General features: G+C 37.9%; 11 protein-coding genes and 1 long non-coding RNA gene across 16 annotated transcripts; 6 read left to right on the top strand and 6 right to left on the bottom strand.

Annotated features, from left to right (window-relative positions):
- Positions 1–7279: 7279 nt before the first annotated feature.
- On the bottom strand, positions 7280–17006 carry LOC131943203 (uncharacterized). Of its 2 annotated transcripts, none has more exons than XM_059303216.1 (11): positions 16912–17006; positions 14106–14181; positions 13342–13475; positions 12898–13055; positions 12484–12590; positions 12222–12374; positions 11996–12106; positions 10966–11190; positions 10471–10560; positions 10216–10296; positions 7280–10095 (listed from the first exon to the last, which is right to left on the bottom strand). In XM_059303216.1, exons 1-11 carry the CDS (start codon positions 16951–16953, stop codon positions 8885–8887), a joined length of 2388 nt encoding a protein of 795 aa, XP_059159199.1. In that variant the 5' UTR covers positions 16954–17006; the 3' UTR covers positions 7280–8884. The 2 variants fall into 2 exon arrangements, with proteins under 2 accessions (XP_059159199.1, XP_059159207.1); XM_059303224.1 differs by lacking the exon at positions 16912–17006 and adding an exon at positions 16074–16304.
- A 3003-nt stretch (positions 17007–20009) lies between these two features.
- Positions 20010–22097, top strand: LOC131942990 (uncharacterized). Its single transcript, XM_059303000.1, has one exon. The coding sequence runs from the start codon at positions 21369–21371 to the stop codon at positions 22095–22097; it is 729 nt and encodes a 242-aa protein (XP_059158983.1). The 5' UTR covers positions 20010–21368.
- Positions 22098–27339: 5242 nt separating this feature from the next.
- Positions 27340–32176, top strand: LOC131943193 (alpha-soluble NSF attachment protein). Its single transcript, XM_059303204.1, has 9 exons — positions 27340–27606; positions 28487–28569; positions 28686–28802; positions 29013–29059; positions 29222–29299; positions 29430–29485; positions 29612–29696; positions 30414–30587; positions 30671–32176. The coding sequence occupies exons 1-9, from the start codon at positions 27515–27517 to the stop codon at positions 30818–30820; spliced, it is 882 nt and encodes a 293-aa protein (XP_059159187.1). The 5' UTR covers positions 27340–27514; the 3' UTR covers positions 30821–32176.
- A 314-nt stretch (positions 32177–32490) lies between these two features.
- LOC131943178 (golgin subfamily A member 5) lies at positions 32491–38596 on the bottom strand. Of its 2 annotated transcripts, none has more exons than XR_009386861.1 (15): positions 37430–38020; positions 36908–37177; positions 36546–36765; positions 36286–36409; positions 36109–36205; positions 35782–35888; positions 35530–35700; positions 35308–35436; positions 35068–35166; positions 34823–34972; positions 34632–34716; positions 34413–34509; positions 34224–34287; positions 33527–33688; positions 32491–33302 (listed from the first exon to the last, which is right to left on the bottom strand). XR_009386861.1 is itself a non-coding variant. In XM_059303192.1 (15 exons), exons 2-15 carry the CDS (start codon positions 37941–37943, stop codon positions 33596–33598), a joined length of 2220 nt encoding a protein of 739 aa, XP_059159175.1. In that variant the 5' UTR covers positions 37944–38020; positions 38528–38596; the 3' UTR covers positions 33314–33595. The 2 variants fall into 2 exon arrangements, 1 of the variants encoding a protein (XP_059159175.1); XM_059303192.1 differs by lacking the exon at positions 32491–33302 and adding an exon at positions 38528–38596 and having other exon boundaries at positions 33314–33688.
- A 105-nt stretch (positions 38597–38701) lies between these two features.
- Positions 38702–57436, top strand: LOC131943634 (uncharacterized). Its single transcript, XM_059303839.1, has 17 exons — positions 38702–39069; positions 45054–45145; positions 45347–45531; positions 45774–45847; positions 45968–46086; positions 46180–46244; positions 46452–46543; positions 46787–46880; positions 47194–47362; positions 48837–48956; positions 53798–53927; positions 54791–54953; positions 55332–55559; positions 56062–56200; positions 56509–56607; positions 56799–56966; positions 57079–57436. Exons 1-17 carry the CDS (start codon positions 39047–39049, stop codon positions 57195–57197), a joined length of 2079 nt encoding a protein of 692 aa, XP_059159822.1. The 5' UTR covers positions 38702–39046; the 3' UTR covers positions 57198–57436.
- LOC131943640 (uncharacterized) lies at positions 40868–42622 on the top strand. Its single transcript, XR_009386918.1, has 4 exons — positions 40868–40983; positions 41385–41519; positions 41635–41749; positions 42184–42622. It is a non-coding gene; the product is annotated as an uncharacterized LOC131943640 (long non-coding RNA).
- A 923-nt stretch (positions 57437–58359) lies between the features above and the next one.
- On the bottom strand, positions 58360–72777 carry LOC131943167 (forkhead box protein N3). Its single transcript, XM_059303183.1, has 10 exons — positions 72709–72777; positions 70371–70471; positions 66571–67238; positions 65548–65699; positions 65386–65444; positions 65136–65186; positions 63906–63965; positions 63633–63699; positions 63320–63480; positions 58360–62673 (listed from the first exon to the last, which is right to left on the bottom strand). The coding sequence occupies exons 2-10, from the start codon at positions 70381–70383 to the stop codon at positions 61430–61432; spliced, it is 2475 nt and encodes an 824-aa protein (XP_059159166.1). The 5' UTR covers positions 70384–70471; positions 72709–72777; the 3' UTR covers positions 58360–61429.
- Positions 72778–77187: 4410 nt separating this feature from the next.
- On the bottom strand, positions 77188–93244 carry LOC131942952 (trans-L-3-hydroxyproline dehydratase-like). Of its 2 annotated transcripts, none has more exons than XM_059302927.1 (7): positions 93150–93244; positions 81661–81840; positions 80726–80909; positions 79510–79663; positions 78757–78909; positions 78132–78268; positions 77188–77511 (listed from the first exon to the last, which is right to left on the bottom strand). In XM_059302927.1, the coding sequence occupies exons 2-7, from the start codon at positions 81825–81827 to the stop codon at positions 77248–77250; spliced, it is 1059 nt and encodes a 352-aa protein (XP_059158910.1). In that variant the 5' UTR covers positions 81828–81840; positions 93150–93244; the 3' UTR covers positions 77188–77247. The 2 variants fall into 2 exon arrangements, with proteins under 2 accessions (XP_059158910.1, XP_059158917.1); XM_059302934.1 differs by lacking the exon at positions 93150–93244 and adding an exon at positions 83527–83618.
- On the top strand, positions 89364–95309 carry LOC131942966 (uncharacterized). Its single transcript, XM_059302948.1, has 2 exons — positions 89364–89472; positions 94101–95309. The coding sequence occupies exon 2, from the start codon at positions 94304–94306 to the stop codon at positions 95048–95050; it is 747 nt and encodes a 248-aa protein (XP_059158931.1). The 5' UTR covers positions 89364–89472; positions 94101–94303; the 3' UTR covers positions 95051–95309.
- A 4621-nt stretch (positions 95310–99930) lies between these two features.
- LOC131943720 (uncharacterized) lies at positions 99931–109652 on the top strand. 2 transcript variants are annotated; one of them, XM_059303951.1, is made up of 12 exons: positions 99931–100034; positions 100398–100559; positions 101360–101527; positions 101893–102018; positions 102264–102430; positions 104818–104929; positions 105280–105428; positions 105550–105655; positions 106174–106331; positions 106603–106771; positions 107469–107561; positions 109077–109652. In XM_059303951.1, exons 1-12 carry the CDS (start codon positions 99987–99989, stop codon positions 109176–109178), a joined length of 1560 nt encoding a protein of 519 aa, XP_059159934.1. In that variant the 5' UTR covers positions 99931–99986; the 3' UTR covers positions 109179–109652. The 2 variants fall into 2 exon arrangements, with proteins under 2 accessions (XP_059159934.1, XP_059159926.1); XM_059303943.1 differs by lacking the exons at positions 99931–100034; positions 100398–100559 and having other exon boundaries at positions 101364–101527; positions 109077–109218; positions 109435–109652.
- Positions 109653–109697: 45 nt separating this feature from the next.
- On the bottom strand, positions 109698–113546 carry LOC131943735 (temptin-like). Its single transcript, XM_059303963.1, has 4 exons — positions 113451–113546; positions 111214–111406; positions 110574–110703; positions 109698–109835 (listed from the first exon to the last, which is right to left on the bottom strand). The coding sequence occupies exons 1-4, from the start codon at positions 113465–113467 to the stop codon at positions 109807–109809; spliced, it is 369 nt and encodes a 122-aa protein (XP_059159946.1). The 5' UTR covers positions 113468–113546; the 3' UTR covers positions 109698–109806.
- Positions 113547–115650: 2104 nt separating this feature from the next.
- Positions 115651–121138, bottom strand: LOC131943763 (temptin-like). The gene is made up of 4 exons (XM_059304027.1): positions 121041–121138; positions 120237–120429; positions 115860–115989; positions 115651–115718 (listed from the first exon to the last, which is right to left on the bottom strand). The coding sequence occupies exons 1-4, from the start codon at positions 121055–121057 to the stop codon at positions 115702–115704; spliced, it is 357 nt and encodes a 118-aa protein (XP_059160010.1). The 5' UTR covers positions 121058–121138; the 3' UTR covers positions 115651–115701.
- Positions 121139–125463: the final 4325 nt, after the last annotated feature.

The raw sequence follows: 125463 nt of genomic DNA, 5'->3' as shown, positions 1-125463 counted from the left end.
GGGGGGGTTGGTGTGAAATCTTTTTTAACACAAACGCATTTATTAACATTTTTCACTCTTTCTCCAGTCATAACAATAGTTATTACAATCTAGATCTAGTAGCAGTTTCTTCTTCATCAGAAACTTCCTGAATTACCATTTGCTCATTTGAACCACTGTCAATATCAATAGCTACATGATCTCCGTTTGTAGTATAAATCAGGTATATATATATATATATATATATATATATATATATATATATATATATATATATATATATATATATATATATATATATATATATATGTAACGAGTCCCCGAGTCTATCCTGCCGACAACGCCAAATGTAACGAGACTTATCCTGCTCGCAGAGCCAAATGTAACGAGTCTCTGGCTACCCTGCCGACAACGCCAAATGTGACCTTCCCGAGTCTAACCACTCATTCCACACAACATTGACCACAGCATAGATACTCGAAGATGCAGGTTCATTATTGATCCTTTTATTACATGAATCAAAGAATGTTTCACAATAATATATTGAATCAAGAGAGATGTTTCACAATAATAGTCTGAATCAACGGACCCCCAACAGTCCTCACTAGGCTTCATCTAACTGAATACACAGGTCTAACGTCCTTCTTAACACAATATAACCAACTGGATACTGCCACACAGACTCACTGAGAGAGAGAGACTGACGGACTGAGAGACTGACCGACCGACTGAGAGAGACTGACTTTCTGAGAGACCTTCTGAGACTCCGCGAGCTCAGCCGTCGCCTTCCTTATATCCCCTTCATAATCGTACTCATATTCGGTCCTATCATAATCGTAATTGTAATCGATTCTAATCGTTACATCAGACTGTTAATTACGCCGCTTCTGTCGTACAGTCCGATTTTAATAAGCCACCTGCATCCTGTCACATCAAAGTTGACAGACCGTCTTTCGTATCGCTTCCCGAGATACTACGCCTTGGCATCAGCCAACACCTGCACTGTGACGTCAGACTGTAACACGTTATGTCTCTTGGTAACTTCCCCTAGTTACATCCACCCCTGCCTTTTTTTGTGTGTTATCAACCACAAACAACGCTTGGCAGGTGCAGTCCTTCAAAGTCCATCGCACCACCGTAAAAAAAAATCCATTGTTCCACTCACTGTCAATGTCGTCACATTCGTATAAGATTGACAGTTATCCCTATTTCACATATCCAATGTGTCTACATCATCTTCCTCAGACACAAAACAGTTCTAGAATTCACATCCACCTTTTTTCGTTTGGTGCCTTCACCAGTTCACTTTTATGACTTTTTGAACAGTCTGTTTTCATACCAGCGCGACCATGAAAGAATTGATGGTTGCTGACAAAAAATTTCGTATTCTTTCTGTTTCTCAAACTTCTCCGCGGACCACTTATCTGATGGTCTACTGTCTCTCTGCTTTTGGAGGGACCGGGATCCTCCTTGTTGCCGGTATCCTCCCCTTGTGTGTCGCTGTTGTTCTGTTGATGGTGACATGGTTCCGGGATGGGTATGAGAATTTCCGTTATAGTTTCCGGTTCCCTAATTGTCTTGGATTTCCTTGTGTGTAACTGCTCTTCTTGACTATGACAATATTTCTTTAATTGAGCAATATTCGCCCACCGATCCGGTTTGGCGTGATCGATGGGTCTTATCTTAAAGGGGCCACCTGCTACTTTAGGCATCTCCACGACTTGCCATATCTCCTGTCCCCAGAGGTCGTGGATTTTGTTTCTGCCTAACGGGTGGCTACGCAGTAATACCCTGTCGTTCAGTTTGAGTGGCGGGTCCTTTGTCTGTACCGGCGGTTCCCTTCGCCGTGCTTCATGTTCTAGTCTTTCCTGTACTACCCTGTACATTTCTCTAATTCGTCTCCTATGTTCATTCACATATTCCAGTGCAGTGTATGAGCCAGTCATACTCTCCTTTTTTCCTAGGAACAAGTCAAGGGGCAATCGAGCCTCCCGTCCGAACAGCAACATGTATGGCGAAAAGCCGGTTGTGGCATGGGGTGTGCAGTTGTATAGATATACCAACTCTGGGAGAAAATCAGGCCAACGTTTTTTCTGTTCAGGTTCTAGCGTACGCAGCAAATCATGCATGCTGCGGTTGAACCGCTCGCACTGTCCGTTTCCTTTCGGATTAAATGTGGTTGTTCTAGATTTGTTGATCCCGTAGTGGCTGCACAGTTGGTTAATTACTTCTGACTCAAAGGCCCTTCCTTGGTCAGAGTGTAATTGTCTTGGTATGCCATATTTGATGAACCAATGTTCTATTAAGACCTTTGCCACTGTTTTGGCAGTCTGATCTCGTGTGGGCACCGCCACAGTCCATTTGGTGAAAACATCAGTCATTACCAACACATGTTCCGTCCCATCCGATGATTGCTCCAACGACGTAAAGTCCATAGCCACAATCTCTAGTGGTTTTGTCGCTAATAGGTGTCCCGATGGCTGTCTCATTTTGACAACTGGCATTTTCGCATGCTGACACCTCACACAAGCCTCACAATGGCGTTTGACCTCCATTTCCATATTGGGCCAGTAACACCTCCGTCGTAATATTTTGTGCGTCCTGTCCTGACCCTGGTGTCCTGCCCTGTCATGTGCCAACCTTAGCACTTCTTCTCGTAATTGTCCAGGCACCACCACCTGGTGTATTGTCCCATCAATTTGGTCATGAATTCTCCGCATGAGAACACCATCCTGTATACTGAGACGGTCCCACTGACTCAGTATTTTCTTTGTTTCTCGACCAAATTGTTCTCTTTCCCTTCTTCCTGGGAATTTTTGTTCCTGTACGTGTTTCAACAGCGGCTGTAAGCCACTATCCGTTCTCTGGGCATTTCTTATCTCTTTGTGATTAAGGCAACTAAAATCACCAATGTCCATATGTCCGGGCTCTGTGGAAATGTGCTCCACCCCGGTCTGTCCGTTCTGCCTCACTTGCACCCCGTGAGGGATATCTGTTGACGCTCTGACCTCACATATTCCTGTCAGCGTTTCTTCCTCATCGCCCGGTCTCTCGTAAGGATTCCTTGATAAGGCGTCCGCATTGCCGTTGGACCGCCCCGGGCGATATTTTATCTCTAGGTCAAAGAGTGCCAATTCTGCTGCCCATCGCTGTTCGATGGATCCCAACTTTGCTGTCTTTAGGTGACTCAAGGGGTTATTGTCAGTGTATACCACACATTTAGCACCTAATAGATAGTCCCTGAATTTTTCCGTCACAGCCCATTTTAATGTCAACAGTTCTAGTTTCATGGCGCTGTAATTTGTCATGTTCTTCTCTGATTCCTTCAGAGCTCGACTGGCATAAGCAATAACCCTGAAGCCTTGCTTTTGTTGTTGTGATAGCACAGCTCCCAGACCTTTAGAGCTGGCGTCAATTTCTAGCCGAAATGGTTTGTCAAAGTCCGCGTATCCTAATATCGGCGCCTCTGTCAAAGCCTTTTTCAATAGCTTAAACGAGTTCAGGCATTCATCAGTCCATAATTCACCTATCCGTTGTGTTTTACCTTTCTTTTTCTCCTTACTGTGTTTCTTTGTCATTTTGTTTACCAAGTCATGCAATGGTGCGGCAATTTTTGCAAAACCAGGCACAAATTTTCTATAATAGGAAGCAAAGCCCAAGAATGATCTGACCTCTACTGTAGTTGTTGGCTGTTTCCATTCTTTAACAGCTGCAATTTTATCTGGGTCAGTGGCGATGCCATCCGACGAAATCACATAACCCAAAAAATGTACCGATTTCAGACCGAAGCAGCATTTGTCTGGGTTCAGCTTTACTCCTATCTCCCTAAGACGGAGAAACACTTGTTCTAATCTTTCTAGATGGTCCTCCCAAGTTTTTGAATAAACTAGTATATCATCCAAGTACACCAACATTATTTGAAATAGAAAGTCACTCATAGCACTCTGCATTACTCGCTGGAATGTAGCAGGTGCATTAGTTAGACCAAACGGCATACGGGTCCACTCGTACAGTCCCAGTGGAGAAATAAATGCAGTTTTATGTTGATCGTTGGGGTGCATGGCCACTTGGTGGTAGCCACTAGCCAAATCCAAGGTAGAAAAAAATCTTGCTCCCCCCAACGCATCAAGACATTCATCAATACGAGGCAAGGGGAATGCATCCCTTCTTGTGATATTGTTCAATTTCCGGTAATCACAACACAGTCTTATCTCCCCTGACTTCTTTTTTACCACTACTATCGGTGCCGCATACGGGCTAGTGCTGGTTGTAATAATTCCCTTTTTTAGTAGATCGTTCAGGTGTGCCTTCACCGCAGAGTAGTGACTCGGTGGTAATCTTCGATAAGGTTGCGCCACCGGCTTGTCTTGTAGTAAGGGTATCTGGTGTTTTATTACTTCCGTGTAACCCAAATCACCCTCGTACGAGGCAAATATATCCCTGTACTTATTCAACAATTCATTTAGTTTTGGGTCCTCAGTTTCCGGGAATGTATATGATCGGCCATCCTCTTTCTTCACCTCGGCCGTCACATTGACCGACCTAACTGTTACTTCATTACTGCTGGTATTGCTCAGTTCGATGCACTGTGCCGACCTTTGTACCTCGACGTTCTGTGGTACTCCTACCAGAGTATTAGGCGGTATAAAAATTTCCTCATCCAAAACATTTGCCACTAATCCTTGAACTAGTCCATTTTCCGCTGGCCAACTTGGATCCCCGACCTGGTGTGGTCGATCCGACAATATTTGTAAGAAATTCTGGCAACTGGCCAAGAATATTCATGCCCAACAGGCAAGGTATATTTGACACATTTGTCTCTAGGTTGTGTTTCGTAACGAACACCCCAACCTGCTTCAACCTATGTCCCGCCACCACGACATCCGCCAGAAAATAACCACAGTATGGAATGGTTAGTCCATTAGCTGCCGTCAGGCGCATGCATGTGTCAGACTTCAACCTATGGCCTTTTCCTTTCATCCATTTGGTGTAAAAATTTTCCGTGATTGTCGTCACCTGGGAGCCTGTATCCACAATTGCCTTCACCGCGATGTCCCCAATCGTAATCACCATTTCGGGACAGACTCCCATCATTTTGCTTCTTGGGCCATAACCTCGCCCCTCTGTAGCCTGGCCCTGCCTTACAGAGGACGACCGTTTCCCTGGCAGTACCGTGCCATATGTCCGGGTTGTGAACAGGACAAGCAAATTGGTCGACCGTCAGCCGTCCACCGGAGCGATGGACCGGCGGGTCGCGGCCGTCCAACCTGTCTCTGTTTTGTCCCGTTCTTTTCCTGATTCTCAGCTGTTGACCTGCTTTCTAACCTCTCCAATCTTTGGTTAACCTTATCCAGGTGGGCCAACAGTTGAGCCATCATGGTTTCCACCGTGCCGGTCCCCGTGGGTGGGGATTGTTTCTGTTCCGGCACCGAGACTTTGTCCACCGAACAGTTCGATTGGTCCTCATCCTCGGACCTGCGGATCGCTGAGTTCCTGACCTGAAGGAAGGTCAACTGCGGGTCTTTGTGGACCTCCTCTTTCAACTCTCTCCTTAAGATCGGGGTTGCTAGCCCCTCGATGAAATGGTCCCTCAGTAGGCGTACATCAATGTCAGGTGTTTTGCCCTTTACCGAATCAAAGGCCCTGTTTATTCGGTGTGAATACTCCATCACACTCTCCGCCATTCTCTGCTTTACGCCTACGAACCCCGATAGCAGTTGCGATCCCGACCGTCTCTCCCCAAAGGTCTCCATAATTAGATCCAGCACCTTATCTGGATCTGATTGGACGGTTTTATCGTGGCATTTGACCTCTGCCCTAACCGTCTCTCCTATACTGCCCATCAGCAGTCTTAATCTTTCCTCTGGTGACATGTTTCTCGAGGCCCAGGCCGCTTTGACCTCCTCACTGAACCTGTTGGTTAAAGTTGGATCACCGTCCCCGTAAAATTTGTTAATGTGGGACTCTCTGGGCAGGACCACAATATGGGTCTGCTTCTCGTCCAGAGTAGACATTTTATTCCTTTAGTAAAAAAAAAAGAGTTCTTTCTTACCGTGTGTGTATGAAAAAATTTTCCTCGTTCCTCAATTTTCACTGTTCCTGAATGTCCGAATTCACACACACACTAAACACAGTTATGAACTAGGTTGACTATGGGTGCCTCAAGCGGCAAGTCTCGTTGAATTCATCCTGGTCGCAGCGCCAAATGTTACCTAGGCAAGTTGCATACCCTGCTCGCTGCGCCAAATGTAACGAGTCTCTGGCTACCCTGCCGACAACGCCAAATGTGACCTTCCCGAGTCTAACCACTCATTCCACACAACATTGACCACAGCATAGATACTCGAAGATGCAGGTTCATTATTGATCCTTTTATTACATGAATCAAAGAATGTTTCACAATAATATATTGAATCAAGAGAGATGTTTCACAATAATAGTCTGAATCAACGGACCCCCAACAGTCCTCACTAGGCTTCATCTAACTGAATACACAGGTCTAACGTCCTTCTTAACACAATATAACCAACTGGATACTGCCACACAGACTCACTGAGAGAGAGAGACTGACGGACTGAGAGACTGACCGACCGACTGAGAGAGACTGACTTTCTGAGAGACCTTCTGAGACTCCGCGAGCTCAGCCGTCGCCTTCCTTATATCCCCTTCATAATCGTACTCATATTCGGTCCTATCATAATCGTAATTGTAATCGATTCTAATCGTTACATCAGACTGTTAATTACGCCGCTTCTGTCGTACAGTCCGATTTTAATAAGCCACCTGCATCCTGTCACATCAAAGTTGACAGACCGTCTTTCGTATCGCTTCCCGAGATACTACGCCTTGGCATCAGCCAACACCTGCACTGTGACGTCAGACTGTAACACGTTATGTCTCTTGGTAACTTCCCCTAGTTACATATATATATATATATATATATATATATGTTCCATAATGATTTTAAGAACATCTAGCCCGGAATCTGACTCAAGACTTAGCAGTCCTATGTTCAAACATCAAACATGATGTCCCATAAAAATTGAATAAAACAGCTTTACCTTCTTTAACTAACTTTTTTAAAAATAATGTGATCAAGTTTAACTACACCTATTAAAATTAATACTGGTTTGCTTAATTTTCATTAAAAACAATTATTCCAAACAGAAAATCTGTGGCTAGGTTTGATAATTGCACAGAAATGAAATTAATTTGAAGTAAAATCTGCAACAATATGATTGTTGAATTTTAAAAGCTTAAAAAAAAAGCAAGAAATAAAATACCAATTCACACTAAAAAATTAGGTGTTAAAACTTTTAATTTATTCAAATATATACAAGTGAGTTACAACTTTCAACGTAAAAGTATTGTATCAACATGCTAAAGTACAAGATAACCTTATTTAACCAACATGTTTTATACTTATGTACAATTGACATGCATCACATAATAAAAAGTAATATACAATCAAGATGCATATGTAAAATAGTAGTGCAAGTAAAATGAAACAAATCCCATTGATTTGTTAGTATCCTACAAAAAAATAGCTCAAATGTTTCACCAGGAAACATAATTTGGAAGAAAAAATTTTTAAAAGAATATTGGCTATTTTCCATTCAACATCAAAATTAAAAAATGTTTACAATTGTACCGTGATGAAGGTTAATATGACTATTGATTAAACAGATCTGTAGTAGGCTACTATTTTACAAAAAACTCTTAGCCTGGGAGAATAAATCACATCATAAATTTACTGCATAAGATGTTGATTCAACTTAATTTAACACAAGAACAGTATGCACATGTTAATAAACAGTTTCTCATGAGTCTTTCAGAAAATTAGGATTATTTTTTTAAATATTAATTATAATTTGAAACTGTAAAATAAAATGGTGGCTGTAAGGATTGACATTTCACTGGAAAAACGGCATATTTACAATTTTCTATAAAACTGGTTTGAACACAGGGAATACAAATATATATATAAAAATCTCACAGGAACAAGTATGTTGATGTTATGAATTTTCTAAATTGTAATCACAACTATATAAAGATGTTCTTTTCATTTGACAATAAAATATGTATTTATACCAATGTCATCAAAATATGTACAGGCTATAACAGTGCTTGTTAGGTCTGAAAACACACATGCAACTCTTCCAATCCAATCTTTTAAAAATCTACCAAAAACCCATAAATTCTGCCCAAAACCTTATGATATAATGACCTTAAATATGGCTATGAAACAGAGAAATATGAATTTTAATTGAAAATGTTTACTTTGATTTTTCAACAGGACTTTTTATTTACTTTTTAACATGTGAGCAAATAATTTTGTTTTTGACAATGAAAATAAATTTCAATGTATTAATTCAAACTACATTGCCTCTTTTTATGCTATTATATACAAAAAAGGAGTTATATTTACAGTATGTCTTGTTAAAGTAAGATGCTGCCCAATAAAAACAAACAAACCCAAAACAAAATTTAAGGCATTCATCACAGTCAGTAGGCATTTGTTTATACAATACAACATTCATTTTACTATCTTTTTTACCACATGTATATCACATAAAGCAATATTTGTACGGGGGGAAAAACACATATATCAATACAAACTGCAAAACAAGAGATAATAAATGATTGGTAAAGTCATAAAAAATGTTTAAATATGTTGATGACAAATCTCAGAAATCTGAGATATCATTGTTATAAACAATTTATATCATAATATATTATTTCCAGGGAAAAATCATAAATCTGTTATTAATACAGCACAAAGCACATCTCATCTTCTTTTAACTAGGTCTTTATTTATTCAAGTTCCTACCTTTGAATGTTTATGGAAATGTTCAAACAAAAATAAGTATATAATGTAAAAGTGAGTAAAAACAAATGAAAACATCTAACCAGAGACTTCAACATTTTCTGTTGTTGAAGGGAGACCTTGTTCAATCATATTTGCAAGATCCATAACTTGCATTGTGGGTAAATTGGCAATGGCTCCTTGAAGTTCCATAGAGTCAAGTCTTGGGAATTCCTGAGACTTATTTTGCTCACTGTCTTTTGATGATCGATCAGAGCCAAGACGGCTATTTGCAATGTTTTCTGCATGGTACATTTGTTTCTGAGCAATGTAACGTGGTTGATAATTCGACACTTGTGGGCTGTGTTTAGTAATGGAATTATTTAATTCCTCATCAACGGGTTCTTCTTTAATGAGAACAGATTTTCTGTTGAAATCATGCATCATATCTTGAACAAGACTGTATGATTCATCCTGATCTTCTTCATTTCCAACTTCCCAAGCTGAAGCACTTGATATCTGTTTGTTTGGGATCAACATTCTTCGTAATGGTGGTATGGTAGATGGAGAAGAGGCAGGTGCTGGGCTGTACCTACCGGCTACCTGCTTGCCAGAGGCAAGAGTTGGGTTAACATCTGCACCACTATAGGGAGCTCGTCTGTTTTCTGTTTCATTAGCCATATGACCAGATGCAGATTGGTTCAAACCCTTTGCAGCACGAGGATTACTTTGGTTAGGTACCCTTTTTTCCATTATCATTTCTCGTCTGATAACTTGTTCAGAATGGCCATTAGAAGCAGAAGCTGGCTGATTGTTTTCTATAACATTAACATTTTTCACTCTTTCTCCAGTCATAACAATAGAAGCAGTTGCTTCTTCTTCATCAGAAACTTCCTGAATTACCATTTGCTCGTTTGAACCACTGTCAATAGCTACATGATCTCCGTTTGTAGTGTAAATCAGAACTGTTGTATTGGGGGGAACATCATCTGAATATCCAGTTGCAACAACCTGTACATCTTGGGATGTCTGGTAAATGGACCCCCGATTTCTAATGTTTCCCATTCCTTGAAGAACACTATTTGAGTTGGCATCTATTGAATACTGTGAAACATACTGGTGGTTACTGCTGTTAAGATTTTTACTGGCATCCATATCAAGAAGATAGGAAGACTCTCCTGTGTTAGGATCCTGGTGACGAATCAGCACTGTGTGTTCTTGATTAAAACCTTGGGATTGTTGACGCTGCTCAATGATATAATGATTTGATTCATTTTGAGATTCATTTTGAGCATCAATATAGATTGGCTCTGTGAAGAAAAAAAAAAGAAATAAACATTATTTCATTTACAAATAACTAAGCATTGCATGAAACGAAATGTCTGACAATTATAATAATCAATTTATGTATATCATAACAGTGTTATTACCTTGACGGGCTTCTAATTTAGATTTCAGGCTAGCTTTAATAGCCTCTGTACTGTTCTCACCTTCATACGGATCAGTTCTCACTAAAAAAAACCACATAATTTCTTATTAATCATGGTTAATATGCACATTTAAAAAGTAAATAAAGTGGAAAACTAATAAATGGAGTATATTACAATACAATGTATTACAAATGATCATTGCTAAACGAAACCATTACACAGAAGTTCTGTATTTTTTAAGTCTATTAAACTTACATCTCTTTTTGGTAGGCTTTATGTCATGCTCAATGTAGTGTTTGCGTCCATTAAATATTTGGTCACTGGTCAAAACAATCCCTGCTGCCACTAAACAAACAATAATTAAAAAATGAGAATCAAAACAAAATGTCAGAGTTCAGTGTGAACAACAAAAATACATCTTTACTTTTAAAGATTAGGTGTACACCTATCCCTTAGAAAACTAAGCTATATTGTTAGTACTAATCAACACAAACTTTAACTTGTACCACTATTTTGTAAAATCATTATTGTTATCCTTAAAAAAAACTCCACATGATGAACTGCTTTACATGTTAAAAATTTAAGACACTGCACCATAATTATTCTATTTATTATGAGAACACAAAGAATAATTTGAATAAACAGAAATAAATGTTGTGAAAAAGCAATTTAACAGCTTCTATGAATTTCTCACAGGCTAAAATACTTTAATGCAATTTTACTAAATAAAAAGGAGAGCTAGAAACTTACCATGGGGAACATATCTAAATCTGTAATTGCAGTACTGATTACTTTGTGGGCACTCAAGATGAAGAAGTGCATCTGTTTCACTTGCAAGGTTTGGATTGATAAAAAAGTTAGGAACACGGTAACTAATTACTCGTTTATATAAAATGTCTTCCTTTGCTGGACAAATCTTTTCAGACATCCATTCCTCTGTATCTGTCTTACTTGTAACATAAACTAGGTATTTATCTGAAACAAGAAATATAGCTTGTTATAAATTTCATTTAACAACTCACTGTATAAAATAAATATTTTTGGAATCAGTGAGGCAGATGAAAAGCTGTCTGGTCAGTGGAGTATCAATTAACTATTCCTGAATTATATCTCATGTACTTAACAAAAGTGAGTAACTATGGAACATGCTAGAGACAATCTCATGTACTTAACAAAAGTGAGTAACTATGGAACATGCTAGAGACAATCTCATGTACTTAACAAAAGTGAGGAACTATGGAACATGCTAGAGACAATCTCATGTACTTAACAAAAGTGAGGAACTATGGAACATGCTAGAGACAATCTCATGTACTTAACAAAAGTGAGGAACTATGGAACATGCTAGAGACAATCTCATGTACTTAACAAAAGTGAGGAACTATGGAACATGCTAGAGACAATCTCATGTACTTAACAAAAGTGAGGAACTATGGAACATGCTAGAGACAATCTCATGTACTTAACAAAAGTGAGGAACTATGGAACATGCTAGAGACAATCTCATGTACTTAACAAAAGTGAGGAACTATGGAACATGCTAGAGACAATCTCATGTACTTAACAAAAGTGAGGAACTATGGAACATGCTAGAGACAATCTCATGTACTTAACAAAAGTGAGGAACTATGGAACATGCTAGAGACAATCAACAAGACTTTTACTTTAATTGTTAACATTTAGAAAAGTACAGATCTAATTTCTCTTTTCCTATATTATATAACTAAAGAAGTGTAAAGAAGTTAAATTGAACTAATAACAAATATCACTTATTACTAACCTGGCTCTATCCCTGGTCCATCTTCAGTTGTAAAAATATCAATAGTTCCCCCAGTAAGTGCAGAAATGTCTAACTGACTTAACTTCAATATGTTCAAAGATGTTTTTTCACCTGAATTAAATTTTTTTTTACTTAAATATATATTAAGTATATTTAAAGGGTCTCAAATTTTAAATAGAACAACTTTAATGTATTAAACACAATCATTTACTATTTCATTACTTACTAGCATTCCTAACTACATGACTTATAGCATGTAGAGATCCATTAAATGGCCCTTGATGGCTCTGCACTGTGACAATAACACCCAAACACACTTTAGTGGTGTCAAATTTTCTTGAAGATGTGTATTTATCCGTGCATTGTGACAAACATCGTTCTAAATTCAGAGGAAAATAACTCAATAAATAAATGTTTTAAACAGTCAACCACGAATGTGGGTACTTTAAAAAGACATTGATAAATACAGCTAAATACACTTCATTTACCTTTATAAGGAGAAGGGAGATGAGACGCTCTATCACTTAAAACATTTTGGATTTTGGCGTGCTCATTCTTCTTGGTTTTTATACGCTCGGTGCGTAGATATGGAATTCTGTTAATGAAAATTATAGGAAATATATTTCAATCAAAACATGTACATTTGTTTGAAACATGTATTTTATCAGTCTGTATTAAATATATGTAAATATATATATATATATATATATTAAATTGTTGATATACGTCATACATGTAGAAATATCGTAGGATTTAGGAATTTCTTTGTGCATGCTAACTTAACAATTTGGTACTTAATTGTAAACATCCTGCTACAAATGAGTTAATTTTGACATGTTTCTGCAATATAAACCAAAGGCTAATGGTAGTATTAAAATACTATATAACCCAAGATAACTTACTTTATTATAAAACTGGGCTTGGTAATTGCATATTCTTTATCATATATCCCATCATGACAATCTTTACCAACAAGTCCATTAGGATGTATTAATTCTCGATTGTCAGCATCAGTGCAAATAATTACAACCCGAACAACTTTATCGGACAAGTTATTTAGCTGAAAGTTCAAAATTTAATTTGTGTTAAAAGTAGTTTGAGAACTGTGAACAAGGTCAAATATGTGTAAGCAAAAATCATAATTTTTTTTTATCACTACACAATTTCAAAAAGGATGTTTATTGAGGGCAAAAGATTATACATGATAATTTCATACAATAAACAGATTTTTTAAAGATCCCAGCAATCATAGCGATTCTAACAATTGACATTAAGTTTAAGGAACCTGTTAATATTACTTATATAATGCTGAAATGAAAAATATCAGAAATGAATTTGGATTATACCTTCAGAGTCATAAAATCCTTTTCCTGATACTTTTTTCCTGGTCTGTTCTCACCATGATAGCGAAACTTTTGGTAACTTATGCACTGAACTATTTCAACTGATGGTTTAGACAATGTTGCCTGGTAACTGCAAGCTGCAAAACATATATAACACATCATATACAAAGAAAAATAAGATTAAAGGGTCATCCACTGTCACTCTAAATTATTTTTACCTTTCCTTATCACTGTCCAATTTAGGTTAACACCACATCCCTCTTGGGACTTATTTGATCACAAAAATACATAATAGTAATCTCAAAACTTATTTCCATTATAATTTAATAACATGTATTGTGTAAGTGCATTTTGCAATACAAATGATTAATACACCACAGTGATTTATTATTTTTAGAAATTGTTATCAAATATCAAAACTCAGAAAAATAAATTAAATCTATTTTAAAAATTAAAGCAATATTTTTAATAGTTGTACAAAGCATTATATTATTCATATTATATTAGATTCATTAACTCATTATTGCTCGCTTAAGCAGAGATTATCATTTTAAAATAATACAGATCTTGGTATAGTGAATTTAGTTATATTTCAATATCTGTTGGATTTTTTTTAACACAAGTACTGCAGTATACCAAATGTTTAACTAGCTTCCCAAATACAATGCAAAGTTTAATTCAATTTAAGATTTTACAGGCCCTAAATATTATTCTACAAACAAATTGGATAAAGTTACATCAATGTGGTTAAGAAATATTAATTATACCTTCTCCGTCATCATGTATAGTCTCTTTTTTCACCATTTTTAGCTTCTGTGATGTACCACGGGTAACACTTCCGCCCTAAAACAATAAAGTAATAAAGTGAAAATGTGCTTGACAAATCACATTTTTAATAGAGCCCTATATCTAGCACACAATTTATTTTTATTAGGCCTGCATATTATGACATAACACAACACAACAAATAACACAAAATTGACAATGGCAACATCCAATCTTAGTATTTTATTATTTTAGTCAGGCATTGGTTTTACTTTTACTTCTAGTTGAGGCCAGTCAGGGGGGTTCAATCTGCCAGGAATGCAAAGAGTTGACTCGAAATATCATGGGAATCTAGATCTAGATTAAGTAACTTAGTAATGTAAGTAAATTAATTTTCTATGTAAGAGCCTGAAAGGAGATTGTTGGATCCGCTAGAACTAGAATACGTTCTATAATAGGCATATAATCTATTCTTTAATCAGGATTTTGTCTCCTCTAACTAGATCTAGTACTAGTAGATGTAGATTAGATAAAATTCTTCTAGATCACTTAGATTCTAGATCTAGAGATCTAGATAGACTATCTAGTTGTAGACTAGAAGAATCTAGGGTATTCTATTGTTTTAGGTACGTAAAATCAACAGAGACTAGTAATGTGACAAAAGGGTGACTCGTTAAATTTCAGTAATTATTTCACATTTTAAGGATGATGTATGTTTTGAAAGTTACAAAAATATTTCAAAGTTTCATTAATGCACCTGTTTTTAAACAATTGTATTAAAACTTTTCAGTAAAAAATAAAGAGTAGCAATGTTTTCATCTGATGCAGCCAAGCTCATATACTATAGCAGCCATTTTGTTGAAGTTTTTTTTGGGTAAAATTAAATTAGTCAGTAATTCAGGGGAAACCACTCTAACTTACAGATGGCTGCTGTTTAATACTATTTATATAGCAAATCTTGCTTGCAAACACTGCTGTTTAAAGTTAATTTCTTGCCTATATTGATATATATATAGCCATCGATTTTGGTTTATTATTCAGTTATCTATAATATTTGACACAAATAGTCCTACATCACAATATACTTCTTCTAAACAATGAGGCAACTTTTTCGCACATTACTAGCCTCGGCCGATTGGATGATTATAGGTACTGGTGTCCGATAATAGACTCTTCAATAAAATAGGTGTTCTGGGTTGTTAGTAGTATTGCAATCTCGACTAATTTTATGGTTAGAAATTAGGGTTAGGCGTATGGTAGTGTAAGCCCTGAAAAAAAATATCAGAGCGGTCAGTCGGTTTATATACCCGCTTCAGTCGGAAGGGGAAACCCCGTAGCTGCTGTCCAGTTGACCATTCACGCACAGATTCGCACACAAAAATATAATACAAAATAAATAATCCATTCACCCGTTCACAGTAGGACCAGGGTTGGGGTTAGGGACAGGGTTAGCATTGACATTAGCCAGCCATGTGTGTATTTTACTATTTAGGCCTAGTTAGCCTAATAATAACTCAGTAACCTAACAGTGCCTAACACCCCTAGAAGATTCCATTATCGGACACCCGATTGCACACACCTTTAAAACGATAGATTACCGAATCGAGATCTTGTACGTGTTGTAGCCTAGAGATCTTGAGTCTCGAACTAGACGTCTAAGTCCTAAAAGTAGATCTCTCTACTCTAGTCTCTAGAAATAGTCTCTTCTAGAATCTAGATTCTTATTCTAGATCTCTAGATTCTAGAATCTACATCTCTAAGTTATATAAGTATTAGGCTAATGTTGAGTCTAGTAATAGTCTAGGATCTAGAAATCTAGATCTAGTCTGATCTAGATCTAGATCTAGTCTAGATTCTAGATCTAGATCTAGTCTGTCTACTTTTTTTTTAACTTTCCAGTTTCTACTTTTTCCTCTGATCTGCCCTTGACTTGAAGTTAGTTAAACGAAGCAAGTTTTTAAGTAACTTACCCTAGTTCGCTTCATTTCTTAGTTGATAGTGAATGTTTATACCAAGTATAAACAAACTTTATAAGCCTGAGATAATAATTATATTATCCCGGCTAAGTCCAGTAACTAAGAATGTTAGGGAAAATCAGTTTTAGAATATGTCCAACGTACTGATTCTGGCTCCCAAAATGGCTGGGACACGGGTTTTTCCTCAAGAATGAATCTAAAATTAGCAAACGTCAAATTCCCGTCAGGCTGTGGAAGGCTGCACTAGTTCCGCAATTTTTCATTGGCTGAAAGCCACTGTAAAGGGGGAAAACCCACTGCGGGTTGAGTACATATGCAAACAACTAGTAAAACGTTAGGCGTAGGTGCATGGGAGTCTGTAATGTTTAATATGTGTTGCCCAAAGAGAAACTACACAGTATTAAAAGACACGGGCTACTTAACACATAGGACCTAGATCTAGATATACACGTTGTTCGTCGCAATCGCAATTATTAACCACATTATATTTGCTAACTGAAAACTTATTCATTATCAGTTAGTCTATTTAATTAATTATCGCTATTGCACATGCTTGAATGGGGAATACATCAATGTATGTCATATAGTGGGTGGATTTAGCATGCTTTTTTCCCTTTAGTAAACTGTTCCAATATAATATACTATTTTGGGTAATCCGTATATAGTGTAATCGGTACTACCCAGAGCTAAGGGTCTGATAAATGTATCCCAGCCTTGTAAATAATCAAATCGTTATAGTAGGGCCAACCACTATAGTTATAAGGTAAGATGTGGAATTACATCTGTATTTTGTTACTATCATAGTTTTAACGTGACGAGACGATTTACTTACTTTAGTTTTTGAGACGCTTCCTACTGATGCTACAAGTATCATTTATGTTAGACTACAGCCCATATCAATAGGCACGGGTCTACTATGGACAATGGTGACACTTTTGATTTAGACTAATTTTTTTTCTAGACATGTTTCAATGGCTATGTTCTATTTATTATAGTCTACGTTCAACATAGTATTTTAGCAGGCCGACAGTTAAGTATGCGTTTATATATTGTATCTGCAAAATCGTAAACCTTCACATTATTAGGCCGGTTTAAAATTCTATAGACTAATTTCAAAATGAAAATAATGTCTTTAACTTAATGCTAAAAACATGACGTCTAACATGATGCCATAATAACAGCAGGCCTGCGTCATAGCCGATCGATAGCTGAGTCAGTGAAGGCTTGCCACGTAAAAGCTTTCTCGGGATTACCCAGTTCCCGTTACATCTAAGGGCTGTAACTCGTGTTGTTGTAGGGCGATTATTGGGTATTGCCAAAACAGGAAGTATTGAAAAATGAAAACGGCGGCATGTAGCCTAGAGTCCTACTAATGCAAATGTCTATATAGATCTAAATAATCGTTAACAAATTTAGGACTTATTTTATGTTAGCACTTTCGGCAGTTTTTTTCAAACGATAGATAAGACTTAAATAAATTATACTTTTCCCCCTTCTAACTTCTAATGATCACACAAAAGCCTAATAGATCTAGAAGCTTCTTCTTGTAGACCTAGCTCTACATTCTTAAAATTAATAAAAAGCCAGCAGGGCCTGCGCTACCTATAAGGCGAACTAGAGCGCTATCCATACGAGGCGCAAAAACATGTAATCGCCAGTGGTGTAGTTACCGTATAGCTAACGTAAGCAAGGCATAGGGGATCAAGGCATACAGAGTCCCTTTTCCCTCTTAAAATATAAAACTATTACGTTGGAATTTTAATATTTATTTTATATAAACAATTGTAAAAAGTAAAAGAATATATATATATATATATATATATATATATATATATATATATATATATATATATATATATATATATATATATATATATATATATATATACAGTGTTTCTTCCAGACTTTTTTCTCCGGGGGGGCACTTGAAATCTTCGGGGGGGGCGGTAAACTTTCTTCGGGGGGGCGGACACTGTTAAAAGTATATATTTTCTATATACATTATATAAATTTCATTTCGTTCGGGGGGGCGGTAAAAATTTTTCGGGGGGGCTTCGCCCCCCCGAAGAGATGCCTGGAAGAAACTCTGTATATATACACACACATTTTCTTAAAAATTCCAAAAAGGCCCCGTATTCCTTTCTTACTGAAGAGGGGGGGGGGGGGTTGTCCCCATTCGTAATAATAACACTAAGGCGTTGCCGCACAGTCGTGCAAACCATTGAGAAACCTGCACCTTTCTCTCAACAGTCTGCCCTCCCCTAAATTCAATGGTAACAGAGCCAATTTTTAAAATAACAGCCAACAAGCTGATTCCAACATTTCTCAATGTTTTGCTGGTAATTTTTGCCTTAATGACATTTCATTTGTTGATACAATTATTCATTAATCAATATGGCGCTACTAACATTATAAAATTTTTATTTCAAGTCACATGAGTAACTAGGCGTGGTAGAGGAGGGGAGGCCAACAAAAGGGCCAGAAACAATATGATAGAGCACCATGCAGTGGCGGAACTAGAAATCAAAGGCTCCCCCGCAAAGAAAAAACTAGGGCCCCCTATATATATATATATATATATATATATATATATATAATCTATTTCCTAACTGAGTAATTTAGTCTACTTCATTGCAATATATAACCATTCTGAGAGAACAAACCAGAAAAAATTTAGTCCAAACTCATCGTGAGTTAAAAGTATAATAATCATGCTGGTCAAAAATATATAAAGACGTTAGCTTGATTCGTGAATGGTTTATCGCGTTATGTTTATTTTTTTCATTTTTGCCTTTATAATATCAATTTTGAAAACATTGATTTTTATAGCTATACTATTGTATAATACGTCTTATTTAAGTAACAATTCAGAGAATCAATTGCTTTTTAATATACACAGTACAAAACTATTTAAATGAGCTTCGTGGGCATCCCTATTTTAAAGAAGGGCAGTAAGTCATGGAAGTAGTGTGAATGTTTACCTGCCGTTCAAACTATAGCTCTTGTAGATTTTAAAATATTTTTCTACGCAACAATCTCTGCTATAGTAGACCAGTTTTTTTTTTATTTTTTTTTTACAAAACCACTTTCAAGATGCATGAAAAACATAATTTTTGAAAAAAAAATTCATTGTTTTTTGGTCGGAACTGGGCCCCTAAACGTCCTGCCCCCCCCCCCACATTGCGGGGTCTGGCGGTATGTTAGCTAACCCAAAAGACTTGAATTCAGTTCCCAGGTTTGAGTGTGCTATTGCTGTCCACACAATTCATCATATGCCGGGAGAATGAAACATGACTAATGTTTTTATGCTCTATGGATCAATTGAAGATGAAATCGGTCGTTTTATCCCTTTTGAGTAACACAAGAAATATATAGGCAATATCGGATGTTTCTTCTAGGCATTAGCGTATTGGGGTGTAGAGCTTTTGGAAGTAGAAGGAATGTGTCTATCCACCTTTGACAAAGGTCAGCCTCGTAGACGTTGTTTTCACGGCGAGATACTGTAGATGATGAGAATTTTAAAGCGAAGACAGGTATGAAGTAGCCAGACACACAAACGCACACACATTTGAAGCTAACCTCTTTCTTACTCATTTTGCATGATTACCAAGCCGAAAGTCTCGACTTCTGTTTGTCGGTTCGAGTCCATATGTATTAGAACGTACTGCGTCCACCCAGGTCTGGTGGGTACCTGACTTGATCTAGAGATGTAAAGGTGATAGAGAATTATGCTGACCATACAATCGTTTCATTTGCCGAGGTTTGAGAAACAGGTAAACTCAGGTTCATCTGCTCAATGGGTCGCCTAGTCTGAAAGGGTGCTTTATTTTACTCCTTCCCTAAATTATTTAGAACAAAATCAAATGGGTCAATGGGTCGCCTAGTCTGAAAGGGTGCTTTATTTTACTCCTTCCCTAAATTATCTAGAACAAAATCAAATACTTACCATATTATATGTTTTTACCTATCGCGTATTACTATCATAAGTCTAAATTGTACAGTGGAATTAGGGTTTCATTTGCAGAACAGAAACATTCAGTTGCACATATGAGTTTATCATCAAACCAACCGATTTTAAACAGGCCTATGAAACTGTAGGATGTTTTTTTTTTTTTTTTTTAGGTGTTGATGTATTAACCGGGAAAAAATGTATCAACTCCAACTCATTAATATAGGCCGAATGGTTATTTTAGAAATCACAAATGTAGCAATGAAAAACAATTTCGAAAGCCAATTAAATAATTTTTTGACCCCTACTGTATCACGGCATATCAGGTGCAAATCACACACAGAATACACATCCAATTTCCCCCAACCCTCCCTACCCTTCACATCCCAATACAGCGCCCTCTATGGCACCCCATTATAATATAACTTATTATTACAGAGCCAAAACACCCACATTCTCCCCTCAGAGTTGTATTTTTAAAAATTACTACCTATAATGTTTCAGAAAAGTAAGTGGATTCTCAACATTCTTTCCTTTTTTAAAGCTTCTCTTAAATACTATCACACACAAACGTATCTAGATCTAGTTTGTAAATTGAAAGAGATAAATTATTGCTATGTTTTGCCAGATAGCATTTTTAGTACTGCGGTACGGTGCCCGTGGTCCTGTTTTATGGGCCCTTTTAGAGCCACACTCCATTTTATTGCTGAATCGATTGGTTGTTTGGTAAACTGTTGCTCATGGGACTCAAGTTCGTTAACAGCGTTGCTTGAACTTTCGCCAGGATTGGCACGAGTGTTCCTTGACCGGTTATTACATTCATGAGTGAAAATATATAACGCGGCTGTTGGTTGAAAACCAATCTATTTGAGATATTATATTTAAGATTTAACTATTATTTGGACACCTTTATTGTCGGTCTGTTGCAATCATAGACAGATTTGACATCATTTATGGAAATGGGTAGTGAGACGCAATGGGTGAACAAATCTGTGCTATTGTGCTTTTCGGTTTTTAAAGGAATTTACAAATGTGTAGAAACTAAAGTAAAGTGATTTTAAAATGTGTAAATTATGGACAACACTAAAGTTGAATCATTTACAAATGTGTGGAAATTAAAGTAAAGTGATTTTAAAATGTTTAAATTATGGACAACACTAAAGTTAAATGATTTACAAATGTGTGGACATTGTGAAAAAAAAGTGAGTTACAAATGTTTGAACACTAATGTCAAATGAGAATCAACAAAAAAAAAAACCTCTGTTTTAACACCGTAGCTTCACTCGTTTCAACTGCTTACCCATTCATTAAGTAGCTACAAAAATAAGCCTGTAAAGTTGATGTGCTACCGAAAACAAACGGAATTAAATGAGCTAACTGGGCTAACTCTAACAATGAAAACCAATCAGTTAAACCAGATGTGCGAGCGACGTCTGCTACAGCATATTACAAAGCTGGATAAACGTCGTGAGAAAGTTGTGGCGCGTGTAACATTTGACATGGAACAGTTGAAGAAATCGCTGGAAAATGTATCTATCAAAAGCGAAAATCTTTCAAATGAAATTTCTGCTGAACGTCATCCAAAGGCCCGTAACTCTGTGGGATTTTACCCAAGATCAGAGTACTGTTCAGCAGGAAGGAAATCGTTCTCCGCTTATGAAAGCGGCACATCGGATTCTTGCCTAGATCTTTCCCAGCCCCAGCGTGGTCCAAATAAAAGAAGAGAAATTGTTAGGCGAGAACTTGCCTCTCGACGATGTGATCATGGGCTGTACGGGCGCTGTCCCCACTTTCCGTGCCGTCTGCCACAGACTTACCACAGTCTGGGGTTTCGTCCTGACAACTGTTCGACCAACCGATGGATTCCCTGGTCAGAGCTCCAAAAAGAGACGTCGGAAAATGTGTTGCTTGGCCTCAAAAGTCGGATCAGGCACGTCGGTCATAAATTTCGGGCTCTGGTCCGGAACAAAATAACGAAACAAACCGAGATGAAGCAACAGGAGAGGAAAACCAGCAGGCTTCATTGGGAGATTAATTACGGGAAACAAAGAGCATACAAAAATGGGTGAGACTTCAGGTGGTTTGAGTTTGGTCTGGTGAACCATCGGAGACAAAACGGACACAGATACCACTAGTTTGAACCACTGCTTTGCTCGTTGGTTGTTTTTTTTAATTTTAATTTTTATTATTTTGCTTTCATTTCAGAGTCATCCGGAAGTTTTTATCAAATAGCGTCGCCAATCTGGTGGAAACCTTTGATTCTTTTACTTAAACTCACCTCTATGTTTTATACAAATCGTTCACTAGAATATGTTTTGAAGAACCGTTAAAATCAATAAAGAAACACAACTAGCGAAACTAGAAATGGCAATTTAGAAAAACGTAAAGAAACTTAATATTTTTTTATATACATTTGTAACATATTATTCTGTACCATATTCTGTAGTAATAGCATACGTGTTCTCTGTATCAGCACATACTTGTTCTGTAAAATATGTTGCGTTAACAACATATTAAGTAGGCTATTCTGTACCATATTCTGTGTTATCACAAGTAAAATACTTTTTGATGCACCACAAATCATGCATTTCCCTACTGCAATTGGCTCATTTGTTGTTGTTTATTTTAGTTTAGAATTTTAAAATAAATTTTCCATAATGTAAAAAAAAAAACCCTAATAATTAAAAATGGCAAGCTTAAGCTGAAAAGTAAGGGTCGTCCATAAATGACGCCATATGCTTGGACTCACCCAACTGCTTGCGGGGGATAAATGACAAACACTGACATAACACCATTACTAGCAGAGACTCAGGGATAGAAATGGAAGGAGTTTCCGAAGTAATTGAAAAAAGATGATGGTGATGGATGGCGCTAAACTGGACGCCTCAAGGAAAAAGAAAGTCAATGAAGACGCCGGGGCGCACAGCGGGGAGGCAGCTGGCAGAGGCAGGACTGTTATGGGGGACTGCTAGGAGGCAGCTGGCAGAGGCAGGACTGTTATGGGGGACTGCTAGGAGGCAGCTGGCAGAGGCAGGACTGTTATGGGGGACTGCTAGGAGGCAGCTGGCAGAGGCAGGACTGTTATGGGGGACTGCTAGGAGGCAGCTGGCAGAGGCAGGACTGTTATGGGGGACTGCTAGGAGGCAGCTGGCAGAGGCAGGACTGTTATGGGGGACTGCTAGGAGGCAGCTGGCAGAGGCAGGACTGTTATGGGGGACTGCTAGGAGGCAGCTGGCAGAGGCAGGACTGTTATGGGGGACTGCTAGGAGGCAGCTGGCAGAGGCAGGACTGTTATGGGGGACTGCTAGGAGGCAGCTGGCAGAGGCAGGACTGTTATGGGGGACTGCTAGGAGGCAGCTGGCAGAGGCAGGACTGTTATGGGGGACTGCTAGGAGGCAGCTGGCAGAGGCAGGACTGTTATGGGGGACTGCTAGGAGGCAGCTGGCAGAGGCAGGACTGTTATGGGGGACTGCTAGGAGGCAGCTGGCAGAGGCAGGACTGTTATGGGGGACTGCTAGGAGGCAGCTGGCAGAGGCAGGACTGTTATGGGGGACTGCTAGGAGGCAGCTGGCAGAGGCAGGACTGTTATGGGGGACTGCTAGGAGGCAGCTGGCAGAGGCAGGACTGTTATGGGGGACTGCTAGGAGGCAGCTGGCAGAGGCAGGACTGTTATGGGGGACTGCAAGGAGGCAGCTGGCAGAGGCAGGACTGTTATGGGGGACTGCTAGGAGGCAGCTGGCAGAGGCAGGACTGTTATGGGGGACTGCTAGGAGGCAGCTGGCAGAGGCAGGACTGTTATGGGGGACTGCTAGGAGGCAGCTGGCAGAGGCAGGACTGTTATGGGGGACTGCTAGGAGGCAGCTGGCAGAGGCAGGACTGTTATGGGGGACTGCTAGGAGGCAGCTGGCAGAGGCAGGACTGTTATGGGGGACTGCTAGGAGGCAGCTGGCAGAGGCAGGACTGTTATGGGGGACTGCTAGGAGGCAGCTGGCAGAGGCAGGACTGTTATGGGGGACTGCTAGGAGGCAGCTGGCAGAGGCAGGACTGTTATGGGGGACTGCTAGGAGGCAGCTGGCAGAGGCAGGACTGTTATGGGGGACTGCTAGGAGGCAGCTGGCAGAGGCAGGACTGTTATGGGGGACTGCTAGGAGGCAGCTGGCAGAGGCAGGACTGTTATGGGGGACTGCTAGGAGGCAGCTGGCAGAGGCAGGACTGTTATGGGGGACTGCTAGGAGGCAGCTGGCAGAGGCAGGACTGTTATGGGGGACTGCTAGGAGGCAGCTGGCAGAGGCAGGACTGTTATGGGGGACTGCTAGGAGGCAGCTGGCAGAGGCAGGACTGTTATGGGGGACTGCTAGGAGGCAGCTGGCAGAGGCAGGACTGTTATGGGGGACTGCTAGGAAGCAGCTGGCAGAGGCAGGACTGTTATGGGGGACTGCTAGAAGGCAGCTGGCAGAGGCAGGACTGTTATGGGGGACTGCCAGGAAAACTGCCGTTGACTGACAAAGTAGAGGAGCTTTCTGTGGCGGCCCCATGTGTCTTAGGCACAAAAAGGAAACGATGATGATTGTTTGTGGCGACTTGTAACTAGATGAGTAGGCTCCTTGTGGGGTGGGGGATAAAATACGGAACGTTTTTTTTTTATGGACGACACTTTACGGTTACTTATTTCGGTATTGTCATCAACATGTTATTGTGTAGACTTAACCAGTGGTGTAAAGGTAGGATATTGTGTTCGTGGGGCCAGGGGAAGGGAATCATAGATCCCGAAAATGAAAGTTGTCTTAGGTTAAGTTACAGCTATTGTCGGCCGTGCAATTGTGCTGCTTTATGTATACAATTTTCCCATTTAGAATTGTTTAAAAACACTATTTTACATTATACTCCCACCCCCTTTTATCCGTCCTTTTATCCTATTGAATATTTCACATATTATTTATTAGTTATTTATTTTAAGCTCAAAATTGCTACGATGCTCAGTTTCGACTTATAGACTGTTATAGAAGTGTTCAAATGATGTCAAACATTATAGGCCATAATAATAATGATACCGTTATTAAAACAAAACAACAAATTCAACCACAATACTGATACTTTCACAGCAAATCAATCATATAGGCCTATAACATGATTTAGATATTGTACGGGGCTTGTTTTTGTGGACTCAATAGTACACAGAATTAAGTGTATACTAGGCCAGATGTGGACGTCTTGCAGCAACCTAATCGACAATCGTATATATATATATATATATATATATATATATATATATATATATATATATATATATATATATATATAATGCTAATGTTGTCAAAAATAAATAAAGCACAATTTTATTTGTATTTTGTATAGAGAAAATATTGACGTAAGAATCTCTTCAAGGACATCGTGTAACTATTTTGTAAGCGTCATTGGTTCAGCAAGGGGAAGCCATCCAATAAACTCTGTCAGACTCATTATTTCTAGATTTATTTCATCCAATAATCGATACATTTTGTAAAAAATCGATAAAGTCTAGCCTTAATGGAATATTAAAACAATCATGATGAAGATAAGTCAACAGAAGAGTGACGATGAAGACTGTCAGACTTAAAATTACTCCGGCCGACAATTATTTGCTTTTATTTTTAAAACCCAAGACAAACAAAATCTAATATCTATACTTTATAGTGATGCATTACCTGCATCATGACATGATTGAAGTGTTTACACATTACCTGTATCATGACATGATTGAAGTGTATACACATTACTATATCAGGACATGATTGAAGTGTACACATTACTTGTATCTTGACGTGATTGAAGTGTTTACACATTACCTGTATGATGACATGATTGAAGTGTATACACATTACCTGTATTTTGACATGATTGAAGTGTTTACACATTACCTGTTGCCCTGAACTCAATGACATTAAAAATTAAGGGTGTGACATTTTGTGTTGTTGGAGTAGAATTGTGGTAAAATAGCCCAATATCACGTGGCGTCACAAATGCCGTTTCCGTTAATTCAAAGCTATTGCTATGATTATGGTATGGGTAAGGTTATGAAATAGTCCTCTATCGCAGACTCTACTATTAATTTTAATACTAGAAAATGACCTGACAGAGGAGGCCTTAACAACCCTTTTGTTTTAACTAAAATAATAGGCTATTATGAGCGTAAAAGGAAATTCACAAACTAAAGACGAATAAGGAACCAGTGGTAAGTTGATGGAAGTCCCGTTGGAGGAAGCATTACAGATAAGCAATTTGGGAAACAGGCGCAGTGCAATCAAACAAGAGCTGCCTTCATCAACCTTAAGATATGGACCTGTCAAGGGCTCCAATTGATAGCCAAGATTTGCAAAATCAACTTCCCAATGTAAAGTATGTTTCTTACATGGAACAGAAAAACCTAGGACAACCAAAGTTTATAGAGTTAGGTAGGGTTTATTCCACAGCATGTGCCTCAGAAAAATTCCTACATATTCGCTGGTCATTCAGTAATGCCAACCTTAGACCAAATAAGGAAGTTAAGGTAAGACTGGAAACAATACCAAGCATCTACAGACAAGCTTGAAATAAATCCCAAAAGGCAATTGTAGAAGATGTCCCATCGATTCTAATGTGTGCACAATTCTTCTTTCTTAAGGGGGTCATCCATAAATGACATCACGCTTTGTTTGACGATTTTTACCCCCTCCCCTCCGTCACACATCGTCACAAAAAGCCAGACAGCCACCTAAAATGACGTCACACGTCAGCCTACCCCCCCCCCCCCCACCTCAAAATTGCAGTTGAAATTTTCTTAAAACATTGATATTTTTCCAAAATCTTGTCTGAACTCTGTCAACATAGAGTATTTTAATCAATTCCTAAAACCGTTTATTAAAACAGTTTAAAAAAACGCGAAATAACGGCTAAAATTCGTTTTCTAACATTGCAGTTTTCTAATGCAAAAGTGTAACGTCACTTCACATCTGAGCCCTCATCACACACCGTCGCAAAATTACGTTCCCCCTTCCCCCTACGAGTGTGACGTCATTTATGGACGACCTCCCCTATTTGATGAAAGATTAGTTTTTAACTTTTAATAGCCCCCAAGCGTTTACCTGATTTTGAAAGAAGTTTGACTTTTTAATTACTCGGTTTAAATGACGTTGACAACATTATGGCCCATTCTAAATACTAATTTTCACGCAAACATCGGGTTATTTTTAGGTAATTTTTTTCGGATTTATTCGGATTTTTGAGCCTATGATGAGTGTTAGCCTCCCTTGGTAGTGGGCGGCGCTTCCAACCGGAAACTGATGTATTTTGCTGTTTCTCTCTCTGTATATAAATTAGTAATCTTCGTATTAATAGCAATCTGTTGATGACACTTGGCTCTATATTCTAGATTCTATCATTCTATGTAGATCTTGATCTAGGTCTAATTTTAAAAAAAATTCTCATTAAAGTAACAATCAAATAAAATTTGCCTCATTATTTGTAGAGAATGGCAGATCAAGAGCAGAAAGCCATACAGTTAATAGCGGAGGCAGAGAGTAAATTAAAATCGGCAAAGGGGTTGTTTTCATCTTTGTTTGGGTAAGAAAATAAAGAAAGAAATGACAATCACTATCAAAGTGAGGTTACGGTTAAATGACAAATGACGCATTGAATACTTCTATCCCTATATAGGCCTACTTAACTATATTATATCCGCCAGGCTTCTAGATTCTAAATAGAACTAGAATACTAAGAAATTTTCAAATTAAGAATCCAACTAAAAAGGAGTTCATAGCCTACACTACGCACTTTGACCACACTGAGACTATTCTTAGTACACTAGTTAAGGGTCAGAAATTAGGTCAGGTTAGGACTTGGGTTCAGGATAGATTTGACATGAAAAATGTTAGTATTAGTTAACCACTTGTTACAATAATTCCATATTATTAGGCCTATTGAACATTGGTATAACACCATTTTACAATAAATACTTATACTATTGCCTTAATTTTATGGACCTATCCTTATTTTGTTAAAATTATAGTTTTATCTTCAGTGTTTTTATAGAATCTAGAAATCTAGATCTAGAAGACACTAGATTCGGACTAGATGATCTACATTCTAGATCTAGACTAGATTCAAAATTTACAGCAGGCCTATTTTATTATAATTAAAACTAACAGACTAGTCACTAGATTACCTACTTAGCAAATAACATGATGTTAAATAAATTGTTATGATCCCAGACTAAACAATAGGTGTTTCTGGTTTTATTTTTATCATATAATTATATAGATCTATTCTGTAGCCTATAGACTTTATAGTTCTATACTATAGGCCTATTTGAAAACTATATTTTTTCCCTTTTTGATATGATTTCAAGTTAGTTAAAAGACCATCCATTGACAATGCGAACGATATTTCTTTACCAGTTACTTTGGATTTTTTGGTAAAACATGTCTATTTCTATTATTTTCAGTGGTGGAAGTTCTAAACAAGAAGAGGCATGTGAACTGTATGTTAGAGCAGCAAATGCTTTTAAAATGGCAAAAAAATGGCCTCGTAAGTACCTTTTTAAAGCTTGATAAAATGTGTTTATTTGTAACACTTATTTATTACAACTTTTGTAGATTATTTACTATAAAAGAATTTTTAAAATATTTTATTTTCAATTCTAGAGGCTGGTAAAGCATTTGAGGAAGCGGCCCATCTGCAACTGGCTATGGGGAGCAAGCATGAAGGTGCAACATACTATGTTGATGCTGGAAATTGCTATAGAAAGGGAGACCCTAATGGTTTGGAAATGCTTTTGTTTTTAATTCCACTGTATTTTAAGCAGGCTTTACTTGCCTTTTAGGCTTTTAATCATATTGGGAGATATGAATAATATTTGTTTCTGTTTTACTTTTTAAAACTTTTTGAAGTTATCTAGAAACAAAAATAAAATTCTATAATGTTAATTTAATTTTTTGGTGTAAGTCTAAAAATGTATTGTCCCTTTTTAGCTGCAGTTAGTGCAATTCACAAGGCCATAGAAATCTATACAGATATGGTATGTTTTTCTTATAATAAAAATGTTTTTATTAAACTGCAAAAAATACCTTTAGAAACATTTATTTTATTAACACCAATTCACTAAACACTTCTTTTACTTAAACTATTATCAAAACATAAATGTATTTGATTTAAAAAAATAGTGTCTATGTTATCACAGGGGCGATTCAACATTGCTGCTAAACATCACATAACAGTTGCAGAAATTTATGAAAGTGAATTAGTCGACACAGAAAAGGTATTTTCCTTTAAGTATCTGTATTGTATCTTCAAATATGTTTCTTTAAACAAGATTATAGTTTTATATATTTAGAATAATTTAGTTACAAAATTAACCCCAAAATATAACTGGACTATTTATATTTTAGTCCATGCAGAACTATGAGCAGGCTGCCGATTACTATAAAGGTGAGGAGTCAAATAGGTAAGTTGGATATCTTAGTTATTGTCACAGTGTGCGTTTATAAAATTGTTGTTAATAAATTTAAGATAAGATTTAATCTCAAAACATCGTAAAGGATTTAACTTTTTATTTTAAACATTTTTGCAGTTCTGCAAACAAGTGTTTACTAAAAGTTGCCCAATTTTCTGCAATATTAGAAAAATATGAAAAGGCTATCGAAATTTATGAACAGGTAATCAGCTACAATATTAATTTTTTTTTCCATTTTAATATATTAATTTCATTGTCTTCTTTTTAAAAAAATAGCTATAACATTTTTGTGAAAAATTAGTGCACATTTGTTTTTTTTACAACTTCTTTATATATTAATGCTGACTTTTACCAGGTGGAGTCAGAATACCTGGAGTGTTTTTTTGTTGGCTTAGCATGGAAAGGGGGTAAAAAAAAATCTTCAATTGTAAGCATGATAGGGGAAAGGGTGGTTTTCTGGTTTGGATTTCCACAAGTTGAATTTACCTTCAAATATACTTATGTACTACAACAAACAAAAAATCTTTAACCTTCATACAAAATGTTTACATTTATATTGCAGCGTTTTTGTTCTAAAAGTCCACATCTCAGTGGGTAATTAAGTCATGGTATCTAAATGTATTAAAATAGCACATTTTTGATGAGTGATGAATAAAGCAAAATAATGGATTATGAAACTGAGGTGGTTGTGCCTTATTAGACTATATATACTAATGCTGTGAATCATTATAGGAAACATTTTTTTGTATATTTTCAACATTTTTTTAAACCACTTTTTCTAAACATTTTTCTGTGTCTCTAAGAGTTGTTTTCATTTATACTTAAAATAATTTATGTATGCTAACTTAAATATTCTATACCTTCAAAGTTTTTTTTTACATAAAATAAAATGACATTTTTTGGACCTTTCTCATTTTAGGTAGCTACTTCCTGTATGGATAACTCCCTGCTGAAGTATAGTGCAAAGGATCATTTTTTTAGAGCTTCAATCTGTCACATGTGCATGGACACAGAAAATGCAGTGCTTGCTGTTAAAAAATATGAGGAAATGTTCCCAGCTTTTGGTGATTCCAGAGAGTGTAAACTTGTAAAGGTACATATTTAATTGCAATTTCCCTTTTCTTTTCTATACAAGTATGGCAATTATTTATGTGTGCAATTTTTTTGTCTAATTAGAAACTTCTTGAAACAATAAAAGAAGAAAATGTGGATCAGTTTACCAGCGCATTACAAGAGTATGACAGCATATCAAGACTTGACCCATTCATAACAAACTTGCTCCTGAAAGTCAAGAAACAGCTGAATTCTGAACCAGAATTGTGTTAATCAATTTTGTAATATGTGGACAATCCTAAAGAAAGCCTCGGTTTTATGCTCATGTGTTTAAAACATTGAAGTAAACAGAGTGCAATTTTGTATTATTTAGCAGCTACCATGCTGAATACAGCTAAAGAGCTCATGTAAAAAAAAATCATTATTTAATTAGGCACATGGGATTTTTCGGCAATGTTTCCATTTGTGAAGTTGGTTAGATTCTCTGCATTCTGTGTGATGAAGTATTTTTGTTAACACCTGTGATTCATGTGTTGTAAATATTTGAAACTTGATGCTTGTATGATTCAATAACATGTTCTACAGTATATTTCTACCTACCATATTCACTTGGTTTGGGTTAACATTCTGAAGTATTAATGTTCGTATACCTAAACTATATAATTAAACTAAGATAATTTATAGCAGTTTACTTTTTCTTTAATCCACTTGATGCAGTACTGAGAAGTGGGTCACTTTGTTTCATTATGGCATGACAGTTTTTTTTAAAACTTAGCCATATATTCTTAGAGAATAGTTGTATCATGTAGTATTTTATTAGTTTAACACACTGTTCAGCATCACATGCATTTTAAAACAGAATTAAATAGCTTATTTTCAGAATTGATAAATTTTTAAAATACTGAATAAGGTTTTGCTTTTCCTTTCTCCCAAGGCACATGGCAGTAATCACACTAAATAACTCTATCACATTGTAACTATTGAGTCAATTTAGTGAGAATCTGTCTTCGTGACAATTATTGCAAGTAACATACAATCCCATATCTAGTTATTTTCTTACATTCCTGCTTTGGGTATTCATGAAAGCTCTTTGGATGAAGACATGCTAAGGATGTAGGGCTTGCCATTTAAAATTTCATCTCATCTCCAGTGCTTCTACATTATTTACAATAATTTGTATTTTCATATCTTTTAAAAAACATAAAATTTCCTAGTTATAGTAATTGTTGTTTACCTGTCAATTTTATCAATTTATATAGGCTAGTTCTCTTTACTGTTTAAATGGAATTACATGCATGTAAATAGTTTAAAAATCATTAGTAATAATGTTTACAAATGTAACTATTTTTAGCACATATTACACACACTGAATTGAGGATCAAGTATCAGTGTGCATTGATTTTGCAAGATGCTGCAATTTTCTCCCAGAAGTCATGATTTAGTCAATATTGTTTGACCTATGATAATACCCTAAAATTTTAGACAAAAAAATAGAATTTAATTTTTTTCTCTTTTTACAATTCAATACTGTTATTATAATCAATCTAATTTCCGCTGTGTTTTTTCCTTCTTAATTGAAAACCAATTTACTTCTTATGTGTCACAAATTAAAATCAGCTACTACTTTTTCATGGGTATGACTTATTTCTTGTTCCTGTTATACTGCGTTTCCACTTGCAAGATGTATACATGTCTAGAAAAAATTAACAAAAAGTTTATATTTTTTAAAAACATTTCTCCTATGGATCATGTGCACTTTCTGTCTTTTCCCCTAGACATGTGTAATATACATGTCAGTGTAAACGCTGTGATACATAGGTTTATTTTTTAAAGTCAATGATTATTTAATTATTAGCAAGAGTAGTCATCTTCAAAGATTTAAAAACATGTTGAGCGATATGCTTTTTAAAAATTATTATACTTAATTTCTTCAAATTAAAAACTGAAACAATGAAAATATCCCACTGTATAATTTATTGTAATATAAAGGCAAGATCACATATGATAAGACATTTTTATTATCTCAACTAGCACACATCAGGTTTTTATTTATAATAGAGCTATGAAATAACAATTTCAAGCAATGTGTAAGATAACTGAGTTATCTTTCAAACATGTTTTACAATCAATAATACAATTTTACTCTTCCTTTCATTCTTAAAAAACAAGTTTTGTACAAAAAATAAATAAAACCTTTTTAAAAATGATACATCACAATGAAAATTTTATTATTAAATGGGAAATATGTGCAGCATATTTAACTGAGATTGGTTAAATAATAGTGGACCTTGTACTAGTGTAGTCACTGGTCTTTTTTCCACTTATGGTGTGAAGTTAGCACTCATTTAGCAACGGTATTATTTTAAAGAAATAAGCCAGTGCTTTTGTTTTTTAATTTATGCTCTTTCACTTTCCAAAAAATGTATTATTTATTGATCAAAGATTTTTGTTTGTTTAAAAAAATAGCTATTGTACAGCTAAAGTATATTTCCCCAAAATGCTTGAATTCTAAATTCAAGTTAAATGAAACAAAACAAACATTGAACTTGAAATCCCATATAGATCCAAAATGTACAATAAAATAAAATGGAAAATATGAGTTACTTAAAATTTAATGCTAAGTAGGAATATATATTCATTTTATTTTCTCAACAAATGAAAAGTAAACCTGAAGAAGGAACTAATGTAACATTTCAAAATTTCATTTTACATTATACAAGTGTTTTGAAACTATGAAGACTTTGTTCACTTAGATCAGGGGTCTCCAAACTACGGCCCGCGGGCCGGATGCGGCCCGCGAGGTCCTCTCATCCGGCCCTCGGAGATATTTTTGTCCACGGAAAAAAATGTTTGTTGTAGGTGGCTTTGGAAAAATGCCACCCCAATGATATACCTAAAAAGAAACTCTGGCCCCCGAACTTATATTTGATAGTTAATGCGGCCCTCGGGCTGAAAAGTTTGGAGACCCCTGACTTAGATAATATAATTTATTTTCCCAAAAATGTTAACTTTTCTGTTCTTAATGATTATACCCAAACTTTTTTTAATTTAAGGAACAGGTTCTTTGGGGTGGTAATCCAATTCGTGAATCTCAGGTTTGTAAGTCATCATAACCACCAACACCCAAAAGTGAAGTAAAGCCTAGAATAAAAACAAACATATCTAATCGTTATTAATCAAACAACTAATAATATTGACGACGGCTACAAACACTTTAAAATAATATGCAGAATGAAAAATATACAAATTATTCAAGAGATGTAAAAAAAAATTGAACCCCCCCCCCCCCCACTTAAATGTATGCATACTTACAAATGGATATACTCTTCTAATACTAATAGGTTTTAAATAAAAGTTTTTTTTTTTAACAAGTTAGCTGTTGTCGATTTGGCTGCTAAGTCTGGATCTCATGCTATTTTTAGCAAATGTGTTCAGTATTGTTTTGTGTTATTTAGTTACAGCATGAGCTGTGTGCTTTTACCACAAAAAAAAATACAGAAGAAAAAAATGGTTGGTTGAAAATTATTAACCAACACATAATATAAATAAAAAAACAACCTCCAATCCCCACTTCTGGAAAGTTACATCTCTGTTAAGTTTACTTAAGTGAGTTGCATAATATAAAGTACTATATTTTTCAAAGCATATAGCAGTACAAAATAGGAAAAAAACCTACCATATAAACAACAACAAATACTCTAGCCATGGGATATCTACGAAGAAAGACGCCTAAACGGATGCTGAAAATGAGACGGTATATTAGAACATAAGAAAAAACAATTTTGTACTGGAAGGCTAGTTATGAGCTAAAGTGTTCAACACAGTTACTTTATGAGTTGAATGTAGTTAAAAAAACGCATCTTACCTTACACCATCGATTGAATTTGCAGCACGCTTCATTCTTCTTGTGACTTCGTGATCTGTGGGTACCTCGCGTAAAAATAATGGCAGTCTCTGTCTCACTAGAGAAAGAAAAGAAACTTCTTGGAGACAAATTTTAATTAATTTTTCTTTTGTAACATTAAGAAAAAAGTCTGAATTAAAAAAGCTTAGTTTAAATGAAATCTAGAGAAACTAAATTTACCATCATCATCATGGTCATTTGTTGCCACTAGCTGGGAGCTGGTTGCTACACGTGGCATTGCATTTTCCAACTCTCTGTATTGATGCTGAATTATAAAAACAAAGATGTTTGGTCAGATTCTAATAAAATAAAAGCAATTAAAATGATTATTCTAAAGAGGGGTTTAGTTAAATGTAAGAGCAATAACTCACCTCCATTCTCTCTAACTGTAACACCAGGGAGTTTTTTTCTGTACTCAACGCTTCTAAGACTGTCTGTTTTTGTATAAGGCTCTCAGTCAGAGAACGCAACCGAGACTCAAGTTCATTTTCTGTACTGCTGCTCATACTTTTAGTCATCAGCTTAACACAGGAGTTGAGATATTATATAGCAAATTGATGAGTAAAAGTAACAAAATAATTTTTAATTGACACTTAATTAAATTAGACTTGTATACCTGACTCCTTAATTTTTCTATCTCTGTTTCTCTATCACTGATGCGTGACTGAAATGTTGCCTTTTGTTTATGCAGTTCCTCCATAGTGTATTGAAGTTCCTAAATTAACAAACAATATTTCTTGAAATGTTTTGTGGTAGTAAACTGCACAAAAGACAGTTTTTTCAGATATGAAAGAAACAAATATAAATGAAACAGCAAATAAAATAACTATTTCATGTAACAGTTTTAATTGATTACCTGTTTCTGTTTCAACAACTCCTGCTCTGCATCTTCTCTTCTTCTTTTTTCTTCTCTAACAGAATCTTCAAGTGATCGAATGGTTTCCTCTGCTGTATAGCTGTCCATCTGAAGTTGATTCTCTGCATCCTTAAAAAATAAAACATTTTCCCAGAATTGTTTTATGCATTAATAATAATTAAAAAAAAAATCAAATATTTAGATATCAATTAATGATGTTACCTGTAATTCAGATCTTAAATTGTCAATAGTCAGTTTAGTTTGTTGGAGTTCTTCTCTTAACATATCTCTCTCTTGTCTTAATGACTCATATTCCAAAGTTGACACCCCTCCACCATCACCTAATGGGCTGCTGGAACCGTCCCTCAAGCTGGCTATCAACTTTTCTTTTGACTAGTGAGAGAACAAGACAACATACACATGAGAAACATGATTAGCAGTGAAAAAATTAATTGCAACAAATATGAAACTTACCTGCAATATTCTAGAGGCTTTATCTTTGTACTCTGTGAGTTCCTTCCTCGCTGCTTCAGCTGCAACTTTTGCAGCCTTCAATTGACCAGCAAGTTCCGTCATTTTTGCTAAAAATAAAAATGATGAGGCTATTAATTTAAGTGACTATCATAGAATTTAAAATAACTAATACAACTAGCTTCTCACAAAATAATCCCTATGTTCACTTTTCTTGAAAGGTTACTCCAATTATATAACTTGTTGCCCAATTAAACTGTAAGCTTGTCATTAACAGGATCCTCCAGAATCGGCATTCTGAATTTTTTAATCAGTTATATCAAGACTAACCTTTTTCTTCCACAACTTTTTTTTCAGCAGCTGTTAAGGCATCTGCCATTGATTTTTGTTCCAGCTCCATTCTGCTTTGTCTTTGTGCTGCCTCTTGCTGTAAATATTTCAATTGGGAATAAGCTTTTCAACTAACTCAACACAATAAATAAAAGTAGAGTAGTAACAAAACAATACCTGAGCTTGCTTATATGCAGCTTGTTCTCTGCGTAAAGATGCCTCAACTTCTTCTAGTTTATCCTTCACAGAATTCAATGCTTGGCCATGGACGCCTGTTGAATCTGTATGGTCTTTTAAAATTCTGGAAATATTATTAATTCTTCAATACTTACACACAAAAACCATAACATTTTTAAATTTTCAAAAATGCTTTAAAAAAAGCATGTGTTGGTTCTTATCCTAAGATTAAAAAAAAATAGAACACAAAATGTTTATACCTTTCCCGCTCATGCTTAACTTCTTCCAAAGTTTTTTCTTTACTTATAATTCTTTTATCTGCTTCATCAAGCCTCACACGTAGTACAGCAAGCTGTGCATCTTTAGCTTTTAATGCTTCTGTTAGATCAAGCTCACGAGACTGGAGTTCTCGTAGCAATTGATCATGCATAGTTGCAGAGTTTACATAAGTTTTTAGTTTTTCTTTAGCTCTTATAAGTTCTAAATGGAAAAAAAAATTATATTGAAATCTAGCAAATAATGATATTAAAATGAAATTGTATTGGTTTACTGCTAGCATATTATAGTATAGTGTATAATAGTCTACAGCTACTGATAAGACAGAAGTAAATGTTAGATGCACCTGTTTCAGCATCTTTAGCTCTTGTGATAACGTTAGCCATCTCATCATTAAGTGAGGCCACTTCATTACGCAGCAGTCTGTTTTCCAACTCCAAGGAAGATAACTGTCTGTCTTTCTGCGCCTGTCCTAGGTCAGCATGATCGCTGTCAGGAGCACTTTGATCACTGCCTACAGGGCTCTCCTTCATGGCATCAGCTATTGCATCCAAGTCTGCAGATATGTGTGAGTTGGCTGGACTTCCTTGTTGAGGCCCATCATCCTCTGTGTTGACTGTGGAGAGAGATTGTTAAAACAGCTGCTAAATATTCCTCCACCACAGAGTTTTCCAAGTACAGTGATAAGCAGTTGATTAAATGGCTGTTCACTGAAAAGTACTAATATATCACCTTATGTCTTATAGATGAACTTAAATGCCCTTATGACGTAGTAGTTATCATTATGTAAGATGGTGTGATTTTACCAATTCATCACTATATGTAGTGTACAGCAGATTTAAAAAATACCATTCAAATAATTGTTTACCTGGTATTTTTACATTGGCAGCTGATGTTGTTGGGGTATCTGAAATAATAGTTTCAAACTTGGCCCCTTTTGAAGTGGATGAAATAATGGAAGAAGTACTTGACTGGCGGGAATGGTGGTGGCTGCTTGTAGGTGTACGTTTTTTCCCTGCTTCTGATTCTTTACTGTTTAAAAAGTCAAACAACGCCTCATCAGAATTTTTCTTTTTTACTGTTTTGCCAGAAGATTGTACAGATGCTAAAGGATTGGGTGGAAAGTTTGTGCCTTTTCCTGTTATTTCTGTGCGATCAGCTTCATTTTTTAAGCTGTACAAGCGAGCTGGTACACTGAGTGAAGGTGATAAAGATGTTACATTAGCAGTATCAGCTGTGGATTCAATAAGCGTTGGCTCAGGAGGAGGTTTTGGCTTCTCCTTTGGTTTGGTCTCATCCGCATGTAGCACATCAGCAGCTGATCGATCAAGTTTATTCAAAAAATCCTCAGCTTTTCCAGTGACAGCTGAAAGCCAGGACATGGTGAACTTTCCACTGTTTTTATCACATCACTTTACCTACATTCTAATCACATGCTTTCAGAAAAAATAAAGTGCTTCTGTAGAAACATAGTAGAAATTAGTATTATTCAGTAAGTCAGTCTAATCTCTAATGAGACTAATTATTAAATTAGTTGAGTAATGATTAAGAATGACAATGCTATTGATTCAGATTATTTAATTGAAATAGCTCTAGAATAGAATAGAATCTAGATCTAGCACTTGAAATTAGGCCTATACTATACAGTAGGCCTATAACTATAATATATTATTATAAAATATTAATAAAATTAATACTTTAATAAATTAATAGGCCTATCTATATTCTAAGTATCTATCTTCTTAAATTATTACTATAGTTAGTAAATAGTTATAACTAGAACTAGTTACTAGACTAGCTGAGCTAGTCTAGTACTAGATCTAGATCTAGTTTGTAATTACAAGTACTAGACTAGTAGATCTAGATCTAGATTCGATTTTAGGTCTAGCTAACAGGCTTATGCCTAGTAATAATAGATCTAGAGCTAGTTAGGGGTCTACTAGATTTACAATATATTTTTACTAGCCTAGGCTAACTTGGATAGGCCTAACTAACTTCTATTTTTTTTTTTTTTTTTACTGTTGACAAGACGTGGAGTTACCAGTGCGCATGCTTGAATATTGTAAACTTCCTACTTCTAGTATTGGGTTTGGGGCGGGGAAGGAAAATAAGTGTTAAGGGCTTACAATAAATAATAAATATAAAATAGATAGGCTTTAAAATACTAACTATAAAGCAAAAATATTATCCATAATACGAATATAATGGTTACAATTTAAAAATAAAAGACTCATTTAATAATTTATAATTATACTAATAGTTTTAAGTTAAACACATATTCATTGTATATTAAATTTCGTTATAACATTCCGGCAGAGATTTTTTAAATCACCACCCAAACAAATACACATGTCTAAGACTGACCGTTAGTTTATATTTATAATATTCATTGTATGTGTAACAAACTAGACCACATTTTGTCCATCATTAACCTAATGTGAAATGCATCAGTAGTACAATAGTAAACCGAAATACACTTTGAAAAATGAAGACGGTTGCTTTGATTAGGTTTGTATTTTTATTTTATTATTAATTAAATTATAATAATTTATAATTTCACCTGAGATCTGCTGATTCTGACTCTGATTGGGCGTCAGCGTACAACCGGTCAACCTCTCTGAATTTACCTGATTCAATCTTCATCTAGATCTAGGCCCTATCAATGACTATCATGCTGCACCAGGCGCATCCCCAGCTAACACAGTATGTAATACCAGGGTCGGCCCTTCATTGGCCCAATATGGTTATCTTGGCCATACACTGGACAAGCTTACGCCAGGGTACAGCCAAGATTTGTACATGCTTGCATCCCTTGATATCTTGATATTTAACCGTTTTTACCTTGGCTGCCAAGATTACACTGATTTATGTATTCACTGCAGAAATTTTAGTTAAATATGCTTGTTAAACTTAATATATGTTAACTAAAATAAGTTATCTTTTAATATCATTCTCTAATTTAAACATAGTATTAATAACAAACTACGTTGCATGTGTTAAACATTTTGTTAAACTTTTTAAAATTGTGTGCGCTACTGCCGCCGGCCCCTCTCGCCCATTGTCCCTTTGTTCACATTCCTTCCTATTGTTCGCAAGCCAGCATCCCGGTCCTTCGCCATTTTTCTTAACAAAAGACTTTGTATCCAGTCACAGTAAAACAGGTAGGCCCACTGCAGCCATTTTAGTTCAACAGTGAGAAGCAGTATAACTTTATTTATACAGAATCTGGAAATCTCGTATTTTTTTGTTGGAAACTTCATAAGTCATTCATTAAATAAAAGGTAGTTTATTTGAGGTAATAAAATGTGCCTAGATCTATAACCTATAGGCCCTAGATAGATCTAGATCTAGGCCTATATATTAATAATACTATATTCTTATTATTATTTTGGCCTCATGCCATTAGGGTAATCCATAAACGACGTCACGCTTTTTTGGACGATTTTTACCTCCACCTCCCCTCCGTCATACATCGTCACAAAAAGCCAGACCCCCATCCCTAAAATGACGTCACACTTCAGCCTGCAACCCCTCTCAAAATTGCAGTTGAATTTTTCTTAATACATCGATATTGTTCCAAAATCTTGTCTGAACTCTGTCTATATATTTATCTAGAGTATTTTTATCAATTCCTATTACAATTTATTAAAACAGTTTTCTAAAACCCAATATAACGTCTAAAATTAGTTTTCTAACATGGCTTGTTTATAATGCAAAAGTCACAGTGTGAAGTCGCAACATCTGAACCCCCCCCCCCCCCCTCCCCCTCATCACACACCGTCACAAAATTACGCTCCCCCTCCCCTACGAGTGTGACGTCATTTTTTTGTGTATTGAAAAGTATGCAAGTATGTTTGGGATTATATTGATTATTGATAGATATATGTATTTATTGGTTTTCAACTTTAGGTATAATTATCAAGCACATGGGGGGGGGAGGGGGGCTTAAATGTTAATAAATTAATAAATAGGGCCTAATCATTCACTTTAACTTAAAAAAACAACTGAATTTTATTGTAGTAGGCCTATTTGTGTAAGGATTTGAAACTGTCTTTAATATTAATTCATGGAGAGAGAGAGAGAGGAACAGTAGACACAATTGTCAATTATAGAACAAATTTCTACATGTTAAACAGTGTATTTTGATAGGTATTAATTTTGAAAAAAATTAACTTAGTCAACTAGAATCCTAAATTGATTCAAGATTGTCATTCAAATTCCTATTACTGTTACAGCTTCCTATTGGAGAAAAAGATGTAAATAGTAGTGTGGAGACATCAAAGCAACACTTAATTTCATGACCAACAGCGGTAAGGTGGTACTATTCGTAAGCCTTACTTATAGATCAACACTACTCCTATTATCATATAGAGGACAGAGTAGTCAAATGGTTGAGGACGCTATTGCTAAACATAAAACCAAGTTAGTAGTACATTCATCGGTGCACCTAACTCTGATATATACCCGATTTAAGACTGAAATAAAAAGGTGGCTAGATATAGTGCTGACTACACAATCCTTTATATAGAGAGATCAAATAAACAGAGATGCTGTATATAACTTGTCCTATTGCACACACTAGAAAGGGAACTTGACATTTTTAGACAATCTTATGATACTTATGTACTATAACATGATAGTATCATTTTTGGAGTTTTGTGTAGGATTACGCTTGGTATTGATGTATCATTGTCCACAATTAGTACCTTGTTATTAATAGTCTTAAAAATTGAGTATCTAATCTGGCTATCATTTATTGTATTACTCACTCACTTTATTATTATATTTAATAACTAATAACTAAGAATGCCATTTATTTTCAGGTCTCCAGGTGTTGTGTGTATCAATCAGCCCACTGTATCAATCTTTTAATAAATTATAAGGTCCCCACTGCTTGATACTTCACCAAATACTGGCTACACCAGAAGATGACTAAATGTTCTTAACACTTAATAACTGTAAGTTTACATTGTTTCTAAGTGAATAATAATATTCATTTAGTATTTTTTGCTTGCATTTAATGATCAGCATGTGTAGTTAATGCCTTTACTGATATTAGTAAAATAATTTCAGACCACAAGCATCACTTCTGGGTCACTGAAGGGTCCAATCGTTCAATTACGGAAATGATAAAGTTGATGAAATTGCTCAAAGGTTGTCTGGCACCTTCTTAACTCAGAGACATAGGGTAAGGGGTTTATAATATTTATATACATACTATTTTTTTTATTACAAGGTCTTTTTTTCACTCTTGTTTATAAAAATATACATATAACACACACACACACACACACATATATATATATATATATATATATATATATATATATATATATATATATATGCAGTATAAGTGTACACAGCAAGGTACTGCAGTTCTACTATTAAAATTATATATAGCCACTTTTTATTTACCTGGGTAGCATGAACACCCCTGACCACCAGTCTTAATACCTATATAATATATCGTTACAAAGTAGCAAACATGATGTTAGGGGCTTCTTGTTGTATGTTTAGTGCAGTGCAAAATAAAATAAACATAACAGATTTAGTGCAAAAAGAGCAGTGTATAGTTGTAATTATTTCATAAATGACTTTTAGTGTGTAACTTTTCTTTTTTAGAATGTGGATGGATTATGACATACCTTGCACAAATCAACTACCAGGCTTATATTGGATTTGAATCCCAAAGGAAAGAGAAAGTTTGTTATCCAAAACAAACATGGAAAATATCAGAAACCAACAAAGCACAAGCAGGCAGAATGTCATGGACCCAACTTTAGGGAATCTCCCAAAACCAAGTATAAAAAGAGAGAGGTGTGGTTGTGTCTCTCAGCTCCACAAGGGTCAACAAGAATGAGGACAACATTGATTTTTGTAATAATTTTAGATCAGATTTTCAATTTTTTTTGGATTAGTTGGATCAGGTTAACAGTTTGATACATATTGCATTTAAGTACTTAACGAAAAGAAAAGATTCTCTTACCAAAATAGTCTAAGAACAATGCTGATTTGTAAATTAATAAATTGTTTCCTTTTGTAATAATATAATAATTTAAGTTGGCATTGTATGTTTAATGTAGATTTAATGCCCTATATGAAATGCAATATACAATTTACATTTTTTTCTTTAAAGAATTAGTTGCAACATTTGTATTGACAATACTTCTGCTGGTGATATTTATTTCTAATTAATGAAGTAAATTAATATATATTTAGTTTACTATAATTAAATACCTCACACTCGGCACAAAAAAACAAATTTATTGAATATTGCAGTGATATTCCTGTTCTACACAGTGCATATAAACCCTCGAACCATCGGTCTTTTGAAAGATTGTACATTTTGTATACACAATGGCATTCATTTTAACACTATTTAACCACAACTATAATCTAGAGATCCTGAACATATTTTCGTTCTGTTATTTATGGACACGGCAGACTGGTCCAGCATTAAACTGTAATCTACCTTAATTAGAATACTTAGAATATACAAGCTATGCAAGTAATTGTTTTAGACAAATATTTTATACTTTTTATTTTTAATGTTATGTTTACGTAAGATACCACAAGACAGCTTCTGTATTCTTGTACAGTAAATTAAGTTTTTACATTAGTTTAATTTAAACTGTACTTACCATCTGTTACATTATATGAACATGTTTTGTATTTTTGTTTTAATTTGTTTGTATAAAAGTCAAAATGAAAGTTACTACACTATTATTTACATAGTCGTTTTCAATCAATACTTTATAGTATAGTTATAGTTTTCTTACATTTGAATGGATCGTATAATACAGATTTTAATAAATGAGCAGTTTTTGTGAATGTATTGCTGCTTTACTACATTTTGATTAAAATTTCTTTCACATTTTGAAATTAACTTTGTAAATATTATGACTGATATGAGAATTGATCTTTTTGTATGCTGAAAATCAAAATCTTAGCGAAGATGTAGCCAGGATATAATACAGGCTGAGCCAAGGTATAGCCGAGATAAAGCCATTATTGGGCCAAGATGTAGCCAGGATATAATACAGGATGAGCCAAGGTATAGCCAATATTGGGCCAAGATATAGCCATTATTGAGCCAAGATATAGCCAATATTGGGCCAAGATATAGCCAATATTGAGCCAAGATGTAGCCAATATTGGGCCAAGATGTAACCATGATATAGCCAATGTTGGGCCAATATGTAGCCGGGATATAGCCAATATTGGGCCAAGATATAGCCAATGTTGGGCCAATATGTAGCAGGGATATAGCCAATGTTGGGCCAATATGTAGCCGGGATATAGCCAATATTTCGCCAAGATCTAGCCAATGTTGGGCCAATATGTAGCCGGGATATAGCCAATATTGTGCCAACATTGCGCCAACATCATGCCGAGTTTCACTACCAATGTTTGGCCAAGGTTAAGCCAATGTTGCACCAAGATGTAGCCAATATTGGTAGCCAATGTTTAGCCAATATTGGGCCAATATATGTGTGCTGACTGGGTCATAGCGCCCTGCCCCCGTTATGCCAGTTATGGGTCACTACGACTCACTACTACTACATTACTGTACAATTCATTTTTACATTCATGCAATTAATGAATTATTGACTAAACTGAAGCAGGAGCCGCACCAGCAGCCGGCCTTTAGTAGTGCAACCTGTGGCGCCCAAGAGCACCTGCAGTGCCTCTGACACTTGGGCTGTTGCCAAGGGTTGCGGTTGTTCTACCTCACTGTTACATTATGGAGGGTAATCAACATATGATACACTCAAAGTTTTCATATGCCTTGTGGCATTCAGTCGTTTGAGTAGACAAACCTGCACCCAAGAAATATAATGCGGACATCATATAGAATCTACATTTATTTTAAATAATTCATTTACAGAAAAATTCATTAAAAAAATACTCTACCTTTTGTGGTCATACGTTGATGAATCCCTCTTTAAAGTTGTGTCCTTTTAAATTTTTTCTTTTGAGCTTGCAACAACATATGACAGGCACGCTAGTGCATTATATTTTATACTGCAAACATATAATTTTGGTTTTGTTTTAATTGATTTTTATTTATAATTATGTTTGGACAAATGAACACAAGCCTGAATAGTCATCATTGGCTCTAAGGTCTTGAATCTGAATAGTGTCGTCCTTTTTACATAGAAAACAGTGTATCAGCAAGTTTGTTAAAATTAGCTAGCCTACTGATAATCATATTATAATGGCTGAAAATTATTAAATCATTATGACATGGAGTGGTGTGTGGAGGAGTGTGTGATGTTACACTAAATGAGACAAAATGTAAGGTAGCCTAAGATCATAATCAAATTGTAATCATAATAAATGCAATAAAGACTACGGTTGCGCCATTTCTGGATTATTTGATTTGGCTCAGCAACCGCTCATAGATCTCAAAATAACTTTGCCTATAACTATAATACATTAGTCAATAATTCTTGACAAAACAGGACTGATCAATTAGTTTTTTATAACAGTGGTGGTAAGGACAGTTGCTTCAACATGATGTGTTGTATAGCAGAGGGACATACAGTTGTGGCCCTTGCCAATCTCCGTCCTGAGAAACAAGGTAAAATAATTTATGGTTTTATATCCAGAAAGACAATAAACTAACCAAATGCCATCCTCTGTAATAAATTAGCCTGTAGCCAATAATTAAATAAATATATTTTTGTGTTTAATTGTCAATGAAATAAATCCTTCACTTGGATGACAATGCAGATTTTTGTGACTTCACACCTAAAAATGTACATCATCCTGTTTACCACAGATGAGATTGACAGCTACATGTACCAAACTGTGGGTCACATGGCAATAGATCTGTATGCTGAGGCAATGGACCTGCCATTATTTACAGGGATTATTAAAGGATCTAGCCTCTCCACAGAGCGAACATATAAACTTAATGCTGATGATGAAGTTGAAGATTTGTTCAAGTTGCTTCAGAAAGTCAAGGTGAGGTATTGATAAGAAAATATATGATAATAAGGCAGAAAAATAATGGTTGCCAAATTGACATAACATGTAGCATTTACAGATCTGTAATAAACTTTGAATGATTCAAGCACATTTTGATTGTGAAAGGAGGACTGACTCACATAACATTCGTTTAACTAAATCAGCTGATACTGTAATTGATCTAACTGTAACTGAATAATGGAAAAAATTAATGTTGCTAATCTTTCTTCCACTTTCAGTCTGAAAAAGAAATTGAGGCAGTTTCTGTTGGTGCTATACTATCAGATTATCAGAGAGTTAGGGTAGAAAACGTGTAAGTGTTCCAAATCTGCTGTACATCATTACATCAGTTTAGTTTAGTTTTGCTATTTGTTTTTTTTCTATAACCATGTTTAGTAGCTATTTTTGATGAGCATCAAACAATTTTTGACAGCTGTGCCAGACTTGGACTAACTGTTCTAGCCTATCTGTGGAGGCGTGACCAAGAGGAGTTGTTAAAAGAAATGATTGCCTGTCAAGTTAAAGCTAAAATAATCAAAGTTGCTGCTATGGGTACTTATTCTGCTCATTTTTTATACATTTTAAGAAATTATGATTACTTTAAGTTTGGAAATTAAAAATTTGACTTTCATTCAACATTTTTAGGTTTAGTCCCAGACCAACATCTTGGGTTAGAACTTGATGAAATTTTACCACACATGCTTGAAATGGTAAGGATGCGGTGTATATGCAAAACATTCGTCTCTCTTATAGAAGAGAAAAAAAATATTTCAATAACTTTTTTGTAAGAAGTTCTAATCTAGTAAAACATCTATCTCTTACCTTAGCCTTTAGAAGTAATTAACAGTTTCATTGTAAATGTTTTACATTCAATTTGCCTGAGTGATACTACATTCAAATTTTTTTATATTTTATAGAAAACTAAGTATGGACTTAATGTATGTGGTGAAGGTGGGGAGTATGAAACCTTTGTGTCTGACTGCCCCCTGTTCAAAAAAAAAATTGTTGTGTAAGTATTGTTTACATAATTAAAACATTGATCAAGCTAAATGTTTGGATATAAGTAGTTTATTTTGCTGGTACAACATAGTTACACACATTGAATGTTTAAAAGTAAGAAGTTTATTTTGTTGGTACAAAACCTTGTTGCTTTATTTTTTGTTGTTGTTACAAATTTCTTGGATTATTAAAAGTTATGACAATACATTAAGCTTCGTAGCTTTGTATTAAATACAAGTTTCATTGTTCTCAGCACTGACACTAAACTAGTCATACATTCTGATGATGCTTTTGCCCCTGTGGGATATTTGAACCTAACCAAGTGCCATCTTGAGGACAAGGAATGGGTAAATGGACAAGTTCTTACAGATGTTGTTATTCTTTCAAAGTGTTTAAATATATCCTCTAAAATAAGTTGTCTGTTTGTCTCAAATTTGAGAATTTTATAAATGTAATGTAATTAATAAAAAGCTGTTTTTTGTTGTTGTGTTTTTCTATAAATCCTTTTTACTAATTTAAAGTAAATTAAGATTTTTTTTTTTAAACTTCATTTTCATTTACAGTATTATTGTACTGAAATTTGTCCATCTAGAAATATATTTTATTCTTAAGGGAATGTTTTTTTAGGTATGCATATGTTTAACAAAGTTTCTTTTACAGGAGTTTAGTTCATCACTTCAAGACAAAATTCTGCAGCTGCCTATTATGACATCCATCAGGTGGTATCAAGGCAATGTGGCATCAAACCCCACAGAACTCAGTCAGGATGGTGCTGGGGATTCTTGCTCTATGGGGCTAGTCATGTGTGTTCCAGAGTTACATAATTCAGGTCAGTTCTGTGGTAATTTAGATCAGAGTTACATAATTCAGGTCAGTTCTGTGGTAATTTAGACCAGAGTTACATAATTCAGGTCAGTTCTGTGGTAATTTAGACCAGAGTTGCATAATTCAGGTCAGTTCTGTGGTAATTTAGACCAGAGTTGCATAATTCAGGTCAGTTCTGTGGTAATTTAGACCAGAGTTACATAATTCAGGTCAGTTCTGTGGTAATTTAGATCAGAGTTACATAATTCAGGTCAGTTCTGTGGTAATTTAGACCAGAGTTGCATAATTCAGGTCAGTTCTGTGGTAATTTAGACCAGAGTTGCATAATTCAGGTCAGTTCTGTGGTAATTTAGACAAGATTTACATAATTCAGGTCAGTTCCCTGTTGTTGCAGGTCATTTGTTGGTTAGATTAGAATTGGTTAGAATAGTCTCAAACGTAAAGAAGAGTGCATGTGTGAGTTGAGTTAACCCGGGGGTGTTTATGTATTGTTATCCCAAGGTTGAATGCGGGTATAAAAGCTGGAGTGAACAATTGTGACGGGGCTTGTTGGTAGTGGCTCAGGGCTAGGGCTTGTGGTGTCATGGGGAAGATAAGAAAAAATAAAGGATTGTGCCTTGGATCGTGTTTGGAGTTGAATCAGTTTGTTTGTAACACCTGTTACATTAGACCAGTTACATAATTCAGATAAGTTCTCTTTTACACTAGACCAAAGCTACATAATTCATGTCAGTTCTCTTTTACACTAGACCAAAGTTACATAATTCATGTCAGTTTTCTTTTACACTAGACCAAAGTTACATAATTCATGTCAGTTCTCTTTTACACTAGGCCAAAGTTACATAATTCATGTCAGTTCTCTTTTACACTAGGCCAACGTTACATAATTCATGTCAGTTCTCTTTTACACTAGACCAAAGTTACATAATTCATGTCAGTTCTCTTTTACACTAGACCAAAGTTACATAATTCATGTCAGTTCTCTTTTACACTAGGCCACCGTTACATAATTCATGTCAGTTCTCTTTTACACTAGGCCAACGTTACATAATTCATGTCAGTTCTCTTTTACACTAGACCAAAGTTACATAATTCATGTCAGTTCTCTTTTACACTAGACCCAAGTTACATAATTCATGTCAGTTCTCTTTTACACTAGACCCAAGTTACATAATTCATGTCAGTTCTCTTTTACACTAGACCAAAGTTACATAATTCATGTCAGTTCTCTTTTACACTAGACCAAAGTTACATAATTCATGTCAGTTCTCTTTTACACTAGACCAAAGTTACATAATTCATGTCAGTTCTCTTTTACACTAGAACCAAGTTACATAATTCATGTCAGTTCTCTTTTACACTAGACCAAAGTTACATAATTCATGTCAGTTCTCTTTTACACTAGACCAAAGTTACATAATTCATGTCAGTTCCCTGCATAAGCAAAAGGAAACCATAAATGTTCCAATATATTTCAGATGAAAATCCCACTATTAAATCTGATGGCAAATTATTTGTAGCATCTGGGGTGCAGGCTATCACATCTGAAGGTGATGATGAGAGTTTAGCTGTCCTACAAGCTTTATCTGGTCTACAAGGTAGGTGTCTGGTGGTGTCTGGTGTACAAGGTAGGTGTCTGGTGGTGTCTGGTCTAGAAGGTAGGTGTCTGGTCTACAAGGTAGGTGTCTGGTCTACAAGGTAGGTGTCTGGTCTACAAGGTAGGTGTCTGGTGGTGTCTGGTCTAGAAGGTAGGTGTCTGGTGGTGTCTGGTCTACAAGGTAGGTGTCTGGTCTACAAGGTAGGTGTCTGGTGGTGTCTGGTCTAGAAGGTAGGTGTCTGGTCTACAAGGTAGGTGTCTGGTCTACAAGGTAGGTGTCTGGTGGTGTCTGGTCTACAAGGTAGGTGTCTGGTGGTGTCTGGTCTACAAGGTAGGTGTCTGGTGGTGTCTGGTCTAGAAGGTAGGTGTCTGGTCTACAAGGTAGGTGTCTGGTGGTGTCTGGTGGTGTCTGGTGGTGTCTGGTCTACATGGTAGGTGTCTGGTCTACAAGGTAGGTGTCTAGTGGTGTCTGGTCTAGAAGGTAGGTGTCTGGTCTACAAGGTAGGTGTCTGGTGGTGTCTGGTCTAGAAGGTAGGTGTCTGGTCTACAAGGTAGGTGTCTGGTGGTGTCTGGTCTACATGGTAGGTGTCTGGTCTACAAGGTAGGTGTCTAGTGGTGTCTGGTCTACAAGGTAGGTGTCTGGTGGTGTCTGGTCTACAAGGTAGGTGTCTGGTCTACAAGGTAGGTGTCTAGTGGTGTCTGGTCTACAAGGTAGGTGTCTGGTGGTGTCTGGTCTACAAGGTAGGTGTCTGGTCTACAAGGTAGGTGTCTAGTGGTGTCTGGTCTACAAGGTAGGTGTCTGGTCTACAAGGTAGGTGTCTGGTCTACAAGGTAGGTGTCTGGTGGTGTCTGGTCTACAAGGTAGTTGTCTGGTCTACAAGGTAGGTGTCTAGTGGTGTCTGGTCTACAAGGTAGGTGTCTGGTCTACAAGGTAGGTGTCTGAAGGTGTCTGGTCTACAAGGTAGGTGTCTGGTCTACAAGGTAGGTGTCTGGTGGTGTCTGGTCTACAAGGTAGGTGTCTGAAGGTGTCTGGTCTACAAGGTAGGTGTCTGGTCTACAAGGTAGGTGTCTGGTGGTGTCTGGTCTACAAGGTAGGTGTCTGAAGGTGTCTGGTCTACAAGGTAGGTGTCTGGTGGTGTCTGGTCTACAAGGTAGGTGTCTGGTGGTGTCTGGTCTACAAGGTAGGTGTCTAGTGGTGTCTGGTCTACAAGGTAGGTGTCTGGTGGTGTCTGGTCTACAAGGTAGGTGTCTGGTGGTGTCTGGTCTACAAGGTAGGTGTCTGGTGGTGTCTGGTCTACAAGGTAGGTGTCTGGTGGTGTCTGGTCTACAAGGTAGGTGTCTGAAGGTGTCTGGTCTACAAGGTAGGTGTCTGAAGGTGTCTGGTGTACAAGGTAAGTGTCTGAAGGTGTCTGGTCTACAAGGTAGGTGTCTGAAGGTGTCTGGTCTACAAGGTAGGTGTCTGAAGGTGTCTGGTGTACAAGGTAAGTGTCTGAAGGTGTCTGGTCTACAAGGTAGGTGTCTGGTCTACAAGGTAGGTGTCTGGTGGTGTCTGGTCTACAAGGTAGGGGTCTGGTGGTGTCTGGTCTACAAGGTAGGTGTCTGGTGGTGTCTGGTCTACAAGGTAGGTGTCTGGTCTACAAGGTAGGTGTCTGGTCTACAAGGTAGGTGTCTGGTCTACAAGGTAGGTGTCTGGTGGTGTCTGGTCTACAAGGTAGGTGTCTGGTCTACAAGGTAGGTGTCTGGTGGTGTCTGGTCTACAAGGTAGGTGTCTGGTCTACAAGGTAGGTGTCTGAAGGTGTCTGGTCTACAAGGTAGGTGTCTGGTGGTGTCTGGTCTACAAGGTAGGTGTCTGGTCTACAAGGTAGGTGTCTGAAGGTGTCTGGTCTACAAGGTAGGTGTCTGAAGGTGTCTGGTCTACAAGGTAGGTGTCTGGTGGTGTCTGGTCTACAAGGTAGGTGTCTGAAGGTGTCTGGTCTACAAGGTAGGTGTCTGAAGGTGTCTGGTCTACAAGGTAGGTGTCTGGTCTACAAGGTAGGTGTCTGGTGGTGTCTGGTCTACAAGGTAGGTGTCTGGTCTACAAGGTAGGTGTCTGAAGGTGTCTGGTGTACAAGGTAGGTGTCTGGTCTACAAGGTAGGTGTCTGGTGGTGTCTGGTCTACAAGGTAGGTGTCTGGTGGTGTCTGGTCTACAAGGTAGGTGTCTGAAGGTGTCTGGTCTACAAGGTAGGTGTCTGAAGGTGTCTGGTCTACAAGGTAGGTGTCTGGTCTACAAGGTAGGTGTCTGGTGGTGTCTGGTCTACAAGGTAGGTGTCTGGTGGTGTCTGGTCTACAAGGTAGGTGTCTGGTGGTGTCTGGTGGTGTCTGGTCTACAAGGTAGGTGTCTGGTCTACAAGGTAGGTGTCTGGTGGTGTCTGGTGGTGTCTGGTCTACAAGGTAGGTGTCTGGTCTACAAGGTAGGTGTCTGGTGGTGTCTGGTCTACAAGGTAGGTGTCTGGTGGTGTCTGGTCTACAAGGTAGGTGTCTGGTGGTGTCTGGTCTACAAGGTAGGTGTCTGGTGGTGTCTGGTCTACAAGGTAGGTGTCTGAAGGTGTCTGGTCTACAAGGTAGGTGTCTGGTCTACAAGGTAGGTGTCTGGTGGTGTCTGGTCTACAAGGTAGGTGTCTGGTGGTGTCTGGTCTACAAGGTAGGTGTCTGAAGGTGTCTGGTCTACAAGGTAGGTGTCTGGTCTACAAGGTAAGTGTCTGAAGGTGTCTGGTGTACAAGGTAAGTGTCTGAAGGTGTCTGGTCTACAAGGTAGGTGTCTGGTCTACAAGGTAGGTGTCTGGTGGTGTCTGGTCTACAAGGTAGGTGTCTGGTGGTGTCTGGTCTACAAGGTAGGTGTCTGGTCTACAAGGTAGGTGTCTAGTGGTGTCTGGTCTACAAGGTAGGTGTCTGGTGGTGTCTGGTCTACAAGGTAGGTGTCTGGTGGTGTCTGGTCTACAAGGTAGGTGTCTGGTCTACAAGGTAGGTGTCTGGTGGTGTCTGGTCTACAAGGTAGGTGTCTGGTGGTGTCTGGTCTACAAGGTAGGTGTCTGGTCTACAAGGTAGGTGTCTGGTGGTGTCTGGTCTACAAGGTAGGTGTCTGGTCTACAAGGTAGGTGTCTAGTGGTGTCTGGTCTACAAGGTAGGTGTCTGGTGGTGTCTGGTCTACAAGGTAGGTGTCTGGTCTACAAGGTAGGTGTCTAGTGGTGTCTGGTCTACAAGGTAGGTGTCTGGTCTACAAGGTAGGTGTCTGAAGGTGTCTGGTCTACAAGGTAGGTGTCTGGTCTACAAGGTAGGTGTCTGGTCTACAAGGTAGGTGTCTGGTGGTGTCTGGTCTACAAGGTAGGTGTCTGGTCTACAAGGTAGGTGTCTGGTGGTGTCTGGTCTACAAGGTAGGTGTCTGGTGGTGTCTGGTCTACAAGGTAGGTGTCTGGTGGTGTCTGGTCTACAAGGTAGGTGTCTAGTGGTGTCTGGTCTACAAGGTAGGTGTCTGGTGGTGTCTGGTCTACAAGGTAGTTGTCTGGTCTACAAGGTAGGTGTCTAGTGGTGTCTGGTCTACAAGGTAGGTGTCTGAAGGTGTCTGGTCTACAAGGTAGGTGTCTGGTGGTGTCTGGTCTACAAGGTAGGTGTCTGAAGGTGTCTGGTCTACAAGGTAGGTGTCTGGTCTACAAGGTAGGTGTCTGGTGGTGCCTGGTCTACAAGGTAGGTGTCTAGTGGTGTCTGGTCTACAAGGTAGGTGTCTGAAGGTGTCTGGTCTACAAGGTAGGTGTCTGGTGGTGTCTGGTCTACAAGGTAGGTGTCTAGTGGTGTCTGGTCTACAAGGTAGGTGTCTGGTGGTGTCTGGTCTACAAGGTAGTTGTCTGGTCTACAAGGTAGGTGTCTAGTGGTGTCTGGTCTACAAGGTAGGTGTCTGGTCTACAAGGTAGGTGTCTGGTCTACAAGGTAGGTGTCTGGTGGTGTCTGGTCTACAAGGTAGGTGTCTAGTGGTGTCTGGTCTACAAGGTAGGTGTCTGGTGGTGTCTGGTCTACAAGGTAGGTGTCTGGTCTACAAGGTAGGTGTCTAGTGGTGTCTGGTCTACAAGGTAGGTGTCTAGTGGTGTCTGGTCTACAAGGTAGGTGTCTGGTCTACAAGGTAGGTGTCTGAAGGTGTCTGGTCTACAAGGTAGGTGTCTGGTCTACAAGGTAGGTGTCTGGTCTACAAGGTAGGTGTCTGGTGGTGTCTGGTCTACAAGGTAGTTGTCTGGTCTACAAGGTAGGTGTCTAGTGGTGTCTGGTCTACAAGGTAGGTGTCTGGTCTACAAGGTAGGTGTCTGAAGGTGTCTGGTCTACAAGGTAGGTGTCTGGTCTACAAGGTAGGTGTCTGGTGGTGTCTGGTCTACAAGGTAGGTGTCTGAAGGTGTCTGGTCTACAAGGTAGGTGTCTGGTCTACAAGGTAGGTGTCTGGTGGTGTCTGGTCTACAAGGTAGGTGTCTAGTGGTGTCTGGTCTACAAGGTAGTTGTCTGGTCTACAAGGTAGGTGTCTAGTGGTGTCTGGTCTACAAGGTAGGTGTCTGGTCTACAAGGTAGGTGTCTGAAGGTGTCTGGTCTACAAGGTAGGTGTCTGGTCTACAAGGTAGGTGTCTGGTGGTGTCTGGTCTACAAGGTAGGTGTCTGAAGGTGTCTGGTCTACAAGGTAGGTGTCTGGTGGTGTCTCATCTACAAGGTAGGTGTCTGGTGTACAAGGTAGGTACAGTAAGTTTAAATAAGATATTTTTGTATTATGCTATTTTTAAGGTAATTCAAAACATGTGTTTATTACTGATATTGTGTTTTTATTATTCCAGTTGCTTTGAATTGTAAAGGTATTAAGATAGCTGATGTTGTATCAGTATCTCTCTATGTGGCTGACATGGCTAATTTTCAGACAATAAATAAAGTGTACAAATCTTTTTTTGATGTCAGCCCACCAGTTAGGTAAGTTGTATAAATAGGCAGTGTATTCAAGCTACCTGTAGAATGTCTTGATGTTGTATTCAGTGTATTCAAGCTACCTGTAGAATGTCTTGATGTTGTATTCAGTGTATTCAAGCTACCTGTAGAATGTCTTGATGTTGTATTCAGTGTATTCAAGCCACCTGTAGAATGTCTTGATGTTGTATTCAGTGTATTCAAGCTACCTGTAGAATGTCTTGATGTTGTATTCAGTGTATTCCAGCTACCTGTAGAATGTCTTGATGTTGTATTCAGTGTATTCAAGCTACCTGTAGAATGTCTTGATGTTGTATTCAGTGTATTCAAGCTACCTGTAGAATGTCTTGATGTTGTATTCAGTGTATTCAAGCCACCTGTAGAATGTCTTGATGTTGTATTCAGTGTATTCAAGCTACCTGTAGAATGTTTTGATGTTGTATTCAGTGTATTCAAGCTACCTGTATTATGTCTTGATGTTGTATTCAGTGTATTCAAGCTACCTGTAGAATGTCTTGATGTTGTATTCAGTGTATTCAAGCTACCTGTAAAATGTCTTGATGTTGTATTCAGTGTATTCAAGCTACCTGTAGAATGTCTTGATGTTGTATTCAGTGTATTCAAGCTACCTGTAGAATGTCTTGATGTTGTATTCAGTGTATTCAAGCCACCTGTAGAATGTCTTGATGTTGTATTCAGTGTATTCAAGCTACCTGTAGAATGTCTTGATGTTGTATTCAGTGTATTCAAGCCACCTGTAGAATGTCTTGATGTTGTATTCAGTGTATTCAAGCTACCTGTAGAATGTCTTGATGTTGTATTCAGTGTATTCAAGCTACCTGTAGAATGTCTTGATGTTGTACGTTTAGGCTGTGTATCCAGGCCAACCTGCCGCGAAATGTAGCCCTTCAACTGGACTGTCAAGGTCATGTGTGTGATGAGGACCCAGAGAGCAACCACGATGTTCTGCATGTGCAATCCCTGTCTCACTGGGCACCAGCCAATATTGGCCCTTACAGTCAAGCTGTCATGGTATGTGTACTTGTACACTTGTACAATATTGGCCCTTACAGTCAAGCTGTTTTGGTATGTGTACTTGTAAACTTGTACAATATTGGCCCTTACAGTCAAGCTGTTTTGGTATGTGTACTTGTACACTTTTGTACAATATTGGCCCTTACAGTCAAGCTGTCATGGTATGTGTACTTGTACGCTTGTACAATATTGGCCCTTACAGTCAATCTGTCATGGTATGTGTACTGGTATAATAGACTGACCTTGGCCTTTACAGTATAATATTTTTACTATACAATTGTTTCTACAAAACTTAGTGACAAAAATGTTGAGTGTAAATATCTACTTGAATGCCCAACAATGGAAGGACTTATTGTACAAGTTTATATTTTCCAGGCAGGAGAGAAGTTGTATGTGGCAGGGATGATCCCCCTTGTTCCGGCATCACTGGAGTTGATTAGGGCAGGCATAACAGCCCAGTGTGCAGTAGCCCTGAAGCATGTCAAGAGTATCCTGTCGGTCATGCACAACACTAGTCTTTCATCTTGTCCAATGGTCATGTGTTACCTGGTCAACATAGAACACATGCAAGTTGCTGAGCAGGAATGGACTAAATCATTACAGGTAATCAGACCATTTTAAAATAGTTTTTAAAAAGTCTGTCTATAAGGTCTGTGATTGATCATAATCATGGTTTAGGTTAATGTATGATTTTCACATTATATGGTTTAGTGGGTGTAAGGTCCACATCTAGATTTGATGTCATGACACATAATCTTTAACTTGTCAGTTCAGCTGTATGTTTGTATATTTTAACAAATTTAAAGTAGACCTATTCAGTTTATCAGTGTTTAAGTTATATTGTGACTCATCTGATTTCTGTTTGTTAAAATGTCTGCTGAAACTGAAAATCAACCCATCTTACTTTACAAGATTTACATCTTCTCTTAAGTGATTTGTTTACATGTCAACTTTAACACTTGTGGCCCAAATATCAGCCCTTAATTATTGTAATTTGATAACATTTATTTAAATCATGTATTGTTTGTATTAGTTTATTCAGTTGAGTACACCTTAACATTTACAACATGCCAATGTTAAATTACAATTTTCTACTATTTTTCAGGTATCCACTGCTGAAAAGGAGAAACTCAAATTGACTCCTGCAATTCAGTACTGTGTGGTGCCTGCTTTACCTAAACAAGCTTTAGTGGAGTGGCAGGTCTATGCATGGCCACTTCTAAAGGATGATGAGGAAATTTATGGTAAGTTATCAGCGCAACTTAATAATAGAGCTTAACAGCAGAACCTGATTTAGATAACTCATTATTATAGCTATACCTGGAATTGAACTAATGTTTAATAACACATTAAATATAATTTAGGAGTAATTGTATATATAACTGGTTTGGCAAAGTTTACACTAACTATCCTAACGTCAACTACAAGTAAAATAAAAATGTCGCTGGTCAGTTAGAAACCAAATGATGTGATTTTAGTTGATAAGTTTTCTACAAGTCCACATTCATTGGTTGCATATGAATTAAAAGCATAATAATGTTGTTTGTTTCAGACTTGGCTTTTAAAGAACAGTATCCTTTCTACACCATTACAAGCAAGGCACAATATTCCAGGGAGAATCCCCACCTCTTTTCTTGTCATATAACTATTGGTAAAAATGTGATTTTCTTGTCAAATTACTATCATTTTTTCACATAAGTATTTTATCAAATAATGAAACTGATTATTTTTTTGTCACATAACCATTCATTAGTAAGAATTATTATTTCAATGAAGCTTCCTAAGCTGCTATTTTAAAATGTAATTGTTACAAAAACTAAACTGCCTCCCCCTCTCCTCCAGATGTCGGTTCTCTAGTTGACTACATGCACATTGACACACTGTGTATGGTCAAGCAACTGCTGAGTGAATATCTGAAAGTTTTAGAAAAGCGAAGCCTGTCCAGTGTTTTGCCTCTCATCAAGGTTCTGTACTCACCTACTGTGTTTAACTACGGCATCCTTCAAAAATGTGAGTCTAAACATATTAATACCTTTTTCAATTGTTACAATTCTCTTACATTTAGTTCGGAATGAAACAAAAGTGTTTTTATTGCAATAATTTGTTTTCACTATTGTGTCAGGTTTTGCCCTGGGAATAGAAGAACTAGCAAATCATGGGGACTCACATGTCCCAGTTGTCTCTCTGATTCCCGTGGATGGCCTAAAGACACGGCAACAGATACTTGCGTGGTGCCAGTAACTAAACAAAGCAGCACACACTTGCTAGCTGCCAATCTAGGAAGCTGTTTTAAAGTGTGAAGTGATAATTATCTAGATTTTACATCAGATTGATATGGTGCACTTCTTTATATAATAAAACATTCAAGGGTAACATTTAAAGTAAAACCATTGAAAGCTCATATGTCTAAAACATCAAAAAATTTATGTATGAATTTAAACCATAAATATTAACAATAAATTTGATGCAATATATTTTATTCTCATATTCTTTGCTTATGTGATAATGAAATATGTAGATGTAGTTGTTGACTGCTGAACTGCTGTTTGTATATCACAAATAATGAATCCACAAGGACTATTTCTCATCCACTGCTCTATCCAAGCAGTTTAAAATTAACCCTCAACAGTACACACTCCATTACAATTTTCTGAGAGCTGACATTAATACATTCAAATTATTTTCACTTTATACATTTAATACTGAAAATGAGAGAAGCTTGATTCAGTATTCTCTTAAAATAAACAGAAAAGAGACTTTATGGTTTAAAACTAATCAAAACAAGATAAACACAGCTTTAGCTACACAAAAAAAAACTTCAGCCCATTCAACTAAGCATGTTCTTTTAAAAATAAACCTCCAGAAATGCAATTAGAAATTCACAACACCTTCAAAACAAGACATGATGAGTGACACCAGGATTGAAGAAAGTTTCAAATAAACATTTTGTGTTCCTGGCTGTAGGGGTGCTTAAGGAAATGATATCTGTTTAACTCCAATGAAAGCCTCATAGAAAAAGAAACCTATATTATTTAACCATGAAATCCTAAGTTTCTGTGGATCTTACTTGGATTTTGCTAATGATGTGTGTTAAACAGAGCACATTTCATTCATTCATTTAGATTTCTAGCCATAACATCCATATATTTACATAATCACAGAATATGTACAGTGTACAAAGCCTAATTCAATAATTATTTTGCTATATAATTAGAACAGTTCTGCTGAGGGAATCTATAGGCAGTAGCAGTATGGATAATACGACATAGTGGTGTATTGAGCCAGATCTAATCTATAGGAACATTGGCTTTGATACAAGGAAGGCAAACACCCTTATTTTTTTTTTTTAAATGCTGGATTAAAATTACTTGATCTAACTGTAAAAATAAAAAAACAGACAATGTGAGGGAAAAAAAGTAGCTTTATTTATTTGTACAAAATTTACAATGAAAGAGGAAATTGACAAGTAGCTCATGTTTACATTGTGTTCTATTAAACTGACAAATCAGTCCTATTGCACAATCTTAACTGAACACAATACTTTTATTTAGAAAGTAGTAAGCACATAAATTATTGGAAAACATACAACAAAGGTACATAAATTTCCATTATATTATTTACTGAAAGCTAGAAACTACTAAATTTTTCACTGAAGAGACTATATTAACCAAAGTTAAATAACTATCATAATTGCATAGAAGCCCAAAACAAGTGAAATAACCATAAGTAATTTTCATGAGAAGTTTGAAGACTTCTATGGTCTTCCTCAGTGTTGCTTTTCATCTCCTATTAGCTAATATTGAATATTTTTTAAATGTATGTTTAACATTTCATATAGAATTTAAATGCAGAAAATGTGGGGCACAACTTCTTGTCCTGTACCCCCTTTTTAAAGCCATTGCCTTGTTTGTCTATTAAAGCAAAAACATTTGAATAAAGTAAGGTTCAATAATTTGGTGGTAAAAAGTGAACAGTGAAATAATAGACAAGCAATAAGACTTTATAAATGCTAAATCAGCTAGAGTATTTAATTTTAAATGTATGATTATCTTGATCTTATATAAAAAAAATTATGGAAGACACTGAAGGAAGGCTTACTGCAAAGAAATGATACATTATCATCAATAACTGGTTTGAAATGTTAAGACTATAAACACTATAATCTACCTAGGGTTACACAGAACTAATCACTACTAAAAATACAATACAAAATGGAAACATGTCATATATGAAGAAAAGTTATATTTCTTTTGTATTAAAAGAATAATATTCCGGTTATAACATGAAGCTCTATTTGTTTAAAGATTATGACAAAATTGTACAGTAGTAGTCTGTTCACTTTAGCCCTGATGGTTTAGCTACACAGGTGTTAAAGACGATCTAATGGATACACTTAATGGGAACCTAGTACAACAAAACCACAGAACCTTCTAGGACTTCTGCTACAGAATATCTTATTTTAAAAAATCACCACAGAATTAAGTCTGAGATCAAAACAGTGAGCAAAAAGTAAGAGGTAAGTAACTAAATCCTGACAGAGCTGTGGAGGCCAACAAACCAACATTTGACTAACACTGTCAATAGGTTGCTTTTTACTGTAGGGTCTTACTAGTATCCATTCATAAGTACAGTACACATTTAAGATATCCCATTTTTGAAGTACATCAATGCTTGCTTCACCAACAACTTGAATGCACACAATAGCAAAAAATAACAATAAAGATTGATGGAGGAGAAAAAAAACCACCTTGAAATCAGCAATTAGCATGGCCGTGTAATTGATAATGGTGATAAAAAAATACCTCACCCTGTATTTGGTTACCCCCACCAATATGATGTAATGTACAAATACAAAGTAAATTCTGTGGTTTATTTACAAGAGTATTGTGACAAAATCAAAGAAACAAATCACTAGGATATATTGATAATGGTTTTAACAGTATTTGGTGAGAGAACATGTCAATACTGTAGCAGTAATGTTTCGTTGTACATTTAACTTTATTACCTAATATGGCAAGCTTTAGTCACTTTCAAAGAGAAATCATACACTAGTTAAAAAAAAAAGAGACATAATGCACTATTTTATAAGATATTACCAAAGGCTCTTGCACAATAACAAAAGCCCTAGTCAAGTTAAACTTTTAAATAGACTAGAAATAATAAACATTTTATAAAACAATGACAAAAAAAATGAACACATTTTTGTAGTGGAAATATTCATATAACATCTTGGCCATTTAACTGTGTAAGGCAAAAAGAGGCTAAATTTAATTCCAAGTGAACTATTGTTCTTTTAAGTTTTCTTAATCTATTGTGTTACATTTCTCTATAGTAAACAACAGTACTTTGGTCTTCACATTTACATGTTATTTGTATAGTATTAAAGGCTTTCTACTTAAGGTAAGATTTGTGAAAATGATTCTTTATGTCACAACAATAAAATATTGACTTTATAACATTTATTGAACACTATATGGTATTTTTTCCCTTTCTTTGAAAAAAAAAGCAAGGTGTATATCATAAACTCATTTAAAATAAAACCATTGCAAAGAAAAACAAAACAGATGTAGGGAGTAAATGAGAGTTTTGAATTGTTAGCTGCTTGTTTTATTTAAATGATAACAAAATTATTGCCATTAGCTATCTAACCATGGAATCTATTCACAACTGTAAAGCAACAGAATAAACAAGAAGCTGTCTTCTTGCGCAAAATATAAAGTGCAAGCAAAGAAAATATTTCAATATGTGGATCAGTGAAACCACAGTGAATCAAGATTTACCATAAAATACATGGTATAATTAAACAAGAATCACCTACATCAAACAACATAATCTTAGCACCATTTTCACATTCAGCATTATAATTTCACATACAGTCTTACTACAGCCAGTCTGAAACATTCATATAGCCCACAAATTATGTATAATTTATATATGACAAGTAAGGCACAGTAGTCATCTAATACTTATTTTTGTTATAAAGTTCTAAAATGATGTAACAAGTAAACAACATGATGATTTCATTGTATATGTTTACGTAAAAAAAATAATAAAGACCAACTAAATATTAAATGTTATTTGTAATTTGATATTTGCATTTCTGAATGTTAAAAAAGTAATTTTCTGATTGGCAATTAAAAGCCATTTAATGACAATATTATGTGCAATCCTCATAAATTAAATTGATTTAGCTAAATTTCTTAAAAATAAATTGTAATATAGATTATTTAATAGAAAATTGAATGTTCATTTTAAGGTGAATTTCATTATTAAAACTTCATGAAGTTAGCCAGCTGATTTTGTTACTATGAGGATTCTGTTTATAGATCAACATTCAATCTGTTTCAAAAATTTTAAATACACTTATAAGTTATCACTATTAAAAAAAAAGGTTACATTTAATAAAGTTGTTACAAAAAATATAAACAAAAAAAAAACAGCCACAAACATTTTCTGTACAATAATTATAGTTGCTATGATAGTTCAGCCTTTTTCTTTGAGAAGCGTGTAAAATGTGGACTCCTGTGGGAGCCAGGAATGGTAGGTATTAAGGCAGAAGAATTACTTTTACTGCTAATGCCATTCCTCTTGCTACTTCCAGTGTTATCATCAACAGAACTATGGATTGTTTCATTTAATTTTGGTTTCTGTAATAAGCTTTTGACTTGTGATATTATACTGTTGGATCCCCGACTCACTGGTGCATCCCCTGCAGGGGAAATGATTTCTTCCTTAGTGGACATGGTTTCCATCCTATCCTTATCCCTTGAGTTGTCAGTGTGGTTGTTTAACTGCCGGTCACTGGCTGACTTGCCCCTACCCTCTTTACCACTAGTTTTACTATCAACATTTGTCTGCTGGATATCTGTTCCCTGTTTGTCTACAGAAGGAAGGATGTCAGAGCTTTCATCTTGGTCTACTGTTTTACTTTTTCTCTTAACTTTGGCAGGATATTTTTGGGATTTCTCCTTTGTATTTTTCTCACTTTTATTTTTCAGCGCTTTATTTTGTGTGACACTACTCTTCTTCTCAGAAAGACTGTCACTTGATTTCCTTTTAGACATTCCAAATGTTTTAGATAACTTTAATTTTTTATCTGTATGTTTCTTGCTCACCTTATCATTTGTGCTAAGTTTAATGGAGGATTTTGATTTAGCTGTTATGCTTGTGAGCTTTGGTGTTTCTTTGCTTGCAGAGGATTTGATGACTTTTTGTTTAATCTTGGGTGGCCTCCCTTTAGTCGGTGTTCTATTCACTTTAATCAAGGAATAATCTTCATTATCATATTTTCCATTGCTACCAGCATTTTTCCTCTTGCTGACACTTCTTTTTTGCGAGACATCAGAGTCTGCTTGTTTACTGACAACTTTCATCTCTACTCTCTTTTTGCCCATTTTTTTCTTCTCTAGTTTCTTTGTCTTGTCAGACTTTTTGTCATGCTTTCTCTTTTCAAGCCCGGCCTCGGGACTGCTGCTGCTGGCACTGCTGCGATTATTTAACAGCAACCCAGCTAAGTTGAGTAAAGCACTGGCCCCTTCATGGATCTTTTTCTGCTCATCCTCTTCGCTATCTTCATTTGGCTCCTCCTTAATTTTGTCAACTAAATTTTCTCCATCAGCTTTAGGTCGACTTGTGGAGCTCAAGTCTCCATCTACCTCATCTTTGTCATCAGTATCCCACTCCATGTCTGACTGGTAGTCTGATTCACACTCTTCATCTAAAAAATTGAAAAAAAAAAAAGTTAACAATTAGAACACACTATATTTAATTTTTTAAAAACTTTTCCAATTGAGAATCAGTTGTTTGCAGAATACAATTTACTGAAATTAAATTTGCTTAAAAACCATATTTAACGGGTTTTTTAAAAGAGTAAATTATTTTTAAAAAATGTAAAGGTTCATTTAATCTTTTAAACATATAACTTGTAATAGACAGGCTAAGAAATACAGAAAAATAATTATGAAAAAAAAAAGAACAAAAATTAAATTTTCCAAATCAAATTCAATAGCAATCCAAAGTACAAAACAATGCTGGCAAATGGAAAAGAAGCCAAGAACACCACTTCAAACAGCTTACTATGTGGAAAGAAAAAATGATCACTGATAGGACAAGATAGTTCAGAGCAGTCAAGTTGTTTGAAAAAATCATCAGCAGTTTCTCCAGTATGTCTCAATAAGTATGAGAGTACTGAAACATAGCAGTGCACACTTACACACGGCCCTTTGTATTTTAAAAACTACTTATTAGCATAATAATACAATAAATTAACTTATATTTACTACAGATAAGCTGTAAAATCTACATTTCAGTGATGTCCTTATAAATCCGTATTATAGCTAAGAGTTGGAGTAAATTATACAAACCTGCATCTCCAAAATCATATTCTTCATCAATAGAAGATGAGGAAGAGGGTGATGATGCATCATCATCATCCAATAGTCTTGAAGAACTATAAGCATGGTCATCATAGGGGTGTTCTGTGACAGTAACTGGACTGGATGGTCGTCTTCGAGGGTTATTATAGCTGAACACCATAATTAAAGTGATTTTAAAAACAATAACAAGATGAGAAAATAAAGCAATTTACAATAAATCCAAAATGTGGGTAACAAATACTGAAATAAATATGACAAATGTACTTTAATATAAATTTAAAAAAAAGATGTATTACAATACCTGTATGAGCGCTTCCTATGCTTCCATGTTAATCCAGTATCTCCACCTGGTGAGCCATCAGGAGCCCCTGACAGCACAAAGATTACATAATTAACTATACATTTTGTCTTTAAACAACTTTTTTATTGCCTTATTTCAATTGCTGCTAATTGATCTCTATACACAAAATAAAAATGAGCAATTTTGAAGTTTTAATATCTATCTTTTAAAATATTGATTTTTAAAGTCTCACATTTGAAATACTTAATGCAACTGTTGTAATGAATAATTTACCTGGTTTATATGAGCTTTTCAATGCCACTAGTGTCTGAGCAACATCTTTCATTTCATTGTCTGTACAAATTTGAAAAAGTTGCAGTTTAAAAACCTCAAAATTGTACAAAAACTCAACGCATGAAAATAGTTATAGATTACTATTGACTTATTTCAGTTGAAACAGCACAAAAGTGAATCAATTGTTATACCAAGAGAAGAAAAAACACATGACAGCAAACTTCTATAGCTCTCATCTCCATACTACATGAAGTAATATTTATACAATAGTGGATGCATGAAAATACTTTTAGCTAAACCAATAAAAATGGAATGAGCAACATGTACTAAACAAATAGCATCCTATTCAATAAGCTTCTAATGTGATAAGATTACAGTCTTGACTATTCATCCATTTTTATTGCAATTCTTTTGTCACCATGGAAATGTTCTAATGATGGCAAATAGCTTGTGACAATTGCTTTATAGGTTACCATGGTATCATCAATAAATACAATGACTGCATATTGAAACAGATGCTACAGTGGCAAAGCTATGTATAGAGCAGAAAAGAAATCAATAGGACATTTTCTAAAAAGAAATTATTAATTTCACAAAGAAGTTGTAACAGATAATTATATCAGTTTAAAATCAATAAGTAAAAAAAAAAAAGAGTTTAATTTAATAATTCTGTATTAGCTATGAGATAAAAAAAAAAAAACAACCCTTAAATGCTAATTGTAAAAGAGCATATTTTAGATCAAATTAAAAAAAAACTAAAGTTATGATATTAGCCCAAAAAGATTACATTTCAAAAGCTTTCATTGTGTTATTTTTCCCCAGGGATGGATTTTGCTACATCAATAGACCAAACCACTTGCAGTGAGAGATGGGAGAAGGGTGCTGCAAAACTAGACAAGTACTTTAGATGGTTTCTTTCAGGACAAGCAACAACAAGTAGCATTATGACCCAGAATCAGATACTTTGGCCTATTTTTTACCCTCACTTGTCCTGACAACAGCTCTGGCATGTTCACATCACACAAACTACACTGCGTGTATAACTATAGTCATTTGTTTTCTTGCTCATGTGAGGTGGCTACTAATTAATGGTACTACAATAAAACTTTCAAAAATTAGCTTAAATTTTAAAGTAAGCAAAAAAAAAAAAAAAATATTGGGCTGGCAGTGTGTTTGTTTCCAAGACAACACAATAAAGTATACTTCAGGAAATTAAACTTAGCCACTTACCTACGTCAAAAGAAGTTTGGGCAAGACGGCGACTCAAAAATGGGAAAAGATCTACCGAAAAGAATAAAAATAAAACACTAAAGACTTAATGTACAAACAGCAAAAAAGTTGATGGTAATATAACTAATAAACCTGATGGCTAGAATACCTAGGTGACATATACAACATTTATATTGTTTCACCAAAATACCAAGCTGTTTTAAAATAACCAAATGCTTTAAACATCTTCAGTAACAGATGTTATACTTACGTGGTGATACTGTATTTGGCACTGGCCTTTGAGTTAATGGAAGAATGGGACGATAAGTTCTGCAGAAACAATACGAATATTAGAAGTTTACAAATGTAACCAAGTTTCTCATCAAAGAAATAAAAAGAAATAAAAGCTTATAAGTGCAGACAAAAGACCTACGTTGGAAGACTCTGGTATTGCATGAAGTTTTGTGGTTGAGTGGAAGTCATCTGCAGCTGGTGATATGGGTGATAGGGTGTTTTACGCAAGGCTTGGAGAAGATTTGGTCTATAAGCTGGATCAATGCACCACAGCGAGCCTTTGCCAATACTCTAAAATTGGAATTTTAAAAAAACTTGATAACAATTGATGTGAAGTCAAATGTTAATTAGAATTGACTAAAGACTAACTTTTTAAAATTAATTAACCCAGTGAGAAATCAAGAGGACTTGTAAATACAATATGAGTACATGATGTTGGTTAAGTTCTTCCATGTAGTGCAATTAAGTATATGTAGCCCTAAATAAAACTAAAATAAGGAGAACACATAACTAACAAGATAAAACTATCTCAACAAACAAAAAAACAACTAACAATCACACTATAAGTATACAAATTACATTTACATACAAATATATATCTGAACTAATATATATCAGGAGGGCTATGTGAATACACAACTTCAATCAGTGAAAGAGCTTCTAATGTATACATTTCATTATACACAAAGTTAAAATACCAAAAGCATGTGGGGGTAAATATTACAACTCCAAATAAAAGGTGAGTAATGTTAAAAATAAAAAAGTAATCTTGTTTCAAAAAGAAAAAGTGATTAATAATCGCACTTCATAGTGTACACGGCACGCAATTCTACCAACCTAGCCACAATGTAATCCACCTTTTATTTCCCACCCGACAAATGCAGGGCTGGAAAGAACACAGTTTTAATTAATACAACTTTTTATAAACAAACACTCTTGCTTCCTTGATCACTAAGTTTTTAGATGGAAGATATATGGTTAATTGGAGAGGAAACTTTCTGCAGCATGTTTTTAAATACTTAAGATCTGAACAAAAAATGGTAGAGGGACAAGTTGCCTTGGACAGTACTAATACCTGTACAGTTGTTACAGGAAACAGAAGGCATGCTATAAAAAACAAGTTTTAGTGATATGGAACTTTAAAAACTGGTTTAATACATACCTGTCCTTTATCCTTTTCCACCTTTTTGAAACATTTATTTAAACTTAGATTGTGACGCACTGAGTTTTTCCAACCAGTGGGAGCATTTTGGAAGTAGGGAAATTGTGTGAGGATCCAGTTGTATATATCCTTCACTGGAAGCCGCTTCTGTGGGGATGCCTCAACAGCCATGAATATCAGACATGAGAATGAATAAGGTGGTTTACTGTTGACGTGCTTCTGGGGGAGGTAAGGGAGGTGAGGCTGTGCTCCTGGGGGTGGCTGTAAGGTAGCAATCTCAGGTTTTATGTCCTCATTCTCTTTTTGTTCCTCGTTATCATCTTCATCCTTATCTAGCTTCTCTCCACCAATATTTTTTAGTAAATCTTCACTCTGAAGCCATTCAAGTGACTGCAGATCATCATCAAAGTCATCACTATCACGGCGATCCATTCGCAAAGATGCAAAGCAACTGTTAGAAAGATGATCTCCATACAAGCTATCATCATCATCATCTGTGTTGTCACCACCATTTAGAATTACATCTTCGCCCCCGTGTAGAGCCTTGTACAGTTGGCTATGAGGAAAGCTTTGGCTGAGACTAGTAAAAAGTCTAGCTCTCATAGAGGCATCACTTTCTTCAGGAAGCTTGCATACATGTGACATGGTTGGGACAGTGTCTTCACAGCCTAGAAATTGATTAAAAGATGGCATTTTAATATTGAATCTGAGAAACAAAAATCTGATAAAGAGCACTTAATATTGATGAGAGCTTATGCTAAATATTCCCAAAAAACAATTTTAAAATTGAGTAAGTAAAATGTGAAAAGTTTTGTAAACCATTTTTTCTTTCATATTTAAAAAAAAAAAACCTTATCCAACCCCCAACAATCTTTTAAAAATTATTACCAACTCCACTGGCCCAAAAATACCGCCTACGAGTTTACATATCAAAGGTGAAATTGAGGCAGCTAGGGAAACCCACGTACTATTTTGACATTCAAACACATGGAAACGACAGGCAAGTATCTATTTCACGTCTAAAATACTGACATACAATAACTGCCAATGAAGGAAAATGATCATTATAATATTGCAGATAAAAGGACAACCATTATTACTGGTAGACAGAGCGGGATCCCGTGCTAAAAAAGATTTAACCTTATGCAGACGGGATGGGAAAATCTATACTCCTAATACTGGGAGTGAGGGAGACGGGGAGGAGTAGAGATGGCGGAATGGGCTATTGTAAACACGACTAACAAAAAACAGCCTCCTCTCTTCCGCATCCCACTCGGGCCAACCAATCATACGAACAGCGTAGACTGTTGCCAAGACAACGGTATACAAGCTGATTGTGCGAGGGCAAAACTACTGTGGTACACAACGGGTGAATAGGTCAAATGATGTGGTGCGCGATAACGTTTGTTCCCGTGTGGCAGGTGAACATTCACAACCTTCACATTATCAAGCACTACAGACCCAATAGCTAGAAAATTCACTTAACAATGGCTGAAATTAAGTTCCACGCGTAGACTAAATTAAACTTGCTACAACCAGATATAATACGCTTAAGTGAATTTGAAAAGAAATAACGTTTGAAAAAAATTTCAGATTCTTTACATAGACAACGGGAGAGATAAAGTATAGTAAAAAGAATACCAAGTTTTTTTAAAGCAATAAAGTGTTTAAACGAGTGAGTTCTTCGCACCACTTAAAAAATCGGCCGGCAACCGATACACACAATGAAGGCGAGAGGATACCGCCTCTAAATAAAGCCTAGTTTTTCAGCAACGAAAAAAAAGTGTCAGTATCCATGGCAACATCGGCGACAGCTGGCTCGCGCCCCTCGCTGAATGCTCGAGCCCACCACACTAAAAAAAATCCTTTGTCTGATCACTACCCCAATAACGCAATTTGAAAACTTTCAATAGCTTCTACGTAGGGGCTGGTGTGTTCCGATCAAAACATTAACACTTGGTTTTAACGACCGTAAGGCCTAGATTTTACTACTGCTGCTAAACTATTTTTTTAAAAATAATTCAACTCTCCTCCTCTCCCCTGCTCACTTTACCATGCTATTAATTTATACCCCTCCCTCTATCGCCACGGAAAACCACGCTCACTTTAGCCAACGCAAGCGCCTGCCGTACCGCGGCGCGTTGCACTTTTTGACTGAGCCGCTAACCTTCTAAACCAAACTTTTAAATATTTTTTTAGGCGTTAGACACTTAAATAGCCACACTCGACTGATAAATCTACAATCAGAGTCTACATTTCAATATCGACCACCATAAATTAGATTAAAAGTTACACTTTATAAGACCGATTAATTAATGAATAGAATTACTTATTCACTGACTTGAACACCTACATTGGAATAATATACTAGACAAAACACCACGATACTCAAATATGTGGGAGTATAACGTCACTCACCATGAGGCTCGGTATCAACATAGAAACGAGGATATGAAGAAATGAGTGTGATATGAAATCCACACAACTAGACATAGTTCAACGACACGTGCATGACAAACAAGCCCCGTTGATCAGTGTACTGCTCGGCTCGCTCGTGAAGATGCCTGGGACAACGCCAGACATGACAGTGCACGAGATGTCACCATAGTTACGCATAAACTAACCCTCCACTGCTATGGTGGGAAACGCTGTCAATCCATGGTTACCATAAATATCAAGGCTTAAAAAATCATTTAACAATTTCCCGTTTTCGCCTCTTGTAAAACCGTTGAGGAGAAAGCTAACGTAAGAAGAAGCTACCACCGTCTGTCGGGATCTTTTCCATAATAATTATTTAGCTACAATATTAAAACCCTAAACTTAAATACAATTTCACAAAAAAATAATGAGCAATAGACAGAGAGGTGTATGGTATGGGCATAAAATGAAAATACGATTACACATAGTTAAAAAAAGGATGGTCCGAGTAAAGAATAAAAACATGTGACACAACGAAACAACAGAGAGGTAGAGGTAGCAACGGGAACCTAGACCAGCCACCCCGCCTCCCCCAGGCCAAAATTTCAATTATTACCAGAATGAGCTATGTCTCAAAAGCCCAGTGCTGCTCACCAACCGCAGACCGCCCTTTCCCGGGGTGGGGTGGTTAAGGTGGGACGGTGTTATTTGACGTGAAACAGCCCGTTGCCATGGGGATGCGGATGCATCCTCGTTGGCTTAGCCATGCCGTTCCTTTACCCAAATTTTCTCCAGTCCACCAACCATTTTCACACATCGGCAAGACATAAAGAATGAGGGAGGAAACACTGACAATCTGTGTCAGCCTTCCACCCACCATTAGACTGATTTGACTAGGATACTCTTGCGTCAACTCATTACTCATAGTGCCAGATATAAAAACATAGCTGCTGCTACCATTTTTATTTAATTTCAGACATGACAACAGAAACAAAAACCAATAAATCATAAATGCTTTAAAAATAGTTTTTGCCCTCAGAATTACATGAAATGGTAATTATAAAGCAGATAAACTGATGATTCCCTGAATTAGTAAACATGGTGTTTTTATTTTTAATAAACCAGGTATAAAAAACCATTCTTAAAATTGTGGTAATCAGAAATACAAATAAGTAAAAAATGTTACTGGAACAAGCAATTGTGGAAACAAATGCATATTCTTTATTAGGACAATTAAAACTACTTTTCTATTATGAATGGCTAATATTGTTAATGGAAATAAAACTACATAACTACACTATACTAATAGCATTGGGAATAACATGATATGAAGCAAAAATAATAGTAGATTTAAGGGAAGAAACATTTGGCTGTTCACTTACCTGAATCATTCATTTTCCTAAGTATTGAATCAAGAGATGTTATAACCTCATAAAAAATATCACAAGTCTTCCCTTGCTTCACAGGATCTAAGTAACATTATCTGTAATTTACAAAAAAAAAAAATCCCTCTGATCTTCAGTATATTACACATCCGTAATTATCATTAGACAACTTGTCATTAAGGTATGAGATAGATAACCCAGCAATAACAAATGTGCTGTTGAAACCATTACCAGTGTGTGGTGAACATGACATTAGTGAGACTCAGTTCACCAGCCTGCATTACTTTCAGCTAATTAATTTAAATTGTAGCCTGAATCAAAGTCAAGAAACACCTCTAAGTGTGAATGATAATTTGATTTGAACTAAGGCTATATTTAAAAGTACTGTTTTACTAAATAAGACCTAATGTTTTCATCTAGAATGGCCAAAATCTAACTTTCAATGTAAAATGTGCAAAGACAATAGACATAGATAATACTACCCCTTTAATAATTTAAACAGTTTTAAGGTAAGAAGAAAAGATTGGAATATACCAACTTTACCGTACAGACCTTAACCTTAGGTGATTGAAAATATTTCCTTTTTAATAAGTTTTTAATTAAAATCACAAACAGTATCTAATAACCAAATTATTAATCAAGAATTAGCCTCTTAGCTCTACTTATGATAGCTTTGCTTTTATTTTTATGAAATTGTATTGTTCCATATTTGGAATGCCAGACCAAAACCACCACACTGGGCTACAATTAGAATGAATTTTTCTCTGAATCAGTAAAAAGAATAGGCCTATAGACTTATCTCAACAAAATGAAAGTTTTTACATTTAAGTGGAACAAATGCAGGTGAAAACTAGTGGCATAATCTCCAGAGAGTCGGAAGTAAAATGACTTTGCCTTGAAGCTGCACTTTTAACTATAAACATATTTTTTTTTTTAAAACAAGAATTAGAAAAGTGAAAAGATGCAGTTCATATTTAAATTCCTGCTTAAATAGGATACATGTAGCATTGGCAACTATTAAATTTTAAAGCATCAGTAAAACAAAATTCGGGCATTTGTGGGCAAGAAAGCTTAAAACTTGACCACTTTTTAATTGATAAACCATTTTCAAGAAATTTCTGACATATTAAGTAAGGTCAAGATCCAGTTACATTTACATATTGTCACAAACAGGCCAAAACCTTTATAAAAGTCCCTGTAAGGCAAATCAGAAGAATAATATTTTAGTCCTGAAAAAGACTTCAATACCTAGCCAAAAAATATGGTCAGTCTGACATAATAACAATTTTTAAATCACTTCCTCCCCTAGTTGTCAGCCTACTTTAATTTGTTTATGAAGGCCCATTTGAATGATTGAAAATATTTTTAAAAGCTAATTAAGGCTGCTACACAAAATGTTGTATGGCATCCTCTGAAATTGAGTTACGGCAACCTGATCTTGTCCAAAACTCATGTCGACTAACAACAGGCCTAAAGGCTAAATTATTAAATATCTCTTAAAAAGGACAACTCCAGCTCATAGTTCATAACTCTTTTACTTTAGTGTTTTACATAGACCACTCAAGATTTATACAAACAGTCTGAATCTGCTGGGCCTAAAGATTTGAATCTGCATATATGACTATAAAAAGTTGCCTAAGCCAACTACGATTTTCTTAAAATCCATAAAGTTAGTCTACTAAATTATAGACGTAAACGTACAACTAAAACTAAAAAGTACAAAAATAAGGAAGGGGATAGACTCCCGATAGACCTAGTCCGGATAAAAAAAAGGATGCTTAGGGGTAGAAAGTACAGAAGCTTACGTCTGGTTGCCTAAAAAAATGAAGTAAGCCTAATATATTCAACACTTAACAAGAGATAGACCTCGATCTAGATCTACATCAAGTTTACATCATCGGAAGCAAAGTCAAACAGATGATTTGAAAATGACAACATTTATGGACGCCATATTGAAACTGCGTAGTCAGTGTAAACAAAGCAAATACTTCTGAAGATGTGAAATTAACAGCTAAAGTAATTTATAGAACAATGATAAACATTGCTCGTATTAAATGTAATCTTAGTATGAATTTATCATTTGATTTTATCTAGGGATAACATTTGTAATGGAGGAAATCAAATACAAATTGAAGGACGTGGCTAGAGAAAACGTCATTTTCCCGCGATCATCCTCTGGGATAGCGAATGCTTCTGCATATTTAAACTAAAATTTAATGAATAGAGTCTTAAAACTACAATTAAGAGAGACATAAATGATACCTTGAAAATTCCCGCAACTCAGATTAATTTTTCATTAGCGAATTTAACAAGAAATAACTAAAATTCAACTTACCAAGTTTTACTAAATCCCATGGACCCTAGCCAAAAGATGAGGGATGCACGATGCTCTGTAAACGGAAGTATAGACCACGTGATCACGCTACTGCAGCCGATAGATACATTGACATTCCATTTATAATTTTTACAAAATTATTTTAATGATATTTCTGAAATAATGTAAAGCATCTTAAATTAAAGAAACGAAAAGAAAAGAAGTAAGTGACATGCATAATGTAATAACATTTTTTTCTTTGTTTAAGCTATCTAAACATATTTAAAACATTTTAATTTGTGTTACCGACTCAGGTTAAATGATTGAACAGCCAGGCTGGGTTGCTGATGTCTCAAATCTTCTAACGCGATAACTCTTAGTTGCCAAGACAACCAGCTATCTCGGCCTATTTTCTTCTTCTTTTTCAATAGCCCCAAATTTTGGTATGGACGTTGTGAAAAGGTGACGCACGGAGGCAGTTAATTGACTAATTTCTAATTTTTATTTTTTATGTACATCTAACATTTATTCTTAGAATTTGAATCAATTTATGGAATCAAGATCTAGTTTTAATTTGAGATGCTTTAAAAAACATTTAAAATGTATTTATTGAGAGGAATTTTAAATTGTAAAAATTACTAGACTCCATATGTAGAGTGGTACTGGTATTAATCACAATTATTTATAACCTAAAACATTAGCTTAGTAATATTAAATCTAATTATGGTAAAAAAATAAACAAACAAGTGCGTGTTTGAACGAATGCAAGCCACGAGTTCTTCAAAAGATAACCTAGACAGGGTCGTCAAACGGTCACACAAATGACACAGATGTTTAATAAACAAAGATGACACAGCTACACAGCAAAAGCGAGACCCACGACTTATTGACTTATATTAAACAATAGCGACTAGTAGGCTTAGGCCTACAGTCACACACCATCAGTGTGATCAGTGTTTCTTCCAGACTATTTTCTCCGGGGGGGGGGGGGGGGCGGTAGACTTTCTTCGGGGGGGGGGGGGGGGGCGGACACTGTTAAAAGTATATATTTTCTATATAAATTATATTAATTTCATTTCGTTCGGGGGGGGGGGGGGAAGGGGCGGGGGCGAAGACCCCCCCCCCCCCCCCCGAAGAGATGCGTGGAAGAGACTCTGAGTGTGATCTAATCCAGAGCTATATAGGCCTAGCCACGCTAGCTGCAGTCAGTGTTTCTTCCAGACTTTTTCTCCGGGGGGGGGGGGGGGAGCACTTGGAATTTTCGGGGGGGGGGGGGGAGGGCACTGTTAATGAACGAAATGAAGAAATTTCATTTCGTTCGAGGGGGGGGGGGGCGGTAGGCACGTTTGCCCTAAGTCGGTCTTTAAATGCTTGGTTCTCTCAAATTAAGTCTTCATGTGAGTTTTTTTTGCGCCGCCCATGCTTTTATTTCCACCTACCAGTATAAAATAGTAAGTTATATTATATTTGGGTATTTAACTACACACCATAAGTAGCTGACTAATAGGCGCTGTCAAATACAATCGCGTAAGAATTGGTGTACTATAAAGAGCACACATCTTACTCTAGGGGAGTTAAATACACATTAAAAAGCTAATATCCGACCATGTAAGGGAGGGGGATGTAAAGGGATGACTTCCAACATTAGTGAGGTAAATGCCCTTTGAAGAGTGCACATTCTTATTAGTGGAGGGGGGTAATTGTAAAAAGAGGACACCCAAAGCTAGGGAAAGTAGTGTTGGATGAAAATTGGGCTACAGAAAGACATATTTTTCTGTCCACTTTATTAATTGCGTCAGTACGAAAAAAAGAGGTGAAGATGTTTAAGAGAACATCTTCAATAACCCTCCCCCACCCCCGTCATCAAGGCCAGTCTATTTGGTCAGCAGCCGTCCATTTTTTAAGTGGCATCAAGGAATTGACGGGTTGCTGAACATTTAATTAGCGGAGGTGACAACGAGGAAATTGATTAATTAAACTCTATGTTGATAATAAAACATAGTTTGAGACCCCTTGAATCGAGGGCTCTGACTGCAGCTTAACAAGCAACCACCCGTTAATCCACCATTGCTACTATTGAGCAATGTTCTAGGTCTAAGGCGACTATTCTCACACTTCAATTCACGTGATCCAAAGTGAGGCTGATCAGTAAGTCACTCTTCTATAACGTTGGTCCAAACTGACTTTGAACATCAAGACACACCTAATTAAGTTGATCCAAATTGAGGCTTATCAGTAAGTTATATTTTAATTAACCTGATTTAAATCGAGGCTGGTGATTGGGAAAGTATGCATATATCACACTGCTTCTATCGCTTTGTTATTGTGAAAGGGGATGTGGGGCATGGGGTCGGTACGTAAGAGATGTAGGTACATGGGCTTGGAAGGCAGAGGGTATGGGGGCATGGGGTCGGTAGACAGAGGATATAAGGTCGGTAGGCAGTGGATGTGGGGCATTGGGGTCGGTAGGCAGAGGATGTGGGGCACGGGGTCGGTAGAGGATGTGGAGGCATGGGGTCGGTAGACAGAGGATGGGGGGCATTGGGGTCGGTAGGCAGAGGATGTGGGTGCATGGGGTCGGTAGACAGAGGATGGGGGGCATTGGGGTCGGTAGGCAGAGGATGTGGGGGCATGGGGTCGGTAGGCAGAGGATGTGGGGGCATGGGGTCGGTAGGCAGAGGATGTGGGGCATGGGGTCGGTAGGCAGAGGATGTGGGGGCATGGGGTCGGTAGGCAGAGGATGTGGGGGCATGGGGTCGGTAGGCAGAGGATGTGGGGCATGGGGTCGGTAGGCAGAGGATGTGGGGGCATGGGGTCGGTAGGCAGAGGATGGGGGGCATGGGGTCGGTAGGCAGAGGATGTGGGGGCATTGGGGTCGGTAGACAGAGGATGTGGGGCATGGGGTCGGTAGGCAGAGGATATGGGAGCATGGGGTCGGTAGGCAGAGGATGTGGGGCATGGGGTCGGTAGGCAGAGGATGTGGGGGCATGGGGTCGGTAGGCAGAGGATGTGGGGCATGGGGTCGGTAGACAGAGGATGTGGGGCATGGGGTCGGTAGACATGTGGGGGCATGGGGTCGGTAGGCAGAGGATGTGGGGGCATGGGGTCGGTAGGCAGAGGATGTGGGGCATGGGGTCGGTAGACAGAGGATGTGGGGCATGGGGTCGGTAGACAGAGGATGTGGGGCATGGGGTCGGTAGACATGTGGGGGCATGGGGTCGGTAGACAGAGGATGTGAGGGCATGGGGTCGGTAGAGGATGTGGAGGCATGGGGTCGGTAGACAGAGGATGGGGGGCATTGGGGTCGGTAGGCAGAGGATATGGGGCATGGGGTCGGTAGACAGAGGATGTGGGGGCATGGGGTCGGTAGGCAGAGGATGTGGGGCATGGGGTCGGTAGGCAGAGGATGTGGGGGCATGGGGTCGGTAGGCAGAGGATGTGGGGGCATGGGGTCGGTAGGCAGAGGATGTGGGGCATGGGGTCGGTAGGCAGAGGATGTGGGGGCATGGGGTCGGTAGGCAGAGGATGTGGGGGCATGGGGTCGGTAGGCAGAGGATGTGGGGGCATGGGGTCGGTAGAGGATGTGGAGGCATGGGGTCGGTAGACAGAGGATGGGGGGCATTATGGTCGGTAGGCAGAGGATATGGGGCATGGGGTCGGTAGACAGAGGATGTGGGGGCATGGGGTCGGTAGGCAGAGGATGTGGGGCATGGGGTCGGTAGGCAGAGGATGTGGGGGCATGGGGTCGGTAGGCAGAGGATGGGGGCATGGGGTCGGTAGGCAGAGGATGTGGGGGCATTGGGGTCGGTAGACAGAGGATGTGGGGCATGGGGTCGGTAGGCAGAGGATATGGGGGCATGGGGTCGGTAGGCAGAGGATGGGGGGCATGGGGTCGGTAGGCAGAGGATGTGGGGGCATTGGGGTCGGTAGGCAGAGGATGGGGGGCATTGGGGTCGGTAGACAGAGGATGGGGGGCATTGGGGTCGGTAGGCAGAGGATGTGGGGGCATGGGGTCGGTAGAGGATGTGGAGGCATGGGGTCGGTAGGCAGAGGATGTGGGGGGGGGCATGGGGTCGATATGGGGAAGAGACGAGGGAAGGACGATGAAAAAGGGGGGGGGGGTGTGGGTGGGTGATGTGACATAACCAGGAATGTTATGGAAAAGGAGTGTAGCTAATTAATAATTTGTTGAATTCAATTTGCCGTTGAGCATGTGATCAAATTATTATCATCAGCTGCTAATCTCACCCCCTCCCCTCATACTTCTAGTTTACAGGAGGCCTGTCTAGGGTTATTCGTTATCACGTGACCGTCACATTAATGTTACCATATGTAAAACACTACCATTTATTTGATGTTGTCTCTAGCGACCTGTTAGTTGATTGAACCCCGTCACTCACACACTTTTCATGCAAGACACGACACAAAAAACAACATAAATCATTTTTTTTTTTACATTCTTATATAGATTTTTAAAAAAATGATAATCTAGGTATAAAGTTTGATGGTTGAATGCATGAAAATGTCAATCGAACATCTAATTTTCTTTCACAAACTAAACTAACGAACTACAAATCCAGCCCCCAATCCATCGCCTCTTTCCAAAGCCAAAGTTGTCCTTCCCGTATAGTAGCCTTGACCTTGAACTTGGACAACCACTGCCCCGTACTCCCCAACCTGCTCTGTCCTTAGGGCTCGGGCCGTAAACTCGGCCCCCGTGACGCCGCTCCTGAAGGCGTGGCTTTGTCCCAGGCGTAGGTGACCTTTGTGATACATGAGGGCGACTCGGGCGGTCGTACCCGACCCACAGGCCGAGCGGTCCGTCTGAGATAAAAATAAAACATTAATCGATTCAAACGAAACAAGATAGAAGGGGAAGCAAATCGTTTTTGTAGTGGTGATTTAAAGAAAAAATTGAGGAATATAATTTTTTATTAAAATAATTAATAAACGATTTGTGTTTTTGTCTGTTTGTTCTAGACCAATATTACAGGTTGTTTATCATAATGATCTCCAGTTCCAAGTTCCAACTTATATGACTCATTGACTGCATGCAAGTTTCTTCCTAAGCCGAAGAAACAGGTGAACTCTACTTCATTTGCCCACGGACCGTCAGGTTCGAATCGAGAGTGAGCTTATCTACACAATAATCCCACAGCTAGTTCCACCATCCTCCCCCTCATCAAAGTTATTTAAAATAATTTTAAAACATGTTTTTCGACGGCTATGTGAGTCTCGTAACAAACGATCGGCCCCCAATACCAGAGTGAGAGATACGTGTCACTTCAATCTCTTTCATTACTGAAATATTTCTTCCGCTCCTCATCATTAAAACAATTAATGTTTAAATTTGTATTTAATTATTGTTACCACGTTTATCATAGCAAAAGCTAAAGGCGTTCTAATTTAAATTTATGTTTGACAAATTCAAAAGCAGACGAGACCTCAGCATCGGCAAAGATGCAGACGTGTTGAGAGACGCCATCTTGGTTAGCCGGACCCCGCGAGTCTACCACCATCGTCCCGTACAGAAACGCCGGGGTGGTCGGGTGGTGTAGAGTAAACGTCTTGGCTGCAGCTTCTGGGGAGCAGAGATTGGTTCTTCATGGGTCGGTGGTTGGTTTAAAACATCTGGGGCTCAGCACCATCAATACTAACCTCGTTTAAAATGCTCTCTTCAACCCCCCCCCCCCCTACACAGACTACCTTCACCCTCCTTGACCAGACTACCTTCACCCCTTCCCCCCAAGTCCACTCCCAGACCTTCACCCATGCCTCCCCACCCGGCCTCCCGACCCTGCCTCCCCACCCAACCTCCCCACCCAATCTCCCCACCCTGCCTCCCCACTTAACCTCCCCACCCAGCCTCCCAACCCAGCCTCCCTACCCAGCCTCCCCAACCAACCTCCCAACCCAACCTCCCAACCCAGCCTCCCCACCCGGCCTCCCCAACCAACCTCCCTACCCAGCCTCCCCACCCAGCCTCCACACCCAACCTCCCCACCTGTCCGCCCCACCCAGCGTCCCCACTAGTCTCATCTGGTTAAGAAATGAAGAATCCCAGCGCACCTTTGACTTTGGTAGCAGCTTGGCGTATGTCCGCTAGGGGCGAGAGGTTCAGATCAACACCCACATCTGAGGCCGCCACAAAAACATAGAACGCCCCTCCATAGGCCACATCGACCTTCACTTGGCCTTGACCCTTGACCTCCACCGTGGCATCTTTTAAGGATAAAGAAAGTATGTAGTTCATTCATCATTGAACGCTTAAAATCATAATAACACAACCCCCCCCCCCAACCCCCGTCTACTCCATAACAAAAACCACGAACGTGAGTACGACAAAATTCATAATTATCAATAAAGGCCTACTGCCAATATTAGTAAACAAATATCACATGACAGCCATGTGACGAAGAATATAAGCAACATGGCACCCACATGGGTATTTGTTTTGCAGATACGTTCACTCCGCTGTTCACTTACTTTAATAACAAGCTACATGACAAGATATAAATTACCATAACTGAACTTGCTACTTGAGATCATTCAATATTTTTCTTTGAAATTACGAATCGGGGTGGGGAACGGGGGTGTAAAACGGAAATGACGTCATACACGTAGTGATGTAGGGAGTAATTTGACGATACGATACGTGAAGAAAGGCAGGGTGGGGGGGGGGGGGAATGACGTCATTTTAGAAAGCTGTGGTCTGGTGTTGTATAACATTGTAAGCCGATAGGTGAGACGATGACGTCATGTACAGACAAACACCTGTGGGGGGGGGGGGTGGAAGGTGAGCAGGCAGCAGCAAGAACGAACCTGTCGCGACAACAAAGGAAGGGACACTTTCAAATCTGACTCGAGCTGTCCTCGGCACCTCGGCCCGGCAGACCTCCACAAAAGCCTTGACCAGGCCGCACGGCACCTGGATGTTGACCTGGATATCTGACGCGTGGGTGGTGGACACCAGACCCTGGGGATCAACACGTCAAACAGTTGTAGTCTGGGGCTGGAGGAGGCTGGTTGGTTTGTGTTGACGCTGGTGTTAACCGTGTTAGCGCGAGGTATCGTTATTATCATCGTGTTAGATATAGGATGCGATGATGACAGGAATAATAATATACTCAGGTGTTTTTTTTCTTTAACTGTCACAGAAATGAAATCAATTAAAAATATTTATACATATAAAAAACGAAACGTAAACGATAATTTATATAAATTATAAAAATTATATTATAACGATGACACATACATCTGCATTTCAAAACAATGTTTTATCCAGTTTCAATAACAAAATAGAGGAGGGGGGGGGGGGGGTGACACCAAAACGAAAATGCTAATTTTTTAGGTGGTGGGTTGACACGCGCAGTTACCCCACCTGCTGGTGACACCCGACCTCGTGACACCATTGTTCATATAAATAACTTCCCTCTCCACAGCTATCCTGTTCATTCCCAGCCTGTCTACAACTACCCTGTCCACTACTACCATGTCCACTACTACCCTGTCCACTACTACCATGTCCACTACTACCCTGTCCACTACTACCCTGTCCACTACTACCCTGTCCACTACTACCCTGTCCACTACTACCATGTCCACTACTACCCTGTCCACTACTACCATGTCCACTACTACCCTGTCCACTACTACCATGTCCACTACTGCCCTGTCCACTACTACCCTGTCCACTACTACCATGTCCACTACTACCCTGTCCACTACTACCATGTCCACTACTACCCTGTCCACTACTACCATGTCCACTACTACCCTGTCCACTACTACCCTGTCCACTACTACCCTGTCCACTACTACCATGTCCACTACTACCCTGTCCACTACTACCGTGTCCACTACTACCATGTCCACTACTACCCTGCCAACAACTACCCCGTCCACAACTACCCTGCCAACAACTACCCCGTCCACAACTACCCTGCCAACAACTACCCTGTCCACAACTACCCTGTCCACTACTACCGTGTCCACTACTACTATGCCCACTACTACCATGTCCACTACATCAACTGACCCTATCGACAGCGTACCGGCCTAACGCAATACAAGCGTGGCCACACATGGTCGAGTAGCCCTCGTTGTGAAGGAAGATGACCGCTATGTGGGCATCAGGGTGGTCAGGGGGGACCAGTAGTGCCGCGTACATGTCGAGGTGACCGTGGGGTTCCAGAATAACAAACCTGCGGTACTGGTCAAAGCTGAAACACACAGGTGAAGGTCAGTACATAGAAATAGACAGGTTAATTTGATAGAGACATGGAGTGGTCAAGTTGATGGAGACATGGAGTGGTCAAGTTGATAGAGGCATGGAGTGGTCAAGTTGATGGAGACATGGAGTGGTCAAGTTGATAGAGACATGGAGTGGTCAAGTTGATAGAGACATGGAGTGGTCAAGTTGATAGAAACATGGAGTGGTCAAGTTGATAGAAACACGCAGTGGTCAAGTTGATGGAAACACGCAGTGGTCAAGCTGATGGAAACACGCAGTGGTGAAGTTGATAGAAACACGCAGTGGTCAAGTTAGTAGAGACATGTAGTGGTCAAGTTGATGGAAACACGCAATGGTCAAGTTGATAGAGACATGTAGTGTTCAAGTTGATGGAAACATGTACTGGTCAAAGTTGCTAGAAATATATACTTGTGGAAGCTACTATTCAAAATAGAATGCTTGCTAAAGGAATTTTTTGTTGTTGAGTTAACTGCGTATGGTGACTTGTGTGATTTTTGCACTCCATTCTGAACTAAATACACCTACAGTAAACCTGAGTATCTCAAATTCTACACTATTTTAAAGTGCGCTTTATTTCCAGCAACCAAGAATTTCAGACATTTTGGAAGCTACTGGACGACATTTTTTTCCAATGGTCATAATTGATGAGTTGGCGTCTACCAATCAATAACATCGTTTCTAAACTTCCATTTACGCTACTGAACGGGGAAAAACTCAACTTTTTCCTCAAATCTTCAATTTTATCCAGGATTGTCTCCCCTCGAGGAACCGGATATCCAGATTCCAAAATGCGCAGAGGCTCTCCGCCCGTGTGCATCTCTGTCGTCGTTATAATGACTTCATACTGCTCTGGACTGCGCAACACGCATTTCTCTACTGCAGTCATCTTGTCTGAGAGCCTGAAAGAAAAACAAAATCTGAGAGTTGAAAAAGTAAAAGAAAACACATTACAAGCTGGTCAAATGACAAAATATCGTCTACAAAACACATTACACGCTGGTCAAATGACAAAATATCGTCTACAAAACACATTACAAGCTGGTCAAATGACAAAATATCGTCTACAAAACACATTACACGCTGGTCAAATGACAAAATATCGTCTACAAAACACATTACAAGCTGGTCAAATGACAAAATATCGTCTACAAAACACATTACAAGCTGGTCAAATGACAAAATATCGTCTACAAAACTGGAGCTTCTAGGCTGCTGCCCTACAGTAACACCCAATTACAAAAAATAAATAAACCGGGAGTGATCTCCCCTAAACTTTCTCGAATATTCTAATATAAAATTACGAGGGATGGCAACTCAGGACATAGACAATATTTGTTATCCATTTTTAATTACTTAAACTTTTTATAATAGAATAGAATCATGTTGGGAAAAAAAGTGAAAAGTTTCCCTTTCAAACCTGACGGTCTATGGGGCAAGTGAAGTAGAGTTCACTTGTTTCTGTGACCTCGGCATATGAAGAGATAGTGTGGTCAGCACTATACCCAGCCGCCTTTACTTTCCCTAACAGGAGTTAGGTACCCATCAGAGTTGGGTGGACTCAGGGACGGTCTACTGACTTGAACTCGGATTCGAACTCGAAACTAACGGGTTAGCAGTCCAGCTCTCTACAGCTACACCACTCCGTCCCACACCAAGTGAACGCCTAATAAAATGTGTATAAAAGTGTGGGATATTATTAGTACTTTATAAATTTACATGCATTTTTTGAGAAATCGGAAATAGCGTAAATTAGTACTTCCGGTCAACGGAAATTACTCAAAGTTTGACAGAAGGTAGATAATTAGATCTTTTACTTACGTGTGAAATTTCATGCATCTATCTAAAATAGTACGCAATTTATATGCTTTTGAAAAATTCAAAGTAGAAAAAGTACCACTTCCGGTTATCGGAAATCGCTCAAAAGTTGATCAGGATCTACGATTTTGATAAAATACTTATATATGAAATTACATCAACCTAGCTGTAACGGTACTCAAGTTATCGTGTTTACACACAGACAGACACACAGACACACAGACATACGGACAGAATTGCAAAGTCCAGTTTTTACGACTCGATAACGCATAAAACGCCAAGACGTTTATATATTTGTATTTATAATTTTTGCCTGATTAAAATAAGTCCTCTATACTCCGGATGTGATGAAGGACTGAGGAGTAAAACGGTGAAAATTGTTAAAATTTCAAGTTATGTTTGTGCACGATTACAATACTTTCTCTATACTTCGTATATACGAGAAAGTTAAAAAAAACACACGAAGGATGATTGGTAATTCCATTCCAAAATGATCTAAATCAGTGTTTCTTCCAGACTTTTTTCTCCGGGGGGGGGGGGGGGGGGAGCACTTGAAATCATCGGGGGGGGGTGCGGACTAAAATATATAAATATATATATATAAATTCCATTTCGTGGGGGATGGGGGACGGTAGTCTTTCTCCGGGGGGGGGGGGTCTTAGGCTCTTAGCCCCCCGAAGAGATGCCTGGAAGAAACTCTGATCTAAATACGAGAAGTTGTGAAGTGAAATAACTAAGACATTTATACATGTATATATTTGAAGGCTTACTTTTGAATATCTGTCTTGTTTTGTGTCCGCGAAAACTAATAGTCCATATATCAAAACGTGGACACAATGTCAACTCAATGTTTACTTCAGGGGACAACAAAAGCCAAGTTGTTTTAACATACACTGTGACAACGTCAGGTAAACAAGTAAACAAGTGTAACTAGGTCACGATATTGACGTCATCACGTTGGTGTTGGTTAGGGGACAGTCAGGGTGTTGTTCTCGTAGATTGTGTGGTGGATGTTAGGTGGGATTTAAAAGGTGGTTTTTGAAAGTTAGTCTTTGAAAGGTGTTTTTAAAGGTGGTTTTTTTAAAGGAGGCCTTTGTAAAGTGTTTTTTTTTTTGGTAAGATGCGGATTTGTAAAATGTTTTTTTTTAAAAAAATAAGATGAGTTTTATAAGGTGGTCTTTATAAAGTGGTTTTTGAAATTTGGTCTATGAAAGTGTTCTTTAAAAGGTGGTTATTGTATGGTGGTCACTGACGTATGGTCCTGTAGCTGGTTTTAATGTCATGTGGTTCTGTGGTGTGGATGTCACTTGTGGTCCTGATCTAGGCATGTGGTAGCGTGGTTGTCATGTGGCCGTGTGGTTGTCATGTGGCCCTATTTTATTGTCATGTGGCCCTATTTTATTGTCATGTGGCCGTGTTGTTGTCATGTGGCCGTGTGGTTGTCATGTGGCCGTGTGGTTGTCATGTGGCCGTGTTGTTGTCATGTGGTAGTGTGGTTGTCATGTGGTCCTGTGGTTGTCATGTGGCCGTGTGGTTGTCATGTGGCCGTGTGGTTGTCATGTGGCCGTGTGGTTGTCATTTGGTCGTGTGGTTGTCATGTGGCCGTGTGGTTGTCATATGATCCTGTTATAGTCATGTGGCCGTGTGGTTGTCATATGATCCTGTTATAGTCATGTGGCCGTGTGGTTGTCATATGATCCTGTTATAGTCATGTGGCCGTGTGGTTGTCACGTACCCCTGGGGTTGTCCTGATATTATAACGGCTCTAACAGAGATGTGCCAACACAGCCAACTGAAACAGAGTGGACAGTCCAGTGACCGAGGTCGACCAAGCAGTGACCTCTGTCGTTTGACCTCAGTGTATGTAGATCAGGTGACATAACTTGAGAGCACACTCGCTAACGACACGACATAAATCAAACGAAATCAGCATGACAAGGGGCTTACAGTGTCGCCAAGTGGTGATTGGTGGCTTTATAGTTTATGTAAGCAATCTCAGGGCTAATAAATATTGAAAGCCACCCCAGGGCCCATAAAGATTGAGAGCCATCTATGACGACCTAAGAAGATTGAGAGCCATCTATGACGGCCCATGAATATTGAGAGCCCATGAAGATTGAGAGCCACCCATGACGGCCCATGAGAATTGAGAACAATCTATGAAGGCCTATGAAGACTGAGAGCCAATTATGACGGCCCATGAATTCTGAGAGCCACCCATGACGCCCCATGAAGATTGAGAGCCATCTATGATGGCCCATGAAGATTGAGAGCCATCTATGACGGCTCATAAAGACTGAGAGCCACCGATGACGGCCCATGATCTGTGGCGGCCCATGCCACAGTCTTCAGGTCTCTCCTAGGGAGAACACAAATAGATTACCGAGAAAAGAAAGTGCCGTACTAAAAGATTATTGAGGGGGGATGCAAATCTGAATGGAGGGTCTTTAGAATACATATGAGCTTGTTATCTGACCCTTGAAAAACCCTGAAATGAAATATATATATTGTATCCTAGATATATAGATTTATTGTTCCATAGATCAATTGTTCAACAGAACATAGTGGCTGTATATTCTGAACGACAAGGTTTATTTGTTCAGTCCCTGGCTGTTACACAAGGTTTATTTGTTCAGTCCCTGACTGTCACACAAGGTTTATTTGTTCAGTCCCTGGCTGTCACAATAGGTTTATTTGTTCAGTGTGGCTGTCACACAAGGTTTGTTCAGTCCCTGGCTGTCACACAAGGTTTATTTGTTCAGTCCCTGACTGTCACACAAGGTTTATTTGTTCAGTCCCTGGCTGTCACACAAGGTTTGTTCAGTCCCTGGCTGTCACACAAGGTTTATTTGTTCTTTAGATTTATTGTTCCATAGATCAATTGTTCAACAGAACATAGTGGCTGTATATTCTGAACGACAAGGTTTATTTGTTCAGTCCCTGGCTGTCACACAAGGTTTATTTGTTCAGTCCCTGGCTGTCACACAAGGTTTATTTGTTCAGTCCCTGACTGTCACACAAGGTTTATTTGTTCAGTCCCTGACTGTCACACAAGGTTTATTTGTTCAGTCCCTGACTGTCACACAAGGTTTATTTGTTCAGTCCCTGGCTGTCACACAAGGTTTATTTGTTCAGTCCCTGACTGTCACACAAGGTTTATTTGTTCAGTCCCTGACTGTCACACAAGGTTTATGTATTCAATCTCTGGCTGTCACACAAGGTTTATTTGTTCAGTCCCTGGCTGTCACACAAGGTTTATTTGTTCAGTCCCTGACTGTCACACAAGGTTTATTTATTCAATCCCTGGCTGTCACACAAGGTTTATTTGTTCAGTCCCTGGCTGTCACACAAGGTTTATTTGTTCAGTCCCTGGCTGTCACACAAGGTTTATTTGTTCAATCCCTGGCTGTCACACAAGGTTTATTTGTTCAGTCCTTGGATGTCACACAAGGTTTGTTTGTTCAGTCCCTGGCTGTCACACAAGGTTTATTTGTTCAGTCCTTGGATGTCACACAAGGTTTGTTTGTTCAGTCCCTGACTGTCACAGCTGTGATTGACGACAGGAGAAATCGCGATCGATCTCCAGTGATTCCAGGTCAAGCTCGCCTTAAAGGTGGCACTGCGATACCCTGCTCTGGACAGATTCGACTATCTTATCAGTTTGCGATTCCTTATTTTAAACCGATTCGACAAACCTTATTAGATTACGATTACGGTTTCTAAATGTATTCGATTATCTTATTAGTTTGCTATTCCATATTCTATTTTTCAAACAAGTTAATGTAAACAATGCACTAAATACATACGTTTTTTTTTCTTTGATTATCTAAACTAATGTAGGCCCTATTGTTTTAAACTCTCTTTATAATCTTTTTATGAACTAGCTTTCAACGAACTATCAACTGAATATGAACGAAAACGCGGATTCTAAAAATATCCATCATGATCAGTTAAAAGAAACACTTTTCTGAATGTTTGAATGTCTTTCCATTTTAGACAGTTTAACCTGACTGTACTTTGTCAAGTGGAACTTTCAACAGTGTGCCGTCGTGTCTCAAGGATCGGAAGTAATCGATTACCCAGCAGAGAGAATATCTGTCAGAAGTTGACGCGCTAAGGCCGGGGAGGTTTGACGGTTTCTTTGGCTCGAACATTCCGGTCGTCGCTCGCCCGACCACATTGTTACCACACGTAGGTAGGTGAGTGGGATTTTAACTTTGGTGATGTCACGGAGATTGTGAGTGGGATTCTAACTTTTGTGATGTCATGGAGGTTGTGAGTGGGATTCTAACTTTTGTGATGTCATGGAGGTTGTGAGTGGGATTCTAACTTTTGTGATGTCATGGAGGTTGTGAGTGGGATTCTAACTTTGGTGACGTCACGGAGGTAGGTGAGTGGGATTCTAACTTCGGTGATGTCATGGAGGTTGTGAGTGGGATTCTAACTTTTGTGATGTCATGGAGGTTGTGAGTGGGATTCTAACTTTGGTGACGTCACGGAGGTAGGTGAGTGGGATTCTAACTTTTGTGATGTCATGGAGGTTGTGAGTTGGATTCTAACTTTGGTGACGTCACACAGGTAGGTGAGTGGAATTCTAACTTTGGTGATGTCACACAGGTAGGTGAGTGGGATTCTAACTTTGGTGATGTCACATAGGTAGGTGAGTGGGATTCTAACTTTGGTGATGTCACGGAGGTAGGTTAGTGGGATTCTAACTTTGGTGATGTCACACGGGTAGGCGAGTGGGATTCTAACTTTGGTGACGTCACGGAGGTAGGTGAGTGGGATTCTAACTTTGGTGATGTCACGGAGGTAGGTGAGTGGGATTCTAACTTTGGTGATGTCACACAGGTAGGTGAGTGGGATTCTAACTTTGGTGATGTCACGGAGGTAGGTGAGTGGGATTCTAACTTTGGTGATGTCACACAGGTAGGTGAGTGGGATTCTAACTTTGGTGATGTCACACAGGTAGGTGAGTGGGATTCTAACTTTGGTGATGTCACGGAGGTAGGTGAGTGGAATTCTAACTTTGGTGATGTTACACAGGTAGGTGAGTGGAATTCTAACTTTGGTGATGTTACACAGGTAGGTGAGTGGAATTCTAACTTTGGTGATGTTACACAGGTAGGTGAGTGGGATTCTAACTTTGGTGATGTTACACAGGTAGGTGAGTGGGATTCTAACTTTGGCCATGTCACACAGGTAGGTGAGTGGGATTCTAACTTTGGTGATGTCACGGATATTGTGAGTGGGATTCTAACTTTGGTGATGTCACGGAGGTAGGTGAGTGGGATTCTAACTTTGGTGATGTCACACAGGTAGGTGAGTGGGATTCTAACTTTGGTGATGTCACACAGGTAGGTGAGTGGGATTCTAACTTTGGTGATGTCACGGAGGTAGGTGAGTGGAATTCTAACTTTGGTGATGTTACACAGGTAGGTGAGTGGAATTCTAACTTTGGTGATGTTACACAGGTAGGTGAGTGGAATTCTAACTTTGGTGATGTTACACAGGTAGGTGAGTGGGATTCTAACTTTGGTGATGTTACACAGGTAGGTGAGTGGGATTCTAACTTTGGCCATGTCACACAGGTAGGTGAGTGGGATTCTAACTTTGGTGATGTCACGGATATTGTGAGTGGGATTCTAACTTTGGTGATGTCACGGAGGTAGGTGAGTGGGATTCTAGCTTTGGTGATGTCATGGTTGGTGATGTCATGGAGTTAGGTGAGTGGGATTCTAACTTTGGCGATGTCATGGATATTGTGAGAGGGATTCTAACTTTTGTGATGCTATCACTGTCTGCAAGTAGCAAGTAGAATTACGTATGTCCACAAGTAGAATAGTTACTGACTGAAATGTAAGTTGAAAATGTTCAAACTTGTGACAAGCCTCGTTTTAATTTCTGTGTAGCTGACCTCTCTAAAGCATCCATTTAATCTAGCTTGACATTGCTAATTAAAGTAATTAGTAAACTCAGATCCCCATTAGAGCTCTGTAAATTCACGTATGTCCCTTGGCCTTGAGCCAAAGATCCGAACCCGAGACTTTCGGGTTAGCATCTAGTCGAGGATAGAACCATTGGTAAATATCACGGATGGTTGGGAAGGTTATTTTGTCTTATTGTCCCTGCCCTGCATACAATATCGGTTGTCTATCTATATGACTTTAGCCAACGAACTGTTGTAAATCTACATGACTTTACCCAGCTAACTGACTGTTCTAAATATAACCACGATATTAAAAAGAAAAGTATCACAACAGTTCTTTACACACAACTCATTCGTAAATGTAAACGGTTGAAAACTCCCACTCAGGTCGAAGTTATATAAAAACATCCTAACTTTTAATTTTCTGTTTCTGCTTAATTGGCTAAGGTTAGAAACTACGATTTGCATGTTGTTTAAGCTTTCCAGTGTTTTTTTTTTAAAAGCTCTATAACTAGTCGTCTATATACATTCTCATACCACCCATTCCCCCTCTCCCACCGTGTTATTTGATACACGACAACTTTCCAATATCTGTGCCCTATTCATAACAAGAAACCTATTGATAGTCTCCCCTTTGTCCGCGGCGCCGTAAGCTAGCACGAGTTGCGCCCCTTATCTTCTCCACTCTGCTGACGAAGGTAGCACTCGGCCTAGCAGAACTAGACAAAAATCAATCGCTTCACTAAATGAATTCGACGGGGCAATGAAAGAGCGTTCATTTTTACAGGTAAAATTAAGTATTATGTTTGCACAATTAGTTCCTTAGGAAATACTTACTGTGTGTTTTTAGCACTAGACCTAGCATTTCATACACATTCTCATATTTAATGCCAATACAATTTATTACTCGAGTTTCGCTGTGGAGATCTAGATCTAGGTAAGATAAAACACGAAACACTAACGAGAAGTTTTCCATACTCGATTTTAGAAATTACCAATTGTAGATCTAGAAATCTTTGAACATTATGTTAAAATTGTACTTGTGCTTAATACCCTAATCCTAACGTAACCCTCACCCAAACAGCGATATGTGCATTACTAACTATACCATTTGATACGGTGCTGATACGGTTTGTCCAACTAGGTCTAGAGTTTCAATAAAAACAGTTTCTAAAAATAATTTATGTGATCTTGCTGTAAATATTACCAATGCTTATATCAGGAAAATTCGCAGATCTACTAATTTACTTTTATAATAAACACTATTATGAAACAAATTCCCTACCAAAGATGACACTTGTTTTGGAAATACATAAATGTAGGTAAAATAGACAATAAATTTTACAGTGCTTCTCAAAACAATACATTAAAAAATATTTTAAATGGTCTATGTTTTTACAGCGTCCAGTGAGCCTATCATTACTGAGTTATCTGCGTTACTGTACTTTGATCGCTGAAACATCTAACTTGAATATTTAGGCAGTGACACTTATTCAGTTTGTCTTGGTGACAGTCATGTCCCCTTAGCGTCTTGCCAAAATTCTCGAACTTTCCCGAGTGATTAAATCGTGACATAACAGGTCACGTGGTGAACTAACGTGACAGACCAATTGAAACTAACGTGACAGAGCTATTCAAACATCACGTGATCAAACTAACGTGACAGAACAATTGAAACTAGCGTGACAGAACAATTCAAACATCACGTGGTGAAACTAGCGTGACAGAACAATTCAAACTAGCGTGGCAGAACAATTCAAACTAGCGTGACAGAACAATTCAAACTAGCGTGACAGAACAATTCAAACTAGCGTGACAGAACAATTCAAACTAGCGTGACAGGACTATTCAAACAAGCGTGACAGAACAATTGAAACTAGCGTGACAGAACAATTCAAACTAGCGTGACAGAACAATTCAAACATCACGTCGTGAAACTAGCATGTAAAAACAATTCAAACAGAACATCAGGCGGTCTGAATAACCGTCTGATACAATCCAATCAAGTCAGACAATGTTTGTTTGGCTGTTCAACTTATTGATTGATTGCTGCCACAGTCAGCCCGTGTCACGTGATGGCACCAGCGACAGACGAGTGTCACAAGAACTCGGCAATCGCCGAACATTGGAGAGCTTGTGCCACGATAAGTAGCGAGTCACCAACTTTTGTCTGTCTTGTTCAGGAGAGTTATCGAACCTGATGGCATTGGTTATCTGCTCCTGAATGGCAGTGTGTTCAAAGGGTTGTGTTCTGGTGACACGGGCTTGTGTTTAGTGCACATTAGCAGTGTCAGTGTTGGGTGTGTTGTGGTTGTATATATACAACACATTTATTTATATAAAGCAAAGCAATCGTTTAATTACGTTTGTTAATTAGTTTAATTTACCAGCATGATTTAATGCGCCTAATAGCCACTGACAGATACAAACCGTAAGTATAGAATAAAAAAAAAACAGTTTGATAATGTTTTAGACACAATCATTCCTACTTAATATTGTTCGTACAGTGAAGTAAATCTGTAAATTGCAATAGTACATATGGACAATATAATGTGACACAATATTTTCCGTACATCTGGACAATATAATGTGACACAATATTTTCCGTACATCTGGACAACATAATGTGACACAATATTTTCCGTACATCTGGACAATATAATGTGACACAATATTTTCCGTACATCTGGACAATATAATGTGACACAATATTTTCCGTACATCTGGACAATATAATGTGACACAATATTTTCCGTACATCTGGACAATATAATGTGACACAATATTTTCCGTACATCTGGACAATATAATGTGACACAATATTTTCCGTACATCTGGACAATATAATGTGACACAATATTTTCCGTACACCTAGACAACATAATGTGACACAATATTTTCCGTACATCTGGACAATATAATGTGACACAATATTTTCCGTACATCTGGACAATATAATGTGACACAATATCTCCCTGATGCCCATGAACATTCTCGTGATAATAAATTAATATGACCAGAGGAGGGAATGGACTGTATTTTTTGTATGCTGTCAACATTAAGTTGGCTTTAAGATGTGGTACAAACATAAACACGCGAGAGGAGGGAATGGACTGTATTTTTTGTATGCTGTCAACATTAAGTTGGCTTTAAGATGTGGTACAAATATAAACACGCGAGAGGAGGGAATGGACTGTATTTTTTGTATGATGTCAACATTAAGTTGGCTTTAAGATGTGGTACAAACATAAACACGCGAGAGGAGGGAATGGACTGTATTTTTTGTATGCTGTCAACATTAAGTTGGCTTTAAGATGTGGTACAAATATAAACACGCGAGAGGAGGGAATGGACTGTATTTTTTGTATGATGTCAACATTAAGTTGGCTTTAAGATGTGGTACAAACATAAACACGCGAGAGGAGGGAATGGACTGTATTTTTTGTATGCTGTCAACATTAAGTTGGCTTTAAGATGTGGTACAAATATAAACACGCGAGAGGAGGGAATGGACTGTATTTTTTGTATGATGTCAACATTAAGTTGGCTTTAAGATGTGGTACAAACATAAACACGCGAGAGGAGGGAATGGACTGTATTTTTTGTATGCTGTCAACATTAAGTTGGCTTTAAGATGTGGTACAAATATAAACACGCGAGAGGAGGGAATGGACTGTATTTTTTGTATGATGTCAACATTAAGTTGGCTTTAAGATGTGGTACAAACATAAACACGCGAGAGGAGGGAATGGACTGTATTTTTTGTATGCTGTCAACATTAAGTTGGCTTTAAGATGTGGTACAAACATAAACACGCGAGAGGAGGGAATGGACTGTATTTTTTGTATGATGTCAACATTAAGTTGGCTTTAAGATGTGGTACAAACATAAACACGCGAGAGGAGGGAATGGACTGTATTTTTTGTATGCTGTCAACATTAAGTTGGCTTTAAGATGTGGTACAAACATAAACACGCGAGAGGAGGGAATGGACTGTATTTTTTGTATGCTGTCAACATTAAGTTGGCTTTAAGATGTGGTACAAACATAAACACGCGAGAGGAGGGAATGGACTGTATTTTTTGTATGCTGTCAACATTAAGTTGGCTTTAAGATGTGATACAAACATAAACACGCGAGAGGAGGGAATGGACTGTATTTTTTGTATGCTGTCAACATTAAGTTGGCTTTAAGATGTGATACAAACATAAACACGCGAGAGGAGGGATACATAAACACAGGCTGATTTGAGTGTTAAACAATGATTAAGTCATAAGTTCCCAAATGGAGATTCTGCTTATTCGATGTTCTCTAATGATTGAACACAACGGTTTTGTTTATCCCATGTATGAGTGAACTAGCACAGAAGATATGTGAAAGTTATTCTTACTGAACAATACACAGGCCGAGCAACTAAAACTGGAGTGCAGGCTTATGATATGAAAATACAAGAAAATTACTTACCTAATTAGATATATTGACAATGTGGATTTGCTATAAGAAAACTACGAGTTGATAGCTTTACTAATTAGCAAGCCCTTAATTAACAGCGCGTGTTGTATAGCAAGTTGTGACTGTTTGATTCCCTCGGTACTTGCTAGCGTGTTTACTGTATTCGTTACGGTCATTGTTCTGTTGGCTTCATGATGTCGCATGATGTTGGTATAGTACAGCACATCATCTGTACATGATGTTGGTATAGTACAGCACATCATCTGTACATGATGTTGGTATAGTACAGCACATCATCTGTACATGATGTTGATATAGTACAGCACATCATCTGTATATGATGTTGGTATAGTACAGCACATCATCTGTACATGATGTCGCATGATGTTATTATAGTACAGCACATCATTTGTACATGATGTTGGTATAGTACAGCACATCATCTGTACATGATGTTGGTATAGTACAGCACACCATCTGTACATGATGTTGGTATAGTACAGCACATCATCTGTACATGATGTTGGTATAGTACAGCAAATCATCTGTACATGATGTCGTATGATGTTGGTATAGTACAGCACATCATTTGTACATGATGTTGGTATAGTACAGCAAATCATCTGTACATGATGTCGTATGATGTTGGTATAGTACAGCACATCATCTGTACATGATGTCGCATGATGTTATTATAGTACAGCACATCATTTGTACATGATGTTGAAATAGTACAGCACATCATCTGTACATGATGTCGCAAGATGTTGGTATAGTACAGCACATCATCTGTACATAATGTCGCATGATGTTGGTATAGTACAGTAAATCATCTCTCAAATCGAAAATAAATGTGTGTTATACTGCTGATTAAAGTCATTTTACCGTAATACTTTAGTATATAATTTAGCAAGAAAGAATTTACTGTAAGGCTTTAATAGTTGACGTTTTTATGTTTTGCAGGTGGTGCACAAAGATGTAAACAACGCTTGACTCCGTGCGAAGTTTTCTAATGAATCGCTGTGGACGTTTATTGAAGCTTCACTTGATTACTTATATTTCTAAAATAGTTCTACAATTAAATCAACTTAGCCGTGTATAACGCAGGATTAAAAAACGTAGAAAAAGCTACCGAGTAAGTTGGAGGATGATTTAGCCAGTCGGGGATGAAGTTGAAAAACAGCCAAACTCCTGCGTCCACATCGCCGCGCCATGAAAGAACGACAACCAAGGATGAACGATACACGGACAACATGAGGCCAGCCAGAGCTATCTCCCCTGCCTTTAGGTCTGGGCCCAGACAGAGACGGTACGACCCCAGCACGGATGAGATCATTCGCTTTGTCCGGGAGTTTCAGCGGCCGGACATTCACGGTCCGCACGGGCTACAGAGGAAGTCCGTTTTGCCGGCCATCGGAGGGGTGAATAGCAATGACATGTCATTTGACGTCACGGGAAATTCATCAGATATGTCACATGACATGATGACGTCTAGATTCCTGACGAATCCTGTCGGGCTGTCGTCAACTGACGACGAAGATGGCGGCGTAGATCACCAGCAATGTGCGGAGGGTGAGCTCCCTTCAGTACAAAGATTCGATAACTCCTTCACGGGGCCCAAACGACACGAAGCAGATTTGGCTGAGGCCGTATTTACAAACCGGAAGTCGACGTCAGCAGACGATCAGACGACAAACTTGAGCTCTCGGGATCTCCCCGAACAGACGGCGTCAGTCGCTCCCACCCCACGGTTCAACAACGGCACCTCTAGGGGCGCGCAGCTTCTGCGCCCTAGACCCTTGCCGCAGCTACCTCCAATCATGCGTGGCGACCCTCCCGCTCGCCCTGCTGCCCCGTCCCCCTCTCTAACACCTCCCACCCCACGGTCTAGCTACAACAGCGATGAGGACTGACCACGTGACCTCGAGGCACCAGAAATACGAGCTCACGTTGACCTACTGATGCTGGACATCAACCACTCAGGCTGTACGTTGTGATGGTCAGAAAACTGACCATTTCTCTGACCACTCTGCCTCAATAGAGAAAAGGCTTCGGATTTTGGATGTCAAAAGTGTAGGGTCTGAAGCACTACTACTTGAAGATGTTCTTCTTGATAATGTCCTAGTTGATTATGTCCCACTTGATAATGCCTACGAAGGTACTGTCATTGGCACTAGTTAAAAAGACAGTATAACTTAAATAGGATGTCTTTGTTATAATACAACCATTTTCTATCTAGCTAGACAAAAATTATGTACAATATAATTTTTTTATTATCTATGTGTATAAAGGTGTTTGTAAATTATAAAAAAGTCGGTGTTTTGTTTGTCACAAATTTTTTCAACCGTTTAAATGTTATTTTCAACCATTAAAATCCAAACAGAAATGTAATCATTGCAATGTCTTCAGTCTCGGAAAGACATTGTTTAAATATCTCCACCGAGCAGCGTAAATCTTAGTGACTCAAGACGTCTTTACAAATTAGAAAGATAAATGTTGATGCCCAATAGGGTATGACAGAAGATACTCAGGCTAGTCTGTATGTAAAGGCCAGTCTAGGCTCTTGCATTTTTAGACCAGTCTAGGCTAGTCTGTATGTAAAGGCCAGTCTAGGCTAGTCTGTATGTAAAGGCCAGTCTAGGCTAGTCTGTATGTAAAGGCCAGTCTAGGCTAGTCTGTATGTAAAGGCCAGTCTAGGCTAGTCTGTATGTAAAGGCCAGTCTTGGCTAGTCTGTATGTAGTTGTTTTTGTACATAAGCCTGGATGTTGTCCACTTTATTTAGGCCAACATCTATGGGTAGTTGGGTATTCTAGTTTTATGAATTCCTGAAGACACCTTTTGTCCTGTTGTTTAATGTCATGTAAATGTCCTGTTATATCAGGTTTGAAACACGTTTTAGACTTAGTCGCACTACGGGTACTGAATACGTTAATTTAATAACAATCTTTTATGTAACTGAGTAATTATATTTGTCAAATAGTGTAGCAAGCTTTGTGTAACTGAGCGTAACAAACGCATCGTTGTATTAATTGTTACTGAGAACAGCAACAAATGCTACAAAAATCTTCATTTAACGATGTAAATATTTGCAATTATAAACTTTACTGCCAGGCGTAGAGTAACAAATTTTTTGGCGCACTTTGTTCAAATTACCGATAGGTATCGCGACTATCCTTTTGTAGGTTTATCAATTATGGTATTGATATGTTCAGTAGTTGTCTTATTGATACGTTAAATATATTATTGATGAACAAGATCAAGAATTTAAATAATTTATCTAATTTTAAAATGTTTTGTGGTTTTTTAAAAAATAATTTTCTTAGCTAGCTGTTATGTACAACTTCTGGTGGTGATTCTGTAGCTACAACACAGAAATGACACAGGTTTTTTGTAGAAATAAAACGTTCTTGTACCTAACTACAGGGAAATGACACATGTTTTTGTAGAAATGACACGCTCTTGTACCTAACTACAAGGAAATGACACATGTTTTTCTAGAAATGACACATTTTTGTGCCTAATGCATAGAAATGACACATGTTTATTGTGTAGCTACAACACAGAAATGACACATGTTTTTGTAGAAATGACACGTTTTTGTACCTAACTACACACAATGACACATGTGTCTTGGTACAGTTGACTCTAAACTTCACAAGACAAATTCAGCGCATATTTTCTTGTAACTGGTTTTGGTGTTTTCCTACTCAAGTAGCGCTGTATCGTAGAATCCCTGCATGAAAATAGCAACAAATAAATTATACATTGATGAGTGCATTTAACTAATGTTTGTCTTGTTTGTTTAATTAATCACCGGTAAATAATTATTTTAGCCTACATACGATATATAATTATATATGACCCATAATTAGTTCTCATTACATCGGAATTTGTAGAGCACAACTTCATTACGTCCATCATTGGCTGTGATTTTAAAAAATAGGTCTAAGGTAAATAACTCTAAAATTAAATAGGTTACGATGGCGACAAGCTTAACTTCTCCTTAGCTGAACTTCTTCTATTGGAGAACAAAGAAGCCAACAATTTAAAAATCTTAAACACGGGAGAAACATCTATCTATTTATCAGAAAATGTCGGAAAAGGAGGTGGGGTATCTAGGCAACACATATACATCCATCTCCTCATAAAAACAACAAACAACAACAACAAACAAACAATAGAATCTACGGCATAATAAGGTAAATAAAAACGTCCTGTTGAGAGATGGGTGAGGCTAGATTGACACGGGAGTGAATAAAGAAAATATCTATTACAGTTTGTGACACTTCTATACTCCACAGTGATGTGTTGTAGTTGTAGTGGCTCTATACTCCACAGTGATGTGTTGTAGTGGCTCTATACTCCACAGTGATGTGCTGTAGTGCCTCTATACTCCACAGTGATGTGTTGTAGTTGTAGTGGCTCTATACTCCACAGTGATGTGTTGTAGTTGTAGTGGCTCTATACTCCACAGTGATGTGTTGTAGTTGTAGTGGCTCTATACTCCACAGTGATGTGTTGTAGTGGCTCTATACTCCACAGTGATGTGCTGTAGTGCCTCTATACTCCACAGTGATGTGTTGTAGTTGTAGTGGCTCTATACTCCACAGTGATGTGTTGTAGTTGTAGTGGCTCTATACTCCACATTGATGTGTTGTAGTGGCTCTATACTCCACATTGGTATGTTGTAGTGGCTCTATACTCCACAGTGATGTGTTGTAGTTGTAGTGGCTCTATACTCCACATTGATGTGTTGTAGTGGCTCTATACTCCACAGTGATGTGTTGTAGTGGCTCTATACTCCACAGTGATGTGTTGTAGTGGCTCTATACTCCACAGTGATGTGTTGTAGTGGCTCTATACTCCACAGTGATGTGTTGTAGTTGTAGTGGCTCTATACTCCACAGTGATGTGTTGTAGTGGCTCTATACTCCACAGTGATGTGTTGTAGTGGCTCTATACTCCACAGTGATGTGTTGTAGTGGCTCTATACTCCACAGTGATGTGTTGTAGTTGTAGTGGCTCTATACTCCACAGTGATGTGTTGTAGTGGCTCTATACTCCACAGTGATGTGTTGTAGTTGTAGTGGCTCTATACTCCACATTGGTATGTTGTAGTTGTAGTGGCTCTATACTCCACAGTGATGTGTTGTAGTTGTAGTGGCTCTATACTCCACATTGATGTGTTGTAGTGGCTCTATACTCCACATTGGTATGTTGTAGTGGCTCTATACTCCACAGTGATGTGTTGTAGTTGTAGTGGCTCTATACTCCACATTGATGTGTTGTAGTGGCTCTATACTCCACAGTGATGTGTTGTAGTTGTAGTGGCTCTATACTCCACAGTGATGTGTTGTAGTTGTAGTGGCTCTATACTCCACAGTGATGTGTTGTAGTGGCTATATACTCCACAGTGATGTGTTGTAGCGGCTCTATACTCCACAGTGATGTGTTGTAGTTGTAGTGGCTCTATACTCCACAGTGATGTGTTGTAGTTGTAGTGGCTCTATACTCCACAGTGATGTGTTGTAGTGGCTCTATACTCCACAGTGATGTGTTGTAGTGGCTCTATACTCCACAGTGATGTGTTGTAGCGGCTCTATACTCCACAGTGATGTGTTGTAGTTGTAGTGGCTCTATACTCCACAGTGATGTGTTGTAGCGGCTCTATACTCCACAGTGATGTGTTGTAGTTGTAGTGGCTCTATACTCCACAGTGATGTGTTGTAGTGGCTCTTTACTCCACAGTGATGTGTTGTAGTGGCTCTATGGAAGATTAGAACAAGTTATAAATTGTTACTTTGAGATTCATTCTAAATGTAATACAAAACATATAGCCTTTGGCCGCAGACAGTCCGAATTCGAGAATGGTCAACGTAGTCTAGGTGACAGTGAGTGAAGATCAGAGAGAGATGCATGAAAGAAACACTGGTACTAGCCGTATGCGCCTGTCAGTTAACTCAGTTTTATTATTGTAACGCAAGCTGATGCTAACACGAAACCAGGACTCTCACGTATTCCACTAAACGGGTATTTATTTAGAGTCTTCCATAAATTACAAACATTAGGCAAGAGAGCGCGCGTTCTTAAGCCCTATATATCGTTTTAAAAAAACCACTCCCCCCTCCCCACCTAATTTCTATTTTATTTAAAAATGATGTTCAACCATATGTAACATTTCAGTGGTGTATTTAATAAACAAACATTTTAAGTCCAATTATTTAATATTGAAATTGCAATAATTGTTATTCGCTGATTTTAAAGCTATTTAGATAAATAAAAACTGCATGCCTAATATTTCACAAACTCCTCCCACTTTGTCTGACGTCATTTAGAACCCACGCTCTCATTTGTCTTAAATCAGTTATTGTTGAGTATAATTATAATAACTTAAAATGATTTATTCATGCCAACATTCTCGCTTACGCGTTAAAAATTTTCTTTGAATGTAACAAAACTAATTGTACCAAAATAATATGTACCATAATAAAAAGCTCAAGTTTCATTTTGTGATAGCGTGACCTACTTTCCGTAACTGTGCTCGGTTGGTTTCGGGTGTTACACTGGTCCAATTTATTACAGGCTACAAATTCCCCCTCCCCCCTCCCTCAACGAACTTATCTGACACAGTAATTCACACAATACTGTGACAATACACAGGCCTACACACCTACTAACACTAAATGCACTTAAAAACTGGCAAAGATAAGATCTTGATCTTGTCCCTACTTTAAAATTCTTATTTTTAGCAAATTGTTTTACAAGGATATGACTGATGATTGTATTTTTATTAGCAGTAGACCTAGATCTAGGCCTGTATTGATTGAGCTGATTGGTTGACAGAAATCATGGCAAATTGTTTTACTTTCAAGGATGGGGAGCTCTACTGTGAGCAGGTGAGTTGGTTTAGGGTTAAAGGCAGTTAAAGCTATACCTTGATTAGGGTTATGGTTATACTTAAATCATAAATGTTACAGTTATGTTTTAGCAGGGTTATAGTTGGATGTTACAGTTATGGCTTGTTATGGTTGGGGCTACAGTTAGATGGTTTAGTTTTTCTTGATTAGTGGTACAGTTAGATGGCATAGCTGTATCTTGGATGGTGCAGGATAAAAAAATTATCTTGTCAAATGTTTATATTAAAATATCCACAATTTTATTTGACTTTGTGCATAGATTTACAGCATACAAAAATAAAATGTTTCTCCTCTTTTATTTTCTAAAACTAAATGTTATGTTTGTTTGTTTTTACTCCCTAGCTAAATGTCAAGACTATTTTAAGCCAGTGTGAGGAGAAATTTCAAGTCCCCCCAACTCCAGTGTTTGTCTACAGCAAGTCTCAGATCAACAGCAACATCAGCGCATACATGCAGGCCCTAAAGCAACTCACCTGTGACTACCAGCTCAACTATGCAGTCAAGGTGAGTTTTTACCTGTGGCTTATCAGGGCATACATGCAGGCCCTAAAGCAACTCACCTGTGACTATAAACTCAACTGTGCAGTCCATGTAAGTTTTAATCTGTGATCTCAGGAATTAATGTGGGCCCTAAAGCAACTCACCTGGGATTATCAGCTGAACTATGCTGGCAAATTGATCTAATTTTGTTTTACCTACCTCCCCCGTTAATTTATCTCTGTTATTAAACCTTCTACTAACCAGAAATTTTTTTTCATGCTAACGCTAACCTGTCTATTATTTTCCAGGCTAGCCCTAACCTGTCTATTATTTTCCAGGCTAACCCTAACCTGTCTATTATTTTCCAGGCTAACCCTAACCTGTCTATTATTTTCCAGGCTAACCCTAACCTGTCTATTATTTTCCAGGCTAACCCTAACCTATTATTTTCCAGGCTAACCCTAACCTGTCTATTATTTTCCAGGCTAACCCTAACCTATTATTTTCCAGGCTAGCCCTAACCTGTCTATTATTTTCCAGGCTAACCCTAACCTGTCTATTATTTTCCAGGCTAACCCTAACCTATTATTTTCCAGGCTAGCCCTAACCTGTCTATTATTTTCCAGGCTAACCCTAACCTGTCTATTATTTTCCAGGCTAACCCTAACCTATTATTTTCCAGGCTAACCCTAACCTATTATTTTCCAGGCTAACCCTAACCTATTATTTTCCAGGCTAACCCTAACCTGTCTATTATTTTCCAGGCTAACCCTAACCTGTCTATTATTTTCCAGGCTAGCCCTAACCTGTCTATTATTTTCCAGGCTAACCCTAACCTGTCTTTACTGAAAGAGATGAGGTCACTGGGTGTGTCAGCCACACTGATCAGTGGCCATGAAATCATGTTGGCGCTAGAGGCAGGATTTGAACCCACATCTTTGATGTACAATGGTGGGGGCAAATACCCATGGGAAACAAGGCTGGCTGTAGAGGTTTGTTAACAAACATTAGACACATTAGACTTACTTCCCTTGTTGGTATGGAACACTTGTTAGTAGCTAGGATCAATTTTAGTTGATATCCTGAATTGGATAATACCTCATACATGAAAAAAAGGTTTAAAGTTACTCAATTAAATAGGAAGAGCACATCAACTTCAAATAATTTGTTACATAGATTTATAACATTCTCTCTATTATCAATCACAATAAAGCATCACTTGTATTGTCTTCCTTGAACTTAGGTAAAATTTTACAAACATTTAGAACAAAAATGCTTATCTTTTTTCTGCAATCAGGAGTTATATAGATGATGTAATATTATTAATGCTCTGGCTTGATTTTCTTTGCTTTCCCAGCACAACCTCCTAATTAATGTGGACAGTGTTTGGGACTTAAGGCAGACGATTGAGATTTGCCAGAAAGATTTCAAGGAACCACGTCAGGCCAGAGTTATGCTGAGATTAAATCTAAATATAGATCCAGTGAGTGTGGGAGGTGGAACATACAGTTTAAATATTCATTATGTTGTCTTTATTTATGTCACATATAGAGGTAGGCTTCAAGCTTAGCTTTTGATCCTGTGAGTTTGTCAACAGCTGTACATAAGTTTGTATACTCTAAGCTGTCCATAAGTTTTTATACTCTAAGCTGTCTATAAGTAAGTTTGTATACCCAAAGCTGTCCATAAGTTTGTATACTCTAAGCTTAGCTTTGAGTTTGTCATCAGGCTGTCCATAAGTTTGTAAACACTGGAACAGCTGAGAGCAAGTTTGGACTGTCCAGGGAGGAAGCTGACCAATGTCTGCAGATCCTGGCAGAACCTGGGTGTCCAGTTGAACTGGTGGGGCTCCATTCTCACCTGGGCTCTACTATATACCAGAGTGATGTCTTCAGGTAAGTGCAGGTAGGTTAGAGGTGGGGCTCCATTCTCACCTGGGCTCTACTATATACCAGAGTGATGTCTTCAGGTAAGTGCAGGTAGGTTAGAGGTGGGACTCCATTCTCACCTGGGCTCTACTATATACCAGAGTGATGTCTTCAGGTAAGTGCAGGTAGGTTAGAGGTGGGGCTCCATTCTCACCTGGGCTCTACTATATACCAGAGTGATGTCTTCAGGTAAGTGCAGGTAGGTTAGAGGTGGGACTCCATTCTCACCTGGGCTCTACTATATACCAGAGTAATGTCTTCAGGTAAGTGCAGGTAGGTTAGAGGTGGGACTCCATTCTCACCTGGGCTCTACTATATACCAGAGTGATGTCTTCAGGTAAGTGCAGGTAGGTTAGAGGTGGGACTGCATTCTCACCTGGGCTCTACTATATACCAGAGTGATGTCTTCAGGTAAGTGCAGGTAGGTTAGAGGTGGGGCTCCATTCTCACCTGGGCTCTACTATATACCAGAGTGATATCTTCAGGTAAGTGCAGGTAGGTTAGAGGTGGGACTCCATTCTCACCTGGGCTCTACTATATACCAGAGTGATGTCTTCAGGTAAGTGCAGGTAGGTTAGAGGTGGGGCTCCATTCTCACCTGGGCTCTACTATATACCAGAGTGATGTCTTCAGGTAAGTGCAGGTAGGTTAGAGGTGGGACTCCATTCTCACCTGGGCTCTACTATATACCAGAGTGATGTCTTCAGGTAAGTGCAGGTAGGTTAGAGGTGGGGCTCCATTCTCACCTGGGCTCTACTATATACCAGAGTGATGTCTTCAGGTAAGTGCAGGTAGGTTAGAGGTGGGACTCCATTCTCACCTGGGCTCTACTATATACCAGAGTGATGTCTTCAGGTAAGTGCAGGTAGGTTAGAGGTGGGACTCCATTCTCACCTGGGCTCTACTATATACCAGAGTGATGTCTTCAGGTAAGTGCAGGTAGGTTAGAGGTGGGACTCCATTCTCACCTGGGCTCTACTATATACCAGAGTGATGTCTTCAGGTAAGTGCAGGTAGGTTAGAGGTGGGACTCCATTCTCACCTGGGCTCTACTATATACCAGAGTGATGTCTTCAGGTAAGTGCAGGTAGGTTAGAGGTGGGACTCCATTCTAACCTGGGCTCTACTATATACCAGAGTGATGTCTTCAGGTAAGTGCAGGTAGGTTAGATGTGGGGCTCCATTCTCACCTGGGCTCTACTATATACCAGAGTGATGTCTTCAGGTAAGTGCAGGTAGGTTAGAGGTAGGGCTCCATTCTCACCTGGGCTCTACTATATACCAGAGTGATGTCTTCAGGTAAGTGCAGGTAGGTTAGAGGTGGGACTGCATTCTCACCTGGGCTCTACTATATACCAGAGTGATGTCTTCAGGTAAGTGCAGGTAGGTTAGAGGTGGGACTCCATTCTCACCTGGGCTCTACTATATACCAGAGTGATGTCTTCAGGTAAGTGCAGGTAGGTTAGAGGTGGGACTGCATTCTCACCTGGGCTCTACTATATACCAGAGTGATGTCTTCAGGTAAGTGCAGGTAGGTTAGAGGTGGGACTGCATTCTCACCTGGGCTCTACTATATACCAGAGTGATGTCTTCAGGTAAGTGCAGGTAGGTTAGAGGTGGGACTGCATTCTCACCTGGGCTCTACTATATACCAGAGTGATGTCTTCAGGTAAGTGCAGGTAGGTTAGAGGTGGGGCTCCATTCTCACCTGGGCTCTACTATATACCAGAGTGATGTCTTCAGGTAAGTGCAGGTAGGTTAGAGGTGGGACTGCATTCTCACCTGGGCTCTAATATATACCAGAGTGATGTCTTCAGGTAAGTGCAGGTAGGTTAGAGGTGGGACTCCATTCTCACCTGGGCTCTACTATATACCAGAGTGATGTCTTCAGGTAAGTGCAGGTAGGTTAGAGGTGGGACTGCATTCTCACCTGGGCTCTACTATATACCAGAGTGATGTCTTCAGGTAAGTGCAGGTAGGTTAGAGGTGGGACTGCATTCTCACCTGGGCTCTACTATATACCAGAGTGATGTCTTCAGGTAAGTGCAGGTAGGTTAGAGGTGGGGCTCCATTCTCACCTGGGCTCTACTATATACCAGAGTGATGTCTTCAGGTAAGTGCAGGTAGGTTAGAGGTGGGACTCCATTCTCACCTGGGCTCTACTATATACCAGAGTGATGTCTTCAGGTAAGTGCAGGTAGGTTAGAGGTGGGACAACAATCTCACCTGGGCTAAGCTAAAACCTGTAAGTTCTAATGTATCTAATGAACTATTAACAGTCTTATTTGTGCAGTTTGTTTACAATCCAACATTGGCCAGATTTTACTGCTGTGTTTTCTCCTGTCTGTTGCCAGGGCTAGCTTGGAGAAGTTGCTAGAGTTTCAGTCAACTCTCATCCAACGAGGTTTCAGTAATGCCAAGATGGTGAATATTGGGGGAGGTCTCGGGATAGACTACAGAGCCAATGTAAGATACTGCACTTTTTTATATCAGTGTGTGTTAAGTGGTGACACAACAATATGTTTAGTGGTAACACAACAGTACATTTAGTGGTGACAAAAATAAGTTCAGTGGTGACACAACAATAGGCTTAGTGGTGATAAAGCAATAGTTTTAGTGTTGACACAACACTAGTTTTAATGTGATACAAAATAGATTTAGTGGTGAGAAAATAGATTTAGTGGTGAGAAAATAGATTTAGTGGTGTCAAAATTAAGTTAGGTGGTGACACAACAGTAGGTTTGGTGGTCACAAAATAAACTTGATGTTGACACAACAATAGATTTAGTTGTGACAAAAGTCTCACCCCTCTTCAGGAGAACCAGACCAAGGCCTGGCGCTGTGAAACACAGAGCAACCAAGCTGAGCTGAAGGCCCTCAAAGATTCTCTGACCACTGGTCAGTTTGACACTCTGGGAAATGTGGACCTTCTGAAAACAGCATTGTCTGATTATATAGAAGAAAGGTATGGGCTAGAGAAAAGCTTGTGTTTACGTGTGAGGGCTGAGTGTTTGTAGGTAGAGAGAGAATAAAGTGGACACTAGGTCATGCTGGTAACAACTTTATTTTAACATTTTTTTTTTAAGAATTAGTTTTAGTGACCTGCAAGACACTGTTACAACTGTACTGGCTCAACAGCCACACTTGAAGCAACAAATTGAAGAGTTTGCTCCCTGTTTGCTGTCATGTAAGGTAAGGGAGATAATGTGATGGTGTAGGGAAGATAATAGTGTTGGAAGGGTTATGTGATGATTAACTGCAGTGAAGCTCTAGAGGGATGTGATAGTGTAAGGGGGGGGGGTCTAATGGTTAAGGTGAGGAAATATGATCATATTCTGGAGAACCTGATAGTACATGGAAGACAATCTGATTTTAAAGAGAGAAAAATCTTGCAAGAATAAAAATTACATAAAAAGTATTTTTTTTGCAATTTTATTAGATAGTTAACGACCATATACTATTCTTAAGCTACCCTTTCAAAGATGGTATTCAATAACACACACTAGTACACAAGTGTATGCCATAATTTAAAAATTAACATAATAATTTCTGACTTTGTTCAGGAGGTGGCTAATTTTCCTCTGGTGATGTCATTCTTGTAGTGTTTACAATAAATTTTCCTCTGGTGATGGCATTCTTGTAGTGTTTACAATAAATTTTCCTCTGGTGATGGCATTCTTGTAGTGTTTAACCTTTTTTTTCTCCTTCAGCCAAACTATGTCAGCCCTGATGAACTAATCCAGTCTATAAGTGACCTGCTTGCTGGGAGGGAGATTAAGCTAATCCTGGAGCCTGGCCGTTCACTTGTGGCCAACTCGTGTGTTGTGTTGGCCCGCGTGTTGGGATGTAAACAAAACACTCACAAAAAGTCAGTCAACAAAAAAGTCAGTTATTTTAAACAGAAAAACACTCATTCAAAACAAAACACTCACATAAAGTCAGTCATTAAAAACACTGAAATAAAGTCACTCATTAAAAACTCACTAAAAGTCATTCAATGCATTCCCTTAAAAAAACCAGCAGTAAAAATACCTAGATCATAGTTTTTAAAATGAGAAATTGTGCAAATAGTGTCATTAGTATTACACCTCTAAAATTTTAGCATTAACAAAGTGTCCTAAAAACTTTGTCTTCCGTAGGTTTGCTATTGTGGATGCCTCCATGACTGAAATTATCCGCCCCTGCCTCTACAGTGCTTATCATCATGTCAGCATTATAGAGGGCCCATATTCAAGATGGCAGCCTGACAGCAAGGCTGTCTATGATGTTGTGGGCCCAGTTTGTGAGAGCTCTGATTTTATTGCCAAAGTAATTGCTTTAAGATAGTATCTTACAAAAGTAATTGCTCTAAGATATCCTATCTAAGTAATTTCTCTAAGATAGTATCTTACCAAAGTAATTTCTCTAAGATAGTATCATAAAAAAGTTATTTCTCTAAGATAATATCTTACCAAAGTAGCTGTAGTATAGTTGCCATACCCAGATGTTATCCATATAAATTGTATGTGGTTAACATATGCAATTTACCAATGGCCCAAAAACTAAAAGATTACTTAAGAATGTATAACCATTCTTTGATTCTTGTCCAAATATTTCTATATTCTAGAAACATTCTTCAAATCTAGTCAAATATTCCTATCATTTAAACATTTCTAAGATTCCAGTCCAATATTTCTATATTTTAGAAACACTGATTCCAGTCCAACATATCTGTATTGTCAAAACATTCTTTGATTCCAGTCCAACATTTCTGTATTGTCGAAACATTCTTTGATTCCAGTCCAACATTTCTGTATTGTCGAAACATTCTTTGATTCCAGTCCAACATTTCTACATTGTCTAAACATTCTTTGATTCCAGTCCAACATATCTGTATTGTCGTAACATTCTTTGATTCCAGTCCAACATTTCTGTATTGTCGAAACATTCTTTGATTCCAGTCCAACATTTCTGTATTGTCATAACATTCTTTGATTCCAGTCCAACATTTCTATCCTGTCTACAGGACCGTCTGCTGCCTGACCCCACAGGTGCGCTAGCTGTTGTACACGATGTCGGAGCTTACTGTTACAGTATGGCCTCCAACTACAACATACGGGTAGGTCTTATATGTTACAGCCTCCAACTACAACATACGGGTAGGTCTTATATGTTACAGCCTCCAACTACAACATACAGGTAGGTCTTATATGTTACAGCCTCCAACTACAACATACGGGTAGGTCTTATATGTTACAGCCTCCAACTACAACATACGGGTAGGTCTTATATGTTATAGCCTCCAACTACAACATACGGGTAGGTCTTATATGTTACAGCCTCGAACTACAACATACAGGTAGGTCTTATATGTTACAGCCTCCAACTACAACATACGGGTAGGTCTTATATGTTACAGCCTCGAACTACAACATACAGGTAGGTCTTATATGTTACAGCCTCCAACTACAACATACGGGTAGGTCTTATATGTTACAGCCTCCAACTACAACATACGGGTAGGTCTTATATGTTACAGCCTCCAACTACAACATACGGGTAGGTCTTATATGTTACAGCCTCCAACTACAACATACGGGTAGGTCTTATATGTTACAGCCTCTAACTACAACATACGTGTAGGTCTTATATGTTACAGCCTCCAACTACAACATACGGGTAGGTCTTATATGTTACAGCCTCCAACTACAACATACGGGTAGGTCTTATATGTAACAGCCTCCAACTACAACATACGGGTAGGTCTTATATGTTACAGCCTCGAACTACAACATACAGGTAGGTCTTATATGTTACAGCCTCCAACTACAACATACGGGTAGGTCTTATATGTTACAGCCTCCAACTACAACATACGGGTAGGTCTTATATGTTATAGCCTCCAACTACAACATATGGGTAGGTCTTATATGTTATAGCCTCCAACTACAGCATACGGGTAGGTCTTATATGTTACAGCCTCCAACTACAACATACGGGTAGGTCTTATATGTTACAGCCTCCAACTACAACATATGGGTAGGTCTTATCTGTAACAGCCTCCAACTACAACATATGGGTAGGTCTTATATGTTACACGCTCCAACTACAACATACGGGTAGGTCTTATATGTTACACGCTCCAACTACAACATATGGGTAGGTCTTATATGTTACAGCCTCCAACTACAACATATGGGTAGGTCTTATATGTTACAGCCTCCATCTACAACATACGGGTAGGTCTTATATGTTATAGCCTCCAACTACAGCATACGGGTAGGTCTTATATGTTACAGCCTCCAACTACAAAATATGGCTAGGTCTAATGTTACAGCCTCCAAAATACAGAATATTTTATAATTTTTAACTTGATCATGTAAATAAAAACAATAACAGAGTGGCCCCAGTTAAAAGATTATCACTCATAGTTAGGTTAAATGACTGGCTGAATCAAAGTTTGTACCAAGATTAAAAACTGCCTACTCAATGATATTGTTCTCCAAACTATTATTGTCCAAACTTTTGTAGTCCAAATTACAAAGTTCAATTTAAATCATATTTAATAAGCAGAAGATGTCTTAAGACCTGATACAGATTAACGCAAGTGTTTGATGTCAGCCGTTTCTTTCAGATGAGACCAGCAGAGATAATGGTGGATGGTTCAACCTGCTGTCTCATACGCAGACCAGACACCTTTGATGACTTCATGGCACCTTACAGAAACTTACAGTAAATCTAGGTCCCAGAACCCATGTGGAACACAGTAAATCTAGGTCCCAGAACCCATCTTGAATATACAGGAAATCTAGGTCCCAGAACCCATCTCGAATATACAGGAAATCTAGGTCCCAGAACCCATCTTGAATATACAGGAAATCTAGGTCCCAGAACCCATCTTCAATATACAGTAAATCTAGGTCCCAGAACCCATCTTGAATATACAGGAAATCTAGGTCCCAGAACCCATCTTGAATATACAGGAAATCTAGGTCCCAGAACCCATCTTGTTCATCTAACTGTAGAACACTTTTATTTAACCTTAAAATACTTCATTCTAAATGTTATATCAATGTACATAAGTGAGTTGGTTTATCTAAATAATGTGTTTGATCCCGGTGGTTTTACCTCATTATTGTACAAATAGACTTATCCAAATGGAGTTTAAAAATGGTTTTAAAGATATGAGTAAATGATTTATTTTTTTGCCCATAATTCATTTATTTATTTGCCATATTTCATGTAAACATTTTAGGAGACACGTAACAAGAATAAAACAAAATGGTTGTAAAAGTTTATAATGGTGGATTAAGTCTTGGGAATGGGCGGCCATCTTGCTAAGCACAGCGACGTCTTGGCTGCTTTCAACACTTGACGTCTTTGTTGTTTATACCTGCATAAATTGTCAGATTAATTGGTTTATACCTGCATAAATTGTCAGATTAATTGGTTTATATCTGCATACATTTTCAGATTAATTGGTTTATACCTGCATAAATTGTCAGATTAATTGGTTTATACCTGCATACATTGTCAGATTAATTGGTTTATACCTGCATACATTGTCAGATTAATTGGTTTATACCTGCATACATTGTCAGATTAATTGGTTTATACCTGCATACATTGTCAGGTTAATTGGTTTATACCTGCATAAATTGTCAGATTAATTGGTTTATACCTGCATAAATTGTCAGATTAATTGGTTTATACCTGCATACATTGTCAGATTAATTGGTTTATACCTGCATACATTGTCAGATTAATTGGTTTATACCTGCATACATTGTCAGATTAATTGGTTTATACCTGCATACATTGTCAGATTAATTGGTTTATACCTGCATACATTGTCAGATTAATTGGTTTATACCTGCATACATTGTCAGATTAATTGGTTTATACCTGCATACATTGTCAGATTAATTGGTTTATACCTGCATACATTGTCAGATTAATTGGTTTATACCTGCATACATTGTCAGATTAATTGGATTTATACCTGTGTCAGGTTAATTAGCAAAATATTTACCCAAATATTTACATTTGTAAATGAAACATTGTGTTAACTGTTTCGTGTAAGTCTATGAATGACACGTCAAAGCTATCATGTAACCTATGAGCACTCTACCTGGGTGTGTGATGCTCCGAGCTTTGGGAAGTTTTCTCCCAACCCTCCACTGACACTTGGGGTCACCCAGCTCTTGACCATTGGTCCAGCCGTCCCCATCAGAGTCAAGTCGACACAGATTGGTGGTCCACTGATAAAACAACACATTTAGTTGCTGGTCCACTGATAAAACAACACATTTAGTTGGTGGTCCACTGATAAAACAACACATTTAGTTGGTGGTCCACTGATAAAACAACACATTTAGTTGGTGGTCCACTGATAAAACAACACATTTAGTTGGTGGTCCACTGATAAAACAACACATTTAGTTGGTGGTCCACTAATAAAACAACACATTTAGTTGGTGGTCCACTGATAAAACAACACATTTAGTTGGTGGTCCACTGATAAAACAACACATTTAGTTGGTGGTCCACTAGATAAAACAGCACATTTAGTTGGTGGTCCACTAGATAAACAACACGTTGACTGTTTTGATTGGTCAATCTAAACTGCTTAGTACTTTAAAAATAATATTTAATGTCACCCTAAAATAGCAAGTCTCCACATCCCTCATGTGGTGAGACAACTTTTAATGTTCTATTCTTACCTTGTGCCCAAAGCCAAACAACAAATCCCGCACTAAATGGTAGCTTACCTTTTTGCCGGCAGCCAAGAAATCCCGACCAAAGGGATTCAACTCTCCACCTCCCCCAAAATTCATGTGCCCGACCCCTTCCCACGTCTCATTTTGGCAAGGGATGCGCAGGATATATCCGTTGGGAATTTCACCCCGGAACTGTCTCATAGACTGGACTCCGACTAGCAGAAGACAGACAGCCGCAATAACTCTGGTGGAACAGGGGAGATAATTAGGAATAATTTTGTGTGAGTTGGGGGGGGGGGGTAATTCGTATGTGGTAAGAGAGCAAACAGGAAAATAAGTAGGAGAAAGAATACTCAGGTGGGTGGAATAGTGTTTTGGGTGGAATGTAATAAAGGACAAATTGTAAAAACAATCCAATCGCTTGATAAGACGCGGTACGGCAAAGTACCGTGTGTGAAGTGAAGCAGGGTGCAGCAACAAGCACTAGAAACATACGCTGTAGAGTTTCTGGGAAGGGAAGTTTAAGAAGAGGCAAGATCTATTGCCCACCCTGCTTGACGACATAAACAGTGGATGGTACAATAGAAACAAATCAAAACTACCTGACACACGTAACTGTTGCCAACTTGAAATTAAAAGCCTTAAGGGAAAGTAGATAATACAAGCGGCACGCTAGTATATATGCATAAATATGCATATAAATGAATATATATATATATATATATATATATATATATATATTAGTATACATTTATATGTATAGATATGTATAGATATGTATATACATACATATATACACATATATAGGTATATATATGTATGTGTATATATATGCAGAAATATATATATATATAAATATATTTATGTGTATATATATGTATATATAAGTATATATATGCATATCTAATATATAAAGCTCAGTTCTGTATGTAATGCATATGTTTGTCGTTGGTCTTCGATGAATTTAAGTGTTAGAAAATTATCGTGCGTATTTGTCTAAATTTATGAGCTAAAAAATTACTATTGAAAGTGTTGGGAAATAATTTTCATTTTTCAAATTATAGTAATAATTGTCGGCATGTTCATTAAGCACAAGTTTAAAAAAAATATCATCTTTTACAAAAATTCTAATTATGTCTTTATTTAGTCCTATAGCACTTACTTCCCTTTGATAAATTAGGAAAACAAAATTACTTCCCTTTATAAAACCATTGCATTTTGTGGAAAATAATTTACTTTTTAATTACTTTGTTTTGGTGTTGGGAAAAAAAAATAATTACATAATTAGCGGGGATTGATCAAGTGCAAATGTTGTAGGTATTTTACGGATAAGCTTGGAGTATTAAAATTGTTCATTAAATTGAAACAGGCGCGTTCGTTTAAGTGAGTGCAAAAGACTATGAATAAGTTGGGGTACTATAGTCGTTCATTAAGCTAAAACAGGTGATTCCGCCCCGGGCGTTTATGTTCGCGTTAGTGTTTTCTTTGTGTTTAGGTGGGTTTGCGTTAGTGGTTTCGTTTTGATTTGGTTCGTTTTTGTTCTTTCTTTTTTCGTTTTTGTTTGTGTTTTTTTTGTTTGGGTTTGTATTTGTGTTTTTGGTTGGTTTTGCGTTTGGATTTGGTTTGTTTTCGTTTGATTTTTCGTTGTTTTTTTTGTTGGTATTGGTGTTTGTGGTTGGGTTTGTTGTTAGGTTTTTGTTTTCGTTTGCTTTTTTGTTTGTTTTTTCTTTGTGTTTGTATTGGTGTTTGTGGTTGTGGTTGGGTTTGTTGTTAGGTTTTTGTTTTCGTTTGTATTTGTAATTGTGTTAGCGTTATGTTTGCGTTTTGTTGTTTTGGTTGGTTGTGGTTTGGGTGGGCAATGCCGGGTTTATGATGATTACTAAACACACAGGTAATGGTCTTTAACAGAAAGGTTTTTCACAGAAGCCAGAGCAGGGCCTGGCCGGGACGGCTAGTAATATATATATATATACATATGTGTATATAATGTATGTATGTAAATACTTATATATAAATATATACATATATATACATATATATATATATATATATATATATACATATATATGTGTCATATATATATGTGTATATATATGTATATATATATATATATATATATATATATATATATATATATATATATATATATATATATATATATATATATGTATATATATATATATATATATGTATATATATATATGTGTATATATATATGTATATATATATATATATATATATATATATATATATATATATATATATATGACAATCAATTCATGTCTTACCTTAAACACCAAGCCATATTTGCTGTACGTTGCAAGATTTCCTAACCTCTCGCTACTTCAACAAACTGCTCAGTGTTTGATTGAGTTGACGACCAGTCAAGGAGATGTATAAAAAAATTTTTTATGATACTTAATTGACGCCGTGAGACGTGTCTTGACGACAGCCTGGATTAAAGTGGAGATATTAGGAGGGGCCTCAGGACAAGAAGGCCAATCGAAATATCATCTAACGTCCAGGTTAATTGCCTTTGACATCTCTTGATCAGCTGATGAGTCGGGGGGGGGGGGGGGGATGTTGGTGTGGGGGTTGTTCTCCAACATCTAGTCTTGTAAGATTTATCTCGCCATTGGTCAACATAGATTTAAACGTCTTCTGAAGTTAGGCCGGTCTTGGGACTGCTCTCACTTATCTGAGTTTTTTTTAATAACCAGAAAAACAAATGACGTCATACATGACATAAAATAAGCAAATCGAAACAATGACGTCATAAAATGGGGACCAGACATGCACATCTAAATAGGAATGACGTCACACATTAAGATCATACAAGCAAATTTAAACAAAAATTATGAAATACTTTAAAATCAGACAAGTTAATCTAGAGAAGAATGACGTCACACAATCAACGGTCTTCATAGTCGAACTTGCAGCAAAAACACCCTGTATGATGTAGTTAAAAAATATTTTGATAGTTTGGTGTTTTTGATAGAGGATGCTGGTCTTGAGTATGACGTAGAGTTGAATTTTAAAGCTGCATCGATGTTGATAAATGAACACATAATGCTGCCTCAACGAGATGCAACTAAGTCGTTTTTCAATAGCGGTGGGTTGGGGGAGGGGGGGGGGGGCTTTTATAACACCTCGAGCTCCTTACCTTTGATGTCCATGAAAACATGGTGTTAGAAATTTTGTTTAATCTGATCATGTTTGATTTTATGTCTGTTCAAGATAGTTTTGTTGTCATGAACTAGCTTTGCATCTGGTGTAAGTTATATTTAGATCAACCACGTGATGACCGTCTTATTCACATTTAGCTCAACAATAAAGCTGCACGTGTAGTTTGCCTGAAACCAGCACTGTGTCGACCAGCTGCCTACGTGATGATCTCTCGTGTTGTCAGGGGGCTTGGTCCAGAAGCAAAAAGTAATCGATACATCTGGTGATTGGTTGGGGTAGTAAGTAATCGATACATCTGGTGATTGGTTGGGGTAGTAAGTAATCGATACATCTGGTGATTGGTTGGGGTAGTAAGTAATCGATACATCTGGTGATTGGTTGGGGGCGCCGCTACACACCGAATTGACTCAGTGCAGATCATCTCAGAACTTTTTAAAAGGTGTGTGAGTTGGGTTGAGAGCGTGTCTGTGGGTCCAATCTGCTGACGTCACCTGCAACTGTACCATAAAGGTATCAGGCCACCATAACAGATCTCAACCAAAGATTCCTGACCACTGAATCGTTGGGGAACTGTTGTTGTTGTAAGGGGGCGGTGAGTTATTATTCTGAGTACAGATTAGATCCGTTTGATTCATTTAAGATTTGATTTGAATTTTTGTCTGACTTTTCCCCCCTGAAATGTACTTTAATTCACTAAAATAGTTTATTTATACTTAATACAAAACATCTAATTTTAATTTAATTTAAACTTAAAAATTTGAATTAGGCATATCAAACAGGAAAGACAACAGCAGTTTTATGTATAAAAACTGTTTTACATAGTTGCTTCCCTTTGTATGTTTATTTATATATTTTTTTTTCTTTTTAAAGGAATGAGCGCAATGTAAAACATAGATGTATACTTATTAAGACAAGATTAAAAGTCATCTATTTTTTCAGTGGCTGACATATTATATAAAAAATCTTACGGCTGACCTTCACTCAAATATACTTCAAAATAATATTCCTAAAAAAAATTCATTTATCAATTAACAGGAAAACCGTATTAATGTTGTATAAAGTAATGAAAAAAAAACAAAAAAAAAAAAAAAAAAACAACAAAAAAAAAAACAAACAACAACAGATGTAAATTTTATTATTTTATTCAGACAAGATTTTTTCTTGTCATAAAGTAATGTACGTATGCTTTTGCTTCACGATAGTTTCGGTTTTGTGGTAGTTTCATCATAGTTTTTGTTATACACAGAGAATAACAACAAACACAAAAAAGTTGTTTCAAGATTTAATTTAAAAAATATTATATTGTTACACAATTCAACCTGCAGCCACGTGATGAGATTTGTGGTCACGTGATCAACTGTCTGGTATACCTGGAGAGATGAGAGGTAACATATTAGTGACCAGCCCATGTGACGTTACTGACCCAGACTTGCGTTGGGTGGACATTCTAATTCTAAGCGATTTGTTTTGAAGTTTTAAAATAGTGACCTGTATAAAGGGACGTAACTCACCTGGATGTGTAATGGCAAAGATTCGTGTGGGTATGCTCCCCTGTGTCCACTTGCAGTCTGGGTCGCCCAGCTCCTGACCATTGGTCACCCCGTCATTGTCCGAGTCTTGACGACATAGTTCCACCGTCCACTGATGAATAGATGTCCAGAGAGAATATTTAGAAACTTTTAAAAGACATTGACACGTACAGACAAAAATGGTACCTATACACCCACAGCTTAAAATGGACACATGATTGTGATTCTGGTTTGTTCCATGGTCAACAACCACCCCAATCAGTCAACTTGTTCGGTTTGATTTATTCCATTAGATAAAACTCAACCCGTGTTGATTTCTTAAACTTCTCAATGTGATTCTTACAGGGTTTGTTTCACTTATATCTTCTTATTAGAGGTGAACTTTAATTTTCGGTTGGGGAGGTCGGGCACTGGTGGTGTCTGGACGGGGAGAGGGCGGTGGTGGTGGGGTGTGTGTGAAGAGATGCCCGAAGAAACTCTGAATTCTTATAGAAAACAACAACGCTTTTTTTTTAAAATTGATTTGACCAACATGATTAGGACTAAGGGTGGAATTAAAAAGCCGCAATGAAACTCTATATTTCTATGACTATCTCTAGGATACACGATAGACATATAGCCTACCTTTGAATAATTTTTCCCCTAAATCTCGTTAAAATCTCGCTATAATCTGTACTTTAATTAAAAGCAAATGGATGACAGTCACTTTATAAACCTTCTACCTTCTGCTGTCGTCTCCTCCACGTATATCCATCATCTTCAATCACAGAAAAAAGGCGGTAAATATCCAACCGAACCCCTACACCCCCTCATATTCTTAACTCTACCCATGTCGTCAAAAAAATTAAGTCTAGATCGAATGTATCAAGATAAATCTACGATCCCCCCCCCCATCCCCCGCGAGTCCCCTAGTGCTACCCCCCCCCCCCTCTGTACCCGTGTACCCGAGTGCCGGTCCTAGTTAGCCCCTAGCCGTCCAGCTGTGTAAGTGTTCATATACCGAAACAAGTGGCGACACCGGAAGTCATGCTCGTGACCTTTCGAGCAGTCCGTTCTCGGTAATTAGTGCACGCACGACCCCTGGTGAGTACAATATGGTACACGAGGAAAAACCAGACGAGCAGGCAAGGAGCGCAGCAGCCGATACAACTGGCTAATCTTTAAGTTAGCAGACGATATCACTGGTAATCTTTAAGTTAGAAGACGATACAACTGGTAATCTTTAAGTTAGCAGACAACTGGCTAATCTTTAAGTTAGCAGACGATACAACTGGCTAATCTTTAGGTTAGCAGACGATACAACTGGCTAATCTTTGAGTTAGCAGACGATACAACTGGCTAATCTTTAAGTTAGCAGCCGATACAACTGGCTAATCTTTAAGTTAGCAGACGATATCACTGGCAGAGGCGTATCCAGGTTTTCGTTGTAGGGGAGCGAAAAGATAAAAAAAAGGCGCCGAATTTTTTATACGTTCTATATACGTGTATTATATATATATATATATATATATATATATATATATATATATATATATATATAATAACTAGCTGTATGTCATTGCTTCGCTATGATGTAAAATAAATTGAAAGTAGCACTCTGAAGAAATAAGAAAAAACAAACAATGTAGGCCGACAAAACAAAAATTGTATCAATCTAAACATATATATATATATATATATATATATATATATATATATATATATATATATATATATATATATATATATACACTACAACCAAAATAATGAACGTAACACAATCTGTTTTGTACTTCTTGTAAAAAAAATTTCTTACATAATAATTCCTGGGAAATTATTTCAGACAAGTGATATAGGGGAAATAATCACTCTCTTAATATAAATATGTATATATCTACACATTTAATTATAAATGTCAAAACAAATAAATAATTACTTTAGAATATAATGAAATTGTTTAACACTATTCGTGTTTACAACATGTTTTTGTCTATAATCAGAATTTAAGGTATCGTCATCATAAATGCTTAAGTATAACAGCATAATGAAAGTTTTTAAAATCAGAGTTGGTATAAAAACACGCTTTTCGATATAATAGAAAAACATTCGGAATAACAGGCTACATTTAACTAAATATCGGTGTTTTAGTTCAGATCATATATTTTAATTAACTACTGCTTCTTTGTGTTCTTATGGGTTGAATCTCTGTATTGATCACACACCTTTTACTGGTAATTGCAAAAACAATATTCCCAGAGTTTTACGTTTAAAAAGCTTATTTTCTGGCGGCATGGTACTTTGGTACATCATTACGCGTTTTTCTACATGTACTTAACAGATCAGTTCGGGGTGGGTTGGGGGGGGGGGGGGTGGGTTCAACTTCATTCACCACAGTTCGTTCACTTTAGGTCAATTATTTAACCCAGTGTATACCTAGGTGTGACATTAATGTCGCTCTATACAATTGTGGTGGTGAGGTGTGTAGGGGGGGAGATAACCAACTCAAGAGTGAACATAGCGTTAGTTTTTAGATTTCGGTTCTAAACAAACATATATATTACACAAATATATTAAATATATATTACAGAAATAGATTTAAATAAGTAGCAGTGGTATTATGACAATATTTTTTGTATAAGGGGTCCATGGGGGAGGGGGTTGTAACTGTTTCATATAATTTGTAATCGCAATCACTATCGCCCAAACTGTCATAATACTACTACTTCATCGTGATGACGTTATCGACCTTGTCGAAATCTCCCCACAACTACGCAGTTTGCTCATAAGTAAATTTAAATAGAGGTGCCACATCAGTTGTATTTGTTTCTGTATTGTAATTTTTTTTAAATTAATCACACGATACAAACTGTATATATAAAGTAATTATGTGTGAAGTTTTATGTATAACTTTTTCTAATTCAATTATTTGTAAGCAAATACATTATACAGTTGCCTTAAACTTAACACTCCTCTTGCCAAGTGGTACTACCGTAGAGGTTTTTTAAACATTGCAATGCATCGTAATGGTTATTTTTAGAATGGCAAACTGATGCAGCTGTTAATACGTGTTGTAAACGTAGACACTACTAGACTAGTACAATAATGCTTAATTGCTACATGAAAAGAAATCTTGTGATTTACATAGATGTGCCGACCAAAAAATATTTTTTTAACAAATATCATTGTTTAAAACTTTGAGTTTAAAAAGTTTCCAAAAAGGCGCCACTTTGCTGAAAATGGCCAGAGGGGGAGCGGCCGCTCCCCCTGCTCCCCCCCTGCGTACGCTACTGATCACTGGTAATCTTTAAGTTAGAAGACGATACAACTGGTAATCTTTAAGTTAGCATACAACTGGCTAATTTTTAAGTTAGCAGGCGATACAACTGGCTAATCTTTAAGTTAGCAGACGATAAAACTGCTAATCTTTAAGTTAGCCGACGATACAACTGGCTAATCTTTAATTTAGCAGACGATACAACTGGCTAATCTTTAAGTTAGCAGACGATACAACTGGCTAATCTTTAAGTTAGCAGACGATACAACTGCTAATCTTTAAGTTAGCCGACGATACAACTGGTAATCTTTAAGTTAGCAGACGATACAACTAGCTAATCTTTAAGTTAGCAGACGATACAACTGGCTAATCTTTAATTTAGCAGACGATACAACTGGCTAATCTTTAAGTTAGCAGACGATACAACTGGCTAATCTTTTTGGCTAATCTTTAAGTTAGCAGACGACTCAACTTGATAGCCGTTTTCAATTAGAAGAAACTAGCGGTGAAATGCCGACAATTTTTACTATATACACTGAGACATGGAGAAGAGACTTGGAAGTTGATTCAACTGAAAAGCTTGACATGTTTTGTTTAATTGTCGAGTTTACACTTTTTATATGATAACCTCATTAACAAGTACCGTGTTTAATATAATTAATTCCCCAACAACGACTGTCGCGAAAAGGCAACATATCACTCTTACGTCTAACATACATGCCATACAGTATGGGTGTATTTATTCTATCACTGCCTGTGGTTCTGTGTTAATTACACACAGAGGATGGTAAATGTATGCCCTACTTGAAACTACGTTGACATATATTGCCACGTAAAATTCACTTTTGAAAAATATCGTCAAAGATATATCGTCAAAGAAGGAAAAGAAAAAAACTTGATTTATACAGAGAGGCTATAAAAATGTATTTTTAAACACTTGGAAAAATATTCAGGTATTAAGGGGTTAAAGCCTTTCCAATGATTGAAAAGTGTGCAGTTGTTGTACAGAGTTGAAGTGTTTATATTGCATAAAAAATACATCTGTTTTTTTCCCATCTAATTTTAAATGTTCAAATATTGGCCTTGACCCCTGCAACATCACTGACCTTTGACCCAGCACATTCAAAATCTCGTCCGAACAAGTTCCTCTGCCCGCCCCCCTGTATGTTGTTGTGACCCACCCCCGGCCAGAGGTTTCTAGAACAAGGCTCGGGGACGTTGTGGCCGTTAGGGATCAGGTCCTGGTACCTGCGGTAGGCATCAGCTAGGGTCAAGGTCAGGCAGACGACCAGTACTGACCTGTGGAGAGACAAAGGTCAGGGTCAGGCAGACGACCAGTACTGACCTGTGGAGAGACAAAGGTCAGGGTCAGACAGACGACCAGTACTGATCTGTGGAGAGACAAAGGTCAGGGTCAGGCAGACGACCAGTACTGACCTGTGGAGAGACAAGGGTCAGGGTCAGGCAGACGACCAGTACTGACCTGTGGAGAGACAATGGTTACGAGGTCAGCAGAAGGCAAACAAATGATTTGTTTCGTCGGGAATTTGAACAGGTTAGAACTTTATACACACATTACAATCTTACGAAACTATTTTAGCCAGTCATTGGGTTGGATGACTGGAACACATTGCGGGTTTATTTGCGTTAGGTGCTGGGGTTGATAAATTATTTCAAATTAGAGCAGCAAACAATTTTTGACGACATCAACCCTAATTACATATCACTGCTGTTCAGCAAATTATAATTCGATCACACAACTTGATAGAAATTACACTACTTTAAAAAAAAACAATATTTTATATATCTTTTGTTTTTAATAGTTTTTATGTATTCCGTTATCTAAACAGGTTTAATGCAATAAATTATATAAAAAACAATAGTTTGCTGAAAGCTCCCCAAAATCTTACCTCAAACTTTTGGTCATTTTGTGTCTAGAAATATCCAGCAGACGACAGATTTAGCAGACGTGAGTGTGAGCCGGGTCACGCTCCTGTGGTCACAGACATGCCCGTCAGCTCATTTAAAGGTAACGGTTTTTTAATGCAAACATGACTGATACAACCGTGTCACGTGATCTAGTAATTGGCCAGCCTGAAGAGACGAGCAGGTCGACAAACGTAATGTCGGACAAATATTTGAGACATGGGCCAATACATTCCCTTCAGCAAACAGCAGGTTCCGCATGGACGGGCAGACGCGGGTCACACGCCGGCTGTATCCGGTATAGGAAAACATTCGGTTTTTTATTACGTGCAGTTGTAAATTGTTTCCTTTAGCGCGAGGTAATCAAGGTCATTACATTTATGACTCGGTGATTTTAATTTAAATTCTTGGACTAGCTTTTCAATAAAATAAACATTGTACACTATAATACATGCTCGTTCGTCGATTAATCGCGATAATTATTTGAATAAGGCTCTGAGTTAATTTATTAATTTTTAGTTAAATTGTTCATTGTGTCTATAATATGATTAAAATACCCAAATTTAAATGTACATTAGAATTGGTTGGCACGTATTAAATTTTAGAAGGTCATTGTGAGGTTATTTGTTTGAAAGAATTCGTGCCCTATTTATCTGCCAGCTGTCAACGCTATATCAACTGTCATACAGTGCTGCTGTGTGATGATACTATCTGTCATACAGTGCTGCTGTGTGATGATACTATCTGTCATACAGTGCTGCTGTGTGATGATACTATCTGTCATACAGTGCTGCTGTGTGATGATACTATCTGTCATACAGTGCTGCTGTGTGATGATACTATCTGTTATACAGTGCTGCTGTGTGATGATACTATCTGTCATACAGTGCTGCTGTGTGATGATACTATCTGTCATACAGTGCTGCTGTGTGATGATACTATCTGTCATACAGTGCTGCTGTGTGATGATACTATCTGTCATACAGTGCTGCTGTGTGATGATACTATCTGTCATACAGTGCTGCTGTGTGATGATACTATCTGTCATACAGTGCTGCTGTGTGATGATACTATCTGTCATACAGTGCTGCTGTGTGATGATACTATCTGTCATACAGTGCTGCTGTGTGATGATACTATCTGTCATACAGTGCTGCTGTGTGATGATACTATCTGTCATACAGTGCTGCTGTGTGATGATACTATCTGTCATACAGTGCTGCTGTGTGATGATACTGTCTGATGTTACTGTGTGATGGTACTGCCTGATGGTACTGTGTGATGGTAGTGTTTGATGGTACTGTCTGTCACCCCACACAGCCACCCTCCCGGTCCCCAATTATCTGAAGTCTGTAAAAAAAATTTCCGACACGTCGGAACATCTGTAGAATAATAAACTTTTAAGCTTCGTGTTAGGCGGGCCAACAGTGGGCCAACGTGAGCCTCGAGAGCCGGGGCCGTCATCCATCTTCTGCTAGCCCTGGGATCTCGCGTTAAAACAAACTGTTGTGAAGGCTCAGAACTCTAGCTCTGATGCCGGACGACAACAGCCTCCCTCTTCCCGCGAAATTTAATTATTTGTTCCCTCTCTTGTCAGAGTTGAACTTTTTAATTAAATTACGAATTTAAAGCAGCCTTGGTTTCTAGCGCACGCCATGGACGAGATGTGGCGTGGAGTTTTCTTCCCTAACGTGCGGCCATGTCGCAACACATCCAGCGCCCTCTTATTTTAGCGCCCCCTATCTGCAGACAAGGGAGGCAATATTTCTCCGCCTGTCACCCACTGTGGCTGCGAGTCCCCATCAGAGCAGCTACTCAGCTTTCATCACCTGCTCGGACATTTTTTTCCGCCCAGTCGCTCTGTGTATAAGCGGCTTGAGAGTGATGAACAAATGCTAATCTAATTTGTTACTTGAAATACTTCTAGGGAGGGGATAAATGGACGGGTAGATGGCGCTCTTTTCTCAACTGGTGTCGTCTGCTTTTGGGAAAAGTCTTTTCATTAGCTATGTGGGAGAGTGGGCCTCGTATTGATGGGGTTAGTGTTATGTCTCATCTTGGTGTTCTGTCTCATCATGGTGTTCTGTCTCATCGTGATGTTCTGTCTCATCATGGTGTCCTGTCTCATCATGGTGTCTTATGGTGATGGTGGTGGTTGTGGTGTTGGTGTTAGTGGTGGTGGTGGTGGGGGAGTGGGGGTGGTGGTGTTGGTGGGGTTGGTGGTGTTAGTGGTAGTGGTAGTCGTGGTGGTGGTGGTGGTAGTGGTGGTGGGGGTGGTGGTGGTAGCAGTGGTAGTGGTGGTGGTGGTAGTGGGGGTGGGGGTTGTGGGGGTGGGGGTGGTGGTGGTAGCAGTGGTAGTTGCTGTGGTGGTAGTGATGGTGGTGTTTGTGGTGGTGGAGGTGGGGGTGGGGGTGACACTAAAAATGAGAGCTTTTGAAAAAATGAGTGTCATTAAGAATCATTTAATTGCTATCCTAAGACTTCTATAATTTATATTTGCAGGGAACAAGGCATTCTGTGAACTTGTATTTGCGGAATATGGAAGGTTCTGTTTCGACTTTCTTCTGGATATAGATATCTATTTTTAGACGCGGGAGACAACTGTATGTTTGTTCCCTAAGGGAGGTGACCATCTTGAAATTAAACACTGTCCGTATTTTGTTACCTCCCCTCGCCCCGAGGAGCTGCATATAACCGGCTTCTGTTTCCCGGAGCTGGGTAAAATATCGGTAATTACATTTTTATTTGGTTTATTAATATCAACATAAATACTGAAACTAAATTATTCAACGCATTCCCCTTCTCCATCCCTTCTTCATATTTCACTCAGAGAAAATAAATTCTTCGGTTTCCTCCCTTTCTAAAGTTAGACAACTGAGGGAATACAGTTCACTGTTTGATAACGTTCTTTGGTGTTGATTTTCATAACATAATTTATTTTTATCAAATATAAAAACATCAATCATTAACTCAAAAGCTCCGGGATAATATTCCCTCATTCTTCACAGAGTTTCTACTTCATTTTTATTATAAGTTGTATAGCTTAAAGCCGACATTTTTATTTTTTCCGGGATTTTTTCCCACAGAAAAGCAGAGAAAGCCGGGTATGGGCGGAGCCAAGATGTAGACACAAGAGCCAATGACAAACAAGTACAGCCGTTATGCAGTAAGTTAAAAAGTCTACCGATCCACCGGCTACGAGATAGGCAACTGGTATTCCCCCGGCTTTGAAGTCTCCAGCCCCCAGTGATAAATCTCCAATCCAGATGCAATCAGCCGACTTGAAAGCCTACCCTGCGAATAATTTATCGCACCCCCCCCCCCCACCCTCTTTCCTTCAACTCGGGGGGGGGGGGTACAAAATGTTTATAGAGATGCTAATTTTGTGAAAATTTTTAAAAAGTCATTTTATTCAAATTCGATGGTAAAACGGATGAAACTTGTGTAAATATAGTTGAAAGAACGAGCGGTGACTGACCCTACAGCCGATGACTTCTTTGATCCACATCATGCACCACCAGTTGCGAGAAATACGGGCAATTTTTCTATCTACAACACCAGACTCAATGTCCAGTGAAATGTAAAAGTTGGGGTCATTCTGAAGGGGTCATTCTGAATACTAAATATAGACCGAAAATTTCTATTACTGCGATAATTAATGATTGCTAATCGTAATTGAAACAAGTGAACTCTACTTCACTTACCATATAGGCCGTCAGGTTTGAAAATGGAACTTTACTTTACTTTTAATCGTAATTGAAAAGAAATAATTCACTACCTACATACATACATGCATACAGACAACACACATAGGCCTACATATCTATAATTATATATGTTTATACCTATAGGTCTAGATATATCAATCAGCATAATTATATATATATATATATATATATATATATATATATATATATATATATATATATATATATATATATATATATATATATATATATATATATATATATATATATATATATATATATATATATTGATATATTTATATGCCTTAATATATATTTTATATATATATATATATATATATATATATATATATATATATATATATATATATATATATATATATATATATATATATATATATATATATATATATATATATATATATATATATATATATATATATATATATATATATATATATATATATATATATGCAATGTATGTATGTATGTATGTGTGTCTGTATGTATATGCCGCTGCAGCAAAGGGCAGACAAACTACAGCATATGGCTGTGAGCAACAATGCGTGCAACCATTCTCTAGATGAAACCAAGTGTGAAAAAAGTGCCAGAAGAATCTCCCTCCTGTAATTGTTCCAGCCTCCGCCCCTGAACCTGGTCGTCGTCTGACGGCTGATCGGGTTTCACGTGATTAGGATTT

Source organism: Physella acuta, unplaced genomic scaffold (assembly GCF_028476545.2).
Source record: "Physella acuta isolate Inbredline_101_S28 unplaced genomic scaffold, ASM2847654v3 ptg000038l, whole genome shotgun sequence".
NCBI lineage: Eukaryota > Metazoa > Mollusca > Gastropoda > Physidae > Physella > Physella acuta.
Note: the sequence above shows the minus strand (reverse complement) of the source record. Positions and strands in the feature narration are given on the sequence as shown.

Coding starts and splice junctions, on each gene's coding strand:
- LOC131943203 (XM_059303216.1), bottom strand. CDS start 16,953: ATGATACTTGTAGCATCAGTAGGAAGCGTCTCAAAAACTAAA. Junction 12,591..12,897: donor AAGCCCAGTTTTATAATAAA/GTAAGTTATCTT, acceptor TTTCATTAACAG/AATTCCATATCTACGCACCG. Junction 10,096..10,215: donor TAAATTAGAAGCCCGTCAAG/GTAATAACACTG, acceptor TTTTCTTCACAG/AGCCAATCTATATTGATGCT.
- LOC131942990 (XM_059303000.1), top strand. CDS start 21,369: ATGTGCTACCGAAAACAAACGGAATTAAATGAGCTAACTGGGCTAACT.
- LOC131943193 (XM_059303204.1), top strand. CDS start 27,515: ATGGCAGATCAAGAGCAGAAAGCCATACAGTTAATAGCGGAGGCAGAG. Junction 28,570..28,685: donor AATGGCAAAAAAATGGCCTC/GTAAGTACCTTT, acceptor TTTCAATTCTAG/AGGCTGGTAAAGCATTTGAG. Junction 29,300..29,429: donor AATTAGTCGACACAGAAAAG/GTATTTTCCTTT, acceptor TTTATATTTTAG/TCCATGCAGAACTATGAGCA.
- LOC131943178 (XM_059303192.1), bottom strand. CDS start 37,943: ATGTCCTGGCTTTCAGCTGTCACTGGAAAAGCTGAGGATTTTTTGAAT. Junction 35,437..35,529: donor ATTTAAGATCTGAATTACAG/GTAACATCATTA, acceptor TTATTTTTTAAG/GATGCAGAGAATCAACTTCA. Junction 34,288..34,412: donor AATTCAATCGATGGTGTAAG/GTAAGATGCGTT, acceptor TCTCATTTTCAG/CATCCGTTTAGGCGTCTTTC.
- LOC131943634 (XM_059303839.1), top strand. CDS start 39,047: ATGAAGACGGTTGCTTTGATTAG. Junction 46,087..46,179: donor AATCAAAGTTGCTGCTATGG/GTACTTATTCTG, acceptor CAACATTTTTAG/GTTTAGTCCCAGACCAACAT. Junction 54,954..55,331: donor CTTACAGTCAAGCTGTCATG/GTATGTGTACTT, acceptor TATATTTTCCAG/GCAGGAGAGAAGTTGTATGT.
- LOC131943167 (XM_059303183.1), bottom strand. Junction 65,700..66,570: donor TGGAAAAGGATAAAGGACAG/GTATGTATTAAA, acceptor TTCCAATTTTAG/AGTATTGGCAAAGGCTCGCT. Junction 63,700..63,905: donor GAAAAGCTCATATAAACCAG/GTAAATTATTCA, acceptor TTGTGCTGTCAG/GGGCTCCTGATGGCTCACCA.
- LOC131942952 (XM_059302927.1), bottom strand. CDS start 81,827: ATGACTGCAGTAGAGAAATGCGTGTTGCGCAGTCCAGAGCAGTATGAA. Junction 80,910..81,660: donor ATTGAAGATTTGAGGAAAAA/GTTGAGTTTTTC, acceptor TGTGTGTTTCAG/CTTTGACCAGTACCGCAGGT. Junction 77,512..78,131: donor GCATCTTTGCCGATGCTGAG/GTCTCGTCTGCT, acceptor TTTTTATCTCAG/ACGGACCGCTCGGCCTGTGG.
- LOC131942966 (XM_059302948.1), top strand. CDS start 94,304: ATGAAGTTGAAAAACAGCCAAACTCCTGCGTCCACATCGCCGCGCCAT.
- LOC131943720 (XM_059303951.1), top strand. CDS start 99,987: ATGGCAAATTGTTTTACTTTCAAGGATGGGGAGCTCTACTGTGAGCAG. Junction 100,560..101,359: donor AGCTCAACTATGCAGTCAAG/GTGAGTTTTTAC, acceptor ATTATTTTCCAG/GCTAACCCTAACCTGTCTTT. Junction 106,332..106,602: donor AAACAAAACACTCACAAAAA/GTCAGTCAACAA, acceptor TGTCTTCCGTAG/GTTTGCTATTGTGGATGCCT.
- LOC131943735 (XM_059303963.1), bottom strand. Junction 110,704..111,213: donor TCTTGGCTGCCGGCAAAAAG/GTAAGCTACCAT, acceptor TTGTTTTATCAG/TGGACCACCAATCTGTGTCG. Junction 109,836..110,573: donor TCGGAGCATCACACACCCAG/GTAGAGTGCTCA, acceptor CAATTTATGCAG/GTATAAACAACAAAGACGTC.
- LOC131943763 (XM_059304027.1), bottom strand. Junction 115,990..120,236: donor TTGAATGTGCTGGGTCAAAG/GTCAGTGATGTT, acceptor TCTATTCATCAG/TGGACGGTGGAACTATGTCG.